The sequence below is a fragment of the Amblyraja radiata genome, chromosome 38 (genome assembly GCF_010909765.2).
Source record: "Amblyraja radiata isolate CabotCenter1 chromosome 38, sAmbRad1.1.pri, whole genome shotgun sequence".
In the NCBI taxonomy this organism is placed as follows: Eukaryota; Metazoa; Chordata; class Chondrichthyes; order Rajiformes; family Rajidae; genus Amblyraja; species Amblyraja radiata.
In genome coordinates, this window is record NC_045993.1 from 13,287,528 (window position 1) to 13,431,706 (window position 144,179).

At 44.9% G+C, this 144,179-nt stretch overlaps 4 protein-coding genes across 8 annotated transcripts in view; 2 read left to right on the forward strand and 2 right to left on the reverse strand.

The window, feature by feature from the left end:
* Positions 1–872: 872 nt before the first annotated feature.
* On the forward strand, positions 873–61,103 carry dmc1 (DNA meiotic recombinase 1). Its single transcript, XM_033013150.1, has 13 exons — positions 873–929; positions 9,571–9,615; positions 18,286–18,432; positions 27,577–27,659; positions 34,990–35,042; positions 36,747–36,788; positions 37,297–37,369; positions 39,598–39,689; positions 42,703–42,776; positions 44,606–44,720; positions 49,157–49,217; positions 56,145–56,261; positions 60,006–61,103. Exons 1-13 carry the CDS (start codon positions 873–875, stop codon positions 60,073–60,075), a joined length of 1,029 nt encoding a protein of 342 aa, XP_032869041.1. The 3' UTR covers positions 60,076–61,103.
* Positions 61,104–78,465: 17,362 nt separating this feature from the next.
* Positions 78,466–107,896, forward strand: ddx17 (DEAD-box helicase 17). Of its 2 annotated transcripts, XM_033013545.1 has the most exons (13): positions 78,466–78,620; positions 80,921–81,074; positions 82,995–83,091; positions 85,457–85,590; positions 86,785–86,850; positions 90,923–91,064; positions 92,188–92,348; positions 92,523–92,695; positions 92,800–92,910; positions 93,610–93,671; positions 96,232–96,291; positions 102,644–102,877; positions 104,297–107,896. In XM_033013545.1, the coding sequence occupies exons 1-13, from the start codon at positions 78,574–78,576 to the stop codon at positions 104,932–104,934; spliced, it is 2,079 nt and encodes a 692-aa protein (XP_032869436.1). In that variant the 5' UTR covers positions 78,466–78,573; the 3' UTR covers positions 104,935–107,896. The 2 variants fall into 2 exon arrangements, with proteins under 2 accessions (XP_032869436.1, XP_032869437.1); XM_033013546.1 differs by lacking the exons at positions 102,644–102,877; positions 104,297–107,896 and adding an exon at positions 96,448–100,269 and having other exon boundaries at positions 78,468–78,620.
* A 2,049-nt stretch (positions 107,897–109,945) lies between these two features.
* Positions 109,946–129,640, reverse strand: kdelr3 (KDEL endoplasmic reticulum protein retention receptor 3). The gene is made up of 5 exons (XM_033013557.1): positions 129,429–129,640; positions 127,978–128,078; positions 121,941–122,099; positions 112,007–112,259; positions 109,946–110,492 (listed from the first exon to the last, which is right to left on the reverse strand). The coding sequence occupies exons 1-5, from the start codon at positions 129,517–129,519 to the stop codon at positions 110,452–110,454; spliced, it is 645 nt and encodes a 214-aa protein (XP_032869448.1). The 5' UTR covers positions 129,520–129,640; the 3' UTR covers positions 109,946–110,451.
* A 9,464-nt stretch (positions 129,641–139,104) lies between these two features.
* Positions 139,105–144,179, reverse strand: part of sgsm3 (small G protein signaling modulator 3) — a 106,841-nt gene continuing 101,766 nt past the window's right edge. For 3 of the 4 annotated variants that reach the window (XM_033013543.1, XM_033013541.1, XM_033013542.1), the window contains 3 exons: positions 143,761–143,883; positions 142,268–142,328; positions 140,305–141,208 (listed from right to left, as the gene is read on the reverse strand). In XM_033013543.1, the coding sequence (XP_032869434.1) occupies positions 141,125–141,208; positions 142,268–142,328; positions 143,761–143,883 (268 nt within the window). In that variant the 3' untranslated portion in view covers positions 140,305–141,124. Of the gene's footprint in view, positions 141,209–142,267; positions 142,329–143,760; positions 143,884–144,179 lie in introns of all 4 variants that reach the window. The other variant, XM_033013544.1, reaches the window with a different exon arrangement.

A 144,179-nucleotide genomic window follows, 5' to 3' on the forward strand; every position in this document is an offset into this window, starting at 1 on the left:
AAGAATTTCTATTTACCCTTCTACGGAAAAAATCTGCTGTAATTAATAAACATCCATTCCCATCTTCCAAGTGCCACCAAAAACAATTACATCAGTTGGATAAGCTTTCTTTCTATTCTATCAAATATATTCCCTTTGTTCCTTGCACCTTTCCTCATCTCTGTAACTTAAATTTGCTTTAAATCACATTTCCAGATCTGAAGTCAAGGACTTGAGATATTACCTCTACCTCTTTCCACATATACTGCCGGATCATATCATCCCCAACATTTGCTGTTTTCACTGTTTTTATCCTCTTGTAGTTTACTTCTGGCAGATAACCAATGTACATAATGATGAAAATCATTTATACACTACATCATTTAGTGTCATTCTACATCAGTGATTCACAACCTGGGGCCATATCATGGCAAATTTCAGGGGGGCCACAGAAACATTTGGGGATTTAGGGGGGCACAGGTTCAATGAAGGGGGCCACTTTTTTCCACTAATAATGTCAGGGGGGGGGGGCCACAGAAAAATTAAAGAGCCCAAGGGGGCCATGAACTAAAAAAGGTTGGGAACCACTGCTCTACATCATATACAATGTCTTTGTTTTCCATGTCCTGTTTTACATTTATTTCCATATCCAGTTTTATTGCTCCATATCGTTCATTTAATTTGAAATTATGAAATTCCACAAGATGTCAGGCGCATCACACTGAGATTTATCATTCTTTTATTCCTCCATTTCACATGCGACAACTGTTGGGAAGTCTTGCACCTATGAAAAGAAATGCATATTTTTTTCTATTTTTCAATTGTTTTCATCTTTTGTGATTCTAGATACACATCTTAGTCATTGATATAACTACGCCGTGCTGTTTGTAACCATGAAGGCCATTGGGGATCAGGTGGTGGAGGAGGAAGTCAGTTTCCAGGATGACGAGGTACAGTAACTTTAGAAATAGAATCTGAAGTGTCCCAGAGTGAGAGGCCTATTCAGACATTAAATGAAATTATCAAGTGCTGCCGCATCTGGGAAGTGAAGTTGTCAGAATTGTCATAAAATCAAATTCTCATATGCTTTAAGTGCGTATGGGCAATCCCATTTACAGAGTTGGCGTCCAGAACCTTCCATTTCTCAATCTTTCAACTATGTCCACTGTAACTATTTCTAATGATCTGGTCTCCACTGACCTCCGGGTTGGAGAATTGCAGAGATTCACAACCATGAATGACATGATGGGGCAAAGGTCTAGTTTCTGTACTGCATGACTACCTGCTGACTCCACTTTATCTACCATAATCATTACAATAACAGTTCATGAATCCAGCTCCTGTGCTTCCTTCCTGCGCCATTCCAAAGACAAACAACCATCGCATGATCACTACTTGTGGGCCCATGATCAGGGGCTCCACCAGATCACCATTCCCACGTGTCCATGGATCCAGGGTGGATGCCTCGATTTGGAGTTGATGGATATAGAGAAAGATTTTCTGGTTTTTTATGTGTATTGTGTATTTTAACTGGGAAGTTTATTGCATCTGAGGAATAATATTGATTGGAACAGAGGAAATACCATAAGTAGCAAGGTAGACCAAATGAACAGTTGCATTTATCATCAGCTTTTAGAATAGAATAGAATGCAATTTATTGTCATTCAAACCTAGGTTTGAACGAAATATCATTTCTACAGTTTTTTACATTACAAAACAATCCAAGACCCACACTTAACACAGTTTACATAAACATCCATCACAGTGAGTCTCCAACATCTCCTCACTGTGATGGAAGGCAAAGTCTTTATCTCTTCCCTTTGTTCCTTCTCCCGTGGTCCAGCAGTCCAACTGCAGTGTAGAGGCGAACTGGGGCTCCGATGTTAAAGCCCCCGGCGGGCGATGGTAAGTCCTGAGGCCGTTTAAGCCACGCCGGGCGATGTTAGGCCCCGGCTCCATGTCCTTAAACCCGCAATTCCAGCGGGAGAAGTCGCCGTTGCGGAGCACGGAAAAGCGGTCTCCCACCAGGGACCTGCGAGCTCCCGATGTTCCCGTCCACCGGGTCTGCGGCCGGTGCCTCCGAACTCCAAAAGTCGGGTCGCAGCCGCACGCCACCACAGCTCTTCCCGCTCCGAAGTTGGCCAGCTCCGCGATGTCAGTTCCGCAGGCTCTGCAACTGGAGCCCTCAGGTTAGTCCCGGCCGGAGGTCGCCGCTGGCTCCACGATGTTATGCCCAACGACATCCGAGACCCGACAGGGAATAGTCGGGTCCCCGCACAGGGAAGAGATTTAAAACGGTTTCCCCCACAGCCCCCCCACCACCCCCCACATATACACAGCTAAAAAAATAAATAAAAACTAACTCAAGACATACATTTAACAAGACAAAAATAAAAAAAGACAGATGACTGTAGTCGAGCCGCTGCCGTTAGGCGCCGCCACTAACCCGTGCACGTGTTAGTGTACTTGTTGTCTTCCTCATTTAGTTGTGCTACCATTGAGGTCTCATTTTGTATTGAATTGCTCTTATTCTGGTACCGCATGCTTGACCATGCCCTGGGTGGGTGATCCTAGTAAGAATGTATGATTTCTGATGGTCATGAGTACAATATCAAGGTGGCGGACCATAATTTTGGCATCTGGAAGATGAGTTCAGCAGTGAAGCCCTGAAATTCTTGACTGGATATGACAGGGGTGGAGAGCTTTAATCTGATACATTTGTTTGGGAATTGCTTGGTTCTATTCATTGTATGTGTCAAGTCTTCTAATGTTTTTGCAGTTTCCCCGCTTGAAAGGGATTTGATTTATCTACCCCGAAATGATGAACTGGATTCACTCAGACCAAACACTTCTTATCCACCTTTTTTATTTTCTCCTTCTTTTATTTTGGCAGATTAGTCCTTAGCAGTTTTTAGCAGTTTTAGTCTTTACCATTTTTGGTCTTTATCAGTTTTGGTCTTTAACAGTTTTGGTCTTTAACAGTTTTGGTCTTTAACAGTTTTGGTCTTTAACAGTTTTGGTCTTTAACAGGTGAAAAACCGGCTGCCAATCGGGTCTGTAGAAAATCAGTCCTGCTTGCCTTTTCTGGCTCTCGCGGCAGTCTTTTCGGACAGTCTTTTTGATTTACTGTTCGAGTTCTCTGCTCGCAAGTTTCTTGTCTCTCCTTCACTGGCTTCTGGTGCTGTGTGCCCTTTTGACCCCCAGGCAGAACTCGGCAGGCTGGGGTTCCGCCCACTTTAATCACTGTCTCGTGATTTCAATTGTAGCATTTCTCTGCACCTGTTCTTTCATTTCAGTTTGACTTGACACCCACTCGATCTTCCAATGGAACCACTTGGGAGATCGACGCTTTAAAGTCAAACTTTGAAGTCTAGGTTTGAACTTGGTCTTTATAGGCTACCAGTCGAACTGTTGTGGTGCTTGGGAAAGTTGTGCCCAATTGCGCAGCGCAAAAAATGTATTTTAGAGCATTTTCTTGTTCTCTTATTGTAATGACTCCTGTCAAAGAGATGGCCTCCCACTTTGGATTGTTTAGGGCTTTCCACAAGATGATACCACTTCTCCACTTGAATTTGACTGTGTAGCACAAAATACTTCTTTAAGCGTGAGGCGAACACTGCTCCGCACATATCTGCTTTAACAGCGTCTCCTCTGTGGTCCAAGGGAGTTAACTTGGCCTTGGATTCCACAAGTCTGACAATTGGGCCATGGTCTGAATCCCATCTCACGTACATCACTGCCCCGTAGGTGTGCTCACTTCTGTCAGAAAAGGTGATTCCCAAGGGTTCAGTTGCGGAGCAAGAGGGAGTCAGTGCCCTGACGAACTTGACTTTTCCAAGTTGTTCGTACTCTTCAAAGAGCTTAATTGCATCCTCCCTGAGTCCATCTGAGAGTGCCATGTCCCATGTGTCTCTGACCGAACAGCTTCCCTCTTTTGCTTCTTGGAAAGCTCTGCGTACTAGAATCTCTCCCTTTTGCTTAACAGGAGCCACTATGCCGATGGGGTCATATAGCCCTGCTACTTGGCTGAGAAGCTCTCTTCTTGTTTGGGGATTTGGCGTCTGAGTTTTGATTTGCTCTTGTAGAAGGCTTTGACCAAGCCGCATCCTTTTCTTTCTCTTGGAGAAATTGATTCCCACCATAACGTGGAGCATGTCCTCTTCAACAATGTAGCCCAGACCAAGTGCCTTGTTATCATCACCATGCATTTGGTTTGGTAGGATCATGCTTTTTGTTTTGCTTTTCTTTAAAGCATTATTGTCCTCCTTCCTCCCACTTTGGCCAGACAGAACCCAAGGCTTGAGCTCAAACCCACCAGCTTTCAGGATTCGTTCCACATTTACTGTGATGATTCTCAACTGGTCGAGGCTGTTGTGAGATGGGATATCATGGCATATCATGATATAGCATACTCTCCCAGCTCCTCGTCCTCGGAATCTCGCCAGAGGAATCTGTGTAAGTGTACTTCACGGTCCTCCAACCAGACTGAGTTATACATCTTCTTTATGTCTCCCAGAGCAGCATAGATTCCGCCTCTGAATCTGAGGAGGACGGCGCGAATTTGGTTGAGGACGTCTGGACCTTTCATCAGCAAATCATTTAAGCTGACACCATTGCACTTTTGGCTGCTGTTCCACACTAGTCTCACTGGGGTTGTGACAGAGTGGGGGTTTGGAGCAATAAGGTGACTCACATACCACACTGGTCCCTTCCAGTTTGCAATCATGTCTTCGGACAATTTGATTGCAGCCTTTCGGTCCACCATGTCGTGCACCTGAGCTGTGTAGGCACTTTTCCATTCAGGTTCTCTGGATAGCTGCCTCTCCGTCCTGAGAAATGTGGCTTCCACTGTCCTTTTATTATTTGGTAGAGAAGCTGGGTCTTCCAACCAAGGATAGCTAGCATGCCAATGTGGGTCTTTACTGTGACGGTCTCCTGTTACGTAGGTGAGGCCTTCCCTTACCACTTCGAGCTCTCTCTCTTCAGCAAGAGTCATTTCTTTTCCGCCTGGCTGGCAGTTTCCACAGCGGCAACCCCCGCACTTTGGCTCGCATGCTGCTCCAATGCTATCCCACTTCCACCAATCCAAGAAGTCCCGATTGGCGGTTGATGTACGTGACTTCTGACTTTGACGGCGACCTGTCCGTTTGGTGAAAGTTCCTCAGGGACTGGGGCAGTGAGCTCCTCATACTTTAAAGCAGCTGCTCTCATTGATCTTGCGAAGTGTGTTTTGGACATGTGGGCTGACATGGTAAGCTTCTCAAACAGCTCAGGATGACAACCTCCAACAGTCTTTCCCAGTGGTCCATCCCACAGAATGAGATCTCCAACAGTTCTAATCCTCTGAGGCGCTAGCTGACCTTCTCTATGGCTTATGAGCAAATGTATCTCTTTTGGTCTCACAAGTTCCTCAAGTGGGACGTCTGGAAAGAACTTTTGCAGCTGCTGTGGTGTCACATGTTTGTGAACATCTGCAATGCTGTCCAATCCATAACAAACTAACTGGTGCGACTTGAGTGTGCCCTTGGGAGTCTTCACTCGGATCTTTAGAAGGTAGCGCATCGTCTCTACGTGGACCTTCATCCCCCCAACTCCATGGACGATAAGCGTGATGTCTTCACTCCTAAGGTTCAGTCTACTCGCAGCCTTGTGAGTTATGTAGTTGGTATCTGAAGCCAAGTCAATTAATGTCCCAACCTTTTGTCCAGCATTTGCTATGACCTCCAAAAGCATCATAATCACTGGATGCTCTTGCAGTCCACCTTCCTTTAGGAGGCTTGGCTGATGCTTTGCAGTGTTGAAGGCTCTTGATGCAGTGTTCGAGAACACATCTCGGCATTGTTTTGCCAACTCTGGTGGAAGTTTGCTGAAAAACTCCTCTTGGTCCACTGTATATTTCTTCTTGCCTTTATCTTCCTCTGGACCAAATTTACTCCTTCTCTGATCCACACTGCTTTTCCTCATCTCATAATTGGGGCACAGATAAAAATGATGCTCAGGATTCTGTTCATCCTTGCAGATTTGATTTTTACACAGATATGCAGGTTTGCAGTATGAACCATCATCATGAACTTCAAGACACTTTTTGCATGCTCCCAACTTCTTTACTGCAGCTCTTTTCTCTGTCAGCTTTAGCCCTCGAAACTGCTTGCAGAAGTACAGCTTCCTTTTATGCTTTATGTCACCACAGACTACACAACTTGTGTGGTCATTTTCTGACTTGGTAGACTTGGTTCTGGCATGTCTTGGTTCAGTCCGAGTTTCCTTTCTACTCGGCTCCTCGTCCCTCAGTTGCTCGAGCTGTTCGTATATGCTCTCCTGCTCTTTGAGAAATGACAAGAGACTGTCAAACCGTTTCTCTGGTGCCACAGCATTCCTCTTGTCAGCTACATAAACCAGCCATTCCTTCTTAAGGGTTTCTGGAAGCTTGGTTTCAATTGATTTTGTCATCAGTGGATTTTTAATAGCGCCTGTGTCTCCGAGATCGCTCAAGTCATTAAGCGCCTTTTCCACAGCTTGAATTAATTCCACTATTTTACGTGGCTGATGTCCTCTGACAGGTGGGATTCCCTGAAGCTCCTCCACTATCTCAATAGCAATAGCTGTTTGATTTCCAAACCGGTTCTCTAGGACACGAAATATATCATCTGCAGTGTTATAACTTGTGAGGCGGAGGTCTCTTGTAATTTTGTCCTCCAGATTGTCCAGCAATTGAACCTTCTTCACCTCATTTGATCCAGTGGGTTCACCTTGCTTTTGCAGTGCTTCCCAATCCTTCCTCCATCTATAAAAGTCACGCTTGTTTCCAGTAAACTTAGGAAGGGCCGTGGGCCTCAGTCTGATGGCTGGTGAAGGATAATTGAAAGCTTTCGCCGCTTGTGCTAATCCTTCAGCGTCCTTCTTTATTCTTGCCTGTATGAAGTCAGCCTTCCTGGAAACCAGTTTGGGGACGAGAAGCTCGAGTGTTCTTAGGTGTTTCTGGAAGCTCTCTTGCTCATCCAGAGGGACCCAACGTTTCCACCGACTGTACGTCTCCTTTGCAGTCTCTACCAGTTTCTGCAGGTGGTTAAGCATGAATTCATATGCTTCTTGGTTGCTATTTGATGGTGCGGTGGCAGCAGCAAGTTCACATGCACCATCTGCTGTCTGTAGTGAGGTGGATAACTCAACATTTCCAAAGTTTGCCCATAGAGTGTCCTGGATGAGCCCTTTGACCTCTTTTAGTTTCGACTTACACTCCTTTGCAGTCTTTGCCAGGTCGGCATTTTGCTGTTCAGTTAACACAGTTTCTTCATCTGCGTCCAGTCCGCCTCCAGCTCTGCAATGAGTCCAGCCTCCACATCGTCATTGGCTTCCATTACTTTTTCGGCCTCCTGCATGAGTTTGTTGAAATTGTTCCTGAGCTCCTCTTCAGACATTTCTTCATGGTTTCTAATGATGCTGTTAACAAGACGAGAGAATGCCCTTTTTGCTGTTGTCCTCTTCAGCTTGAGCTGCTCAGCTGACTTTCCAGCAACTTCATCAGCCATGTTTTATCTTGACTTAACTGTCTCTTTTCCAGGTTTCCAGATCTCCTGGCCCCACCCGGTTTTTCACTGTTAAGTCTTCTACTGTTTCCAGATCTCCTGGTCACAACGGTTTTTCACTGTCAAGTCTTCTAATGTTTTTGCAGTTTCCCCGCTTGAAAGGGATTTGATTTATCTACCCCGAAATGATGAACTGGATTCACTCAGACCAAACACTTCTTTTCCACCTTTTTTATTTTCTCCTTCTTTTATTTTGGCAGATTAGTCCTTAGCAGTTTTAGTCTTTACCATTTTTGGTCTTTATCAGTTTTGGTCTTTAACAGTTTTGGTCTTTAACAGTTTTGGTCTTTAACAGTTTTGGTCTTTAACAGTTTTGGTCTTTAACAGGTGAAAAACCGGCTGCCAATCGGGTCTGTAGAAAATCAGTCCTGCTTGCCTTTTCTGGCTCTCGCGGCAGTCTTTTCGGACAGTCTTTTTGATTTACTGTTCGAGTTCTCTGCTCGCAAGTTTCTTGTCTCTCCTTCACTGGCTTCTGGTGCTCTGTGCCCTTTTGACCCCCAGGCAGAACTCGGCAGGCTGGGGTTCCGCCCACTTTAATCACTGTCTCGTGATTTCAATTGTAGCATTTCTCTGCACCTGTTCTTTCATTTCAGTTTGACTTGACAGTATGATTCTTTACTTCAGAAAATTATACAAGATTAAAATTTTAAACAATTCCCACAACTTCTTATGGCTCTTTAATTTGTGCTAAACTTTCATTATATCTGGGCAACTATTTCAATGCAATGAATTAATATTTTGTTAATTGTATATTGTGATCAACAAAGGAAAGGGACACATGAAACCAAGAAAGTTTCTTGGACACATAACTTATTTATTAAATGATATTCTTCGTGAGACTCTGTTGACCAGCCTTGCATATGATGTACATTTAGACTGGGGCTTTGGGATCGAAGAAACAAATGAAATAATCTGGTGATGTAATTGAGCAAAATTTGTGGAGAAACTATTGGAGTACTTGAATATGTCACTATGGTGTCACTTTACTGCAATGTTAAGAAATACAAATACATTCCAGAACAGGAGAAGAAAATGCATTGGAAGAGCAGAGAATGTCAAAATAAACATAGTTAATTGCTATATTTTGGTGGGGGGAAATCAGTGCTAGAAAATTTAATTAAATAGTGCTGTATTTCTGTGTGAACTTTTGTGAAAATTTAAATGTTAATGAAATTTGAGAAATCATACAAATACAGGTAGTTCTGCTATTATGTGTATGTCATAACAAACTGCTTATAATGCAAGTGATGAACTATTCGCATTACACAGGCCATGGGTTCTCACATGATTTTGATAAGGAAATAGAGAACCATTTACTTTTTTTTAAATTGAAAAGAAAAATGCTGTCTTGTATTTAAACCATATAGGGGAGAAAGCCGGTTCCAGTTAACCATCCGACTAAAGTCTTTTAAGAGCACATCTGCTACTTTGACCACGATGATCATTGAAATTGAGAAGAAATGCTTTTTTTTTTACCATCGTGCAATGATGTTCCATTAAACACACATCCTTTAGTATACAGGATACAGACCTAATGCAGCCAAATGCAGTTAGCATGGATAGACTTCATAGTCAGCATGGATGTGGTGCTAATTGGACCTGTATTTCTGATTCAATGATCCCTGCCCTCAAGTCTTGACTGTTGCTCAGATCCCCTGACCAGTCAACATAAACCATTGCTAATGATTGCACTTCCGCGATTTGCCAATTTATTTTCCAAACATCCTCATCCATTGATTTTCTTGATGTCCTATCCCACTTTATTTCCCTGTATTTTCCTCAGTTTTGAATGGCTCCAGCTGCACAATATGGCATCTCCCAACCTAGACCAGCTCTGTAGGCCACTGACTTGTTTATCTTCTCCCTGATTGGTAGAGTCATGGTCATATAGCACATAAACTGGCCCAGTGAGTTTGACAAGCCATAAAAAATTCCTCTATTATAACTGTACTACTGTTTGATAAAACATATGAACTTTCTAGTGATTTACCTTTTGTCCCTTTAGGAGTCATTCTTCCAGGACATTGATCTCTTACAGAAGCATGGCATTGTGAGTATACTAAATGGTGACCATCTGAGCTGTCATCACAGTTCGTTATTTTTGGTTGTGTAAATTCTATTGTTAGTGACTTTAGCAGTACATTGAGCTATCTATATACTTAAAAGTCTGATCTTGTATGTAGATGTATTTGTGTGTGTGTGCGTTTGTGTATAATCACATCTTCTCGAAAAAACATCGTGGTAACGGTAAAAAATTTACATATTACGGTAGAGATTTTCCCCGTGGAGTCCGAAATCGCCTTATCTGAAAATTTCATACTTTATTTCTCGAGTTATTACTGAAAATTTTCAAAAATCGGATAAAACTTTGAAATAAAAATGACTGACTTTCGCTGATGATGTCACAATGAGTCTGCTTGCTGCCGTCTTGCTCACACTGCGAGTGACGTCACCCTCCCCCCCGACCCCTCCCTCCTCCCCCCCGTTATTCAAAAGACGCAGACTGAAGCCGCTGAACTCGCAGTCCTTTGGTCGCCGGCCGGCTGGCCGAGCCCCCCTCGCTCGGAGTCCTCGGGTCGGCGCACGGTGGGAAGGTTGCTGCTGCAGATTGGACCTGGGCTGGAGCAGATCCTAGAGCTGGAGTGAGGGATTATTGCGTTTGGGAACCAGCCCTGCCCTGTGATGCCACGCGCCATCTCTCTGTGCCACAGCCCTCTCTCCGACTCCCCCTGGGCCTCTGTCCCACTCCCCCGGGCCTCTCTCCCACCCCCCCCCCCTCTCCCCCACCCCCATCTCACCACGCCCGCCCCCTCTCTACCCCCCCTCTGTCTCCCCCCCTCTGTCTCCCCCCCTCTGTCTCCCCCTCTCTGTCTCTCCCCCCTCCTCTCTCCCCCCTCCTCTCTCCCCCCCTTCTCTCTCCCCCCCCTCTCTCCCCCCCCTTCTCTCTCTCCCCCCCTCTCTCTCCCCCCCTCTCTCTCCCCCCCCTCTCTCTCTCCCCCCCCTCTCTCCCCCGTCTCTCTATCCCCCTCTCTACCTCCCCTCTCTATCCCTCCTTCCTCTCTCCCCCTGTCTCTGCCCCTTGCTCTCAGTCTCTGCCCCCTCTCTCTGTGCCCTCTCTACCCCCGTCCCTCTCCAGATGCTCCTGTGCGTTGGGGGCTATGTGTGAGTGGATAGGGCGGGGATGGGGTAAAAGGAGCGAATGAATAATATTAATATAATATCAAGGGGGGTGATTAGTGTGTGTGTGGGGGGGGGTGGTTAGTGTGTGTGACGCCGCAGGCCCCCCCTCCCCCGCAACCGCGTGTTGAGGGGACGGGACCCGACAGGTCCCACTTGGTCTAGTAATCTATGAAAACAATTTTTTTAAACTAGAGATGGAAATCTCAAACACTCAGCTAGGCAAGCAATATCAGTGAAAAATAGACAAGTTTCTGGTTAAAAATATCACCATGACTTACAAGCTTGTGTTTAGTTTAGTTTAGAGATACAGCGGGGAAACAGGCCCTTCAGCCCAACGAGTCCGCACCGATCAGCGATCCCCACACACCAACACTATCCTACACACACTAAGGATAATTTTACATTTATACCAAGCCACTTAGCCTACAACCCTGTATGTCTTTGGAGTGTGGGAGGAAACCGAAGATCTTGGAGAAAACCCATGCAGGACACAGGGAGAACATACAAACTCCGTACAAACAGCACAGGTCATCAGGATCAAACCGGGGTCTCTTACCACTGTAAGGCAGTAGCTCTACTGCTAAGCCACCATGCCGCCTTAGTTCTAGAGAGAGTTTGGATAGGCTGGGACTTTTTCTTTGGAGCATAAGAAGCGAAGGCCTTATTGAGATGTATGAGATCACGAGGAGCCTGGATAAAATAAACTAAGGCTTGCAGCCTTTTCCCCTTTTCCCCAGTTTACCTCAAACTAGGGCATAGTCTTAAGGTAATGGGGGATAAATTCAAGAGGGACCTCAAGGGCATCATTTTTCACTTGGAGAACAAAGTATCTGGAACAAGCTGCCAGAGAAGCCATAGAGGTGATACAATTACGACTTCTAAAAGACATTTGGACAGATTTATGGATAGGAAAGAGTTTAGAAGTCAATGGGCCAAATGCAGGCAAATTAGACTAGCCCAGTATGTTAACTTGGTTAGCATGGACATGGTGGGTCAAAGGACCTGTTTCTATGCTGTGTAGCTCTATGATTCGATGAAGATCTTTCATCAGAACTAGGAAAGAAGTTTATTTATATTACAAAGAATATGACAGAGGAAATATCCCTGATGGGTGAGGTTAGGCTTGTAGTGGTGACAATCTATTGATGATGGCATCTGGTCGAAATCTTAATGAAAACAATTGGAGGGAAATCAAATAAAGCATCATGTAAAAGCTGTGAAATATGTCAGAGACGACAGAAATGTACAGTACGTCCGGCTATGTCATGGAGAAAAAAACTGAGTGAATATGACAGAGATACTTTACAGTAGAGATGACCATTCTGATGCAGAGAAAGCAAGTTAACTGAAAATTGTGAATTTAGTGCGAAATCCTAAAGGCTGTATTGTCGCTAAACAGGAGATAAGGTGTTGTTCTTCAAAATTCTTTTGAGTCTTGTTAGAATAGTGCAGACAGTCTCTATTAGACCAGAATGAGAATGGGATTGAGAATTAAAGCGACAGACCACAGGAAGCTCAGGGTCACCCCTGAAGAGGTGCACCTTTAAATTGGTCACTCGATTTGCATTTGGCTAGAGGAGACTGCAGTGAGCACTGAATGCAAGGGAATTGCTGTTTTTTCCTGAGATACTGTTCATAAGTCACTGTTTACATTGCACATCTGAGGTGTTTTGGTGCCTCAAATTGAATGGATTTTTCCAAAATATAATATGATTGTTTAGAAGCATCCTGTGCTATGGGTTGGAGGTCTAATCCAAGTGACAGGCAGGAGAAGTCTACCCAAAACATCGACACCCAATGTAGAGTCCGTTCCCAATATAGAAGCTACCTGACCCGCTGAGTCCCTCCAGCACTTTGTTGTTCAGGTCAATAAATGTATTTCTTTACAATGAGAAAATGGGATAATCCAATTTTCAAGATTAGCTATGTTTCTCAGTTATTTCGTTTCTGGTACTCCGGACTTTCTTGACATGCCACTTTGAGATCTGGTGTTGGCAACTCCTGTGTGGCATTCTACTAAAGTCAGGAAATTTCAAATACATCAGTTTTAAGAGGATCAAAGTGCAAATGCTGAAAAACTAGAACATGTAAAAAATACTCCGCAAGTCAGGCAGCTTCTGTGGAAAGAGAAAGTTAATGCTTCGAGTACAGAACTCTTCATCAGAACTGGGAAAGAAAGAAAAATAAGTTAGTTGGAGCCAAGTTAACGACAGATGGGTAAAACAAAGAGAAGAGTCTAAATTAGACACAAAATGCTGGAGTAACGCAGCAGGTTCAAAGGTTATTTTATTGGTCACATACACCATAGGTGTAGTGAAATGCTTCTTGCCAATGCAGCACATAAAGAAAGAATACAGACATAACAATAATAAAGAAATTTAAACATAAAAACATCCCCCCACAATGGTTCCAATTATGAGGGAAGGCACTGTGTCCAGTCCCCATCCCATGTCCACCCATAGTCGGGCCTATTGAGGCCTCCACAGTTGCCTTTACGGAGGCCCGATGTTCCAGGCCCTTCTTGCCGGATGATTGTACTCCGACGTCGGGAGAGTCCTCTCAGTGGCATGGGAACCCTGGAACGGCCGCTTCCCTTACCGGAGACCGCGGCTTCCGAAGCCAACAAGGCCGCGCCGGTTGGAGCTCCACCACTGGCGATCTCATCGAGAGATCCCAGGCTCCCGATGTTTAAGTTCAGCGCCGCCGCCCGCAGCTAGCCGCTCCACAGACCCGCAGCTCCGCGATGTTTATCTCGGCGGTCTCAGCATACCGGAGCTCCAGCGCGGCGACCCAGGCAAGGCATCGCCCGCTCTGCTCCGCAATAGCGCTCCAGTGCTGTGCCGAAGCCGAGGTTCTGGGCGGTCCCCTCAGGAAACGCCGCTCCTGGCCCGCTGGTAGGCCGCGAGGACGGGTCAAAAGTGCAGCCTGGAGAAAAGCTATCTCTCCGACCAGGTAGATACCCTGAAAAGTAGATTCCCCCTTCCCCCCCCCCCCCACCCCCCACATAAAAAAGACTAGAACACCAAAAACAAAACACTAAAACTCACTAAAACTTTTTTTAAAAGAGTGAAAAACGAACAGCTGCAGGCTGGGCAGCCATACCACAGGACGGCGCCCCCTATCAGGTGAGGCAGCATCTATGGAGAGAAGGAATTGGCGATGTTTCGGGTCGAGACCCTTCTTCAGACTGATGTCTGGGGAGGGGGCGGGACAAGGAAAGAATGTAGGCGGAGATAGTAAGATGAGTAGGAGAACTGGGAAGGGGGTGGCGATGGAGAGAGAAAGCAAAGGCTACCTGAAGTTAGAGAAGTCAATGTTCATACCACTGGGGTGTAAACTACCCAAGCGAAATATGAGATGCTGCTCCTCCAATTTGCGCTGGACCTCATTCTGACAATGGAGGAGGCCCAGGACAGAAAGGCCAGATTGGGAATGGGAGGGGGTTGAAGTGCTGAGCCACCGGGAGATCAGCTTGATTAAGACGGACTGAGCAGAGGTGTTCGGCGAAAAGATCGCCGAGTCTGCGCTTGGTCTCGCCGATTTAGAGAAGTTGACATCTTGAACAGGCGATGAAGTAGATGAGGTTGGAGGAGGTGCAAGTGAACCTCTACCTCACCTGGAGGTAAAGGGACAGGTGCTGCATCTCCTGCAGTTGCAAGGGAAAGTACCTGTGGAGGGGGTGGTTTGGTTCTCTGTACTCCCTCTATGGCAAGAATGTATTTCCTCAGATTAGGAGACCAAAACTGTACGCAATACTCCAGGTGTGGTCTCACCAAGACCCTGTACAACTGCAGTAGAACCTTCCTGCTCCTATACTCAAATCCTTTTGCTATGAATGCTAACATACCATTCGCCTTCTTCACTGCCTGCTGCACCTGCATGCCTACTTTTAATGACTGGTGTACCATGACACCCAGGTCTCGTTGCATCTCCCCCTTTCCTAATCGTCCACCATTCAGATAATAATCTACTTTCCTGTTTTTGCCACCAAAGTGGATAACCTCACATTTAGAATCATAGAATCATAGAATCATAGAAAGTAGGTGCGAGAGTAGACCACCAGGTCCGTCGAGCCCGCACCGCCATTCACTCATGGCTGAACACTAAACAGACACACTTACCCACAAACAGTAGACACAAGACACAGAACACAAGACACTACCCTCCCCTTTATACCGCTATCACCCCTCTCCACCCCAAGAACCGCGTGATCTCCTGGGGGAGGCAAAAAAACGGATAAAAACCCAGGTCCAATTCGGGGAAAAAATCCGGGAAATTCCTCTCCGACCCCAATCCAGGCGATCGACACTTGTCCAGGAGATCACTCAGGTCTTACTATACTAACCATACCTAGGTCCATATCCCTGCCCTCTCCCCGTAGCCCCTTATCCCCTTGGCAGCTAAAAAAACATCTATTTTTGACTTAAATATATTTAACGTTTCTGCTTCCACTGCTCCCTGGGGCAGTGAATTCCACAAACTAACCACCCTCTGGGTGAAGAAGTTCTTCCTCATCTCAGTTTTAAAAGAGCCCCCCCTCACTCTGCAACTATGTCCCCTAGTTCTAGCCTCCCCGATCATTGGGAACATCCTCGGTGCATCCACCCGATCAAGGCCCCTCACGATCTTATACGTTTCAATGAGATCGCCTCTCATTCTTCTAAACTCCAAAGAGTAGAGTCCCAGCTTACTTAACCTTTCCTCATATGTCAATCCCCTCATTGCAGGAATTAATCTTGTAAACCTTCGCTGCACTGCCTCCAGGGCTAGTACATCCTTTCTTAAGTATGGACCCCAGAACTGTACACAGTATTCCAAATGTGGTCTCACTAATACCGTGTACAGCTGCAGCAAGACCTCCGTGTTTTTATACTCAATCCCCCTAGCAATAAAGGCCAAAACTCCATTGGCCTTCCTGACTGCTTGCTGCACCTGCATACTGACTTTTAGTGATTCATGTACTAATACCCCTAGATCCCTTTGCGTTGCATTACAACGCAGCTCCTCCTCATTTAGAAAATAACTTGCCCTAACATTTTTTTCCCCAAAGTGAATGACTTCACATTTATTAGTATTAAATTTCATCTGCCAAGTTGTTGCCCACTCACCTAGCTTATCTATATCCTTTTGCAGACTCTTCCTATCCTCCTCATCCCCTACTTTCCCTCCCATTTTCGTATCGTCCGCAAATTTTGATATATTACACTTGGTTCCCTCCTCCAAATCATTTATATAAATTGTGAACAACTGGGGTCCCAGCACCGACCCTTGCGGAACCCCGCTAGTTACCGGTTGCCATCCCGAGTATGAACCATTTATCCCCACTCTCTGCTTCCTATTTGTTAGCCAATCCTCTACCCATGCTAATATATTACCCCCAATCCCATAATTTTTTATTTTTAGCAATAGTCTCTTATGTGGCACCTTGTCAAAAGCCTTTTGGAAGTCCAAGTATACCACATCCACATTATACTGCATCTGCCATGCATTTGCCCACTCACCCAGCCTATCCAAGTCACCTTGCAGCCTCCTAGCATCCTCCTCACAGCTAACACTGCCCCCCAGCTTCGTGTCATCCGCAAACTTGTTGCATTCAATTCCCTCGTCCAAATCATTAATATATATCGTAAATAGCTGGGGTCCCAGAACTGAGCCTTGCGGTACCCCACTAGTCACTGCCTGCCATTGTGAAAAGGACCCGTTTACTCCTACTCTTTGCTTCCTGTCTGCCAGCCAGTTCTCTATCCACATCAATACTGAACCCCCAATACCGTGTGCTTTAAGTTTGTATACCAATCTCTTATGTGGGACCTTGTCGAAAGCCTTCTGAAAGTCCAGATATAACACATCCACTGGTTCTCCCTTATCCACTCTACTAGTTACATCCTCGAAAAATTCTATAAGATTCGTCAGACATGATTTACCCTTCATAAATCCATGCTGACTTTGTCCAATGATTTCACCACTTTCCAAATGTGCTGCTATCCCATCTTTAATAACTGATTCTAGCAGTTTCCCCTCTACCGACGTTAGACTAACTGGTCTGTAATTCCCAGTTTTCTCTCTCCCTCCCTTTTTAAAAAGTGGTGTTACATTAGCTACCCTCCAATCCTCAGGAACTACTCCAGAATCTAAAGAGTTTTGAAAAATTATCACTAATGCATCCACTATTTCTGGGGCTACTTCCTTAAGTACTCTGGGATGCAGCCTATCTGGCCCTGGAGATTTATCGGCCTTTAATCCATTCAATTTACCTAACACCACTTCCCGGCTAACCTGGATTTCACTCAGTTCCTCCATCTCATTTGACCCCCGGTCCCCTGCTAGTTCCGGCAGATTATTTATGTCTTCCTTAGTGAAGACAGAACCAAAGTAGTTATTCAATTGGTCTGCCATGTCCTTGTTCCCCATGAACAATTCACCCGTTTCTGACTGCAAGGGACCTACATTTGTTTTAACTAATCTTTTTCTCTTCACATATCTATAAAAGCTTTTGCAGTCAGTTTTTATGTTCCCTGCCAGTTTTCTTTCATAATCTATTTTCCCTTTCCTAATTAAGCCCTTTGTCCTCCTCTGCTGGTCTCTGAATTTCTCCCAGTCCTCTGGTAGGCTGCTTTTTCTGGCTAATTTGTACGCTTCATCTTTTGTTTTGATACTATCCCTGATTTCCCTTGTTATCCACGGATGCACTACCTTCCCTGATTTTTTTTTTTTGCCAAACTGGGATGAACAATTGTTGTAGGAGGGTATTGGTAGACGGAAATTGGCTGGTTCTGCGGTCGAGGAAGAAACGGAGGGCTTTAAGACCCTCCTGGTGGGGGATGGAGGTGTAGAGTGACTGGACATCCATAGTAAAGATGAGGGAGTGGGGGCCTGGAAAATGGAAATCATTGAGGAGACGAAGAACATGTGAGGTGGCTTGGACATAGGTAGGGAAGGATTGGACCAGGGGGGATAGGATGAAGTCGAGGCATGTGGAAATTAATTTGGTGGGACATGAACAAACAGAAACAAAGGGTTTGCCAGGACAGTTCTGTTTGTGGATTTTGGGCAGAGATAAAACCGGGCCATGCGGGACTGGGGAACAATAAGGCTGGAGGCTTTAGGGGGCAGGGAGCCGAAAGTGATGAAGTCAGTAATGGTGCTTGAAATTAAGGCCTGGTGCTCGTCTGTGGGGTCATGGTCCAAGGATAAGTAGGAGGAGGTGTCTGAGAGTTGTCGCCTGACCTCAGTCCGGAAGAGGTGAGTTAGAGCTGCAGTTAGAAGTACATTATGTTTCTTTGTCTCAATAATGTGTTGCTCATAGCAAGGATGCGGTTTGTTCTCACAGGCTGGATTATACGAATAGAACCAGGAAAAAGATAAAATGATGAAAGGTAGATTCAGACAGAAAGAACTGTTTCAGGATAATGAGTTTCTGTTTTGATGAAAGCTCATCAAACTGGACTCCATCCCATGGCTTCAGTTTGTGTCCGTGTTCTAAACAAAATGATTCCTTGTTTTTTCAGTTAATGAATTTCTTTTGGTGTTTTTCTCACAGAATGTGGCTGACATTAAGAAAATGAAAACTGCTGGGATCTGTACAGTGAAAGGGATTCAGATGACAACGCGAAAGGGACTGTGCAACATTAAGGGTCTTTCTGAGGCTAAGGTTGATAAAATCAAGGAAGCAGCCAACAAACTAATTGTAAGAATACATTTCACCAGTATAAATAAATCCAAATATATTGTCCCAGCTACTCTCCCAAAATCAAATGCCTTCAGATCAACAATGAGCCTAAATGATGTACATTATACCAATTTTCATACCCCACCTGAACTTCTATTCTTCATCTATAGCATGTCCTATTTCACTTCGATATACTATCTTAGTTGGATTTGTTAGTGGTTATGTTCTGTGTTTTCTCAATAAGAACCACACCAGGTCACTTTTTTCACTTTTTTCTTGAAGAATGATCACTATTATCAATGATTTCTTTTCATAACATTGGGACCAGAACTGTTCAAGGCACACCCTTTGGCCTCAGTGCTTTGCTGATTCAGTCACACTCTCTCCTTTCTGTACCTGTACTTTCTCCTTTAAGCATGACTTCATCTACTACAGATCTTCACTCCTCTTAATCTCTCTGTCTCCATTTCAGGGACAGAGACATTCAACTGACACTATTACAAACCCTCTCCAGCACCTTCAGTCTCTTGTAACTCCATAAAAGATGTATTATATTGTATCCCTTACCATTAATGTCAAGCAATAGTTATAGTTTTCAGGTTTGTAAATTCTCAATCAATTTTATGAGGCTGGATGTTGATGTTGTGAGTACCTACTTGAAGATAAATAAGCGCAAAGAAGGATAGACAATTTTAAAAGACCATTTTGAGGTTTCAGAACAAATACCTGCCCATTTAAGAAAAAGGATAGGACTTCCAAATGTAAAACTGCTGCATATCCTGCCCTGCAAGCTCCTTGATAAAGCAAAAAAAGAAAAACTACTATCAAGAGTGTTTATTTGTCATATGTACTGAAACAGAACAATTAAATTCTTACTGGCAGATACCAATATTGAAAAAGGCTTGGAGGGTATTTAAAACTTTGGGGGTAACATTAGAAAGGAAATGATGAAGGCAGAGACACTGCATTAATTGATTATAGTAAATAAAAACAAGGACAATTCAAAATAAAGACACAAATGTTGGATGATTTGGTACAAAAGCAGCAGCGAACCATGTTTAGTATTGCAGCTATGTTTCAGGCAAAAAGGAGATCATCAGATACATTATCAGAAGAGCTAGGACAGCTTGAGGAACTGGGAGAATGGATGAAATTGTTACAGGTTGGGAGGGAGATAGTCAAGATACCCGTGGAAATCTTGGGACTTGAATTGGCCATATTTCAGCTAAAAAACAAAACAAAATGCCCTGCGAACAAACAGTATCCCCACTGAAGTTCTAAAATTCAACAGTGACTGCTTCAGTCACAAATACACAATCTCACTGTCCACTCTGAGGAGAACAAACCTGGGAACCTCAGGGATGCTGGAAGTGTAACATACATTGTGAAAGGGAACAAGTCTGATTGTGGTAACTACTGGGGTCTCCCTGCTGTCCTCCACAGAGAAAGTCATTGCTAGAATTCTCCACAACCACCTCCTCCAGGATTGTCCTGAGCAAAGATACTCAGTTTGGATTAGTGTTTTATGGCATTCAGAAACATGAGAAGTTATCTTTTTCAAACACATGTCCTAAGGGGACGTGACAGGATAGATGTTGAGATGTTTTCACTGGTCAGCGAGTCGCAAACAAGGGGACAAAGTTACAAAATAAGGGACTGATTATTTAAGACCGTGGTGCTTAGAAATTTATTCTCTTAGAGGGTTATGAATCTCTGGAGTCCACTGCCCTCAAGAGTGGTGAGAGCTAGATTGTTAGGTGGACATAGATAAATATTTGAGAAATAAATGGATGGAATGTTATGGGGAACTACAGAGAGGATGAGGCCAACATAGATCCGCCATGATCATAGAAACAGAAAAAAATAGGTGCAAGATTAGGCCATTCAGCCCTTCGAGCCAGCATCGCCGCACAATATGATCATGGCTGATCATCCAAAATCAGTACCCCGTTCTGGCTTTTTCCCCATATCCCTTGATTCTCAGTCCTAAGAGCTAAATCTAACTCCCTTGAAAACATTCAGTGAATTGGCCTGTGGCAGAAAATTCCACAGATTCATAACTCTGCGTGAAAAAGTTTTTCCTCACCTCAGTCCTAAATGGCCTACCCCTTGTTCGTAAACTGTGATCCCTGTTACTGGACTCCCCCAACATCGGGAACATTTTTCCTGCATCAACCCTGTCCAATCCTCTAAGAATTCTATACGTTTCTGTAAGATAAATTCCAGCGAATACAAGCCCAGTCGACCCATTCTTTTATCATATGTCAGTCCTGCCATCCCGGAAATTAACCTGGTGAACCTACGCTGCACTCCCTCAATAGATATAATGTCTTTCCTCAAATTAGGAGACCAAAAATGAACACAATACTCCAGGTGCGGTCACACCAGGGCCCTATACAACTGCAGTAGGACCTCCTTGCTCCTAAATTCAAATCCCATCGCAATGAAGACCAACATGCCATTATCTTTCTTCATTGCCGGCTGTACCTGCATGCTTATTTTCAGTGAGTGATGTACAAGGACACCCAGGTCTCATTCCACCTCCCCGTTTCCTAATCTAACACCATTCAGATAATAATCTGTCTTCCTGTTCTTGGCACAAAAGTGGATAGCCTCACATTTATCCACAATATACTGCATCTCATAGAGTCATAGATTAATACAGTGTGGAAACAGGCCCTTCGGCCCAACTCGCCCACACGGGCCGACAATGTCCCAGAACGTGTCCAAGAAATCCTGAAATGGGAGGGAGAGGAGCCTGAGGTTGTGGTGCATATAGGTACCAACTACATAGGTAAAAAAAGAGAAGAGGTCCTGAAAAAAGAATTTAGGGAGTTAGGTAGAGAGTTAAGGAGAAGGACTGGAAAGGTAACAATCTCAGGATTACTGCCTGTGCCACGCGACAGTGAGAGTAGGAATGGAGCGAGGTGGAGGATAAATGCGTGGATGAGGGACTGGTGCAGTGGGTATGGATTCAAGTTTCTGGATCATTGGGACCTCTTTTGGGGAAGGTGCGACCTGTACAGAAAGGACGGGTTGCACTTGAACTCAAGGGGGACCAATATCCTGGCGGGGAGATTTGCAAAGGCTACTGGGGAGACTTTAAACTAGTATGGTTGGGGGGAGGGACTCAAATTGGGAAAGCTAGCAGTCAGTGTGTGAATCAGGGGGCAGAGAATGGTAGCACTCTGACCCAAAATGTAGGGGAGAGAGATGAAAAAGAAAATAATCAGAGAATAAGAGAGGGTGGGTTTCTTAAATGTGTATATTTTAATGCTAGGAGCATTGTAAGAAAAGTGGATGAACTTAGAGCCTGGATTGACACCTGGAAGTATGATGTTGTGGCGATCAGTGAAACATGGTTGCAGGAGGGCTGTGATTGGAAACTAAATATTCCAGGATTTCGTTGCTTCAGGTGTGATAGAATTGGAGGGGCAAGAGGTGGAGGTGTTGCATTGCTTATCAGGGAAGATATTACAGCAGTGCTTTGGCAGGATAGATTAGAGGGCTCGTCTAGGGAGGCTATTTGGGTGGAACTGAGAAATGGGAAAGGGGTAGCAACACTTATAGGGGTGTATTATAGACCGCCAAATGGGGAGCGAGAATTGGAAGAGCAAATATGTAAGGAGATTGCAGATATTAGTAGTAAGCACAAGGTAGTGATTGTGGGAGATTTCAATTTTCCACACATAGACTGGGAAACACATTCTGTAAATGGGCTGGATGGGTTGGAGTTTGTAAAATGTGTGCAGGATAGTTTTTTGCAACAATACATAGAAGTACCTACTAGAGAAGGGGCGGTACTGGACCTCCTGTTAGGAAATGAGATGGGTCAGGTGGCAGAGGTATGCGTTGGGGAACAGTTCGGGTCCAGTGATCACAATACCATTAGTTTCAATATAATTATGGAGAGGGACAAAACTGGACCTAGGGTTGAGATTTTTGATTGGAGAAAGGCTAACTTTGAGGAGATGCGAAAGGATTTAAAAGGAGTAAATTGGGACAGTTTGTTTTATGGGAAAGATGTGGAAGAGAAATGGAGTACATTTAAAGGTGAAATTTTAAGAGTACAGAATCTTTATGTATCTGTTCGGTTGAAAGGAAATCGTAAAAATTGTAAAGAGCCATGGTTTTCAAGGGAAATTGAAGACTTGGTTCGGAAAAAGAGGGAGATCTACAATAGTTATAGGCAGCATGGAGTAAATGAGGTGCTTGAGGAGTATAAAGAATGTAAAAAGAATCTTAAGAAAGAAATTAGAAAAGCTAAAAGAAGATATGAGGTTGCTTTGGCAAGTAAGGTAAAAGTAAATCCGAAGGGTTTCTACCGCTATATTAATAGCAAAAGGATAACGAGGGATAAAATTGGTCCATTAGAGAGTCAGAGTGGCCAACTATCTGCAGAGCCAAAAGAGATGGGGGAGATATTGAACAGTTTCTTTTCTTCGGTATTCACCAAGGAGAAGGATATTGAATTATGTGAGGTAAGGGAAACAAGTAGAGTAGCTATGGAAACTATGAGGATCAAAGAAGAGGAAGTACTGACACTTTTGAGAAATATAAAAGTGGATAAATCTCCAGGTCCGGACAGGATATTCCCTAGGACATTGAGGGAAGTTAGTGTAGAAATAGCAGGGGCTATGGCAGAAATATTTCAAATGTTATTAGAAACAGGAATAGTGCCGGAGGATTGGCGTACTGCGCATGTTGTTCCATTGTTTAAAAAGTGGTCTAAGAGTAAACCTAGCAATTATAGACCTGTTAGTTTGACGTCAGTGGTGGGCAAATTAATGGAAAGAATACTTAGAGATAATATATATCAGCATCTGGATAAACAGGGTCTGATTAGGAACAGTCAACATGGATTTGTGCCTGGAAGGTCATGTTTAACTAATCTTCTTGAATTTTTTGAAGATGTTACTCGGGAAATTGATGAGGGTAAAGCAGTGGATGTTGTGTATATGGACTTCAGTAAGGCCTTTGACAAGGTTCCTCATGGAAGGTTGGTTAAGAAGGTTCAATGGTTGGGTATTAATGGTGGAGTAGCAAGATGGATTCAACAGTGGCTGAATGGGAGATGCCAGAGAGTAATGGTGGATGGTTGTTTGTCAGGTTGGAGGCCAGTGACGAGTGGGGTGCCACAGGGATCTGTGTTGGGTCCACTGTTGTTTGTCATGTACATCAATGATCTGGACGATGGTGTGGTAAATTGGATTAGTAAGTATGTAGATGATACTAAGATAGGTGGGGTTGCGGGTAATGAAGTAGAGTTTCAAAGTCTACAGAGAGATTTATGCCAGTTGGAAGAGTGGGCTGAAAGATGGCAGATGGAGTTTAATGCTGATAAGTGTGAGGTGCTACATCTTGGCAGGACAAATCAAAATAGGACGTACATGGTAAATGGTAGGGAATTGAAGAATGTAGGTGAACAGAGGGATCTGGGAATAACTGTGCACAGTTCCCTGAAAGTGGAATCTCATGTAGATAGGGTGGTAAAGAAAACTTTTGGTGTGCTGGCCTTTATAAATCAGAGCATTGAGTATAGAAGTTGGGATGTAATGTTAAAATTGTACAAGGCATTGGTGAGGCCAATTCTGGAGTATGGTGTACAATTTTGGTCGCCTAATTATAGGAAGGATGTCAACAAAATAGAGAGAGTACAGAGGAGATTTACTAGAATGTTGCCTGGGTTTCAGCAACTAAGTTACAGAGAAAGGTTGAACAAGTTAGGGCTTTATTCTTTGGAGCGCAGAAGGTTAAGGGGGGACTTGATAGAGGTTTTTAAAATGATGAGAGGGATAGACAGAGTTGACGTGGAAAAGCTTTTCCCACTGAGAGTAGGGAGGATTCAAACAAGGGGACATGACTTGAGAATTAAGGGACTGAAGTTTAGGGGTAACATGAGGGGGAACTTCTTTACTCAGAGAGTGGTAGCTGTGTGGAATGAGCTTCCAGTGAAGGTGGTGGAGGCAGGTTCGTTTTTATCATTTAAAAATAAATTGGATAGTTATATGGATGGGAAAGGAATGGAGGGTTATGGTCTAAGCGCAGGTATATGGGACTAGGGGAGATTATGTGTTCGGCACGGACTAGAAGGGTCGAGATGGCCTGTTTCCGTGCTGTAATTGTTATATGGTTACCCTAGTCCCACTTGCCTGCACTTGTCCATAACCCTCCAAACCTGTCCTATTCATGTACCTGGCCAACTGTTTCTTAAACAATGGGATAGTCCCCGCCTCAACTACCTCTTCTGGCAGCTTGTTGCATACACCCACTACCCACTGTGTGAAAAAGTAATCCCTCAGATCCCCATTAAATATTTTCCCTTCACCTTGAACCTATGTCCTCTGGGCCTCGATTCCCCTCCTCTGGGTAAAAGACTGTGCATCTACCCAATCTATTCCTCTCATGATTTTGCATACCTCCTTAAGATCTCCACTCATCTTCCTATATTCCATGGAATAGAGACCCAGCCTACTCAATGTTTCCCTATAGCTCACTCCCTCAAGTCCTGGCAACATCCTCGTACATCTTTTCTGAACCCTTTCAAGCTTGACAATATTTTTCCTATAACATGGTGCCCAGAACTGAACACAATATTCTAAATGTGGTCTCACCAACGTTTTATACAGCAGCAACATGACCTCCCAACTTCTATACTCAATACTCTGACTGATGAAGGCCAAAGTGTCAAAAGCCTTTTTGACCACCTTATCTACCTGCGACTTGACCGTCATGGAACCATGCACTTGTACTCCTGGATCCCTCTGCTCTACAACATAACCCAGAGGCCTACCATTTACTGTGTAGGTCCTGCACTTCTTCGACGTGCCATAATGCAACACCTTACACTTCTCTGTATTAAATTCCATCAACCATTTCTCCGCTGGGTCCCAGCATCACACGGAGGGCTGGTCCCCCAACGCATTATTCCACTTCTCCACCAATTCCAATATTGGTGCCCAGTGGGAGGAGGGGGGCTTTCTGGAGCGCTAGTACGGGTGTTGTGGGCTAAAGGGACTGGTTTCCCGAGGGCTAGTATGGACATTGTGGGCCGAATGGATTGTTGGGCTGGCGGCTCAGTCACTCAAGCCTGTTGTGCTGGCGGCTCAGTCACTCAAGCCTGTTGTGCTGGCAGCTCACTCACGGCTGGTAGGCTGGCAGTTGACTCACGGCTAGTCCTTGAAATTCCATTTCAAGCAGGGTGCAAGGCCACCAAATTCAAGTGCAGTTTCATACCACTTCTAGCAGGGTGCAAGACCATCAAATTCAAGTGCAGTTTCATACCATTGCAAGCAGGGTGCAAGGCCACTAAAGACAACGAGTCGTGACCTCTCCCTCCTCCATCTTGCAGAGACTGAGCCACGCCCACACTTCTGGGTTTTATAGTCCCTCCCACCAGAAGGGGCGTGGCCTTCATGGCGTGATTGACAGGAGAGAGAATCTCAACATTTTTTAAACACCAATAACTCTTTTATTTTTCATCGATGGGAAAATTCCTCGGCACCTGATGAGCGGTCAGGGACTCTGAGTAAGATGGCCAAAAATCACAGCCGTACGTGGTAGCGTTTTTTCTAAAATCAATATAAAGCGCAAACAGGAAGTGGTCAAGATTAGACTTTTAATTATATAGAAGGCATGGCAACATTAATTAGGAAAGGCAAATTTTATTAGGCAACACAGCTTTAGCATTTCTAAACCAAAGGCAATACAGCTTTAGCATTTCCAAACCAAAGGCAACATAGCTTTAGCATTTCCAAACCATATTTTCAAACCACATTAAAGGCACTGAAAGGTCAGTAAAACCACTCACAGTTTAGTAGACATGTGTTCAGTGTTATTCACAGCTCAGACTGAGAGACGTGACCCTCTCACTCCCCCATCTTGCAGAGACTGACTGAGGCACTCAACACTTCCGGGTTTTATAGCCCCTCCGGAAGGGGCGTGGCCTTCAGGAGAGAATCTCAACATTTTTTAAACACTAATAACTCTTATTTTTCATCGATGGGAACAATCCTCTTGTCCTGCGCAACGGAGGGGGACTCTGAGTAAGATGGCCAAAAATCACAGCCATAAGTGGCAGCGTTTTTTCTAAAATCTACAGAACGACAGGAAGTGGTCAAGATTAGCCTTTTAGTAATATAGATATTGTCAAGCTTGAAAGGATTCAGAAAAGATTTACAAGGATGATGTCAGGACTAGAGGGTGTGAGCTATAGGGAGAGGTTGCGTGGGCTTGGTGTCTATTCCATGGAGCGCAGGAGGATGAGGGGTGATCTTATCGAGGTTTATAAAATCATGAGAGGAATAGATCAGGTAGATCCACAGGTTCTCTTACCCAGAGTAGGGGAATCGAGGACCAGAAGACATAGGTTCAAGGTGAAGGGGAAAAGATTTAATAGAAATCTGAGGGGTAACTTTTTCACACAAAGGGTGGTGAGTGTATGGAAGGTAGTTGCCAGAGGAGGTAGTTAAGGCTGGGACTATTCCATTGTTTAAAAAACAGGTACATAGGTTGGACAGGTTTGGAGGAATATGGACCAAGCGCAGGCTAGTGGGACTAGTGTAGCTGGGACATTGTTGGCCAGTGTCGGCAAGTTGGACCAAAGGGCCTGTTTCCACACTGTATCACTGTGACTGATTGGCACAGATGAGGTTGAGATCAACTGCCTCACCCGGCGTAGGCACCATATTTTTGGTGGGACTTCTGGGGGATGGGATTTTACCGGATTAAAGGCGGGCCTGGACCACCAGTTGTTGGAATATCGGTGGTGGATCTGCAATACCCTCAAGGGGAAGTGGTTAGACTGTCCATGCTTGATGCTATCAAGCTCATAGTTCACATGCACCTTTGCAGCCCACACCCTAATGAAATCATTGACTGGATTTATGGTTGGAAATGAATACCGCACAGTTATCAGTGGACATCGTACAAAATGGTGGGAAGGACATTGAGGAACTTTCTGATTCAATGTCCTGAAGCTGAAATAGTTGCACTCAGGACCAATTAATAATATGCTCCAATCGTCTATAGTGTAATTACAACCTGTAGACTGTTTTTACAGTTCTGTTACTGCTCTTAATATGATCTTCTTATTTTGTTTGTGCAGACTGATATTTTCAAGCGATTTACTTGCAAACAAATCTTGACGTTTATGTGTTGCAGGAGCCAGGATTTCTTACTGCATTCGAGTATAGCGAAAAAAGGAAGACAGTGTTTCGCATCACCACTGGCAGCCAAGAATTCGAGTGAGAATAATATTTATTTATGGAACATATTTAGTGTACATATAGTTAAAGGAGAATTGTAGCATACGTCGGAGGGGAAAGGAGCAGCGTTGCTTGGATGGTGGGAGAAATGTGTGTATTGGGGTCAGGTTGAAGAAAGTAGGGGTTTATTATTTGAAATTGGAAAATTCAGTGTTCATATTGTTGGATTAGATTTAGTTTAGAGATGCAGCATGGAACTTCGGCCCACCATGCCCACACAACCATCGATGAGCCGTTCACACCAGTTCTAAGTTTTTTTGCCTTCCATCACAGCGATGTGATGGATGTTTGTGTAAACTGTGTTGTGTCTCGGGTCTTTTTTTTGTTTTGTAATGTATGGCTGCAGAAACGTCATTTCGTTTGGACCTCAAGGGGTCCAAATGACAAATAAATTGTATTGTATTGTATTGTATTCTATGTTATCCCACTTTCACATCACTCTCTACACTAGGGGCAATCTACAGAGGTCAATTGACCTACAAACCTGCACATCTTTGGGATGTGGGAGGGAATGAATACTTTATAGTGGAGCACCCCATGGAAATAAACACGGTCACAGGGAGAAAGTGTAAATTCTACACAGATAGCACCTGATGTCAGGATCAAACCTGGTCTCTCGTGCTGTGAATCGGGAGCTGTGCCACTGTGCCATTCTAAAGTGCAGGCTATATGGACTATGCATTTTTCGTCTCTTCCTCCCCCACCTCTCCCCACTCCATCGGTCTGAAGAAGGGCCCTGGTCTAAAATGTGGTATGTCCATTCCCTCCACATATGCTGCCTGACCCACTGAGCTCTTTCACCACTTTGCTTTTTGCTTAATTTTGTATTCACTGGGTTATCTTACCCTGGATCCCACATGATCTAACCTTCCAGAGTAGCCTACCATTTGGAATCTTGCTGATGTTCAAGGCCAACTTCCCTGCCATTCAGCCTACAGAGCCTATGCCGGCCCTTAGAGGTATCCCGTTCCCACATTTATTTGTTCTCAACCTGTTCTCAGTTACATATCAATTAACCCAGCACCTAGCACCAACCACCACTAAGGGCAATTTGGCAGTGACCAATTCAGATCATGAGCAGGAGCAGCATGAACGAAGGTGGTGAAAATGAAGAAGATCGCACTGATCATTACATTCGGCTCCACATCACATCTCAATACTGTCACGCTGAGGGAGGAACAAAATAGAAGTTACAAACAAAGAGAGAGCTGCAATCAAGCAGAAGACTTAGGAAATTCATTGGAACGATGCATTGCCAGACTTGTTCAGCCAAATGTAAAAATTAACAAGGAACATGAGGAGGTTCATCTCATACCTCGAGTGGAACCAGGAGATTATGATGCCATTCTGGAGGTGAAGTGCACTTTTGTGCAAGGATATGTTGATGATGTCCTCATGCTGCAGCTACTGAGTTTGGTCTTAGCTTCCATGGATGCACAGATGGAGGCAACAGAACAGCTTCAAATAGAGCTCTCATCTCTTCCACCAGGTGGTAGTCTTAAAGAACAATAAAGTGCCACTCATCAGCAGCCTGCTGTCCTCATAAAACAGAGATATGTCTCTTGCGAGCAGTTTGCTGATGTCCAAGAACCGTTATCCTGCTGGAGTAGATACAATTCACTGTGACTTCATCCCTCCTCGGAGCTTAGAAATGGGCCCTGTGTTCATAAACTTTGCTGTCAGGAGCAGAGTCCTCCTTTAAAATGAGCTGAAGTAGGAGAGGATTGAACAAAGCAGGGAATGTTCTGGTATAAGGCAGGACGTGTCAGCTAACTCTGCAAATATTATGGAAGTTGAAGTCACGGTGGTCTGGGTCACAGGAAACATGAGGGTACAGCTGGCTACCTTGAGAGTACTTGCATGGAGGGGGCAGACATTGCTGTCCTCAGTCACAAGGTCTGCATTGCATCATACTGCTGCCCCGTCCCCTCCCTCCCGTATTTAATTTTCAAGCAGCATGCTTATCAATGCACCACAACCAGCCATTGTTGACTGGAGCTTTCATGCTTATGGTTGACACAGTGGTGCAGCGTATAGAGCTGAATGAATGTATGAATGAATGAGTAAGTTTATTGGCCAAGTATGTACACATACAACACGACATACAGTAAACCATTAAGAATAAAACATAAAACATTAAGTATAAAATATTATAGTTTAAACATGTGAATGAAATAAAATACCAGAGCAAAAGGAGGCTACAGACTTTTGGTTATTGATTAGAGCTACTGCTCGTGGAAATAAGCTATTTTTATGTCTTGCTGAGGTGGCTTTGACAGTCCGGAGTCGCCTTCCAGAGGGAAGTGCTTCAAAGAGTTTGTGGCCAGGGTGAGAGGGGTCAGAGATAATCTTACCCGCCGCTCACTTCCTGGCCCTTGCAGTGTACAGTTCCGAACGATCGAACGATTCGCTGCAGCCTCCGGATGTTGTGCTTGGTGGCAGAGCCAAACCCAACCATGATGGAGAAGGTGAAGACAGACTCTAAGATGGCAGTATAGAATTGGACCATCATTGCCTGTGGCAGATTGTGTTTCCTCAGCTGCCGCAGGAAGTACATGCTCTGTTCAGCCTTTTTGACTGTGGAGTCGGGGTGGGAGATTGCAACCTTCACGTGGTTTCAACTAATGCAATCAACCTGGTGTGCACAATCAAGTAAGATCAAATAGAACAAGTTGTCCTTTAGGCTGTGCACGCCATACGCAAGAAGAAGAAGACTGTGGAGTCAATGGTGGTCCTCCATTTAAGGTCCCTGAAGATGATGGTTCTAAGGAACTTAAAAGACGGCACAGATGTGACTGTGGTGTTGTTGATGGTGAGTGGGGGGGGGGAGGGGAGGGGGAGCTGGAGCTCTCCTAAAGTCTACAATCAATTCTACTGTCTTAAGAACATTGAGCTCCAGATTGTTGCGAAGGCACAAGGACGCCAGCTGTGCCACATCTTGTCTGTAGGCAGATTCCTCCCAATCCTGGATCAGTCTAATCAGGGTTGTGTATTCCGCAAACATGAGAAGCTTGACAGCGGAGCCTGTGGAGGTGCAGTTTTTGGTGAAGAGAGGAGAGGAGAGAGTACGCAGCCTTGCGGTGCTCCTATGCTGAGGGTCAGCGGGTCCGAGGTACTTTCCCAAACTCACATGCTGCTTCCTGTCTGTCAGGAAGTTGGTGATCCACTGACAGAGGGGTTCAGGCACAGTCAACTGGGAGAGTTTGGAGTGTAGTAGCTCTGGCACAATGGTGTTGAATGCAGAGCTAAAATCCACAAACAAAATCCTTGCATATGTCCCCTGGCGGTCCAGGTGCTGGAGGATGAAGTGTAGGCCTAGGTTGACTGCGTCGTTCAGTAACTATTGGCCCGATATGCAAACTGCAGAGGGTCTACCAGGGGGTTTGTTTTTTTTCCAACTGAGCCAGCAGAAGTCTTTTAAGAGTCTTCATGAAAGCGTTAATCGTTATTATATCGTTTGCTGCCATATTTAACCACTTTCTGTAATGAAAGAGCTAATTGTCATTGCTTGCTGGGATACTTGATCTGATTTTGTGGCTTTGTATTTCTTCTCTCAGGCAGGCTTTCTCCAGTGGAGCAGATAAGAGGGGCCCCGTTAGGATAGTCAGTACTGATAAGGGGACAGACATGAACTGGCACAGAGAAACAACTGCATGTTACTGGACTGTTGCATCTTGGGACTATGACTAATGTCTTTGGAATGCTTGGTTTTGAGCAATAGGTGAAAAACAACTCCATATTAGCACTTGGTTAATGCTTCTTGGGACATTACTTGATGCCATTGGTATTCAAGTTCAAGTGAGTTTATTGTGTAAGTAAGTAAGTCATGTGTTCCTGATGGGACAATGAAATTCTTGCTTTGCTTCAGCACACAGAACATAGTAGGCATTTACTACAAAACAGATCAATGTGTCCATATACTATAATATAAATATATACACACATGAATAAATAAACTGATAAAGTGCAAATAACAGATAATGGGTTATTAATAATCAAAGTTTTGTCTGAGCCAGATTTAATAGCCTGATGGCTGTGGGGAAGTAGCTATTCCTGAACCTGGTTGTTGCAGTCTTCAGGCTCCTGTACCTTCTATCTGAAGGTAGCAGGGAGATGAGTGTGTGGCCAGGATGGTGTGGGTCCTTGATGATACTGCCAGCCTTTTTGAGGCAGCGACTGCGATAAATCCCCTTGATGGAAGGAAGGTCAGAGCCGATGATGGACTGGGCATTCTGCGCATGTGACTTTTGCTGTATAAAAGACCCCAGCATTCTTTGTTAATTTGAGTGGTATCTTGGGAGAACCAGAATTATCACTGGATACTTCTCGACTGTAACATCTCCCTCCACTCCCGTCTGACGTAAAAGTAAAGCTTATATGGTTTACCTTAACCCATTGTATTTTGTCTGTTTTGAAGATGCAAACATTATCATTCATGACTACAGAGATCAGTGCGACAGGCCAGTAGTCATTAAGACCAGTAATCCTTGTCTTTTTGGGTACGGGAACAATAGTGGAGACTTTGAAGCAGGCAGGGACAGTACAGGTTTGCAGGGACTGGATGAAAATGTCTGTGTAGACCGGTGCCAGTTGTTCGGCACAGAGCTTGAGGGTAGAGGAGGAAACATTGTCCGGCCCTGGAGATTATAAGCGATGCAGTGGTGCAGCTTATAGAGCTCTGCCTCACAGCTCCGGCCATCTGGGTTTGATCTCACTCTGGTAGTATTTGTGTGGAGTTTGTTCATTCTCCTTGCAACTATATGGGTTTTCACCAGTATTCCTGTTTCCTTCCATATCCCAAAGAAATGCAGATTGATAGGTTACCTCTCCTCAAGCCATTTTTATGTTGTGGTTTTCTAAACTTAAGTAATCTTCTTTAACGCTGTAAAACCATCGTTAATTGACAAAGCCTTTCCTAGCTTTGTGTCAACTCTCAATGTTACGTACCTTTCAATATCCAATTTGTCCTTAATGATAATAAAGCAATGGAAGAGATACATTCACTAGAGGCATAACCGGCAACTGTTTTAACCGCTTACGGTGCTGCTGTATAATTGCAGCTCTTAATTTTAATTTACAACACAAATGGCAACAAGTGCAGGGAAATAATTCAAAAATCTTATTGAACTTTCAATATATTTGAGATTAGATTTCATGTGACTGTTCAACTAAATTCATGATTTATTTATAATGTGAGATTTAGAGCTGTACATTGAGCATGACTTTGCAACTAACTATCTTTACCTGTTACACTCATGTCAACATACCAAGGACCTTAAATGGGGGGCCACCATCGACTCCACAGTCAAAAAGGCGCAATGGAGGATGTACTTCCTGCGGCAGCTGAGGGAACACAATCTGCCACAGGCAATGATGGTCCCATTCTATATGGCCATCGTAGAGTCTGTCCTCACCTCTGTCCTCACCTCCTTCAAGTGGCGGCGCTGGGAACGGCTGCGGCTCGCCTGCAGTCCGTTTGTCTTTACTTTTTTGTGTTGTTTTTTTTCGTTTTGTCTAGTTGTGTTTTTGGTTTTTAGGTTGTGTTTATGTGGGGGGTTGAAACGGGGCTTGCTGTCTCTCCCTTGGGGGGAATACGACTTTTTCGTCGTATCCCCCCTCTCTGCCTCCGTCTGCGCTGAGGCCTAATGGCGGAGCTGGCGACCTCGGGACTCCGGAGACAGCCTGTCAGGACTTGCCCTGGGCTCGCTCCCGTGAGGGCGGCCCAGCTCGGGGCTGGAACTGCGCTCCCGTGAGGACGGCCTGGCGAGGGGCCGAGACTCTCCCGTGAGGGGCTGTGGCACTCCCGTCGGAGTGGCCCAGCCCGAGGTGGAACGGCACTCCCGTCGGAGTGGCCCAGCCCGAGGGAGAACGGCACTCCCGTCGGAGTGGCCCAGCCCGAGGGAGGAAAGGCACTCCCGTCGGAGTGGCCCAGCCCGAGGGAGAACGGCACTCCCGTCGGAGTGGCCCAGCCCGAGGGAGAACGGCACTCCCGTTGGAGTGGCCCAGCCCGAGGGAAAACGGCACTCCCGTCGGAGTGGCCCAGCCCGAGGGAGGAACGGCACTCACGTGAGGGCGATCCGGCTCGGGGCTGGAACGGTACTCCGGTGGCTGGGACGGCATTCTGGCGGCGGCGACCTGGGTCCGGGGTTGAGCCGCGGGCCAGCGGCTGCGTCCGTTGGACTGGAGGGCGGCAGCTTCGACCACCCCGGGCCGCAGTGTTTGAGCCGGCCCGTTGCGGGGTTCGGTGAGCCGCGGGACTGTTTGTACCATCGCCCGGCGGAGAATCGCCTCAGCGCAGAGGGAGAAGAGGAAGGAAGAGACTGCAGCCCTATGATTTTTGCCTCCACCACAGTGAGGTGCTTGGAGGACTCACTGTGGTGGTGTTAATTTGTGTTTATTGTTGTTATTATTGTATGATGTATGTATGACTGCAGGCACGAAATTTCGTTCAGACCGTAAGGTCTGAATGACAATAAAGACATTCAATTCAATTCAATTATGGTCTGGTTTGGCTCAGCCACCAAGCACGACACCCGGAGGCTGCAGCGAATCGTCCGATCAGCTGAGAAGATTATTGGCTGCAACCTTCCCCCCCCCATTGACGAACTATACACTGCAAGGGCCAGGAAGCGAGCGGGTAAGATCATCTCTGAACCCTCTCACCCTGGCCACAAACTCTTTGAATTATTTCCCTCTGGAAGGCGACTCCGGACTGTCAAAGCTGCCACCGTTTTTTTCCACGAGTAGTAGCTCTACTCAATAACCAAAAATCTGTAGCCTCCTTTTGCTCTGGTATTTTATTTAATTCACATGTTTAATCAATATTGTTTTATTATATGTCCCTCACCATCTTCCAGTCCCGCCTCAAGACCCATCTCTTCACCTCTGCCTATCCTTAGCCCCACGTCCCCGTCCCTTTTCATCTGTGCATTAATTGCCTCATACTGTGTTTTGTATTGAATTCTGTCTTTACTTTGTGTACTAGTCATGTCTCTACTATTTATTTCATTCCCCTTACATGTTTTTCCTCTACATGCTCAATTTTTGTAAGGTGTCCTTGAGACTCTTGAAAGGCGCCCATAAATAAAATTTATTATTATTATTATTATTATTAATGTTTTATGTGTCTTTCTTAATTGTCACTGTATGCCATGTTGTCACTTGTGAGCGGAGCACCAAGGCAAATTCCTTGTATGTGAACATACTTGGCCAATAAACGCATTTGTTCATTCTTTCAGATGAGTGTTACACTTTTTGCAAGAAAAGTAATGATATTCTGTGAACCATTAATGCTTATGTTTCTTTGCAGTAAATTGTTGGGTGGAGGAATTGAAAGCATGGCAATCACAGAAGCATTTGGTGGTGAGTGCATGGATATGAATAAAGAAGCAATAATCAATTATTCAATAAGCAACACAAAGTGCTGGAGTAGCTCAGCGGGTCATCAGCATCTCTGGAGAACATGGATAGGTGATGTTTCTGGTTGAGTCCTGAGCCATTGAGTTACTTCAGAACTTTGTCTTTTTTTTGGTAAACCTGCACTGGAATGTAAATAAAGAATCAATGAACATTATAAGTTTAAGAAGTTCGTATTTGGTAGGGGAGAAGGCGAGGAAGGGAAATGTGGGATGGAATGGGTAGGAGTCCAACCAAGGAGGACGTCTGATAGGAGTGAGTCCAAATGAGTTAATGGAGAAAGTTACAAGCTCATTATCCTTCATTATCTGTGCAGTATATTGTTGACAGTGAGGCTGTGGGGTAAGCATATATAGTCCACCCAGCAAGCCAGACCATAAAACAAGAAAAAGAATGCTGAATATTTCCAGTATTTTCAGTTTTTGTTAGTGATCTTTGAGGGTTTCTCAAGTTGTTTAATTGTCATATGTACTGACAACAGAACAATGAGATGTTTGCTTGCAGCAGCACAACAAGGCTGTAACACAATACATATAGGTGGTATATAATAAACTAAAAAACAGTGAATTGATAACTCCAATACTTGTGCTTAAACAAAAAAGCCAAAGTCCTGAGTGTAATGAAGGACAGTTCATAGTTCATAGGTTACGGTTTCTTTACAAATGCTTTATCTTCCAATAGAGTTTGTTCTGTCTAAAGCAATTTAATCAGTACTCAAGCGTTTTTGCTTTTGGCCTTTGTGAGGAACAATATTGTTTGGGATGCTATCATTTTGTCTGTTCTGAAGAAAGACACAAAATGTTGGAGTAACTTAGCAGGTCAGGCAGCATCTCTAGATAACGTGGAAAGGAGGATGTCTTCAGATTGATTGTAGGGGAGCGGGAAAGAAAGCTGGGAGAGAAGAAGGGCAGGACAGAGCATGGCCAGTGGCCATTAAGCCACCTATAACATATCATTTGCATGTCGGTGCGGGCGCTGCGAGCTGGCTGCCCTGCCAGCAGCGTGTTAGTTTTTTCTACTTTTTTTTTTTTTTTAGTGTGTCTCAAAGTGTGTTTTTAATGTTTCTTGGTGTGTCTTGTGTGGTGGGGGGGGGGGGGGGGTAAGGGGGAAACTTCTTCGGTTGCCTCCTCCACGGAGAGCCGACTTTTTCCATGTCGCCTCCCTTGTGGCCTAACATAGAGGATCGGTGCGGCCTTTCCCGGAGAAGCGCGGCGACTGCAGAGGGTTGAGGTCCCGACCACGGAGGGAAATGGAGGAGGACTGACCAAATTTTGTGCCTTCTACCACAGTGATGAATGCTGTGGTGGATGTTTGTGTTAAATTTTTATTGTGTATTGTGTGTTCTTTTTTTTAATTGTACTGCTGCTGGCAAATTCATTTCAATGCACTTTATGTGCACGTGACGAATAAAACTGACTTGACGGCAGCTTGAAAAAAAGAATGGTACTTCTGATGTTCTGATCACCTTTATCTTGGATCCAACATTACAAAAAGTGTTAAAACAATTATTTAGCTTGTATCTGGTTGTGGGATCTTACTGTGTTTCTTTTTTTGTCTATGGAATTACACTACAAAATTATATTTTAGATTTAATTTAAAGTGCTTTTAGGTGTTCAGAATCTTTTAGTTAGTTCCTGTTTTTATTTGCAGAATTTAGAACTGGAAAGACACAGATGTCACACACTTTCTGTGGTAAGTTCCGGTATATACAAAGCTCTAATGGCATAGAGCCAGCACATTTGAACAATGTTACCACAATTGCAGGATGTAGAATTAGAGCAATTGTGTCTTTGCTGTTTTTCAGACTTAATGGTGCAAATTATATAAGCAAAAGTTTAATAAAGTAATAATTGAGGGAACTAACGATTGACAAGAGTTTAACTATAGTAGATGGCAGATTATCTAGTGGTAATGGAAGTAATCGGCAAACAAATTGTTGGGAGAATTGATCATCGTAGGCTATTTTGAGGAAAGATTGGTGTACCTTAAAGAACCATTTATGGAGTGCAGATTTACTATAGTGGTTTCCAAATATCCAAAATAAATATGTAACAGTTTGCCTTTGTTCCAATTAGATTGGATCTTTTTACTCTGGTACATCTAGGATGAGGAGTGGTGAAATAATACATGCAGATGAAAATACACCATTGTATCAATTGATTTATCCCCAATAAGTAATTTGTGTTTTATTTCGCTGTAGTGACTGCTCAGCTTCCTGGACCCAGTGGATACTCTGGAGGAAAGGTGATTTTCATTGATACAGAGAATACCTTGTATCCTTTACTAGCTTTGACCATTTCATGGTTGCTTCCATTGTTGTCACAGATTCTGTTTACATATGATAATAATTTTCTATTTATTTCTTTGAGGCCTGACCATGAAGTGTAATTAAACAGGTTCTTGGACATGAACTTGGTGTGCTAAAGGGCCTGTTTCCATGCTATATGACTCTCTACTACAGTCTAAAGAAGGGTCCCGACCCAAAACGTCGCCTATCCATGTTCTCTAGAGATGCTGCCTTAATCGCTGAGTTACTTTGTGTCCTCATGAAGTGCCAATTATGTTTTCTGGGAAAACAAGGACAAATACAATGTAATGGCTGAAATTTCAGTTAGCTTCTGCAAATTGCCATCATTGCTTATTTCGTAGAGAAACTTAACTAGAAATATCTCCTTCAATTTGACTTGAACTGTGTACGTTCACTTAATTTTAAAGTTATACATCTTGGAAGTTTGTGTTGGGACATTTGTGTGTGTGTTTCAACCTTTGAAAGATTCTAAAGGATTGGATGAAAGATAGTTGCAGATTAATTGTAAGGTATTGATGGGTTTCACAAATCTGTCTTATCTTCGAATTTGTCACCATTACTTGTTCTTCCTTATTGATGACCTCTGCTTTATCCACTGACTTAGTCCCATTGCACTTGGGAGGTCTGGAGTCCTGAACCAAAGTGATTAATTCTTAACTACACCTTGAAATGGGTAGTCTAACCATCAAGTTGCTTCCAGCTCACTAATAGGAATAAAGCCGACAAGCAAACCAAACTTGATCTAGGAAAACGCAGCCCAGAAAACTGCAAATTCCTCTTCACTGAGAAATTATTCCAAAATTGGAGGGCAATCGGTTAAGGAACATTCTGATCGAGCCACGGTCAGATTTACAGAAATACATTAGCTTGGTTTAGAGATACCGTGCGGAAACAGGCCTTTCGCCCCACCAAGTCCACGCTGACAAGCGATCCCTGCACACTTACACTATCCTCCACATTCTAGGGACAATTTACTATTATACCAAGCTAATTAGCTGACGTGCATGTACGTCTTTGTAGTATATCTTTGCGTCAATGTCCCAAACTCGTCGACTTTCCACTTACAGGATTGACTTGCAGTGTTTTTCACTGTAGAGGAAATGTCTATTGGGTAAGCTCAGTAATGAATTAAAGTTTCATGATAAACAAAGGAAGGCAACCTCCTGATTGCCTAGTGTCATTGCCTTATTCTACATTGACTACGGAGAATTGGGCAATTAAAAATACATTCTTCTTCAAAATGTTATCTGTGGAAAACATAGACTAATTTGTGTATTATATCTGTTTAATTCTACACATACCTTAAATAATCACTGAAATATCCTGCAAGAAGCTGGTATGCTGAAATGCATCCATGTACTTCGGAGATGCAGCCTGGCCTGCTGGGTTACGACAGCACTTTGTGTTCTACGACTGATTCCAGCAACTGCAGTTCCTTGTCTCCGAGATGAAATGTAACATTCTTTGTATGGTTTTTATTTTGCATAGTATCAGTATTTAAGACAATATATTAAAATTATCTAAAAGATAGATGTGTAGGAAGGAATTACAGATGCTGGTTTAAACCGAAGACAGGCACAAAATGCTGGAGCAACTCAGCGGGACAGGCAGCATATCTGGAGAGAAGGAATGGGTGACGTTTTGGGTCGAGACCCTACTTCAGACTAGTCAGGGGAAAGGGAAACGAGAGATATAGACGGTGATGTAGAGATATGTAGAACAAATGAATGAAAGATATGCAAAAAAGTAACGATGATAAAGAAAATGGCCATTGTTAGCTGTTAGGTGAGAACGAGAAGCTGGTGCGACTTGGGTGGGGGAGGGATGGAGGGAGAGGAAATGCAGGGATTACTTGAAGTTAGAGAAATCTTCAAATCTTACCACTGGGGTGTAAGTTGCCCAAGCGAAATATGAGATGGTGTTCCTCCAATTTGCGTATAGCCTCACTCTGACATTGGAGGAGGCCTAGGACAGAAAGGCCAGTGTGGGAATGGGAAAGGGAATTATGATGTTTGGCAACCCGGAGATCATGCGGACTGAGCGAAACGAGCGCCCAGTCTACGTTTGGTCTCGCCGATGTATAAAAATCCACATCTTGGACAACGGATACAGTAGATCCGTGTAGAGTATATTGTATCGTGCTATTCTGTTAAGATCCAGTTACATAGACCCAAAATCCTTATCTTGATGTAGCCGCCCAGATAGACTACGAGGAATTGCTGAACGGTTTAATGTGGATCCAGATGCAGTGCTGGATAATGTGCTCTATGCACGTGCCTATACTAGTAAGAAAATATTTATGTTTTACTGCGGCAATGAGACGTTTGATTGATTGAAAGATTTAAAGTTACAGCGTGGAAACAAGCCCTTCGGCCCACCGAGTGCACAACGACTGTCAGTCACCCTTTAACACTAATTCTATGGTATCCCACTTTCTCATCTGCTCCGTACACATCAGGCGCAACTTATAGAAGTCAATTAACCTACAAACCCGCATGTCTGGCATGTGGGAGGAAAGCACAGCATCTGGAGCAGACCCGTGTGGAACATGCAAACTCCATACAGACAACACCCGAGGTCAGGATCAAACCCGGGTCTCTGGCGCTCTGAAGTAGCAGCTCTATCAATTGCGCCATAGTGCCACTCTGTGTGGGATATCTTTGTGCTGAATGGGATTGATTGATAGTGAATAGCAATGCTTTTTTGTTGAAATCCTGTTTATCTCCCAAATTTATGCATACACACAATTCCATTATAAATAAACTTTTATAGAATCTGGAAAACAATCGCATCTCCGGCAAGGTAAGAGATTGAAAAAAAAATTCCCCCAACCCACTCCATTGCCCCCCCTCCCACATAAAACAAACCAGAGAACATTCACACAAACTTTTAAAATACACTAAAAATAACAACAAAAGACGAAAAGACAGACAGACTGTTGGCGAGGCTGCTATCGTGCGGCGCCCCCTGGTGTCTAAGGACTGAAACAACCTCCATCCTGTTGCGTTCACAGGGACCCCTGCTGCAATCACATAAGTCGCTGCATCATTACATCTCTCTTCACATAGATCATCCAGATTAAGCAAGGCGTGAACAACGGGGATCTTGAGCAATGTCTCATATTTCACAATAGGCATCTAAAAACAGTGGGGTGCAGATAGTCAAATTGTTATGGAAGAGAACCGTGTCGCAAAACTGCAGATGCTGGAAATCTGGAATAAAAGCAACTTAACCAATAGATTTGACGGCATCTGTGGAAAGAGATACAAAATTCTGATGAAGGGTCTTTGACCTGAAATGTTAACTCTTTGCACAGATACAGCCTGTGCTGCTGATTGCTTCCAGCACTTCTTGTTTTAATTCTGGAGAACTCGGAGGTCTTCCTGGAGGGCACATCAGTACACCTGTTCTGGTCAAACAGACATGAAGGAGCATGATAAGAGAAAACGCACAGGAGAAAGTTAATAAAGATGCATGACATTATGCTTAAATTCATTGACCAACAATTTACCATAGGTTTTGGGAACCATTCAGGAGTCTATTTGCATCTTGTTAATCAGAACCTAGAGAGAATAAATTCAACTATTGAGGCATATGAAATTCCCAGCCTTTGGAGAAAACGTGATCATTAGCTGATGGGATTTTATATTGAATTTGAAAGTGCTGAGTCTAATTGTGAAAATAAGATCATGCATCTAAACAAAGGAAGCAGTTTAGAAATAGGAAGTATAATTGGGGAAGTTACAGAGATCGAGGATTTGGTGATGCCACACCCAAAGTAGTAGTAGTTCCAACTACTTTATTGAAGAAAGCATTTACTAACATTTGAAGCAGTCCTGAAGACACTGGCTGGGCTAATTCCCGAGAGGAGAAGGTTGAGCTAGCATATTTGGCTAAAGAAATTAGATTTATATTCTTTGGAGTTTAGAAGAATAAGGGATGAAATATGAGATCCTAAGGGAGCAGGACAGAGCAGATGTCAAGACGTTTCCACAAATGGGGGAAAGTACAAGATGAGGGGACAGTCATTTCAAACAGGTGCATTGTAATGCCATCTCTCAGAAGGTGGTGAATCACTGTAATTCCCTATCTCCCATTTGAGGGATAGGGGTAAGAATGCATAGGTAAGAACACGAGAGATTAAATATAATGTGGGGAAATCCGAGGTCACCCACCTTGTTGCGTACAAGAAAAGCAGAGTACTTGTTAAATGATAAGAGATTGTGCGGTGTTGATGTTCAAGGGAACTCAGGTATGCTTGAGCACTCATCATTAAAGAGCAAGATATATTGATGATTAATGGAGCCAGCTTGAAGGCCTGGATGACCTACTCCTGTTCCTAATTCTAATACTCTTACATTCAGTCTTGGTTTCCCTGTCATGGCATGCACAGATGGAGTTGATTCAACAAATACACATGATGTAGAATGCACAAACTGCATGTACTGGGTATCTGCCAAATAATAGTTGTGAGCAGATTGTTATTGTGCAGGCACAGAGTTGTAATAATGCAGGATCTGAGCGATGTCACCGATAAGTCAAGAGGAGTGACGGATTCCTTAGATCTGGACGCTTTAAAAGCAGCTCTGCCATACCATGTTTACTTGGTCACCTACTGGGCAAGAAATGTTAACTTCTTCAACTAATGGTTTATGGCAAGCTTCATATCTGACCTGATTGTTTTATGCTTAAGAAGGAACTGCAGATGCTGGAAAATCGAAGGTAGACAAAAATGCTGGAGAAACTCAGTGGGTGAGGCAGCATCTATGGAGCAAAGGAGATAGGCAACGTTTCGGGTCGAGACCCTACTTCAGACCCTTTGGAAGAAGGGTCTCGACCCGAAACATTGCCTATTTCCTTCGCTCCATAGATGCTGCCTCACCCGCTGATTGTTTTGTGTTTGCAACCGCCAATCAATACCATGAGCTGACCACTTTAATGAAACCCTGTGAAACTCTTGCCAATTAATATAATGATATATAATTAGTAACAATTAGATTCCTAACACATGGTTTAAATTCTGGAAGATGATCATTCCGATTCAAAAATATCAGGGCAGGTAATATCAGCGTCCAGCTATTGCATGGATGAATACACCAAAATTAGATAATGTTTCACAAATTTATGTTTAGTTCCTTTTTAACTTTGCTAAGTACATTTTTACTTGCTTTCATTAGACATTACTCCTCAGGAAACGATTTGAATGCAAAGATGTTTGCGATCTCAATAAAACTCTGATCTGCTATTTGTTCGTGAAGATGAAAATTGTTCTGCATTAACATTCTGTGTCATTGACAGGTGAACACCAAATGGAATTACTGGATTATGTAGCTGCCAAATTCCACGAAGAGGGCGGAATTTTCAAACTCTTGGTATCCATTAATTGATACTTTCATGTAGTCCAAAACTTCATTATACCATGACAGATGGCAGATATTTCTGATCTAGACTTAGGAAGTATAATAATAGATGGGCATTTAAGCTACTTGTTGGCCCAATATTTATTGAGGGTGGTACCCATTATCTAGTTATATGTGAAGAGCGGGCACATCATATAGTTCTTTGGAATAGGTGCAATATCTGAGTGTTTATTGGAGAATAAGACACATCCACTTGTACATTGGAGAATGGACCCATTACCTAATTGTTTATGCTGGCCCATTATCTAATTTCAATATCATTAAACAGGACTTGGGATTGTGTAGACTCTGAGCAGCTACCTACAGGTAAATCTACATTCAGGAACTGAGACTCTTTTAACATTTTATTTATTTATTTTATTTATTGTCATTCGATAAAAAACATGCTTCCACATGAATCATGAACGAAATTTGTACTCTGGTCCGAGCAGCGTAATAGTGCAGTAAGACATCAATAAAGTGCAGTAAATACATCAATAAATTCTAACATATAAAACCTTTCACAATAAAATCTAAATAATAATGAGCCTATGAATAAATAGTAAAAAGTTAAAAAAGCAGCATGGTTAAAAGACAGCAGCATAATAATGTCCATAGTAGCAGCAGTAGCAGCAAACAGTTCACTGAGGTCGTGAAATGGTTAGAGTTTAGGGCCATCACGTTGGCAGAAATATGGCGGGTAAAGGCGGCAACTCCCAGAACAGTGAATGTCCAGGGATACATAGGGCTTAATAAAGAAAAATGGAAAGCACATCGGATGTTTGGGGGAGGAACTGAGAATGGGGAAAAAAGGCTCTTTGACAATATAGAGAATGCAGAGGAGTGCTTCAAAAAGACATAAGTATGGCAAAGAGGGGCCATAAAATATTACTGGCAAATAGGTGGAAGGAAAAATCCCAAAGCATTTTAGGAGTATTAAGAGCAAGTGGGTGTTCAGGGGGGCCCATTGGGAAGCAAACTAACTGCTCCCCGTACAGTGCTTTCCATTACAGACACAGGCAATTCAACACTTGCCCTTTCGCCTCCCCCTTCCAACTGCACAGGTGAAGCAGTGATTCACTTGTACTCCTAGTCTGGTGTTCCTCTCTTGTTAGAGAGATCAAAAGAAGATTGGGCTTTGTGAAGTACCTGTGGATCCAGAGCTTCCCATTGCTGGCCACTTTAACTTCCCATCCACTCCTACTCTGACCTATCGATGAGAGTGCTTATTCACTGTCACAGTTTGACCCAATGCAAGCTTGAGCAACAGCACCTCATCTTCAGTCTGGATCCTTGGTAATGGCCCATCTTTGATAATGGCTCACCTTGTTTGTTTTTATTTCATCCTTTCTAATACAGGATATTCCTATCAATCCTACCCACAAGCAATATTGACCACCCATCCATGTACTCTCCCCAAGAACGTCCAGATGCCTGCCGCTGGGACTTCTTGCCAGTCAGGCGGTGCCATTAGCTGAGTGACAGTAGGAAACACAGCTGAAAATCCTAATTAAGCTGTGATATTAAGCTGATTTGTATCACTATGCTCCCAGCCTTATAAATTCTTCATCTGCACTCTCCTGTATATTCTGGGGCAAATGTGTTGTTTATTAAGTTCAGTTAGCAACAGACTAAAAATAACAACAAATATGTGCATTGTAATCATTTTACCGACTTTAATCTGCAACTAGTTCAAAGTCAGGCATAGAATTAATATTTTCCATATTTATCTGTGCATGAGCATATTGTTGATGCAGATTTCTTTCTAAATGAATCTTATCTAATTGTACATCTGTTCTCAGATCATAGATTCAATCATGGCGCTTTTCCGAGTTGATTTCAGTGGCCGTGGTGAGCTTGCAGAACGTCAGCAGAAACTGGCTCAGATGCTTTCCCGCTTGCAGAAAATCTCTGAAGGTATGTATTAACGGGTAACGTCCACTTCAGAGTACTTTGTTTCAAAGGTGACAACTCTCCAGGATATTCCATTGACTCCATTTACATCTCACGCTGCCCCAGCAAGGCCACCAGCATAATCGAGGGTGAGTCTCACCCTTCTCCCTCTTCTAGCCTTTCCCATCAGGCAAGAAATACAGAAGTGTGAAAACGTATACTTCCAGATTCAAGGACAGTTTCTTCCCAGCCGTTATCAGGCAACAACTAGAGACTGGTCCTGAGCTACTTTCTACCTTATTGGAGACCCTCGGATCTTGCACTAAACGTTATTCCCCTTATCATGTATCTGTACAGTGTGGATGGCTCGATTGTAATCATGTATAGTCTTTCCGCTGAAGATAGACACAAAATTCTGGATTAACTCAGCGGGACAGGCAGCATCTCTGGAGAGAAGGACTAGGTAATGTTTCGGGTCGAGACCCTTCTTTAGACTGGGAGTCAGGGGAGAGGGAAACTAGAGATATGGAAGGTTAAGGTGTAAAAAGAACAGATCAAAGCAGACGTTCAAGGAAATGTAGAATGGTTCATTGTTGATCCATTGTAATCTTTCCGCTGACTGGTTAGCACGCAACAAAAGCTTTTCACTAGACCTCGGTACAAGTGGCAATGAACTGAACTAAACCAACGTATTCACAAAGATGATCTTTTAAAAGGGATGCCTTGGATTTTAAGTAAAGATTTTTTCCCTCCTTTTCCCCTTTTCATTTCAAAGTGTGGATATGCATATGCTTTGTAGTGTGTATTGCTTGAAGTGATTGACAGCAAACACCATGATGCAACTTTGCCCTGGGTCTGAAGAAGGGTCCAGACCCGAAATGGCACCTGTCCGTGTTCTCCAGATAGGCTACCTGACATGCTGAGTTACTCCAGCTTTTAGTGTCTTTATTTGGAATTGGAAAACCTATGCTATAAGGTTCAATGCTACATCAGGAAACACTGGTACAAAATGTACAAAAATGCTTGTGATATTGATAATAATCTTTCTGCATCATTCCACTGAATGAAGTGGAAACTTTTTTTTATCTGAAACACTCCTACATTGTCTATTGAAATAGAGAGTTTTGTTGACTCTTAAAGATATTTCTCACCAGTGGTTTAGCTTGTGATGGTACCCACTGGTACAGTGTACCAGCACCTTTAAAAAGTTAAACATCATTATTTCACTTTGTTAACCAGAACCCTTTTGTGTACAAAAAAAGCACTGCTTCTTACCCAGCTGAAAGCACACTTGATTCCTATTACTTCCAGTATGTTTTGGAAACACGTGTGATGTTAAATGAGGCTCTGTGACCTTGAGTGAGTTAACTAACTGTATTGCAGCAAGATTCTACCTGCAGCCAGGCGTGTTCTAATTTATAACCCCATTCCAATCAGGAAAGTTGCTCCATGGATGCAAAGACCCATTGGGTGTCTGAGCAATACATTTCATGCTTTGAAAATGTGTTTTGACGCAAGTTGTTTTATCATAAATAATGTTGTGAAATTGAGTTCAGAAGATCTAGTAAAAGCATTCAGTTTATGATCTTTATTCCATCCATCAAAAATATAGTCTACTTCACTTGTTTCAAACCTTGACGAACATGGCTACTGCAACACTTTTTGCTACTTCCCTACACTTCTGACTTACCTGTCATAGATACAGAGTTGTACATCGTGGACATTTGTCCTTCACCCCTACCTACTTATAACCAATCTATGTTATCAGATGTGCCCGCAGTACGTCCCTATCCTTTAGTGCTTTGCTTATTTAAGTGCCTGTCTAAATACCTTAAGCAAAGTGAATGTACCTAATTCCACCAGCTCCTTTGGCAGCAAGTTCCAGATATCAACCTTTTAAATCTTGTCTTTTAAAAAAATTCAATTTAAAGTTCCTGCATTTCATCTTCTGTCTATGGCCTCTTAATGTTTATAATCTACCATGGGAAAATAATTCTTACTATCTATGCATCTTCTAATTTGATGTTGGGTCATCGCTCAGCCTCATTCATTCGAGTGAAAACAAACACAGACTATCCAGTCCCTGTATTATGGACTTGGGGTTTGTGCTATTATTGGCTGGTTACTTGGTAATACTTATTATTAGTTTATTGTATCATTGATCATTGGATATTTATTATGTGTGTTATTGCGTTAATGGGCCTGTAAAGCCGCAGCAAGTAAGTATTTCATTGTTCTATCGTTGGTACATATGACAATTACACACACTTGACTCTTGCACTCTCTCCAGCACAGCCACAGCTTTCCTATAATGTGGTGACCAGTATTGCATATAGAACTCAAGTGCAGTCTAACCAGTGTTTTGTAAAGTTATTTCTTCCATCATCCACCTCATCCAAAGCTTTGTCCATATTGCTACCCAATGCTGAGATCTATTCACCTATCACCCTTCTGCTTTCTAAAGGGGCTGTCCCACTGCAGCGACCTAATCCGCGAGTTCAGAAGAGTGTCTTCGATCTTCAAGCTCGAGGGCACTCGCCTGAACAACCTCGAGCTGGATCGACCGTCAGCGATGAAACCGTGAGCTGGATCGACCAACCGCACGCACACACACACACAAACACACAAACACATTGCAAAGGCGGGGGCCAGGTAAAGTGGGGGAGCGCTGTCTGAAATTCACACCCGCGATGAAGAGGAAGGTAAAAGACGGCTGCACAGTGTACGGAAAGTCCTTTAGAGGGCGCAGAGGGGGGGGGGGGGGGGAGACACTTTTAAGAAGTCAGACAACATTTTAATAAAGTTTAGCGGGCATTTAACCTACCGGTCGGTTTTCCTTAGTCCTGAAAACTCCCGTGAGCCAATTAAAATGCCCGGTCAGCGAAGGAAATTGCCTACAGCTGCCATTGACTGCCTGTAACTAATTAGCGACCCCACTCCACTGCATTACGAGTTAAAAAGAACCATGCCGACCAATTTTTACTCGTGGAAAAAATTTCAACATGCTGAAAATTTTTCCGCGACGTAGCTGAGGCCGCGAGAATGCGGGAACTTCCCTCGAGCATGAAGGAGAGTTCCAGTCACCTCATAGGACCTCCTAGGACCACGTGTCAACCATGCTGCGAGTTTGTCGAGAGAAAACTCTTCTAAACTCGCAGTTTAGGTCGCCGCAGTGGGACAGCCCCTTAACTTGGATTCCTATTCTGCTATTCTCATCTAAGTGTTCAGATTTCTCCATTGACTTGGACTTCTCTTTCTCGTGATGGGCAATCCTACAACCATCTATCTTCCTAGTGCATTCTACTTGCTTCACTTCACATTGCCCATTATGCCTTAAATCATATCAACAAAAACGTCTGAATTTGTCTGAAGACCTCTTCATCTTATTCTCCTCCAATCTTTTTAGTTTGGCCGTTGGTAATCTCTCTGAATAACTCCTATCTTGGCTTAGATAATTTTATCCTATGTTCTTGTAATGTGCCTGTGACGATTCTACTATGTTAGAGATAGAAAATATTAAATTACTGAATTCCAATCTGTAATTTATTAGAATTCTTAAAACAAATTCTGCATTCCCGACTAAAATAATTTCCTTTACAATGACTAAATATTCCATGCCACACGTGTACACTTTTCTTTTAAAAGAAGTACTTCCAATTTCTCTCCTTATTTATTTTGTAACTGTTTTAAATTCATAGCCCTTTTGATGCTGTCTCTATTGAGAGAAAGTAGCTTATGATAGTGAACCTCTGGAAGACTAGAGGGTGGTTAGCATTGTACCGTTATTTAAGAAGAGCTTAAATCCTCTCACCCTCTGCCAAGTCCCTGAAAATTCTCCAAAAATATGAGTTTGATTGAGACACAAGAACTGCAGCTGCTGAAATCTTGCATAGAACACAAGCACTAGAGTAACTCAGTGGGTCAGGCAGCATCACTAGGTGACGTAGATAGGCGAAGTTTTGGATCTGAAGAAGGATCCCGACCTGAAACGTGGCCTATATATGTCCTTCAGAGTTGATGCCTGATCCGTAGATTTACTCCAGCACTTTGTTTTCTGCGTAATCCTAGTTTAACGTTGCTTAGAGACATGTCATAGTAACCTGATGCACCTGCGGATGACCTAATGGATTCCGGTGCATGTTTTGCTGCTCAAGTGGGAAAAGTTTGTAGTGTGGCAATGGGATGGTGTACATTGTCGACCACCTTGTTGACTGTCATGAACACATAAGCCTGAAACACATTCTGCCACCTTTAAGAAGAGCACTGAACTAATATGTCAGTTAGAAAGAAAACGTGTTGTCCATTCAATGTGAAGACAAACTGATGAAGTTTCAGGTTGTTACAAGAGAGACTGTTAAGTTTTGAGTATTTAGTTGGGACAGATTTCTCTTTCTAGAAACCGAGTTTTCCCACAATTGGCAGTATTGAACAAGGCTGCTTTATTCATCCTTTGCCTTCAGAATACAATGTGGCCATATTTGTTTCCAACCAGATGACTGCAGATCCAGGAGCAACCATGAGGTAAGCATGTGGTTCATCTTCAACCAGATTATATATCATCATAAGGTGGGATAGGTGGAATAGAGTAATATCTTTACATTCACTTAATCTTCCTTATGCTGAATAAAGAAGTATGTTATAATTTCATTATATTAACTTTAAATGAGACAATGCTGGTTTCATAAGGACACTTTCACTTTGGACATACTTGTTAAAACGCTAAGGTAAAAAACTTAGTGTGAGTATTATTTTTTGTTCTGACTAGTTTTATTTATGTTGTTTTGGTTTTTGAATGATGATAAGAGTCTGTTAACTAACATGTATTATACGAACACACAAAGCTACTACTATGTGGGCAAATCCACATCTGTGATCAGTCAGCAGTTTTCATTGGACAGTACGGTGCCGGGGTATAGACCCAATTTATGTCAATGGGAACAGAAAAAAGTATTTGATGCAGGGGCCTGTCCCACTTTCACGACCTAAGTCACGACCTTTTTTACTCGTGGACATTTTATATCAGGCTAGAAAAACGCCCTGACCTACTTGATGCCACGAGAATCTACGACCTTCTACGACCTCGTGATGACCATGCTGCGAGTATAAGGGCAAACTCGGCAGAGGTCGTGAATTAGGTCGTGAAAATGGGACTGGCCCTTAAGATTTAAAGAGAGTGGAGGAGGAGACGTATTCCAAAAGGGGTATGATAGAGAGGTCAGAATGTTAGTTCAGGATAACATAGAAACATAGGAACATAGAAAATAGGTGCAGGAGTAGGCCATTCGGCCCTTCGAGCCTGCACCGCCATTCAATATGATCATGGCTGATCATCCAACTCAGTATCCTGTACCTGCCTTCTCTCCATACCCCCTGATCCCTTTAGCCACAAGGGCCACATCTAACTCCCTCTTAAATATAGCCAATGAACTGGCCTCAACTACCTTCTGCGGGAGAGAATTCCACAGATTCACCACTCTCTGTGTGAAAAAAGTTTTCCTCATCTCGGTCCTACAAGATTTCCCCTTTATCCTTAAACTGTGACCCTTTGTTCTGGACTTCCCCAACATCGGGAACAATCTTCCTGCATCTAGCCTGTCCAACCCCTTAAGAATTTTGTACGTTTCTATAAGATCCCCCCTCAATCTTCTAAATTCTAGTGAGTACAAACCGAGTCTATCCAGTCTTTCTTCATATGAAAGTCCTGACATCCCAGGAATCAGTTTGGTGAACCTTCTCTGTACTCCCTCTATGGCAAGAATGTCTTTCCTCAGATTAGGAGACCAAAACTGTACGCAATACTCCAGGTGTGGTCTCACCAAGACCCTGTACAACTGCAGTAGAACCTCCCTGCTCCTATACTCAAATCCTTTTGCTATGAATGCTAACATACCATTCGCCTTCTTCACTGCCTGCTGCACCTGCATGCCTACTTTTAATGACTGGTGTACCATGACACCCTGGTCTCGTTGCATCTCCCCCTTTCCTAATCGGCCACCATTCAGATAATAATCTACTTTCCTGTTTTTGCCACCAAAGTGGATAACCTCACATTTATCCACATTATACTGCATCTGCCATGCATTTGCCCACTCACCCAGCCTATCCAAGTCACCTTGCAGCCTCCTAGCATCCTCCTCACAGCTAACACTGCCCCCCAGCTTCGTGTCATCCGCAAACTTGGAGATGTTGCATTCAATTCCCTCGTCCAAATCGTTAACATATATCGTAAATAGCTGGGGTCCCAGAACTGAGCCTTGTGGTACCCCACTAGTCACTGCCTGCCATTGTGAAAAGGACCCGTTTACTCCTACTCTTTGCTTCCTGTCTGCCAGCCAGTTCTCTATCCACATCAATACTGAACCCCCAATACCGTGTGCTTTAAGTTTGTATACTAATCTCTTATGTGGGACCTTGTCGAAAGCCTTCTGAAAGTCCAGATATAACACATCCACTGGTTCTTCCTTATCCACTCTACTAGTTACATCCTCGAAAAATTCTATAAGATTCGTCAGACATGATTTACCCTTCATAAATCCATGCTGACTTTGTCCAATGATTTCACCACTTTCCAAATGTGCTGCTATCCCATCTTTAATAACTGATTCTAGCAGTTTCCCCACTACCGACGTTAGACTAACTGGTCTGTAATTCCCCGTTTTCTCTCTCACCCATTTTAAAAAGTGGTGTTACATTAGCTACCCTCCAATCCTCAGGAACTACTCCAGAATCTAAAGAGTTTTGAAAAATTATCACTAATGCATCCACTATTTCTGGGGCTACTTCCTTAAGTACTCTAGGATGCAGCCTATCTGGCCCTGGGGATTTATCGGCCTTTAATCCATTCAATTTACCTAACACCACTTCCCGGCTAACCTGGATTTCACTCAGTTCCTCCATCTCATTTGACCCCCGGTCCCCTGCTATTTCCGGCAGGTTATTTATGTCTTCCTTAATGAAGACAGAACCAAAGTAGTTATTCAATTGGTCTGCCATGTCCTTGTTCCCCATGATCAATTCACCCGTTTCTGACTGCAAGGGACCTACATTTGTTTTAACTAATCTTTTTCTCTTCACATATCTATAAAAGCTTTTGCAGTCAGTTTTTATGTTCCCTGCCAGTTTTCTTTCATAATCTATTTTCCCTTTCCTAATTAAGCCCTTTGTCCTCCTCTGCTGGTCTCTGAATTTCTCCCAGTCCTCTGGTAGGCTGCTTTTTCTGGCTAATTTGTACGCTTCATCTTTTGTTTTGATACTATCCCTGATTTCCCTTGTTATCCACGGATGCACTACCTTCCCTGATTTATTTTTTTGCCAAACTGGGATGAACAATTGTTGTAGTTCATCCATGCTGTCTTTAAATGCCTTCCATTGCATATCCACCGTCAACCCATTAAGAATCAATCGCCAGTCTATCTTGGCCAATTCACGTCTCATACCCTCAAAGTTACCTTTCTTTAAGTTCAGGACCCTTGTTTCTGAATTAACGATGTCACTCTCCATCCTAATGAAGAACTCAACCATATTATGGTCACTCTTGCCCAAGGGGCCACGCACAACAAAACTGCTAACTAACCCTTCCTCATTACTCAATACCCAGTCTAGAATAGCCTGCTCTCTCGTTGGTTCCTCTACATGTTGGTTTAGAAAACTATCCCGCATACATTCCAAGAAATCCTCTTCCTCAGCACCCTTGCCAATTTGATTCACCCAATCTATATGTAGATTGAAGTCACCCATTATAACTGTTTTACCTTTGTTGCACGCATTTCTAATTTCCTGTTTGATGCCATCCCCAACTCCACTACTACTGTTAGATGGCCTGTACACAACTCCCACTAGCGTTTTCTGCCCCTTAATCATAGAATCATAGAAAGTAGGTGCGAGAGTAGACCATCAGGTCCGTCGAGCCCGCACCGCCATTCACTCATGGCTGAACACTAAACAGACACACTTACCCACAAACAGTAGACACAAGACACAGAACACAAGACACTACCCTCCCCTCTATACCGCTATCACCCCTCTCCACCCCAAGAACCGCGTGATCTCCTGGGGGAGGCAAAAAACCGGATAAAAACCCAGGTCCAATTCGGGAAAAAAATCCGGGAAATTCCTCTCCGACCCCAATCCAGGCGATCGACACTTGTCCAGGAGATCACTCAGGTCTACTATACTAACCATACCTAGGTCCATATCCCTGCCCTCTCCCCGTAGCCCCTTATCCCCTTGGCAGCTAAAAAACCATCTATTTTTGACTTAAATAAATTTAACGTTTCTGCTTCCACTGCTCCCTGGGGCAGTGAATTCCACAAACTAACCACCCTCTGGGTGAAGAAGTTCTTCCTCATCTCAGTTTTAAAAGAGCCCCCCCTCACTCTGCAACTATGTCCCCTAGTTCTAGCCTCCCCGATCATTGGGAACATCCTCGGTGCATCCACCCGATCAAGGCCCCTCACGATCTTATACGTTTCAATGAGATCGCCTCTCATTCTTCTAAACTCCAAAGAGTAGAGTCCCAGCTTACTTAACCTTTCCTCATATGTCAATCCCCTCATTGCAGGAATTAATCTTGTAAACCTTCGCTGCACTGCCTCCAGGGCTAGTACATCCTTTCTTAAGTATGGACCCCAGAACTGTACACAGTATGTTTCGCTGCTCTACCCATATCGATTCCACATCCTCAAAGCTAATGTCCTTCCTTTCTATTGCGTTAATCTGCTCTCTAACCAGCAACGCTACCCCACCTCCTTTCCCTTTCTGTCTATCCCTCCTGAATATTGAATATCCCTGGATGTTGAGCTCCCAGCCTTGGTCACCCTGGAGCCATGTCTCCGTGATCCCAACTATATCATAGTCGTTAATAGCTATCTGCACATTCAACTCATCCACCTTATTACGAATGCTCCTTGCATTGAGACACAAAGCCTTCAGGCTTGTTTTTACAACACTCTTACCCCTTATACTATTATGCTGAAAAGTGGCCCTTTTTGATTTTTGCCCTGGATTTGCCGGCCTGCCACTTTTACCTTTCACCTTGCTACCTATTGCTTCTACCCTCATTTTACACCCCTCTGTCTCTACGCTCACACATTTAAGAAACCCTTTCCCTTTAACTCCATCCTCCACTATCCCATTCGACACCCCACCCCCCATATTCAGTTTAAAACCACCCGTGTAGCAGTGGCAAACCTGCCTGCCAGAATGCTGATCCCACACCTGTTAAGATGCAATCCGTCCCTTTTGTACAGTTCCCCCTTACCCCAAAACAGATCCCAGTGATCTAAGAATCTAAATCCCTGCCCCGTGCACCAGTTCCTCAGCCACACGTTCAGGTCCCGTATCTACCTGTTCCTGCTCTCGCCAGCACGAGGAACTGGAAGCAAACCGGAGATAACAACCCTGGAGGTCCTGCTTTTCAGCATTTTTCCGAGCTCTCTAAAGTCACGCTGCAGAATATTCATCCTCTTCTTTCCGACATCGTTTGTGCCGACATGCACTACCACTTCCGGATGTTCACCTTCGCCCTTGAGGATTTTCTGCACTCTGTCCGTGACATCCTGGATCCTGGCACCAGGAAGGCAGTACACCATCCTCGCATCCCGTCTGTTGCCGCAGAAACCCCTGTCCGTACCTCTCACAATGGAGTCTCCCACTACAATGGCGTTGCCTGCCTTAGGCCTTTTTGGTTCTGGCTCAACAGCCCTATTCGCATCGCAAGCCAGTCCGCCGCTCAGTGTAAACACGTCTTCTGTCCCGACAGCTTCTAAGTGGGTGAACCTGTTCACAAGAGGTACAACACCCGGGGACGTTGGCATTCCATGCTTCCCTCCCTTTCTCACTGTCTCCCACCTTCTCTTCCAGTACCTTAGGTGTAACAATCGTACTGTAGGACTTGTCAAGGAACGACTCCGTTTCTCGGACGAACCGGAGGTCATCCACTTGCTTCTCCAGTTCCCCAACACGGCCCTTCAGGAGCTCTACCTGGATGCACTTCTCGCATTTGTAGCAGCCAGAGGCACCAGCGGTGTCCTTGACATCCCACATACTGCAAGCATCGCACTGAATCAGCTTGCCTGACATCTCCTTCTTTCGTCTCTACCTCTCAAGCGTATTGCGTGGTCTCCTCGCCGAAGACTCTCGAGCCAAAGACTCACACTTTTCTCACAGGGCACTTCCCTCACAAGGCCGCTCGCTAAGAGCCGTCTTGCTTAAATTGACTGATAAATTGCCTGATTTACCAATTTACAAACCTCAGTTTACAAATTCCTCAGTTTTCAACTGGTTTCCCGGCACTGACTCACTTCTCTCCTCCCACTCGGGCTAGAGCCAATCAGTCGTATCTCTTGTTAAACTCCTGCTGCTGTTGCTCCCAAATCTACAGCAGTTCTGAGTAAAGTCTGCCTGTGCTTGGCTTCTACTTTTCAACAAAATGTTGGAGTAACTCAGCAAGAAAACAGACAAAGAGTCTGAAGAAGGCTCAACCCAAAACGTCACCCATTCCTTCTCTCCAGAGCTGTTGCTTGTCCCGCTGAGTTACTGCAGCATTTTGTGTCTACCAGTGTGGAAACAGGCCCTTTGGCCCACCGTGTCATAGTCATTGAGCACAGAAAAACAAGTCCTTTGCCCCCCCCCCATCCCCCATCTGTTATCAAGCATCAAATTATACTAATCCTACACTAATTCCTGCACGTATCTATTCTTAGTCTCTTCTTATTCCTAGTAACTTTCCCCATCCCCTGGATTCTACAACTCACCCATACAGTGGGGCAATTAATTTGCCACTGCGACCAGCTAACCTGCCAACCATTGGGAGATGAGAGGACATCACATTCCCATCAATCAAATTGATTTCTCTTTATTTGTCTCTCTTTCTCATGCCCAGCCCCACCCTCCCACTATTTATAGTAACCAATTAACTTACAGCATATCTTTGGAACGTGGAAGGAAATTAGAGCACCCACATTGTCACAAAGAATGTTTAAATTCCATACAGATGTATCTGAGAGCAGCAGAAAACATTGGTTGCTAGAGCTGAGAGGCTGCAGTACTAATTGCTGCACCACAAGGAGCAGCAGAAAACATGGCAATATTTGTTGCAAGCACTAATTCACATTTCATGATGCTTTCACAGCTTGAATACCTGAGCAACGTGTTACAATTATTTTATAATGTATTAGGCTTAGTTTAGTTCAGAGATGCAGCGTGAAAACAAGCCCTTCAGCTCACCGAGTCTGCGCTGATCGGCAATCCCCGCACATTAACAGTGAGGAAACCGAAGATCTCGGAGAAAACCCACACAGGTCACGAGTAGAACTCCATACAGACAGCACCTGTAGTCAGGATCGAACCCGGGTCTCTGGCGCTGTAGGGCAGTAGCGTTACTGCTATGCCATCGTGGCGCCCTTATTGCCATGCCAAACATTAAATGTTCATTAATGTCTTTCCAAGTTTCCAAGCAGATCCAAAGAAACCAATTGGTGGTCACATTCTGGCTCATGCATCTACAACGAGGATCAGTCTACGGAAAGGACGGGGTGAACTACGCATTGCAAAAATCTATGATAGGTAATGAGACCAAAATACTTAATGCATGTACAGCACAACTGCTTTATCTGAACAATATGTGCCGAGCTTCACAAGTGGAGTGCCGTAACCCACAGCAAACTTGATATCGGTAATTATGACCATGAAACTACCAGATGCCAGAAAAAATCTGGCTGGTTCACAAATGGAAAGGGAATCTGCCATCCTTACCCAGTCTGATCTATATATGACTGGACTCATCAATATAATTGACTCATAACTGATTCCCCTGATCAAGGTCATTAATATCCGTTCCAGTGACAGGAGGTAACAAAGGCGTTTGTTAAGCTAGGGTAGTAGATGTTGTCTTTATGGATTTTCGTAATGCATTTGACAAGGCCCCACACAGTAAGTTGGTCTAGAAGGTTAAGGCACATGGAATCCAAGACAAGTTGGTTAATTGGATCCAAAATTGTCCTGGTGATAGCAGGGAATGGTGGATAGGTGTTTGTCTGATTGGAAATCTCTGAGCAGTGTGTACCACAGCAGTCGATGTTGGGACTTTTGCTATTTGTGATGTAATGACCTGGATGCAAATGTAGGAGATATGATTAGTATCTTTATCACATATATATCTCAAAAATTGGTCATTATTTAAAGCTATATTAGGTTATAGATCAGATGGAAAATTGAATGGAGCATTGACAGATGGAATATAATCCTGACAAGAGCGAGGTCATGTGTTTTGGCAAGTCAAATATGTAGAACCTATATGGGAAGTCATATATATATATATATAAAAGATGAGCTGATTTAATAAACATAGAATATCCATTATTGCATTAATGAATTCCTTTTCAATATTGCAATGCCATCTCCATTTTTACATCCTCATGTTTGTCTGAAGATTCTCTCCCCCTGAAAGTTGAGTTGTTAGTGTGATCCCTCTTTCTGTCTTTATTTGTGATTGCAACATATTTCTAGATGCTGATCAATGCTGTAGGTTCATCTGCTGTACCAATCAGACTACTTGCATTAAATTCCATGACATAAGCTCACATAGGAACATAAACTCACATAAACTTTATCACCTTTATGTATGCTCTGTCCACTGGAGCAATGTCCACACTTGATAGTACCTCCCACCAACTCTGTCAATATAACATTCCCTGTCCAATTAATTTAAATCCTTCCCATTCCCAAAAGCATGAGCAAACATTCCTTCAAGGATGTCGAAACAAAGAGCTACAGATGCTGGCTTATACCAAAGATGGACACAAAGTGCTGGGGTAACTCAGCGGGCCAGGCAGTATCTCTGGAGAAAAAGGAAGGGTGACGTTTCAGACAGAAGAAAACAGACTTCACCCATCCATTTTCTCCAGAGATGCTGCCTGACCTGCTGAGTTACTCCAGCATTGTGTTTACCTTCCCTCAAGGATGTTGAACACATTCCAGTTCAGCTTGTACAATTTCTACCTTGTCCAGAAACTATTTCAGTGATCCAGAAATCTAAAGCTGTCTCTCCTACACCATCTCACACGTTCACCTGTCCATTCCTCAAATTCCCATTATCCAGAAGTAGTCTTGAGATTACAACCCAAAGAGGCCTATTTATTCATGCGATGTAAAATTAATTTATGAAGATTGGATTACAATAGTTTTGAGGATAGATTGAATAAGCTTGGGTAGACAAAAGTGCTGGAGAATCTCAGCGGGTGCGGCAGCATCTATGGAGCGAAGGAAATAGGCAACATTTCGGGCCGAAACCTTTCTTCAGACTGAATAGGCTTGGATTGTTTTCTTTGATGTGGGGGATGGGAGACTTAATTGAGGTGTATAAAATTATGATGAGCTTTGAGTAAATATGTTTTGATTATTTAGCTAAGCGATCAAAACCAATGGATACAACTTTAAAATTAATTGGTAGGAGGATTAACTGGGTTTCAACAACTAAGTTACAGAGATAGGTTGAATAAGTTAGGTCTTTATTCTCTGGAGCGCAGAAGGTTAAGGGGGGACTTGATAGAGGTCTTTAAAATGATGAGAGGGATAGACAGAGTTGATGTGATCAAGCTTTTCCCTTTGAGAATAGGGAAGATTCAAACAAGAGGACATGACTTCAGAATTAAGGGACAGAAGTTTAGGGGTAACATGAGGGGGAACTTCTTTACTCAGAGAGTGGTAGCGGTGTGGAATGAGCTTCCAGTGGAAGTGGTGGCGGCAGGTTCGTTGGTATAATTTAAGAATAAATTGGATAGGCATATGGATGAGAAGGGAATGGAGGGTTATGGTATGAGTGCAGGCAGGTGGGACTAAGGGAAAAAAATTGTTCGGCGCGGACTTGTAGGGCCGAGATGGCCTGTTTCCGTGCTGTAATTGTTATATGGTTATATGGTTAGGATTAGATGATAGATGAAGTGGTGTTTTCTCATCTGGGGAGTGGCATGTTTCCGGTGTACATTTCCTGCACCTCTCACCACATTTAAAGGAAAGCTTCGATATTTACTGTGTCGCTACCTTTTGAACTAAGTTACTCAGCGGCTGAAATTACTTAAAATAAAAATCTTTATTCATCTAGAGAAACAGACATTCTCCTGGAGACCCACTTGATGGAATCTCCAAACTTAAAGTACATCAAGTTTATAAATGTTTTAAACACAAAAAGAAACAACTACACTTTCGATGGCAATAATCATCCACTAAGTGTTAATATTTTAATTGCGGACCACTATCTTTGTAGAATTACATACTGTATTCATAATAGGAGCACACTGTGGGTGCCAAGGCACCTCTGAATGTTCCAATGTTGTTTGTTGGTTCAAAGTAATTTTTTAGATGGTCTACAAGCTTCTAAGGACAGAGAACCTGGGTGTCCAAAATTAGTGTTGTCAGGGCTAACTATTGAGTACACTATTATTAATAGACAGACAAATATTCTGGTGACCATTGTGATGTGCCAAGTGACATATTAGTCTGGTCTGGAATCTTCCTTCATCTCTATCATAATGATGTGAAATAACTTATAAGATGAAGATTCCATGGTTTATGTTAAACTAATTAACATATTATGTTGCTTCATATATAGTCTGTTTGGTTTGCAAAGCAGTTCTTTTGATTTCAAACTGATTACTGTTTGCAATGCGTTTCAGGACAAATATTCTGAAAACTAGTTCTTGTTTTGGATTAATGGCTGCTGCTTCCACACAATTTTATAACCCTTGAATAATCCATAACATGCTGGATCACAGCCCTGCAGCGTATAGCATGTTAGGTGTAGAAAGGAACTGCAGATACTGAAGATAGACACAAAATGTTGGAGTAACTCAGCGGGACAGGCAGCATCTCTGGATAGAAGGAATGGGTCACATTTTGGGTCGAGACCCTTTTTCAGGCTGAGAGACAGGGGAGAAGGAGACACAGAAATAAGGAAGGGTAAGGTGTGAAAATAAGACATCAAAGGGGATTGGTTTCATGGAAAATGCAGAATAGATTATTGTCAGCTATGAGGAAGCTGACACTGAAGCATACAGAGATAAAATGTTGTGATTCCACAATTCAAGAAAACGGTTGAAGTGACATGTCTTCATTTTTTTAAGAGAAAGTATAAAATGCAGGATGAGAAGAATATACTAATAGGTCGATGAGATAAAATTAGCTGTGAGGGGCTTGTATAGAGCAAACTGGCATAAAATAGCTGGATTCACTTCCGCATTTTTTGTGTTCTAAATGCAATGCAATAATGACTTATTGCTCTTTATTTAACGTTTTTTTTCCCTTTGTTCACAGCCCAGATTTACCAGAGAATGAAGCCACCTTTGCCATTACTGCTGGAGGGATTAATGATGCAAAGGAGTGAGACATCCAGAACAGAGATGAGCACAGCATTTTAAGTTTTCTGAGTACTGGTGAAGAGACAGCTGTTTTGAAGTTATTGTTTAATTATTAGAGTGTAGAAACTTAAAAAACGATAAATTACTTCAATTTTAGAAAAGGATAGCTGTGAAAGTTCCAGATTTTTTGGAACAATATGTTTTGATATCAACCTTATATTTTATCTCTAAACTCAAAAAAGATTAGGCACTCTCAAAATGTTGGTAATAAATCCCATTGGGATAGAGGCTATGACAATATTGACAAATAGGTAGAACTGCTGGTAAGTCTTTATTGATTTTGTATGCAGAGTGGCAAAATCTGAGTTCAATGGAATTGCATAACGAGGTTTAATTGAACGAAAACATGGCATGAAATAAATACACATATCTTTTGTGTTTTTAGTGTAGGCAGAGGTGTACAATGCAACAAAGGAAGAGATAGTTTGCAATCTGATGGGATTACAAAATCAATTTCCATTCTCTGCACAGACATAGAAGGGCACATTTAATATTTATTTGACTATATAAATATGTATAGCTTAATGTTACAGAAAGCACTTACCGGTAATTCAGGTATCCCCTTCCTTCATAATTTCCGGATTACCACATTCTCAGCAGCAAAGCATGCAACACAGAGGGAAAGCCTTTGTAGTTTCTGCAGTAGATAGATATTGATAAGCAGCTCGAACTCAATTGAATCTTGTAGTGGAGATTTTCTTATCAAATATCTGTTAATGCACTCTCTTAATGTAATAAATCTACTCACTATGCCAAGCTAATGATAAACATGCAGTGTGAATTCTATAAAATGATGCTTAGCTGAAAGAGAATTACATTTTAGATTCAAATGATCATTAGGAAGTCATAGAATTTTGCAGCGTAGAATGAGTCCTTCAGCCCAATTCATCCATGCCAACCAAGGTTCTAAGCAAGTAGGTGAACATGATTTTAAAATTAGTGAATGAAATCTTTCTGAACAAGGACTGCCAACCAGAATCACCACTCACACTTTCCCCTTGTCTTTCATATTATTTATTTATTTATTATCTTATTTAGATGCATAGGAGGCGATCTTGCTGGTCTTCTGAATCCCGCAGGCTTCCCATGAGGCGTGATGAGGCATCAGGAAATGCCTCTGACGGGTTTTGACAGAAGGCATACCTGAGGCACGGCTTCATTTTTCAAAGCTGCTAAGGATCCTCACAGATTTTAAACGTTTCTGTCCATTTATCAGAGGTACATAAACTCAGAGGTCAAACCATTATTAACATTAAAGACAAATGATTGGGTATTGTAAGCCACTTACATTTCCCATTCTGCATTCAAATGAGTCTTGGCACTCATTCATTGCGGCAGCATCTGCCCACAGTTGGCCCCGGATTACTTCAGTGCACATGGTTGGATGCTGGCAGTTTTCTTTCAGAATCTTTCACAATGAATTTGGCCCATTTGGATTATAATGTAATTCTCTCACACTCCGTTATTCAGTAAGCCAATTTGCTGTCCCTTCATCCAGTTTCTATATTATTTTTCAGTTTTGACACTGGTCACACTAATAATCAACACACAGCCAAATTGGTGTACTTACAGTAGATTTGACAGCTTGTACCAGATCCTAGTTTCATGCTGATGCTGTAATTGCTGTGTGTTATACTTGTTTGTGCAATTGCTTTCGTTCATCTCTAAGAGCACAGAGCATGGGTAATAGCTGGAATGTTTTAGATGTTGTTTGAGGCTCTGAAGGATAATAGTAAAGCTAAAATGAGATCATTTTGTTTTCCTGATGGATGTTTTCAAAAGTAGAGTTAGAAATCAAACTGCTAAATTGTTATTTCCAGAATGTTGAATTGATGAATTTATAGTTTTTATTGGACAGTGTTCTTCATCTGTAACTCTTTGAACAGAGGAACAGAACAATTAGTAATCTATTAATGTGCATAAGATCATTAAAATAATATATAACCAAGATATCACATCTTTCTTCAACTCTGATGTATTTTAATTGCAACAAATTTAAGCGACTGTATCCCTTTTCTATGGATGTTGAGTCATACAGGATGGAAATAGGCTCTTCAGCCAAACTCTTCCATGTTGACCATCTATGCTAGTCCTATTTGTCTGTGTTTGACCCTCTAAACCTTTCTTATCCATGTGCCTGTTTAAATTTATTTAAAATGTTGTTATTGTACCTGCCTCAACTATCTCCTGCATCAGCTCGATTCACATATGCACCAGTCTCTGAGTGAAAAAGTTGTCCCTCAGCTTTCTCTTAAATTTTTCCTCTTAAATCTATGCCCTCAAGTCCTTGATTTTCCAACTCTCATGATTTTATACACCTCAAAAGATCATAACCTTGGTCTCCAACACTCCCAACGAACAAGATCCTAGTCCATTCTCTCCCTATAATTTAGCCCTGGCAACATAAATCCTTTCTGCATTCTTTCCTGCTTAATGGTATTTTCATTATAGCAGGTTGACCAAAAGTGAACACTGTATCCCAAGGTCAGTCTCACCGATGTCCTGTGGAGCTGCAACATTACACCCCAATATGCCTTTATTGATGTAAAGCTCCAGCATGCCAAGAGCGTTCTTCACCATCCTGTCTACATGTGACCCCACTTTCAGGGAACTATGTACTTGTTCTCCCTCTGTTCTCAAACATTTCCCTGGGCCCGTTCCCTGTGAAAGTCCTACCTTGGTTTGACTCTCCAAATGCAATTGCTTGCACTTATCTCAATTAAATTCCATTTGCCATTTGTCGGCCCATTGCCCAGATGATCAGATCCTTCAGATGTCTGAAGAAGGGTCTCGACCCGAAATGTTACCCATTCCTTCTCGCCAGAGATATTGCCTGGGCCGCAGAGTTACTCCAGCTTCTTGTGTCTTACTTCAGATGTTACTTTTGTTACATTATAGTTCCTTGGAAACGTAATAAGAACATAAAAAATAAATGTAAAAAATAGACTAAATAATAGGACTGAGAGTAAGCCATTGAAGACTTCAATCTGCTTCACCAATTAGAGTTGAATGGTATGCTTGCCTTCATGGGACGGGGCATTGAGTAAAAGAGTCAGGAAGTCATGATGCAGCTTTACAGGACTTTGGTTAGGCGCATTTGGAGTATTTCACACAGTTTTTGTCGCCCCATTACAGAAAGGGTGTGGAGGCTCTAGAGAGGGCGCAGAAGAGGTTTACTAGAATGCTTTCATTTCATTTATTTATTGTCATTCGATAAAAACATGCTTCCACATGAATCATGAACGAAATTTGTACTTGGGTCCGAGCAGCGTAATAGTGCAGTAGTGGATTTTAGAGTTTTAACTATTTGGGAAGGTACAATAAACTTGAATTGTTTTCTCTGGAGCTTCAGAGGCTGTGGAGAGGCCTGATAGAAATATGTAAAATTATGATAGGTTAGACAGTCAAACCTTTTTCCCAGGGTTGAAATGTAAAAGACTAGACGGCTTGGCTTGAAGGTGAGAGGGACATCATTTTTACATAGAGGGTGGCGGGTGCCTAGAACGCACCACAAGGGGTGGTGGTGGAGGCAGATACAATAGTGGCATTTAAGAAACTTTTATATATATATAGGGAGTGGAGTGATATGGATCATATGCAGGCAGATGTGATCATGTGTCATGGTATCATGCTTAGCACAGACAGTGGGCCGAAGGGCCTGTTCCTGTGTTGTACTTTACTATGTTCTATCTGGTTGTAACCTCAATTCCACATTCCTGTCTACCCATTGTAATCTTTCACCCAATTACTGATGAAGAATCCATCACCTATGTTCAAAGACTTTGCTTTGGGCCCTTTGAGGAGGAGAGTTCTAAAGACTTCCAAACCTCAGAGGGAACCCCCCCCCCCCCCCTAATTTCTGTCTTGAATCCTTTGTTTTTAAACAGACCCCCCTCCATTCTAGTTTCTTCCACAAAGAGGAAACTGCCTCAAGACCCGTCAAGATCTCTTCATGTTTCAGCGCTGTATTTTTAAACTAAACAAAAAATTAAGTCCCAATGCACTTTTCTGAACACCAGCAGATGCAAATTAGCCTGTCTAACCTTTCCTCATAAAACAAGCCGCCCATTCAATGTAGTTGTTTAGTCAACCATCTCTGAACTACTACCAATGTTTTAATTTCCTTCCTTAAATAAAACCAATAGTATTTCAGATTTGACCTCATAAATACCCTCCCTGTTTTTGTATTCAAATTCCCAAGCAATACACAATAATATTAATTAATTTTTGTCTTTTCTTTATTTGCGTACTTTCTAGGTTTTGTATCTTTTGCCTGATGGTGGAGGGGGCAGAGAGAATCAGCGGTCCTTGATTATATTGGTTGCTTTCTCAAGACAACATGAAGTGCAGATGGATATAGAGGCTAGTTTGCATGATCAATTGGACTGCATCCACGACTCTGTAGTTTCTTGCTGTCTTGGGCAGAGCAGTTGACATGCTAAGCTGTGATGCATCCCAATGGACAATAGACAATAGGTGCAGGAGTAGGCCCTTCGAGCCACACCGCCATTCAATGTGATCATGGCTGATAATCCCCAATCAGTACCCCGTTACTGCCTTCTCCCCACATCCCTTGACTCCGCTATGTTTAAGAGCCGTATCTAACTCTCTCTTGAAAGTATCCAGAGAACCGGCCTCCACCGCCCTCTGAGGCAGAGAACTCCACAGACTCACCACTCTCTGTGAGAAAAAGTGTTTCCTCATCTCCGTTCTAAATGGCTTACTCCTTATTCTTAAACTGTGGCCCCTGGTTCTGGACTCCCCCCAACATCGGGAACATGTTTCCTGCCTCTAGCGTGTCGAAGCCCTTCACAATCTTATATGTTTCAATAAGATCTCCTCTCATCCTTCTGAACTCCAGAGTATACAAGCCCAGCTGCTCCATTCTCTCAGCATATGACAGTCCTGCCATCCTGGGAATTAACCTTGTAAACCTACGCTGCATTCCCTCAATAGCAAGAATGTCCTTCCTCAAATTAGGGGACCAAAACTGCACACAGTACTCCAGGTGTGATCTCACTAGGGCCCTATACAACTGCAGAAGGATCTCTTTGCTCCTATACTCGAGTTGAGTATATGAAGGCCAACATGCCATTCGCTTTCTTCACTGCTTGCTGTACCTGCTTACTTTCATTGACTGATGAACAAGAACCCCCAGATCACGTTGTACTTCCCCTTTTCCCAACTTGACACCATTTAGATAATATCTGCCTTCCTGTTTTTGCTACCAAAATGGATAACCTCACATTTATCCACATTAAACTGCATCTGCCCACTCACTCAACCTGTCCAAGTCACCCTGCATTCTCATAGCATCCTCCTCACAGTTCATACTGCCACCCAGCTTTGTATCATCTGCAAATTTGCTAATATTACTTTGAATCCCTTCATCTAAATCATTGATGTATATTGTAAATAGCTGTGGTCCCAGCACCGAGCCTTGTGGTACCCCACTAGTCACTGCCTGCCATTCTGAAAGTGACCCGTTAAACCCTACTCTTTGTTTCCTGTCTGCCAACCAATTTTCTATCCATGTCAGCACTCTACCCCCAATACCATGTGCCCTAATTTTGCCCACTAATCTCCTATGTTAGACTTTATCAATAGGATGTTTTTTATGGTATATCGGAAGGAATTGGGGATTTGCCAAGTTTCCTTGGTCTTCTGAGGAACTAAAGGCATTTGTATACTTGGCCATATCGTCGATGAGTTTGGACAAATTGTTGTCCATATAAACACCAATGAACTTGATGTTCTTGACCATCTACATTTCAGCACCATTGATGCCGATTCTCCACCCTGCTTTCTGAAGTCGATTACTAGCTCCTTTGAGTTGCTGATATCGAGGGAGATGGTATTACCTTGTCATCATGCTACGAAGCTCTCAATCTCCTTCCTGTATTATGTCTCGGCATTGTTAAGATCTGGCCCACTTTGGTGGCGTCATCTGCAAACTTGTAAATATAGTTGGAGCACAGTTGTGAGTGCATAGGGAGATGCAGCTTTATGTGGCGATGGTGTTGAGAATTATCATGGAGGATGTTTTGATGCCTATCCTTAAGATGAGTAGAGCATTGGCAGATTCAATTCTGATAGATGCACTGTGATGCATTTTGAAAGGATGAATAAGGGTAAGGCATACACAATGGGGTCCTTTTCGAAGTGAGAAACATAGGTACCTTGGACTTCAAGTCCAAAGATCCTAGAAAATGGCAACACAGGTTGGTAAAATGGTGAAGAAATCTTACAGTATACTTGCATTCATTAGCTGGGGCACAGAATATAAGAGCAAGGAGATTATAGTACAAAGTGAGAAGGTCACCACCTGAAACATCACCTATCCATGTCCTTTTTAGTCAGAGGGTGGTGAATCTGGAATTCAATGCAACAGATGGCTGCTGAGGCCAAGTCATTGGGTATTTTTAAAGTGGAAATTGATTAGCAAGGGCATCAAAGGCTACGGGGGAAAAGCAACTAAATGGGGTTGAGAGGGAAAGATAGATCAGCCGTGATTGAAATGCAGAATAGACTCAATGAATGGCCTAATTCTATGACATGAACTTCAGGAATGCTGCTTGACGAGCTGAATTACTTCAGCACTTTGTGACATTTTCATAAATCTGCATTTGCAGTTCCTGTTTCATTGTTCCTGCCACATCTAAAGTGTCTAGCTGGCAGTGCAAGTCGCTATACTATAAGAAGAATGTGATTGCACTACAAAGAATGCAGGATGTTGCCTGGATGGAATGTTTCAGTTAGAATGACAGACAGGCTGGGATTGTTTTCCTTGGAGCGGAGAAGACTGAGGGGGTCCTGAAAACGGTATAGAAAATTATGAGGGATATAGACAATAGACAATGGGTGCAGGAGTAGGCCATTTGGCCCTTCGAGGCAGCACCGCCATTCAATGTGATCATGGCTGATCATCCCCAATCAGTACCCCGTTCCTGCCTTCTCCCATATCCCCCGACTCCGCTATTTTTAAGAGCCCTATCTAGCTCTCTCTTGAAAGCATCGAGAGAACCTGCCTCCACCTCCACTGAGGCAGAGAATTCCACAGACTCACCACTCTCTGTGAGAAAAAGTGTTTCCTTGTCTCCGTTCTAAATGGCTTACTCCTTATTCTTAAACTGGTCCCTGGTTCTGGACTCCCCCAACATCGGGAACATGTTTCCTGCCTCTAGTGTGTCCAAGCCCTTAACAATCTTATATGTTTCAATGAGATAGCCTCTCATCCTTCTAAACTCCAGAGTGTACATCCTCTCTCATCCTCCTAAACTCCAGCTGCTCCATTCTCTCAGCATATGACAGTCCCGCCATCCCGGGAATTAACCTTGTAAACCTACGCTGCACTCCCTCAATAGCAAGAATATCCTTTCTCAAATTATGGGACCAAAACTGCACACAATACTCCAGGTGTGGTCTCACTAGGGCTCTGTACAACTGCAGAAGGACCTCTTTACTCCTATATTCGATTCCTCTTGTTATAAAGGCCAACATGCCATTCACTTTCTTCACTGCCTGCTGTACCGGATATAGTTAGGATGAAACTTATCCCCACAATAGAATTGTCTAAAACTAGAGGCCATGTAAGTAAGATGAGAAGTGAGGTTTAGAAGAGATGTGGTGAGGATTTATTTTCTACCCAGAGAGTGTTTGGAATCTGGAGCACATTGCGTGGGAAGGTGGAGGGTACTCTCATAATATTTACAACGTATCTGGACAAGCACGTGCATTGCTAAGGCATAGAAAGTTACAAACCCAGAGTTGGTACATGTGATGAATGTGAATGGGTAGTTGATGATTGCCATTGATATAGTGTCGGTTTTGGGAAACTGATGTTGGGTTTGTAAATGGCAAGGCGTGCCCACTGATGTAGTATTTTTGCACCCAGGCTTTGGGTCTCCAGAGTCTTCCCTGCGTTTTCTGTTTTAATTTAAGGCTGGAAGCCATACCCGGCATCACTCAAGTTATTAGGCAGGCAATCATGATGTTAAACAATAGACAATAGGTGCAGGAGTAGGCCATTCGGCCCTTTGAGCCAGCACCGCCAATCAATGTGATCATGGCTGATCATCCCCAATCAGTACCCCGTTCCTGCCTTCTCCCTGGATTGAATTCCATGCAAGGTAGACAAAAGTGCTGGAGAATCTCAGCGGGTGCGGCAGCATCTATGGAGCGAAGGAAATGGGCAATGTTTCAGGCCGAAACCTTTCTTCAGATTTCCATGCAGTCGGGTTTTATAACACTCTTGATGAAACAAAATCTAACAAATATATAATTACTCCATGAATAATATAAAAGTAGGCTGATATATTATGTATTTTAATTAAAGTTACCAATCAAACCATGCACTAATGTTAATTATGTATGCAAAGATTGTATTTAAGACTGCCCTCTTTCAATAATAAATATGTAGATTTACTTAATTCCAATGTTGAGGTACTTCAGAATACACTGTATTTCTTTCTTTTTAATATGGTGTAAAAACGAATAGATTATTATGTTCAACAATTCTGGAGCAACCATCATCATCAATGGCAGACACTCGATGGAGCATGATTGTCCCCTTGGTGGGTCCTTTCTGTGGCTGAAGAGGCCAACCCTGGAGCTACAACCTTATTGCAGGGATGTGCAGATAGTATGTATCTTCAGGTTGATGCCTGCACATCACATCTTTCAACATGGGAGGATTGTGCACAAACAGCCACCACCTGGTTCTTGACAGGGACAGGCACAGATCCAATGGCATGGGCTCCATGGCGGTTGCAAATCTCTCCCAGCTACAGCCGTCTTCTGCTTTCTCATCTGTTATAGTGGAGATAGACACAAAATGATGGAGTAACTCAGGACAGGCAGCATCTCTGGAATGGGTGACGTTTCAGGTCGAGACCCTTCTTCAGACTCTTCTGTTAGGGTGTTCTCCACCAGCTGGCCAGCCACCATCCTCCACCTGTTTCACCAATGAGGTATTTTTGGGCTGCACTTTGTCAGGAATCTCCCGTTGACTTCCCGCCATGGGTATTCCTGCCAGGAGCATAGTTCCACACAGTTCAGCTCTCAGGATCTTAGGCACAGGCAAGCTTCACCACCGTGACAAGGTGGCAATCAGTGAAGAAGATTGGAGCAACCCTGCTGCGGATAGGGGACCCACCCAGAAGGCCCAACTCACCTGCATGACACCGGGGACTCCCACCGCGGACTGGAAACCACCTGGAGGGCCAAGCCCGCCTGCCCAAAGTGGAAGGAGTCGGACAGAGAACTGATAAGCAGACAGGCTACGGGAGGCAGTGCAGCGCATCGACAGTGGTGTGGACTGCTGAAGACCCTGCAACAGTCTGAGGCTCGGCTGGACCGGGCGCCACTCCAAGCTGGCCATCTGCGAGTCACGGCGCCAGGCGGAAGAAGTCTCTGCCCATGCCTGCTGTCTGCCCCTTTTCCAGGGTTACGTCCGCGCCAGGGTGGTAATAGAAAGGGACTATGCGCCGTCCACTGGCGTCCTGGGACCGCTGGGCACCGCGGGGGTTGCAATGTATCCTCAATAAGGAGGGGGAATAGTTATTCAATATTGAAGAATATTTATTTATATTGTTTGTATTTTGGTGTATATTTTTGTAAATAGTTGATTTAAATTATTTTTGGTTAAAAAAAAAAGACCAAGCACGTGGACCAGAAGTGGTATACAGTGGTGGAGCAGCGGCGGAGGATACCACAGCTACGCTTGGCCAGGCCGACCCTGCAATGCCGCCAGGATAAGAGCCTTCATGGTCAGGTCAAAACCCTACACTTACATTGACTTCTTCTTTCGTGTGGCGTGCACAGCCTAAAGTTGTTGGACAACTTGTTCTATTTGATCTTCCGTTTGTGCACGTCGAGTTGATTGCATTAGCCGAAACAGGGCGGACCACGTGAAGGTTGCAATCTTCCATCCCTTTCATTGACGGGCTTGGAAATGGCACCAAACTAGCAACTCTGTTTACTGTCTCAGTGTACTACTTGTATACACTTGTACTGTAGCTGAGATGCTTATCCAATATGTATCTCAGCTTCTACGTTTCCTACCGATGGCACAATGGGCTAAGTGTTCGGCTGGCGACTGGAAGGTGGCCGGTTCGAATCCCGCTTGGAGTGCATACTGTCGTTGTGTCCTTGGGCAAGACACTTCACCCACCTTTGCCTGTGTGTGAATGTGTGTGAATGTGTGTGAGTGATTGGTGGTGGTCGGAGGGGCCGTAGGCGCAGATTGGCAGCCTCGCTTCCGTCAGTCTGCCCCAGGGCAGCTGTGGCTACAGAAGTAGCTTACCACCACCGAGTGTGACTGAGGAGTGAATGAATAATGCGATGTAAAGCGCCTTGAGTATTAGAAAGGCGCTATATAAATCCCATCCATTATTATTATTACCCTGCTTCCTGTAAAGACTCTAGCCCCTACTTCCAATTCCTCCGTCTACGCCGCATGAGGTGTTCCATACCAGGGCATCAGAGATGTCTTAATTCTTTAGAAAACGGGAGTTCCCCTCTTCCATTATAGCTGAGGCTCTCACTAGGGTCTCCTGAAAATCCTGCAACTCCACTCTTACTCCCTCTCCCCCCCACTCATAACCAGGTCAGAGTCTCCATTGTCCTCACCTTCCACTCCATCAGCCGTCGCATACAGCGTATAATCCACCAACATTTTCGCCACCTCCAACAGGATACCACTACTGGCCACATCTTTCCATCTCCACCCCTTTCTGCTTTCCGCAGAGACCGTTCCCTCCGAAACTCCCTGGTCAACTCGTCCCTTCCCACCCAAACCATCCCCTCCCCAGGTACTTTCCCCTACAACTGCAGGAGATGCAACACCTGTCCCTTTACCTCCCCCCTCGACTCCATCCAAGGACGCTAACAGTCTTTCCAGGTGAGGCAGAGGTTCACCTGCACCTCCTCCAACCTCATCTACTGTATCCAGTTTTCCAGGTGTCAACTTCTCTACCTCGGCGCAGGCTCAGCGATCGTTTCACTGAACACCTCCGCACAGTCCGTCTTAACCTACCTGATCTCCCGATGGTTCAGCACTTCAACTCCCCCTCTCATTCCCAATCTGATCTTTCTGTCCTGGGCCCCCATTGTCAGAATGAGGCTCAGCGCAAATTGAAGGAACAACACCTCATATTTGGCTTGGGTTGTTTAGACCCCAGCAGTATGAACATTGACTTCTCTAACTTCAGATAGCCCTTGCTTTCTCTCTCCATCCCCTCCCCCTTCCCAGTTCTCCCACCAGTCTTACTGTCTCCAACTACATTCTATCTTTGTCCCGCTCCCTCCCCTGAAGAAGGGGCTTGACCCGAAACGAAGCCCATTCCTCTCCAAAGATGCTGCCTCACCTGCTGAGTTACTCCAGCATTCTGTGTCCACCTTGTATCTAAGTGCTTACGTATGGTGATACGTACTGAACTGTATACAAAAATGAATTTTACTCTACCTTGGTACATGTGACAAATAACCATACCTTGGTACATGTGACAAATAATCATACCGTATATAATTGCGTGTCGTGATGAAGGCCAGCAACTTTTAGTAATAATCCTTGTGCCGTGTAAATGCTCATAGAAAAACTTAAGTTGAACAGGGAACAGGAGTGGCTTGAATTGAATATATATAATTTGTATCCAAGGGACGAAGCCGTTGTCCACAACAGCATTACCACTCATTATTGCAGACATATGGTCATAAGTCTTAAACTGATAATCTTGTGCCGTTGCATAGTAATGGTAGATAAAAATATAAAGTCTCATCAATGCCTGTCAAATTGTCAGGATTTATGTTGTATATGTTGTCTGAGAAGTTTTGTAAAAGTTCTTTATTTATGGCCTGCACAGCATTTCTTTGCGCTAAAATTGCTCCTTCCGATTAACATTGGTAATTCAAGTAGTTTTGAGTAACATATGAGCACAGCTGATAATCATCAGATAATAAGTGACATAACAATTTGTCCCTTTTGTCCCCCCCATCAAATTCATTCCTGATGAGTCATCGTGTGCTTGTAATTTTTGAACTGATAATCTTGCTTCGTTGCTACATTTCTTAATGTGATTACATTTGAAGTAAGCTCTGTGGCAGATGGAATGCCTGTCAAATGCATTTGCTTATTGATTTTTAAGTGTCATTGTTTTAAGTTTCGCAAATATATGGTGCTTTAATACAGGCATTTATTTCATCTGCTTCAGCACCTTGTGGAATTACTGGCAGCATTTGTAGAAAATCTCCAGCTAGCATTAAAATACAAGGTGAGGCACGGTGGTACAGCTGCTGCCTTACAGCGCCAGAGACCCGGGTTCGATCCTGACGACATGTGGTTGTCTGAACAGAGTTTGTACGTTCTCCCCATGACCTGCTTGGGTTTTCTCCGGTTTCCTCCCATACTCCAAAGACATACAGGTTTTGTAGGTTAATTGGCTTGATATAAATGTAAATTGTCCCTAGTGTGTGTATGATAATGCTAGTGCGTGGGGATCGCTGGCCTGCTGATCAGAGGGGGTGGGTCTGTGAGTGTGAGTAAAGGTGAGGGGATGGCCCTGTGAGTGTGAACAGTGAGGGGTCCCTGTGTGTGTGAGCAGCGAGGGGGTCCCAATGAGTGAGCAAAGGTGAAGGGGTCCCTGTGAGTGTGAGCAGCGAGGGGTCCCTGTGTGTGTGAGCAAAGGTGAGGGGGTCCCTGTGAGTGTGAGTAGTGAGAGGTTCCCTGTGAGTGTGAGCAGTGAGGTGTTCTCTGTGTGTGAGCAAAGGTGAGGGGGTCTCTGAGTGTGAGCAGTGAGGGGTTCCCTGTGAGTGTGAGCAAATGTGAGATGGTCCCTGTGAGTGTGAGCAAAGGTGAGGGGGTTCCTTCGAGTGTGAGCAAAGGTGAGGGGGTCCCTGTGAGTGTGAGTGGGGAAGACCCTGCGACAAATTAAAGGTAAACAGGCAAGAAAACTGTCATTTCAAGGTACAACTATCCAAAAAAATCAGCCTAAAAGGGACGCTGCCCCCCTTTTACCCCCGCCAGGGGTGTTGTCCCTTGGAAACCTACCAATGCCCCCAGGACCCCATCTCTCTTCCTCTTTTTTCATTTTTTTCCTGTCTCATGCCTGAGAAATATTGAAATGTAGAAACAAGATGAGAGTTTTAGTAATACTAGACCAAGTGGGTCGCAATATTCCACCACTCACCCATAGCCGCCACGTGAGGCCTTGTCCCCCAACGCAATCCGTTCCCCAACGCAATATTCCACCACTCACCCGTTCCTCCAATGCAATATTTCCAACACTCACTCATAGCCCCCAACTGCAAAGGGGCGGCTCATTTCCCCTTATCCCCCAGCACTCCCTCCCTCTCCTCTTCACCCTCCATCTTTTTAAACTTAAAAAAATTGACTTTTAATAATAATAATAATGGATGGGATTTATATAGCGCCTTTCTAATACTCAAGGCGCTTTACATCGCATTATTCATTCACTCCTCAGTCACACTCGGTGGTGCTAAGCTACTTCTGTAGCCACAGCTGCCCTGGGGCAGACTGACGGAAGCGTGGCTGCCAATCTGCGCCTACGGCCCCTCCGACCATCACCAATCACTCACACACATTCACACACAGGCAAAGGTGGGTGAAGTGTCTTGCCCAAGGACACAACGACAGTATGCACTCCAAGCGGGATTCGAACCGGCTACCTTCCGGTTGCCAGCCGAACACTTAGCCCATTGTGCCATCTGTCACTTTAAAAAATCCAATTGCACTTACTGCCAGGACTCAGTGTTCTGTGATTTACAACATTATAATGGGCAGGGCCAGCAAGTGCAATTGGATTATTTACAGTGGAAAGTTAGGTCGGCAGTTTATGTAAATGAGATCCCGTTGTGATGTCATAGATGCTAACTGCCACTGCACCTTCAAGTGATTTTTCTTAAATTGGATTTTGTAAAGTTAAAAATGTGAATAACTTGGAAAATATACCATCAAACTTGATACAATACACCACAGGGCAATGGTGGTCCAAAGAATTGTAGCGCTATCGTGTACCATTTTGGCGTAATTCAGGGCATGATTCACAGACGGACACGCAGACTCACAAACAAGCAAGGTGAAGTTTTAGTAATAGACTAGACCAAGTGGGACCCTTTGGGTCCCTGTCACACGGGAGGCCTGGTCCCCCAACGCAACTCGTTCCCCAACGCAATATTGCACCACTAACCCGTAGCCCCCATGGGAGGCGTGGTCCCCAACTCAACGCGTTCCCGAACGAAAGATTCCGGCACTCCCCTGCCTCCCTCAGCACTGGACTTAAAATAAAATTCCAATTGCACTTCCCCTGCCTGCCGCAACAGTTCTAATTGCAATACCAATTTGCCCTCCCCCTCCTGTTGAAGCACTTGCAGTGATATCCCATTGAGGTGAAAAGTTCAGAGTGTTCCTGTCATGCAACTTTGTATCGAAGTGTGTTGGAAGCTGGCAGGAAGGATTTTATCAGAAAAAATCTTGTTAAAGTTGGCATTTTTAAAACTTTAATCATCAATAACGTGAAATATAGCATCATCACTGGAAGCTCCTTAAAAAAGGCCCTCTGTGAGAAGCTGCGGTTACCGTTGGCAATGTCCCATTGTGATGTAATTGTGGCACTCGGCAGCTTGAGAGTCCATTGTGATTGGTGCACTATGAGTGGCATTGTGACATCATCACTGGAAGCTGCTGGAAAAAGGCTCTTTATGAGAAACTGCGGTTACCGTTGGCAACGTCCCATTGTGATGTCATTTGTAAATGAGATCCATTGTGATTGGAAGTCTGTGAGATGGCATTGTGACACAATCACTGGAAGCTCTGGAAAAAGGCTCTGTGACAAGTTGTTTTTGGCTTTCTTTAAAATCTTTAATCATGAATAACTTGTGAAATATAGGATTAAATCTTAAGTGAACCTGAGTACGGCATGGATGGGAAAAATGTGAGTTAGAATATGTAAAAATTTAAGCGCTAGCGGGCAGCGTTTTAAAGAAGATGCTAAACATACACGCACACACACACGCGCGCACAAGATTATACTTTTAGTAGATAGATGGATGGATGTGCAGTTTTCAGTCTGGCAAAAGTAATGATGACATTTCCTACCACTTTGGTAGCAAAAACAGGAAGGCATATTATTAGCTAAATGGTGTCAAGTTGGGAAAAGGGGAAGTACAACGGGATCTGGGGATCCTTATTCATCAGTCAATGAAAGTAAGCATGCAGGTACAGCAGGCAGGGAAGAAAACGAATGGCATGTTGGCCTTCATAACAAGAGGAGTATAGGAGCAAAGAGATCCTTCTACAGTTGTATAGGGTCCTAGTGAGACTACACCTGGAGTATTGTGTGCAGTTTTGGTCCCCTAATTTAAGGACATTTTTGCTATTGAGGGAGTGCAGCATAGATTTACAAGGTTAATTCCCGGGATGGCAGGACTGTCATATGCTGAGAGAATGGAGCGGTTGGGCTTGTATACTCTGGAGTTCAGAAGGATGAGACGGGATCTTATTGAAACATATAAGATTATTAAGGGTTTGGATACGCTAGAGGCAGGAAACATGTTCCCAATGTTGGGGGAGTCCAGAACCAGGGGCCACAGTTTAAGAATAAGGGGTAAGCTATTCAGTACAGAGATGAGGAAACACTTATTCATACGAAGAGTTGTGAGTCTGTGGAATTCTCTGCCTCAGAGGGTGGCGGAGGCCGGTTCTCTGGATACTTTCAAGGAAGAGCTAGATAAGGCTCTTAATGATAGTGGAGTCAGGGGTTATGGGAAGAAGGCAGGAACGGGGTACTGATTGGGGATGATCAGCCATGATCACATTGAATGGCGGTGCTGGCTCGAATGGCCTACTCCTGCACCTATTGTCTATTGACAGCTATCATGTTTTGCCTTTGAACTTTGAACATGAAAGTTTTTCCTGGTCCACCAGAAGTATCCAAAAATAAATATGATTTCTTGTTCATTGTAAACAACCTCTGTAATAGTGCCTAAGGCATTTATTTTGTATCTCTCAGGTCGAACTGGTTTAAATTATGGCTGGTCTACCGCATATTTTAGTGTCTCCGTGTGGCGGCAGAGGGCAGCACAGTGGTGGAGCGGTAGAGTTGCTGCCTCACAACACTGGAGACCCGGGTTTGATCCTGACTGTAAGGAGCTTATATATTCTCCCTGTGACCACGTGGGTTTTCTCTGGGTGCTCCAGTTTGAGCGGATCACTAGTTGGCCCGGACTTGGCGTGCCGAAGGCCCTGTTTTTTTTTTTTGCGCTGTTTCTCTAATGTCTAAAGTGTGGTTCGGGTAGATCAGTAGTACTCAAAACAGGTCCATCCAAGTATTTAGTATCCCAAAAATAAATCTCAATAATTTTCAATGGGGACAATTAAAACTAGGTCCACTTTGAGTAATGAGAAGCTTTGGGAGGGGGGCAGTGAAGTACACATCTTTGAACTAAACCTAAAATTTCAGATTTCCAGGGTTTCTTTTTCATATTTTTGATTTTTATTTCCTTCTCTCTGTGCCTGGTGTTATAACTTTCCCCCATATTTAAAGATTTGAATTTTCTTCAGATACCCGGGCTCTGGAGGTTTTGGTCGGTTTATTATTGGCACGTGTACCAAGATGCAATAACAAAGCTTCGCGTGCTATCCAGTTATATCACAACATAACCATAAGTCCATAAGTGATAGGAGTAGAATTAGGCATTCGGCCCATCAAGTCTACTCCGCCATTCAATCATGGCTAATCTATCTCTCCTTCCTATAATGAGTACAGTCAAGCCATACATATGTAGAAGAGATAGTGCCAAGAGAAAAATACTACAGAATATAGGTGATACAGCATTATAGTGTTCCAGTTACAGAGATAGTTCAGATATATAAAAATGTCCAAGAGCTGCAATGCAGTTTGGAAGATCAGGATTACACGCCCCTTTAGAGGAGGACCATTCAAAAGTCTGACACAGAAGGGAAGATATTGTTCCTGAGTATTGTGGTACCTTTCAAGCTTTTGCATCGTCTGCCCAACAGGAGGGGAAAAGAGGGAATTACTGTTTTGAAAATGTCCATGATTATGTTGGCTGCTTTCTTGAGGCAACGTAGTGTAGGTGGAGTTGATGTGGGGGACACTGGTTTATGTGACGGACTGGAATACATCCACAGCTCTCAAAGGTTTGGCCTTTGCCCCCATTACTGGGCTCTATGGGTTTGACCTTTACCCTATCCCTGAGTTCTAGGGGTTTGACCTTTCCTTTATATACAGGTTCTATGGAGGATTGCTTTCTCCTATACTGGGCCTCTGCAGGTTTGACCTTTCTCCTATCCCAGGTTCGGTCACTCCTCCTCTACCTGGGCCCTGGGGGTTCAGTCACTATTATTATATATATAAACTATCATTATTTGCTTGTTTTTGTGTGTGTGTATGTACATATATATATGTGTGTGTGTGTATGTACATATATATATGTGCGTGTGTGTATATATATATATAGACAAAAAATGCTGGAGTAACTCAGGCAGCATCTCTGGAGAGAAGGAATGGGTGAACCCCCAGGGCCCAGGTAGAGGGGGAGTCTGAAGAAGGGTTTCTGCCCGAAACGTCGCCTATTTCCTTCGCTCCATAGATGCTGCTGCACCCGCTGAGTTTCCCCAGCAATTTTGTGTACCGTAGATATTTCATTGTTCTGTCTGGGACATGTGACAATAAAACACTGTTAACTCTTCCCCCTGTACCTGGGCTCTGGGGGTTCAGTCCCAAACATTATGGTGCCCTGAAATGGGAGGACTATGTATAAACACAGCTGTAATTTATACATGGTGAAACCAAAATGTTTAAAAATGGCCTTTATTAAAATCTGACAATGTGCACTTAGCTACATGCGATTTTATTATTTGCTGCATCACAACAGAATATGAAAACATAATACTCTGTAAATATATAATAAAGGAGAAAATGTTCAGTGTGTGTATATACATATTTATATAATTATTATATTGTTATATATACATCATTGTTCTGTCTGGGACATAAGACAATAAAACACACTTGACTCTTCCTCCGGTATCCAGGCTCTAGAGTTCGGGCACTATTTATTTCCTCTGAAGAAGGGTCACCCATTCCTTCTCTCCAGATATGCTGCCTGTCCCGCTGAGTTACTCCAGCAAATGTGTTCTTTCCTGCACATTTGTTATTGCTTGCTTGTTTTCTGTGTGTGCGTATATCAATAAAACTTGACTTCCCCTCCCCCCCTCCCAGTACCCAGGCTCCCCGACCTCTGCCCCTCCCCCCCCCCTTCGGCGAGCAGTGATTGGCGGAGCCGCGGCGGGCGGGCTGGCGTGGTGACGTCACTGTTGCCGGGTGGAGCAGAGCGAGCGGCCAACCCACCGACGGAGGAGACGAGAAGAGACGAGCGCTGCGCCTTCATTGTCCCCCTCAGCCCGAGAACAAAAACAAACCAACATGAGAGGTTTCGGCGGTGACCGCGATCGTGGCCGTGACCGGGGAAGGTAAAGGATCTGATCTCGGGGCCAGAAAAAACCGTGGGGGAGGGTGAAAAATAAACCGGTTGACATCGCAGGGTTAGGCTCGGGCCTAGTGCGGTCACCCGCATGAAGGATATGGCGGCCGGAGCCGCGAGTCGGGCAGCATCTGCTCGGGGCCGGGGGGGGGTGTGTGTGTGTGTGTGGCGGCAGGTGGGGATGGCCGGCCCGGCGGGCGGGCGAGTGAGTAAGTGAGGAGGCCTATGGGCAGCGCTCGGTGTGCGTGCTGGGCTGGGCCGGGCCTGGTCGGGGTCGGTCGGCGCCAGTTAGAGCCGGTGGCCGCGGGCCGGTCCCGCCTTCCGTCCGCTCCCGCCTCCTGGTTGGTCCGGTCTGGCCGCTTTCTGGTTGGCCGGGGGCCCCGTCAATCATCGGGTGTCGACGTTCCACTCGCATCCGGGTCCTTGATCCATGCCCGATGACGTCGGTGACAGTAACACCGGAAGTTGCGCGTGGGTCTCATGTTGAGAAGGGATATGAGCAGAATTAGGCCATTCGGCCCATCAAGTCTACTCCACCATTCAATCATGGCAGATCTATCTTTCCCTCTCAACCCCATTCTCCTGCCTTCTCCCCATAACACCTGACACCCGTCCTAATCAAAAATCTGCCTTAAAAATACCTAACGAATTCCATAGACTCACACAATAGACAATAGGTGCAGGAGTAGGTCATTTGGCCCTTCGAGCCAGCACCGCCATTCAATGTGATCATGGCTGATCATCCCCAATCAGTACCCCGTTCCTGCCTTTTCCCCTCTGATTAAAGAAATTCCTCTTCTTCCTTCTTTAGGATCTCCTTCCTAAAGGAGCATCCTTTTAATCTGAGACTCTGGTCCTAGGCTTGCCCACTAGTGTAAACATCCTTTCCACTCTATCCAGGCCTCTCTCCGTCCTTCCTCCACCCTAGTTCTCCGACTAGTTTCACTGTCCTGATTAATTTTACTGATTTGTCTCTTTGTCACCTTCCCCTCATCCAAAAATGAACCATTCCCTATATTATCGTCTGCTTTGATCTGTCGTTTTCAGACCTTACCCTTCCATATCTCTAGTCTCCCTCTCCCCTGACTCAGTCTGTAGAAGGATCTCTACAGTTTTGGTCTCCAAATCTGAGGAAAGACATTCTTGCCATAGAGGAAGTACAGAGAAGGTTCAACAGACTGATTCCTGGGATGTCAGGACTTTCATATGAAGAAAGACTGGATAGACTCGGCTTGTACTCACTAGAATTTAGAAGATTGAGGGGGGATCTTATAGAAACTTACAAAATTCTTAAGGGGTTAGACAGGCTAGATGCAGGAAGATTGTTTCCGATGTTGGGGAAGTCCAGGACAAGGGGTCACAGTTTAAGGATAAAGGGGAAATCCTTTAGGACCGAGATGAGAAAAACATTTTTCACACAGAGAGTGGTGAATCTCTGGAACTCCCTGCCACAGAAGGTAGTTGAGGACAGTTCATTGGCTATATTTAAGAGGGAGTTAGATGTGGCCCTTGTGGCTAAAGGGATCAGGGGGTATGGAGAGAGGGCAGGTACAGGATACTGAGTTGGATGATCAGCCATGATCATATTGAATGGCGGTGCAGGCTCGAAGGGCCGAATGGCCTACTCCTGCACCTATTTTCTATGTTCTATATTTCTATCTCGACCCGAAACGTCACCCATTCTTTCTCTCCAGAGATGCTGCCTGAGTTTCTCCAGCATTTTGTGTCTTTCGGTGGGTCCCGGGATGGACACGTCCATGCACGAAATCTAAACTCTCAGAATCAGATGCATTAAACTTTTATGTAGAAAACAAACCACAGATACCTGAAATCTGTAATTAAAAACTGAAACCAATGGAGATGATGGATCTTTATTCTCAAGAGATGTTACCTGACCCGCTGTGTTATTCCAGCACTCTGTGGAAATATTCAAGTCAGTCGACATAGGGAGGAATGTTTCAGCACGCAGATTAGCCTCTCGTTGCCTATAATGCTTCCTGGTAGTGTTTAGTGACAACTGCCCTAATGCATACAGAAATCGTAGCTATGTGAAATACCAGATGCTGGAGGAACTCAGCCGGTCAGGCAGCATCTGTGGAGGGAAATTGGATGGATGTCATGTTTAAGAAGAAGGGTTTCGACCCGAAACATTTCCTATTTCCTTTGCTCCATAGATGCTGCCTCACCCGCTGAGTTTCTCCAGCATTTTTGTCTACCCTGGATGGATGTCATATCAGGTCTAACGAATGTTGTTTGGTTGTTGTTTTCTAATGGACTTATATTCAGCAGCAATGGCCCACGGTTTGGTGGAAGCTCATCAATGGGAAAGAAGTTTGGTCAGCCCGGAGAACGTCTTAGAAAGAAGAAGTGGGATATGGATGAGCTGCCGAAATTTGAGAAGAATTTCTATGTGGAGCACCCTGAAGTGGTTAGATTAACCCCGGTACGTGTAATTTTTTTCACACATTCCATTGTATGATATTGCCTGACACTGTTGTAAAATCTTGTAATTAACAGTGCTTATTTTTCATGCTTAGTTGAATGCTGGGGTTATATTAGAAGCACTAAATTATGAGATTGGCACCAATCCTTAGTTTAACCACAATCTTTTATAATTTTATCCCTGTAGAAATTAATTTTGTGCTCTAATTCATGACCTGATACAGCAACAATCAATGCTTGTCAATAATGATTAACTATCATTGTGGATGATTTGCCTAACATTCCCAAGTTTGTCAATGACATGAAACTAAGCAGACTAGCACTCAAATAAAAAGGCCAATTTTACATATTTTATTACCAGACGAATGAAAATGCAAGATTACTTCAGTTATAAAGAATTTTGAGACCACAACTATGTACACTTTTTTGTTTGCTTCAGGCAATGAGTTAAATGAATGAATGAATACTTTATTGTCACATGTGACAAGTCACAGTGAAATTATTTGCAGTCATACCGAAGGTATGCAAATAGTCGGCACATAAGGGTGCTGAGAAAGTCACAAAGTACGCACAGTATCCGCGCCAGGTCCCCTTTGTTCTCCCCCTTCCCCACACTGGGTCCTCCATTGTTCTTCCCCCTCCCTCACGGCAGTCCCCCCCCCCCCACGCCGGTTCTTACATTGTTCCCACTCCCTCACGCCGGGTCCTCCTTTGTTCCTTCCCTCTGTAGCAGCGTCCTCACTCAACGTGGTTCATACTCGTCCGTTGGCCGGCACTCCCATAGACCGCAGCACCAACACTCCGCGGCGCCGACCCAGGCTTGACTTGCAGATTAAATCTACATCACTTCATGCATACTGACAAGTGGAATTAGAATTTCTTTACTTAATTTTCTAAAATGTCCATGCCCTTGAGCAACTGTGGCAAATGCTCCCATAGCATTTTCTGATCATGGGAGGACACTGTGACTGTTAACAACAATTTGAGAATCCTGGCAATTTACAATGTGCATTGTTAGAAAATTGACAAAATTTGTGTCTGTGTGAATAAGATTTGTGAAAATGTGTGTAGTGTTAGTTGTTGTGTATCATAATATTTGAAGTCAGAAATAATAGCATTACTTTCAATCTGCAGCTGAAATATATTTTCCCACATAACTTTTCAAAAGAGAGTTAGATTTAGCTCTTGGCCTAAAAAAATCAAGGGATATGGGGGGAAAAGCAGGGTACTGATTTTAGCTGATCATCTATGATCATATTGAATGGCGGTGCTGGCTCGAAGGGTTGAATGGCCTACTCCTGACCTATTTTTCTATGTTTAGTCGTGACATAAAGTTTGATGGTTCTGTTTAGAAGCACTATGGAAAATTATTTTCTTTTTAGGATGTAGAATATTGGTCAGAATATCCTAGAGGATAAGGCAAATTAATAATATCTTAAAATATCCGGTGGGAACATGAGATGGGTTTGGGGCCATTGATGTGAATATATTGCTAGCCATGCAGTTTGGTACAGAAAGATGTTCAGTGGGCAGAATAATGAAAATACATATACACGTACATATTTTGGTAAGAAAATAGAAATATGAGCTAAAGATACAGAGGGACATGTCTTAAAAGTAACGTAGATCAACATACTATAAAATATGAATAAATCGCGGGCTTACATTTACATTACATAGTGCCTTTCAATGTTGAAGCATCTTTGAATATTTAAGGATCCTGTCAAACTGAGTTTGGAGAAAGTAATGGGGAACTGATTATTTTAAGATGAGTGGCAGGTAATTTGTAGATTTGGCAAAACTTTTGGAAACAAATTTGCACTGATTATTGAGAGAATGGTAGTCATAGCATTGCTATCTTGGTTAATTATTGAAGTTAACAAGCGGTTTTAATTTGGATTGCTATTTATTCTCTTGGCAGTATGATATCGAGGATTTCCGTCGGAAGAAAGAAATTACTTTGAAGGGAGCTGACTGCCCAAAACCAGTGTTCCAGTTTCATCAGGCCAATTTTCCTTGTAAGTTCTTCAAATGTAGTAATCACTTTCCTCTCGCCAGCTTATTTATGGAATTGCTAGATATCAACTTTGTACCCTGTGGTACTCTTTTGAATGTAGGTCATCTCGATTGGGGTTTCCAGTTTTATGCTGAATGCGTAATAACATTAGGTAGGAAAGCTTCAACGCTGAGTCTTAAAGCTTTTGCACCTGAGAGAGAGGTTGGGAAAGAACAGTACAACACAGGAACACTTGTGGTATCTGCTGACATTGATGTCTGATTAAACTAGCTCCCGGCACGTGATGCATATTCCTCCATTTCATTTCACAGCATTTCAATAGCTCAATAGTCCTTTATTGTCACGTGTACCCTGAGGTACAGTGAGAATTGATTTTACCATACAGTCATACCAAAAAAGAGCAACAAGATACAAAATTACATGAAAATTAAACATAAACAGCCACCACAACGTGAAAATCCCTAGGCACACAGCAAAAGCGGAGACCCACTGCCATTAGTCCACTGTCCGGGCCACACCGCACTCACGGCAATCCCTTTGAGTCCCCACCAGTGCAGGCACCATCCATATTACTTTCGGTGACCTCACTGATGGAAGGCGAATAACTTTTACCTTCTTCCTCCTTTTCGTCCGAGGTCGGGGCGATCGAAACATCCGCAGTCGGGATGATCGAAGCTCCCGCAGTCGGCGATCGAGGCTCCCGCGATCGGGGCGGTCAAAGCTCTTGCAGCTGGAGTTCCCAAAACCGATCCTTAACAGGGACTGCCAGCTTCACGATGTTAGGCCGCAGTGAGATACGACACAGAAAAAGTCACATCTCCGTCGAGGAAAGAGATTTAAAAAACGGTTCCCCCACCCCCACCCTTACATAATACAAAAACTAAAGATTAACTAAAACATACAAATAAAACAGACTAAAAACAACAAAGAAAGGGACAAGACAGGCTGTCGGTGAGGCTGCCTCTCACGGCGCCACCCGGTGGTGTTGACGGTTATACCCGGGAAAAAAGTCTTTGGTTATTTGTTCTATCTATCGTTCTGAAATGTTGTAGTCTCCTCAGCTTCCAGCACTCCAGAGAAAACAATTCAAGTCTGTCCAACATCTTTTTCTGGCAAATATTCTCTGGGCAACATTCTGGTGAACCTCTCCAAAGCCTCCACATCCTTCCTGTAATCTGGCGACTAGAAATGCACACTATAATTTAAATGTGGCCTCACCATTGTTTTATAAAGCAGCAACATGTTTACCTACTTGTGTTGCCACTATTAGAGTGTTATAGATTTACACCCTGATAGCTCTGGTTGGTTTGACTGTGATTGATTGATCTGACTATGGCACCATTCTCTCATTGAGCACATTCTTCCTTTGCAAGCCAGAGCATTTTTTTAAATGTATTTATGCTCGTCTGTATCTTTAGTTTGGGGATACAGGGTGGAAGCGACCCACTAAGTCCCCACCCACTAACGATTGCCTCTGCACATGAGGGGCAATTTACAGGAGCGTTTCACTTGATCTAGATACATTTTGTTTTGCGTACTACAGAGAATAATATTTGTATTCCTGGGAAGCACCGGGACGGCCACAGATCTGAGACTTCTGATGAAAGTCATCGTCCAGAGCATTGGCTCATTTTCTCCCTTTACAGAAGCTGAGCTGAATATTTCCAGTAATTTCTGTTTCATTTCAAATTTTTTTTAATTGATCTGGGACTTGCTAAAGTTACATTGGCTTTTTGGAATTGTGATAAACTGAAGCATTGGAGGATTTTACTGTGTAATGGACTTCTTCAGTCCATGATGGGCTAGAATGTAGCTTGACATTAGTAACCACGCTTAACACATTTCTTAAGTTTATTTCCCTGGTAATCGGCTGAATGAACAAGTAACATTCCAATTTTAAATACAAACATGGCACTTTGTTGCAAGCTTTATCAGCATGCTTTGCTGTAATTAATGCATCTTTTTTGCAATTGAAAGAAAGTACAGGTGAGCGTCTCTTGGAAGAATGGAACAGGATATACCTGCAGAATTATCGTTATCTGTAATGCACGCAGCTATATCCTGTTTTCCCCATTCATTAATTATTGGTGAAAGGTGTAATTGAAGGCCACACTGACAATGCCATATGTTCTCACTTTGGCTTGTTCCCCCCGTAATGAGTCTTCAAAAAGAGCACATTGCATTATGATGACATTTTTAGATAGTTTTTATGACCATATGTTGTGCCAAATTACTTTATGACGATAAGTTACCATGAAGGTGAGTGTCTCTCCTGTGGTGCCAGGTGATTGATTTCCTGAGCTGATGTTTCTGGATTTCTTTATGCCAGGTGCCTGGCATTAATGTTTTGCTGCTTCTTTTCCTAGCTTATGTGATGGATGTTCTGTGTTCACTGAATTTTGTGGAGCCGACACCAATACAGTGCCAGGGCTTTCCTGCAGCGCTCAGTGGGCGTGATATGGTTGGAATTGCACAGACTGGATCTGGCAAAACGCTCGCTGTACGTACTTACAACATTATTCCTTTTGGGTCAAAGAATAAAATTTCATTCCTGGTGTGCCATTTGGGAGTAGGCAGCAATTGCATGTGGAAGCAGGCACAGAGGTGGTCGGGTTTGAAATTCTGAAATACCAATAACTGCATCAATTTTTCACATTTCTCATTGATAATAACAGAAATACAGAAAACACTTTCAACAACATCATTCCCCATCATATTCATTGCACAACTGCTGATGTCAAGATGGGGATTCACTCATGATTAGGTGGTAGTACCACAGGACATATTGGGAGAAGCCCTGGGGATGCCTAAAGTGTTAGCATGTCCTCTGAATAGCAAATGCAGCATGCAATACTCAGAGAACAATGATTCAACAATCAACAGATGAGGTTAACATTCTGCAGCCCTGTAACGTTTAGTTTCTAATGGTTGGACTATCAAACTTATAATAGGTGGAGGAAGCTTATGAGTGTAGAAGCCGAAGCACTCAATTGTGTTCATTCAATAATGTCAAGCAGATGATTCATCTCTGCTACCTCTCGAAACCAGCCTTCATCCAATCATTGACACCAGCCTTTATCCAAGTCCATTCACTTCTTGATATCAAGAAACATCAGAGATTCTGTGTAATGGATGCTTTGGAAAGGCTGTGGGTCGAGATAATATGTATGCCCAATGTTAATTGGACTTGCTCTCCAGAACCGCATGGGCACTTAGCTAAGCTGCTCCGATGAAATTATAGCAGTGGCATCTATCCAACAATATGGAAAGTTGCCTGGGTATTTCTCGTTTGCAGTTCAAATGATTTATTACCATCAATGGGTTTTACTGTCAATTGTTAGCAAAATGGTGGAACTTGAATTCCAGAACTTAATGTCCATGCCATTAAGTCAGAGGTTGACTGCTTGTGACATCAAAGATCCCTGTTAGAAATGGTCAGTGGGCCTCAAGCCACTGTGAATACCATCAACAATTCACTGCAGTAACTTATTATTTTTAATTTTAAAATTAACTATAGTAACTAGACTGGCATCTTCAAAGCGGGCACATGGTATTTCAGATATAATATTGTCTGATTTCAATATAGATTTAATTTAAAAGTGGCATGAGAGAATTGATCATTTTGTTGTTTCAATGGAAGAGCTTAATATGTGTATTAAATGATTAAATTTTAACTGATTTGTTTAATTTCCAGTACTTATTGCCTGCCATTGTGCATATCAACCACCAGCCATTCCTGGAGCGAGGCGACGGTCCCATTGTGAGTTATTTGGTTTAACGTTCTAAACTTCATTACAAATATCTTCTGCGCATGTTTTGCTTCCTGTGGCGGGTTTATGGAATGGAGGAAGTTCATGGAATTATGTCTTGAGTATATGTTGCCTTTATACAAGAACAATCTATCGCATCCCACTTCCCTGCCAGTTTATAGCTCAGCAAATTCTCTGCTGTTTCTGTTCAGCTCCCTTTTCAAAGCTGCAATTGACTCAACTTCTGCTAATAGGCTGATTCTAGTGCATTCCGTAACTTTCAACACATCCTCACCCTGGTACACACCTGCACTTCGTAAACTGAAACAGACTGGTCGCCAACTCGAACGACTTATAAAGAAATCATCTCTCACAGTCCACCTTGAAGCTTACAAACTCCACCTCACTGACTACAAAGATGCCCTCATTGCTGCAAAATCTGCCTACCTCTCCTCCATATTCACCGATCCCTGCCTAAACCACAGAACCCTCTTCTCCACAGTGGGCAACCTCCTCAAGCCTCGAGCCAACACTCTCCCTACCTCTACTCCGGATCTCTGCAACTCATTCCTCCACTTTTTCGCTGATAAAATCAGCACCATCTATCAATATTTATCCCCTGTACCCGACTCCCCAGCATCTACTCCACCACCTACTAAGGCCCCTCCTTTCAACATCTCCACTGACCTCCTTACCCCTCCTCCACACTGCCTCCTCTCCCAGTTTGACCTGGTCACCCCTATTGAAATCTCCAAACTCATCAGCTCTTCCAAACCCACTACCTGCTCCCTCGACCCTCTCCCCACTCCCCTGTTGAAGTCCTGCCTCCCCGTTCTCTGCCCCTACCTCACTAATCTCTTCAACTCCTCATTGTCCCAAGGAATTGTCCCCTCCGCTTTCAAAACTGCTGCCGTTACACCAATCTTAAAGAAACCTGGTCTTGATCCCTCCTCTCTCATTAACTACCGCCCAATCTCAAACCTCCCCTTTCTTTCAAAAACCCTGGAGCGTATCGTTGCGTCGCAACTTCATTCCCACCTCCTTACTTATAACCTACTTGAACCCCTCCAATCTGGCTTTCGCCCCCTCCATAGCACAGAAACTGCTCTCCTCAAAGTCCTCAACGACCTCCTCACCTCTGCTGACACTGGTTCCCTCAACATCCTTATCCTCCTCGACCTGAGCGCAGCCTTCGATACAGTGAACCATAACATCCTGCTCACCAGACTCAAAAGACCTCGGCATTGAAGGCGCTGCACTCAGCTGGCTCCGTTCCTACCTTTCCAACAGATCCCACTTCATCTCTCTCCACAACCACACCTCTGCTACAGCCGCAGTCACTCAAGGTGTTCCCCAAGGCTCCGTACTCGGCCCCCTCCTCTTCATCATCTACATCCTCCCCCTTGGTCAGATACTCCGCCACTTCAATCTGGACTTCCACTGTTACGCTGATGACACCCAGATTTACCTTGGCACCAAATCCCCCCACAACCCCCCCCCTCTCCCATATCAACTCCTGTTTGTCAGCTATAAAAACCTGGATGCAACATAATTTCCTCAAACTCAACAGCGATAAGACAGAATTCCTCCTCATAGGCTCCAAAGCCACACTCAGCAAAATCAATAACCCCACTCTCACCATCGACGGCACCACTGTCTCCCCATCTCCCCAGGCCCGCAACCTTGGCGTGATCTTTGATTCCACCCTCTCGCTTGAGCCTCACATCCGCCATGTCATTAAAACCTCCTTCTTTCATCTCCGCAACATCGCCAAACTCAGACCCTCTCTCACACCGCCTGCTGCTGAAAGACTCATCCATGCCTTCATCTCCTCCCGACTGGACTATTGCAACTCACTTCTCCTTGGCATCAGCTCCACCTACATCAACCGACTCCAACTGGTCCAGAACGCAGCCGCCTGACTCATCACCCACACCAAATCCTGGCATCACATCACTCCAGTCCTCAAAAAACTTCACTGGCTTCCCATCTCCCACCGGATCACCTACAAAATCCTGGTCCTCACCTACAAAGCCCTCCACCATCTGGCCCCCCCATATCTCACTGACCTCCTCTCCCCCTACCAACCCTCACGGTCCCTCAGATCCACATCAGTCGGTCTCCTCTCCATCCACAAGTCCAACCTCCGCAGTTTTGGGGACAGAGCCTTCTCCAGGGCAGCTCCCAGGCTCTGGAACTCCCTCCCCCAACTGATCCGCAATTCCGTGTCCCTCACCATCTTCCAGTCCCGCCTCAAGACCCATCTCTTCACCTCTGCCTATCCTTAGCCCCACGTCCCCGTCCCTTTTCATCTGTGCATTAATTGCCTCATACTGTGTTTTGTATTGAATTCTGTCTTTACTTTGTGTACTAGTCATATCTCTACTATTTATTTCATTCACCTTACATGTTTTTCCTCTACATGCTCAATTTTTGTAAGGTGTCCTTGAGACTCTTGAAAGGCGCCCATAAATAAATTTATTATTATTATTCCAGACTAACCCCTTGCAGCTGCATGACATTAAGGTTTTCCTGGTTCTTCTGCCATTTGCATTTTTTTTTAATATCACCTGATTTTTGACCCTTCAACTAATGTTAAAATAATCTCTATTGCATTTGTTTGGATCCTTCACAGTATTAAATTGCCCAAACTGCTCCCCTCTTAGTTTTTTGTCCATTCTATTCCATGTAACCAAAGTGCTGAATTCATTTTAGTAAATCTCCCTTGTAACCTTTTAGATCATTACAATTTTCCAGAAATGTGGTCACCACAATCCAATGAGCTTAAAGAGCGAAAAACAAGTTAAAGAGAGCCTGGGAAATGGCCTCAATGAAGTGAACGTGCGCTTGAGAACTAGCACAGTATTAGGACTGAGAGCTGCTACCTCATAGTGCCACGGGTCTGGTTTCAATCCCGACCTCGAGTGCTTTCTGCTGAAGTTATGCATTCTCCATATAACTGCATGGTTTCCTCCAACTGTTACAATTTCCTCCCACATCCCAAATGTTTGATAGGTTAATTGACCACTGTAATGTGTAGGTGTGGTTGAACATTAATGAGGTTATGGGGAGTATAAATAATGGGATTAATGTATGAGTGTAAATAGGTGGTTCATGGTCAGTGGACTAGGTGGGCTGATTGTCCTGTTCTGCTGTTTATCTGTATGATTCTATCAACCAGAGGAGTGTAGGGAAGCAGTGGAACCTGGACATGAAGAATGTCAAGGGAAATTAGCACTGAACCAAGCTTCAAAGAAACATGGATATTTTCTAAACCCAGCATTCAATAGATAGCCAAATGTTCTGAGCTCGCCAGCTCCCTGTATTGGAACGTAAATTCGCTGTGAAGAAATTGGAGAAATGGGATGTAGATGCTGGAATCTGGAGCAAAAAAAAGGGCTGCTGGAAAACAGCAGTTTCGCCTATCACTGACGAGCATCTGCACATGCCTCACCTACACTTCTAAATACTGGCCATCTTTCCTCTTCCCACTCCCATCCTGATGTAGGGTCTCGACAAGAAATGCTAGTACATACCTTTTGCCTTCACAGATACTGCTTGACCCTTTTAACTGAGCATGCAGATGGTCCTAATGTCTTACCATATTCGATAAAATGTTGTAAACCTGAAATATTAACACTTTTTAGCTGTCTTTGTGGATTCTGAATTGAGTTTACTTTATTGTTTATTGAGTTTAGTTTACTGCTAAGTATTTCCAGCGTTTTCCGAATTGTCTTTGTCACCAGCTCTATTCCTCGGAAACTATGTTGAATATATTCCATGTGTAGCTTGTTTAAATCTGATAATTCTTCTTGCGTATGGCGTGCACAGCCTAAAGTAGGTCATGGGTAGACCTGTTTGTAATGTTCGTGCACGTCAGGTTGATTACATTAGTCGAAACAGGGTGGTTGCAATCTCACACCCCAATCTAATAATGAATTGACTGATGAAAATGTGCTGAACTTGTGTTGAACGGCAAGTTCCTGAATGAGAATATTGAGAAGGTTTATCACAGTTCTTCCGATGTTAAAGATGTTGTTTTAGGCCGGTATGTTTTTCATAGCTGGGTTTGTCCTTTCACAGTGCTTGGTGTTGGCACCAACACGTGAGCTGGCACAGCAGGTGCAGCTGGTTTCTGAAGACTATGGGAAATCTTCACGGATAAAGAGTACATGTATTTATGGCGGTGCTCCCAAAGGCCCTCAAATCCGAGACCTGGAGAGAGGTATGTGGGACAATGACACACATTTTGTTTCACAAGTGTTACATTGTGCCAAAGTTGAAGCCTTCTGTATATGTTGATCCGACAAAGAAGGCTCTGGATTTTCAGGTTTTACTATTCCATCGATGCACAGGTATTATTTTGAAGCGATAACAAAATGTATTGAACAGAGCAGTGCAGATTATATGTTCTATGTGGACTTAAGTAAGGCCTTTGTCAAGTTACCACGTAAGAGATTGGCGTTGACCCGAAAAGTCACCCAGTCCTTCTTTCCAGAGCTGCCTGTCCCACTGAATTATTCCAGCATTTTGTGCCTATATTTGATCCAAACGGTTAGTGCCCAAATGATTCAGGACACATTGGAACATTGTACCAAAACTAGTTTGGTGATAGGAGGCAGAGGAAGGTGAAAGGTTATATTCATAATTAGAAGACTTTAACCCATGGAATAGCACATGGGTTGGTTCTAGAATACTTACTACTAATATACATGAACCTTCTGGTTATGAATAAAGGAGGTACGCTTATTAAATCATCTCGTAGTGTTGCTGGTAGGAGAGGGTCTTTGAGAAACCCCAATAGTGGTCATTTAGTGAGATGTACAGAGCAGTCACTGATACAATTTAATCCCCATAATTGTGAGATGTTGCACTTTGGACAGACTATATGAGGGTGAGACATGCAATATATGATAGGGCCTTGGGGAATACAGTAAACACGTTATAACGGACCATGTTGGGGGGGGGGGGGTGTTCTTTATTGTCTGCTGTGACCGAGTAAGGATCTCCTGCTATTGACATCACTGCCTGGACACTGGGTCAAAATCCTGGAGCGCCATCACTGAGAGCCCAGTGGGACTTCTGTCACACACGCAGCGCAGCGGCACAAGAGGGCTGCCCGGCAACACCCGGTCCAGCGCTGCTGGGGAACAGCAATAGTTGCTGCCCATGTTGCTGATTACAGCCTTCAGAGGTTGAGTGCAAAATAGGAGGTGTACGGTGGTGGCATGAAAAGACATCGACCATACATGTTAATTCTGTTCCTCCTTCCAAAGACACTAACCTGCTGGGTGTAGAAAGTTCACTAAGTTGTTTGAGATGGTGATTTGTATTTTGCCTTGTTCTAGGAGTGGAAGTCTGCATTGCAACCCCAGGCCGTTTGATTGACTTTTTGGAAGCTGGAAAGACCAATCTTCGTCGTTGCACTTACCTAGTACTTGATGAAGCTGATCGCATGCTGGATATGGGCTTTGAGCCTCAAATTCGCAAAATCGTGGAGCAGATCAGGGTAAGGTTTTTTCCCTCTGTCAAGTGCTGCTCATTTATCTTGGACCTAAATATTCCTCATTCTGGCACAGTGCAATGTAATGCTAAATATATTCATGGCTGGGATATTAAGATTTTAGGAAATTGCAATTGGTGCTGTAGTTTCATGATGGAAAACCTCAAACGTTTCTTTCAGCCGGATAGACAGACTTTGATGTGGAGTGCCACTTGGCCAAAAGAGGTCCGGCAGCTGGCAGAGGACTTCTTACGGGAATATGTCCAGATCAATGTCGGAGCCCTGGAATTGAGTGCCAATCACAACATCCTCCAAATTATTGATGTGTGTCAGGAAACCGAGAAGGACTTGAAGTGAGTTGTTCAGTTTTTATAATTCATTGAATTGTATTATGACAGCTCGGTCGAGTCTTCCTGAAAATTGTCGTTAATGTTTGAATTTATACGTTTAATTATAGGCTGCTCCATCTGATGGAGGAAATTATGGCAGAGAAAGAAAACAAAACTATCATCTTTGTAGAAACTAAACGTCGTTGTGATGACCTGACCCGCAGGATGAGGAGAGACGGGTAAGCTCTATCTAACCTTCACAAACCGGGAGCCAGAACAATTAGCCTAAAGGACCTGCCCCACTTGGCAAATTTTTTTTGCCGACTGCCGACGTCATTGACTGACGTATCAGGTCACCGAAAAATCTGCGGCATGATGACGTATGCCGCGCAGTGTTTTTTCAAGTGTCACAACATTTTTTTGTCGCCGCTGGATTTTGAAATGTTCAAAATCATTTAGCGACACTGATATAACGCCAGCAGTCGCCGAAAAATTCGCCAAGTGGGACAGGCCCTTTCAGATGTCAAATTTCAATGGATCACCATAATTGGTGTGCTTCGTTGAGGCAGGGTGAAAGGCACTTGTGGCTCTATACTGAATGAAAAACAAAATAATTATTGCTGGAAACTTGATGTAAAAACTGATAATGCATGAGATTTGCAGCCGATCAAGTAGCAACTGTGAAGGAAGAAACCGTTAAGGTTTCAGGTCAATTGTAAAAATCACAGACCTGTGAATCACAGAACAATGTTTTATAGGATTGGGTACATTTTCTGTGGTAAGGGGTGAATAAGGGGGTGATGATGCTTATGGCAGTGGCAGCATCGTCTGATGAAGTTAATAAACCTGCGTTCACGTTTTAAAAATTAGATGCAGTATTGTTATATTAGCCTGCGTCGCACAAAGATATGAATAATAACATTATTTCATTCTTGTAGCTGGCCGGCAATGTGCATTCATGGAGATAAAAGTCAGCCGGAGAGAGATTGGGTCCTTAATGGTAAGATTAGAGAAAGGATAAGATATATAAGTAACAAAAAGTTGGGCCAGTTGGCGCCTCGATTCTGCTTTGGCACTCTGTCTGCTCAAATCTTGGCCTCAGTACTGCTTCTGCCCTGACTTTCCATTGTAATTTAGATGTCAATCTCTACTTTGACTCTATGCAGGGATGCTGCCTCCACACCTATCCCAAAGATATTCAACTCGAAAGATATTCCTTCTCATCTCTGTCTGAAACAGGCAACTCTTTATTCTGAAGCTATTCTCCCCTGATTCTAGATACTTGCCATGAGAGAAACTATTCTGTGAACATCCTCTATCAATCCCCCTCAAATGTTCTGTTTCAATAAGATTGCCATATTCTTCTAAACTCCTGTGACTATAGGCCTAACTTGCTAAATCGTTCTTCATATGTCAACTTTTTCATTCGTGGAATCACCACGCTTGAGTTTCACGTTTGGCAGCTTGTTGCAAGCAAAGGTTAAATACAGTAAATAAATAGCAGTCAGTGATTATATGGTATCATCTTGTAATGAATTGCTAAAATATTTCATAAATTGTGGCTTTTTAAAATTTTGTCTACTGTAATTTGTTGCACATTGCACAGATGAAATCAGATTCCATAACATACACAACAACTTAGAAAAAGCATTAGTCCATTGAACATTTATCGACTAATGCCCCTGTCCCACTAGGCTATATTTTAGCCGACCACAGGTGACTAGGCTGTCGCCAGGGTGTCGCCTGTATGGTCATGAGTAGTCTCCTCAGTTGCCCAAAGAATTGTGCCGTTTTTCTGGTCACCACTGGATTTTGAAATGTTCTAAACTTTTCGGCGACAGTTGGCTTAACGCCAGTAAGCGTAGCTTGACTTCTCCTGACGTAGGTGCTGTTGTATGGTGTCGCCAGGATGACGTAGGTTGTCGCCGGTGCTGACTATGGTGAATTCCATTGGCGACTATCTACATCAACCGGCAACTGAATTGTCTTACCTTGTCGTAGCTTTTCGTGGGTGGACGTAGGTGTGGTCGTAGGTGGATGCCCTAATGGGTCGCCAGTTGTCGGTAGCTTGCCATAGCTGGACGTCGGCTAGGTGGTAGGTTGTTGTAGACTTTTCCAGTCGCCGGTTGCTCGGCAATTTGCTACGACTTTGACAGATGCCGAACAAATCGCCTAGTGGGACAGGCCTATACCTGACTAAACTCTTGAAAAAAATTCCCAGGTTCTTCATATAATACCAAGCCCAAAATATGCACTCTACAACCTTCACATCCTGAATTAACCCCTGGTTTGATTTTATACATTAACTTGACCATTTCTCCAATCTTGGAGCATAGCAGTTTCCATGAGACTAGAAATGGTGCCATTATCTCAATCCTATACCCAGAATAATTTTCAAGTTAATCAATTTGTGCTTGTGATTCTACTGTTTCACCAACTGGACCTATTCAATCTGGTTACTTTCTTTCTGTGCTCAAATAACAAGAGGGAATCTGCATCATTTTTACACCGGAGACCTTGTTTATGTTTTTCAACAGTCCAAACTAGTGCAGATGCTGGCAATAAATGAAAACTGAAATGACTGGATATTCTCAGCAGGTCAGGCAGCATCTCTGGAAAGTGAGAGAAGCTGCTAATGTTTCAATCCTTTGGCTTTTTGAAGTTAAAAGTTAGTGAAACTATAGGCAATATTCCAAATAATTTCTCAACAGTAATTTGTGCCCAGGTGCCCTTTGTTCTTTAGTTCAGCAGCTGATTCATGTGGGTTACGTCCCTAAATTGACCTTTTATATCTTGTTGGTTGTCCTTGTATTGGTTACTATGTTATGCATTCATTATTTTCAAATTCCACTAATTGAATTAAACCCTGAACTTCTGTAAAGCACAATAAATTATTTCCTTAATCTTAATGACTTTACGAATAATGCCTGAGCCAAGAAGTGGTAATGCCAGGAGTTCCCAAATCCCCACTTGTGAGACTTAATATCTTTGAGGATCTCCCTGGTTATTTAAATATCATTCATTCTCAACTCTCTTTGTTCTTTTCTTGCCTGTCAGGTTTGTATGTTCTTTTATGTCTGTTTTACAAATTGTCTGGCATTTGATTAATTAAACTCGACATAATTTGATGTTGCATGTCATTAATGATGTGGTATTATATTTAGCCCAATAGTTCCATGCTCCTGAAGTAACATCCCCTTTTGTAATAGTTGTTTGTTAATGTTTAATACCGTATCTACTTGTGCAATGCTTAATGCATTGTTGTATCAAATATTGTTCATCGTATATGACTCGTTCCTGCAACAAGGTGGTTTGTACATTTTAGTGTAACAGTGTACGTTGAATTGCTGTCATATGCCTAGCGCTGTTTTCCAATGTTAAGGACACGATATAAATTACTTTGATCTGCGCAAATTATTCTTATTCATCTTGGCATGAGTATTTTGACAACTAATTTACCATATTCTGCGTCCTTTTAGATATACCCCTATGTATTAAAAAGATGAAAAGACACAAAGTTTTTTGTTTTTTTAATAAATACTTTTCTATTCTTTCTACAGAATTCCGATCAGGAAAGGCACCCATCCTAATTGCAACTGATGTTGCATCTCGAGGTTTAGGTTTGTACTTGACTTGTTTATAGACCAAGCTCTGAATTGTTCTAACTTGGGAGAACTGGTAGTTAAAGTGATGAACCATGATTTCCTCGCCATCTTGAGTGTGTTAACTAAGTGGCTTAATTTTGTTTTTAAATATCTCTTTGTTTTTGTATTAAGGTACAGGCCTGCGGCAAGGCCTAGGCATGACAAAACGAGCACCAAGAGGGAGAGGAGATATCCATCTACCGCCACCTACATAAACCAAGCTTAGCCTTACTGCGTGGGGCCTTTAACCCCTATGCACTGGGCTGGCTGTCCAAAATTTGGGGTCTTCGGATAATGTTTACCCCATCTGCCGTTATCCAGCTCGCCCTGGCACTGTCTGGTTCAACCTCTGCAGTAGATTGGTTTGTTAAATAAATAGGGTCTTCAGATAATGTGTTTGCCAACTGACTGAATTTCCATCTTGACCTGGTCATATTGGGATTAAGCCCTGTTCCAGGCTGTTTTGGAGAGCACTGTATAGGGTGCTTCAGAAATTCTGAATGGAGCTGAATTTATAGCTGGCTGAACTCTCGTTTTAGTTGAGATTTTTGATACATGACAGATTTTGCCCGTTTCTGACAAGGGATATTTTAATTGTGGGAATATACATTTGATAATGTATTTATTTCTGAGTGGTTACTAAGTTTAACCCCAGTGCAATTTAATGGAGAATGTAAAATCTGATGTGACCCAAGATTACCCAAGTAGAAATGAAGCCTTTACTCTTGATCACTTTATTCTCTTTTTGAAATCTGGATTTCAATTAAATGATGGAATCCACACCGTGACATCAGCTGCTTTCTACACAATACCAATTAATCTGTGTAATGTATGTGAAAGCTGCTAGAGGATGTATATTAGGTGTTTGGAGCCTCCAGCAATGTTATGTAGGTGCGGGGAACCTTGTCTTTTGATGGGCTCAGACACTAGATCAGTAACATTGGATGATAAACGGTACTAATTCTTATGACTGCCATTGATGGTGTTGGACTTCCATTGATGGTGTTAGTTTACTGTTGTCACGTACCGAGACACAATGAAAGCTAAAGCACTTCCAGTTAAAGAGCTTGCATTTGTAAGTGATTACGGTGAACTGGGTTTGAGTGTAGAAGTCAGCAGTCTATCCAATGTTTGAGTACTGGTAGTTCTGCTGCAATGTGCAATGTGTGTTTTTGTAACACAAATTGGATATAACATAATTTATGTATCTGCAAACACTGTATTAGGTTGGGTGTAATTGGTTATAATGGAATTTCAGTTGGAAACGAGAGAACCATATGAGTTACTTTGGAAATTTACAAGTCAAGGAAAACCCCGTTGTGGAAAAAAACTCAGGAGGGGGAGGGAATTTTATAGATGTAACCTCCCCTCAATAATCAGACATGGTTGTCTCTTAAGAACACTGGTTTCGCCATAGGCATTGGAAATTGGCAAGCAATTGTTTCTATTGATACATGTGCAACAATACACTATCAAACAATGCACATACAATCTTTAGTATTTCTAGCTTACAACAACAAAATAGACATAGCTATTTAATAAAAAGCTATGTTTGAAAATGCTGTGGGGGAAAATAACTTAGTTATGGTGAGTCTGAAACTCGAATCCCTTTTCCCAATTGCTTTTACAATGTAATTTTCCAAAACACGAGGTTTCCTGGGAACGCAACTATTACATTATCGCAGAACTACCTGTATTCTGGCACCTGATGGCCTTGCAATGTGCTAGGATTAGATTGTTTTTTTAGATATGTGGATACTACTTAACCATGTATCCCCAATATTGTTTGAAAGAGGTCTTTTACCACTTGGCTACTTCAGTTGCCTAACAGCTGGAATTCAGTATAACCTCAGTTTTTTTTAATAGACAAGCGTCATTATCTGAAACCCTGTACGTTGAAAACCAGCACAAGCCAATTCCTAGATCAGAAAATTGAAAGCAACCAAATTTCCCATGTTACAATTTGACCTTTTCCTCATTCAAATCTGACACCGTTAATAATTGGTTTACTTGCTGAAACTAAGGGGCGTGTGGAAATGTCTGCTAATTAGGGGTTTCACACCGCGCACTGCATTTAAATGGCAGGCCAGTTCTGCAATCAAACTGTTAAGTGACTCGGAGCTAGAAATAAACCTTTCTAGCCACTGATATGGATGGGAAGACTATGCATGGACTGACTGTTACTGGCCCACTATTTTCAGACTGAGATGGACAGACTGTTCCGAAATAACCTCCCCTTTAACGGGCACTGGCAGTAAAATAGGGATTAATAGTATTGTGTCCATGGTTTCCGCAGATGTGTCAATTTTGAAAAATAGATGTCCCTTAATGGGGGAATTCCAGTTGGAACAGTTTGCTCATTCTTAGTACGGATACAAAGGAAACTACTTGATCCCCGCTGGTTAGCAGCAAGTAGCCAACTGATCCATCTGTAATATTATGGATTTGTGGCTCTCTTGCAATCTTTGGGGAATGGTTTCTGATGAAGTGGAGTAATGTGGTGCAAACAGTTTCAACTATTGTGAAACCCCTACTGCCAAGCATGCCAAGTATCTCCCTCACCTTCACAGGACGTCATGTCGGGGCTTGTCCGGTTACATCTTGGGCCTGTCTGAGGTTTCACTGCCCGAAAAGCGGGTTGCAAAAAGGTTGGAAGGCAGGAGTGAGGAGATTGCTGCTTTCTGCATCTTGCCTAGACACTGTTCAATTTGATACAAAACTGAGAACTATTTAATTTAGGTCAGTCTGTTTCTTGTTACCTATTGATTCCATCAGGCTGGGAAAAATTTTGTTTTTAGGCATTAAGAGATCTGTGGAAAACGGACGGATAATCTTGTGAGAGGGCCATCCTGAAGGTGCATGTTTGGTGCCTGGGCTTCATGGTGTAAGGAAAACACTCTAACAATGCTGGACTACAATAGAAAATCAAGAATAGCTACTGCACATTGTGATTAAAACTCCACAAACAGCTACATCATTTAGTATTTTTCCCAGTCTGCCAATAACAATGGGCTCAGATTTTTTAATATAAGTTTGTGTTGTATTCAGGTTAATGCAGGGTAATGTTAAAGCTTATTCAAAATAGTATTTGAAAAAACTCCTGGGCTCTAATGTTCCACACTTTTTCCTGTCCCTGTTCCTTTACATAACTTTCCTGTCCTTTGCATCATCAGCTAGGATTGGAATTGCAGGGGTTCCTCCACTGATGTCCACAGCTGCAATATCAGAGGCATCTCTTGCCAGCCAGTAGGATGTGTGCCACTGGACAGAGATAAAAAATATAGATGGTGGACAAAACTCTTACATTGTTTCAGAGATCACCAAACCCTGTCATTGTTTGGTTTGATTGATCTAAAGAGATGCTAAAAAGAAAATGAAATCTAAAGAACACCAGTCAACAAGTAAAGCTCTATATATGACGGGAGTTTAGGGAAAGTGGGGTTACTACCCAGACTGGCTGTTCAACAATCAACCCAGTTGCTATCGTGTACCTTTACTCATGTCATCAGTTCCATTTTTTAGGGTATCTCACTGTTCAGTCAATGAAAAGTGATACAATGCACCTTCCAGTGTAAATTGCAAGACTAGAACGTGAAGAGGATGCTGACAACATAGTAGATCATCAGTGAAGGTGTAAGCTTTTGCCTTCACTGGAATATTAAATGGGATTGTCTTTGTAGAGCTGGGTATGGGTTAAAACTGACTATTTGAGATCTATATCGTGTACATTACCTGTTTGTGTCCATTTCTATTTAATATCAATATGTGCTTTAATATGAGTATTTGTTTTTTTCATTTTTCGTGTACACTTTTCTTCTATATCTCTTGTTTATCCCTGCCTTGGGATTCAGTATAGAAACATTCAGCTTTGAAATAAGGAATAGCAAGTGAAACTTGAGCCCATTTATGTAATGAGAAACAGACTTCAATAATAGTTTGTCAGTAAATTGTAAAGAGAAAAAAAAATAATTTGAGTCTGGGCAATAGATGCAGTGTGAGCTGAGAGTTTTCTGGAGATTGGGTTTGAGGACCTTATTTAATGACCGCGGTCCTCTGGTGAAAGCCACATGAAAGTCGGGCTGCAGAAAAGCCATCCATCCCAGCGTGTGGGACTTCTCGCCACAAGGGAATGCTCGATGCATGCTCTCCCAGCTCCACTGGTCCCGTGTCGCATGGCGGAGGTCGCAAGGAGTCCGCCAGAACTAGAGAGACGGGATTGGCTGCGGCAGTACGATGGAGGGAGTGTGCATCGGACTGGTAAATACTATTCAATATAGAAGGGAGGAAATCGGAGTTTATTCTGGACATCTTTTAAAGTATGGATTTAAATAACAACATGCCAAATGTGGAATTGTCTGTGGTTAAAAATTATTATATAGTGACTGGTGAACTAAGCGTTGTGTTACCTTTTCTGATAACATTCTCAGTGCTGTGAATCTTAATTACATCTAAGGTAACCTCTGAGCTAATTTTCAGGAATCTCCTATCCATCAGTGACCAAACTAAACCCTAGATGAGGCCAGTTAACTGGTCCTGTATTCTCCTCTATCAATACCAGAATGGATTTTAATGATGGCCATTATAAAAGTCCAAGCAGCAATTGTCCTGGAGTGCGTGGCACTGTAATAACCTGAGACATGCAGCTTTTGTAGTTACACTTAGACATTGGTGCCTTTCCTCTTGATTATACCAAGCTTTATATTGAGAGACCAAGAAATCTGCTACCTATAGTATCAATCTCAAAAATAATCTTTGCTGATCTTCCCAAGTTTCAAAACCTAACCAAAGACAAACATCTTTATAGTATTTGATAATGAATTTCTCTGAAATGCCAATGACTGCTACATTCAGATTAAACGTAGAAGCTGTTTCCCTAACGATCTAGCTGCTTAGTTTTGCGCTAGTATTCTTGAGTGCCAGGACAGTGTAATGATCACGGCCCAGTAATTCTATGGTAATTTCTAGCCCTGACAACCATAATGATATTTGAAGCGTTATAATCATGGCACATTAGGAAAGGCAAACATAAAGGAGTATTCCTTTACAGATCTGTCTGTTTAGACCAGAATGAGATAACATCTGTTATTTGGCACTGAGGTTTGTGACCTGGCACTGTTTGGGGGCTGTGGTGAAGCTGGGGCTGGTTTACATTGGTTGAAAAGTAGTTGTATCTTTGAGTCTACTTTGGATTTTTCTAATAACTGGAAATAGTAAAATATTATTTTAAATATGGTGAAATGATGGGACCCTTTGTACTATAAATGATATGTGGATTGGTACATTGAGCTTTTTTAATTTTGTTTTTACTACTAATTTTTTTTATACAATGTAAATTGTCTAATCCTTTTCTGCCTACTTGGTTGGTTTATCCCAGAGTAAGCATGCATTCTTCTATCAGGTGTAACATTATGGGTCATTTCTAAAATTCAGTGTTTGTTGGTTGACTGATAAAATGCGTTTTTATTCTGATCCTTTATGGATTTTCAGGCTCTAAGTGGGATTGCAGACAGGAAATCTAGTGTTCAGTTCTGTCAAAGATTAACTGTGAGATATATCCTGCTTCAGTGTTGTGAACTTTTGATATTTCGTTAGTTATTAGCCATTGTCACTTTTTTTCATAAAGGAAAGCATGATGTGAGGCAGTACAATGTAATCGACTACATCTGACTTTGGAAACATGTTAAGCCACGTGATGTGGAGGTCGTGTTCTATGTTTTCCTGTAGAGCTAAACTTCTCGGCAGTTTTAAAGGATCAATCATTGCTGCGGCAAGGTATATGAGAAAGTTGAACAGATTTATTTGCATTTATTAATTGTTAAAGGACACTGGTGTCTGCTGTTGTTGCAGTAGTTTAATCTGGAATAATCTTGTTCAGATTAGTAGAAAAAGTTTATTTACAAGTTAGTGTAAGTGCTGAAAGCAGAACTTGGAATTGGCTAGAAAGCTTTAGGCAGTCGTCTAAAGTTGTCCAAATCATAGCTGTAACTTAATCAAAGAAACTGCTTATTCAGTGAAACACGAGTCTCACTGTTCATCCAGTGTCTTGAGTGGTGGATCTATTAGAGTTCTGAACTCTGGCTCAGTTTTCTACTTTTGTGCTCAGGTGTTCTGCCGTTTGGTTTGCGTAGTTGTTGTTCTAAGCATGGTGTGGGTTTAAGCACTCTGCATGCGAAGGGGAGTACTGTAAACATGGACTGTGAGGTTGCTTGTACTGAATCTACTTCTAACTGTTCTTTCTACCTGGCTGTTGTGGTGTGCTGCTCGTGCTGGTTCCATCTGGCACATCCCCCCCACCTCTCGACACCACACTGCAATTCTGCTTTTACAGATGTGGAAGACATCAAATTTGTCATCAATTACGACTACCCTAATTCCTCAGAAGACTACGTACATCGCATTGGCCGTACAGCGCGCAGCACAAATAAAGGCACGGCTTACACCTTCTTCACACCAGGCAATGTGAAACAGGCTAGGGAGCTGATCAAAGTATTGGAAGAGGCCAACCAAGCCATTAATCCTAAACTTCTGCAGCTTGTTGATAATGGAAGAGGAGGTGGAAGAGGTAAGTGCTTTATCTGGGGGGGGCGGGGGGGGTTACCGTTTGGGTCTGCACTGTGGTAAGAGCCATTTGTAAAACTACCTGTGTGTCAGATAAAAACTAAATTGTATCAATCTTCCCACTTGTTTATGTTCAGTTCATCTGTGTTTTCTCCACCTAATTTATATTTTAAGGAACAAAACTCCCAGCACCGATTTCCATTGTACACCATATTTTGCAGACTTCATATCAGAAAAATGTCCATCAAGCATTATCCTCTGTCTCCTACGACAAAGCCAATTTTGCATTCAGTTTATCAATGTTCCAATCTGTCATTCGGGGTGACAGAGGGTTGGGCAGCACCTGTTGAGGGAAAGGATGGGTGACGTTTCGGGTCGGGACCCATCTTCGTCCATCCATTCCCTCCACAACCATGCCTGCCTCAACCACTAACTCTGCCTGATCTACTGAGGTATTCCAGCCACTTTGATTTTTGCTTGAGATTCCAGAGTCTGCAGTTCCTTGTGTCTCTATCATTTGGAAGCTCGTCAACAGGATTACTGGATTTTCTCAGTTACCTCTTCAAAAAACTCAATCAGATTTGTAGACATAAAGGTTCAGGCATGTAAAGTACTAGAGCAAGGAGGGTCAAATCGCCCATACGGACCAATGACCTCCCAACTTCTATATTCAATACTCTGTTTGATGAATTCCAATGTGCCAAAAGCCTTTTTGACCACCCTATCGACCTTCAAGGAATCATGCACCTGATCCCTCTGCTCTACAACACTCCCCAGAGCCCTGCCATTCCCATGTTACACTTCCCAAAATGCACCACCTCACATTTCTCTGTATTAAATTCCATTAATTTCCCTATAACTCAGGTCCTCGAGATCTGGCAACCTATTTGTAATTCTTTTCTGTACCTTTCCCTGCAGCAAGGTGACAACGTCAGACCACAGTAGCCCAAGTATGACCCCAACAATGTCTTTTACAACTACAACACAACATCCCAGCTTCTAGACTCCTTTACCTCGTGCCAAACCGTCTTCATCGCCCTGTCCATCTCTGACGTGACTTTAACACAACTATGTACTTGTACTCCTACTACACTTTGTTCTATCCCACACCCCAGTGCCCTATTGTTCACTGTGAAAGTCTTGCCCTGAATTGACTTCCCAAAATGCGAAACCTAGCACTTATCAGACACATTCCTTTTGTCAGAGATAAATATTGATCACTTTTATCAGAAGATAGCTTTTTGTGTGTCTGAGAGAATGAGCTTCAGTAGCTGGCTGGAGGAGAGCTGAGTTTTATAGTAAGGGTGGCAGGTTCTATTTAAAGCAGAAAAAGACAGCAGTTAAGATTGCGGGTGATTTTGTGCTGTGTCATTGTACCGCTTCACGTGTAAGTATTGTGCTAAACTTACTTTTCCCTCTTTAGGAGGCCGTTCCCGTTATCGGCCCGCTGGAACCAATCCTAACGCCATGTACCGAGATGATCGAGACAGAAGCCGCAGCCGATCTTTTCGAGACCTGGATGGGGACCGCAGAGATAGGGGAGATGGTGGGAGCAGGTTTGGGGGGCAGAGAGATTCCCGTGATGCTACAGGTACATTGAGTAAGCCGGGTTTCCGGTCTGCACAAACTGGCAGTTTTGGAAGTGCCATGTTTGGGCAACAATCAATCCAGTACCCAAACTTTACCCAAGGTGGGCTATATGGGACTACTAACCCGAGTGTATACGGGGTTGCGTCTCAGACTGCATTTGGAAAAGCAGGTGCATTCCCAACTGCAAGCCCAGGAGGTGCTTTTGGAGCCTCCGGGTTTGGCACAGCTGCTGCCCAAGCTGTGGCTTACGCCTCGGGTAACTTCACTGCTACAGCCTCTGCCAGTGGAGGGCGGGCCCCGCAGGCAGCAGCACAGTTCCGACAGAATGGATTGGCACAACAGCCACAGCCCCTGCTATCTCAGACGTATCAACCGGGCACCTCGTTGTTGAGTTTTATGTCCCAGGGGAACTACCAGTACACACCACCACCCCCACCACCTCCCCCAACACAGGCAACAACTCGAAAATAAACTTGCTTTTCTAAAATTGACCTTTTTTCCCCTGTTTATAAAGATCTAGGCATCAATTCCATTTTCTACTGAACAGTAAAACTTTAAAAATAGGATAATTATACAGTTGCATTCACTTTGACTTTGTTATCACAAAAGGTGTGCTGGACTAGCAAACCTTGTGACACTGATCCACCCGTCAGAAGTTTACCGAAGTACACCATAATCTTACAGAAAATGTGGTCCGCAAATCATGGTACCGCACCAGCCTGCTGCCCACTCTGTGAATTGGTGAAGGATCAGTGGATAGCTGCTTGACCCCTCTGAGCCTAGTGAGTGAACAAGCTCCTTGGTGCTCTGGGTTCAAGCATTCTCCAAGATTTTTTTTTTAAACCATCTTATCTTTTTTTTAAAAAGGTAGGTTTTGTCTCTCTGTTCATAAGGCATAATTCTATCAGCATGTTAATTATTCCTGTTATTCAGACAAGCGTGAGGTTCAGACTTAGCCCTTATTCTCATTGTGACAACAGAAATTTCAAATGAAAAAAGATTATTGTTCTAGTGTGACAAGAGAAAACATAATATTTTTCAATTTTTGCATAATCCATTAAAAATTTCATGGTGCCACTTTCATTTTGGGTCTCTTACATTGGAAATAGTTCATTATATTTACATTCTATAATAGCTGCTCTTGTCACCTGTGGAAAAACTAAAATTCACAAAAACATATTTGGGGTTCAATATTTGTAAATTTTACAAAGCATTAACATTAAGAGTAATGGCACCTAGGCTGTAAAATTGTCCAAATGTGTTGGGGTAGGGAAAGCTAGAAGTCAGGGGAGATAGTGTTGACCTGAAGGTTATTGCTCCCAGTTTGATTTACTTGAAATAAGAAATGATGCTGTCAGTTAATGCCCAATCTGGCTCCAGAGTATTTTCATGAGAAGTTTGCCATTTGTGTTGTACAATAGCAGGCAATGGAGAAATGGAAATAGCAACTCAATAAAAATAATCAAAATAAGATTCCAAAAGGCGACAATTAACTGACTCTCCACCCTCCCAGTCCCCAAACAACCCTGCCTGATGTCTGAATAAACTCAGATACGTGGGTTATTTCAGGTATACAGACAGAAGGTGAGCTAGCACCTGTAGGGTGAAGAGATAGCTTTTTATGCCAGTGATCTAGGTTATTTTTAGTTTTCTTTATTAAGTAAATAACTATGTTGTATTAATATTCCATCGTGGAAGCAGAGAGGTCTCAGGTTCTATTAGATTCTAAATTGATTTCCAATTGCTTTAAATTATTGATGACTGAAAATACTGGAACTGTTACTCAATAAGCCGGCCATGGTCCCCAGACTGTTACTCTCGCTCCATTACCCAAGAACAGGCTTGCTTGAGAGCAATCCTTCGTCAGGTACTAAGGCTAACTAATATGTTGCAGAATTGGGATCAATCTGATACTTCAGACCACCATTTTTTGAGTAATTTTTCCATATTTAGTCGCAGTGGTTTATTCCTGTTGCATTTAATGTTCAAGTTAATTTGACCTTTTTTTTCTCTTGTATAATTGGCCCGTTTTTAGTTATGTTGCTAGCCATTCATCCTACTGAGATTTTTTTTCCCCCCAAATGTTTGAATGCTGGATGTTCCGTTAAAGGTAGGTGTTCATAAATGAGCTCATTTAAAATCCATTCACATTTTTGAGGCATTATAATGAAGATATTGTGGCTGATTTTAATTTTTAAATAATCTTTTGAAAGTTCACTTAGAAGTAGGGATAAGATTGTATGGCAAAGCTTCAGAACTACTTTCCAAGAGTCCATCATAGGTCCAAATTCACTATTGCCATTAGTAAATCGTAATAAAACGATGCAATGAAATTTGACCTGGAAAACGGAAATGTAATACTCTGGGCTATAATGTTACGTTCTGTAGCCACGTTGCAAATAGATAACTTACTGCCTCGTGTGTGCATTACTCTGCTTTCAGTTAGTAGCATCATTCCTGCAAATGACTTGAATGCTGCATTTTGATTGCTGTGAAGCTGGTTTTCATGTATGTAAATGTGTTGATACAAATGTTAGCATATCTACCAATGTGGCTGCCTGATGGGTGAGGTGGGTTCAGTTCCTGAAATGCCTATTGGTGACATCAGTCGATTACCACACGGAGATAGTATATATAGCTTTGCAAAATTTAGTTTTGATTCTGGCTGCTGCAGCATCAACCTGTAGGGATTTTGAAGCTATGTCTTCAGGCAGCTGGGCTCGAGTCTATTCTCCCCCAAGTAGATTGTCGGACAACTGCCCGTTTTTCAAAGCAAATGGTGGGTCACACGGTGAGTTGTTTCCATCCCCCACTTCCCTTATTGCTGCTGCATCTTCCAAGCAAGCTGTGAGCACACCTTCTCATAACACCAGCATCTTTGAATTCTGGTAGTTCCACATTATTTTGCTCATTCTGGATGTTACTGTGTGCAATTTTGTTGCAGCCTGTGGAATTTGACATGAGTAAGATTATGCCAAGTCGGCCCATTCATAATCATTTTGTCACTTTTTGAATGACTTTATCAATTGGTAACATTATACTCAGTAGAATATAGAGCCAAGGGACTGGGGCAGTAGGTTCTGGGGGTAATAGGAACTATTCACCTTCTGTATTCTGATGAGGTCTCTACCCCACCCCCTAAATTGCAGGATTTAACGGTGCCACAAATGACGTTGATGTTATTGACAATTTGCTCTGAGTTATTGAAACCAACAGTTTAAAATTTCTCTCTGGGATTTGATGAGGCCCAACCTATGACTGTTGTTAAACTCTAGGAATCCTGCAGCTGGTGAAGCATCTCAGCAATTTAGGCAAGCAATGTTTCACCTTGTGAAGTTGTACCCTGTGTCAGTCTTATTAATGTGCTATTTTGATACTGTACTGGTTTTCCTGTATTTTGCAATTCCAGTAATAAAGAGATTTACCAAAGGAATGGCTGCTTTTTCCTGTAATTTATCTCCCATAGGTTCCAACTAGGCAAACCCATCAATATATAAATCAACACACTTTGGGGTTCAAAGTAAATAGTCCATTGAACAACAAATATTAATCCACACAGAAATGGTGCGCCTAAAAATGTATCTACCCCCTCCCCCTCGTGATAATCGGAGCATGAACACCTCTGCGCTGCTGAAAAAGGTCCAGCAGAGACTGCACTTCCTGAGGGTGCTCAAGAAGAAGAACATCACTCAGAGACTGCTGCTGTCCTTTTATCGGTGCTCCATAGAGAGCATCCTAACATACTGTGTATGCGTGTGGTACACCAGCTGCACAGCAGCTAAGAGGAAAGCGCTCCAGAGGGCTATTGACAATGCCCAGAAGATTGTCGGCTGCCCTCTCCTCACCTTGGAGGACCTACACAGTTCCCACTGTCAAGAAATCCCAGGACATTATAAAGGACATTTCCCACCCCGGACACTCCCTGTTTGAACTGTTGCCGTCAGGCAGACGGTACAGATCAATGAGGACAAGGACAAACAGACTCAAAAACAGTTTTTATCCCACAGCAATAACCACTTAATATAGCCACCAAATGAGCGCAGGTGGGCTACATACCAAAGGGATTGTGCAATCGACAGAAGAATGTATGGTTGTGTGTTTATGCTTGTTTTTTTCATGTTATTTATTTTAGTTGTTTATTTCAGATATTCTCTTTTACGTATCGTTAGCTTTTAGATAATGTGTGAATGGTGCACTGACTGGTTGGCATTTTTAATTTCGTTGTACATGTTTACATGTTATAATGACAATAAAGAACCTATCCTAATCCCACATTACCCTTCCCCTTAACCCGTTTATTAACTTCCATGCCACCACTCCTTCCCTTTGCTTCAGTCTCTGCTACCACTGTTAGTTTGGATCTTGCAGAGGGATGGAAAATGATGGCCTAACATAACACTACTGATACTATTAGGAAATAAAACACTTGATGGAAACATTTCAGGCAGTTACAGTGATGGTTATAATTAATGCTTTTACAAAGTAATATTACACATACAAAGTATTAAGCACTTGACAGACAAGGCAGAGAGATGTCTGGGTTCTGCTCTGATACCAGTTAGCTTCACTTGAACCATGTAAACGTCATGTCATAAACCTGACTCCATCCATGGCTGTGTCCATCACAAACCAGGCAACGCCCATGTCCTGTCCTGTACCCCAGGAATAGTGTCTTCTGCCTTGGTGGTGAGTGGCACTGATGGATATTTTAAACTAAAACATAATTGGTAAATGTGATCTAGGCAAATTGCTTCTGGGGTTGAGATTTGAGTGAGCATGCTGATCATAAGATAGACACAAAATGCTGGAGTAATTCAGCGGGACAGGCAGAATCTTTGGAGAGAAGGAATGGGTGACGTTTCGGGTCGAGACCCTTCAGACTTGTGTCTACCTTCGATTTAAACCAGCATCTACAGTTCTTTCCTACACATGCTGATCATAAGAATGTGCACTGTACAATGTGGAATAAATTAGGCCATTCAAAACACGACAATGGTCAATTTCATGTTAGAGATACAGCGCGAAAACAAGCCCTTCGCCCACTGAGTCCCTGCCGACTAACCATCCTTGCATATTAACACTACACACACTAGGGACAATTTTACATTTATACAAAGCCAATTAACCTACAAATCTGTACGTCTTTGGAGTGTTGGAGGAAATCGAAGATCTCGGGGAAAACCCACACGGTCAAGGGGAGAACGTACAAACTCCGTACAGACAGCACCCGTAGTCGGGATCAAACCCGGGTCTGGCGCTGTAAGGCAGCAACTCTACCGCTGCTCCACCGTGTCGCCATGGTTGATTGGAATAAAACATTCCTCCTCTTTGAAGAGATCTTTGTTCTGTGTAAATAATCCAATTACTCCTGTAATTTTCATCCTCATACATGAGGTGTAATTCAGAGGTTTAAAATGCTCATTTCCCCTTTGGCTATTTTTGCTAAATTGGCATGCGGGAGTGTGCTGTGTAACTAAGTAACTAGTAAAAATTATGCTCCCTTTAATATAAATGTCCTGTGCTTAGGCTCAAAACCCACCGCAACAGATTTCAAGGGTCACACAGATGGAAGGGAAATTTGACCATTCTATGTAAAGATTTGCAATTGTCAGGTTGGAAGAACTCGGATTCAAATGGCAGCAATGATAGGAAAGTAAGGGGCTTCAGTAAGAGAGCCAAGAGTGTCATTTTTGTAGATTAAAGCTGAAGATAGATACAAAATGCTGGAGTAACTCAGCGGGACAGGCAGCATCTCTGGAGAGAAGGAATGGGATTACGTTTCGGGTCGAGACCCTTCAGACTAGATTAAGCTCACAGGTTGACAGTTGTACTATTTACATGGTTGAAGATTAATGCCATTATGAGCACCCATACACTCTTGTTGCCATCTCTGCACATGATATTTAAACTCCATTTCATTAAAAGCCATTTCCCATCTTCCACTTGTACATGTGCACTGGTCACTGGCATTGGTAAATGATGCTGGCCTCAGACAGGTAAGGGAAGACCCAAGCTCTTTCCTTTCAGCACTGAAAAATATTGGGGGGAAAAAACATCAGTAAGAAACTCGATCAGAATACCAAAGCACAGACTATACAACCTGATGAATAAATACAGAGATATTTGCACACACCCAATGTTGCCATAGAGGGAGTACAGGGAAGGTTCACCAGACTGATTCCTGGGATGGCAGGACTTTCATATGAAGAAAGACTGGATAGACTCGGCTTGTACTCGCTAGAATTTAGAAGATTGAGGGGGGATCTTATGGAAACTTACAAAATTCTTAAGGGGTTGGACAGGCTAGATGCAGGAAGATTGTTCCCGATGTTGGGGAAGTCCAGAACAAGGGGTCACAGTTTAAGGATAAGTGGGAAGTTTTTTAGGACCGAGATGAGAAAATCATTTTTTACACAAGAGTGGTGAACCTGGAACTCTGCCACAGAAGGTAGTTGAGGCCAGTTCATTGGATATATTTAAGAGGGAGTTAGATGTGGCCCTTGTGGCTAAAGGGATCAGGGGGTATGGAGAGAAGGCAGGTACAGGATACTGAGTTGGATGATCAGGCTCGAAGGGCAGAATGACCTACTCCTGCACCTATTTTCTATGTTCACACATCATTTGGCAGTTAATCAAACTGCTTCATCCAAGCCACTGGAACAAATTACTGCAAAGTAACAATTCTTCAACTTTGCAGATAAGATGATCATCTTTATTCTAAAGGATGGAAGTTAAATATCCCATTAAAGTCTCAGCTGCTAAAATGGAACTTTGCCCAACTTGCAGGAGTCTTCAATCTGTTGCTGCTTCTCTCCATTGTGCACTTTGGAATTATTTAATCTTTAATCATAACGACTACTGCACCTCCATCCCAACACTAATCTCACTGCCAACAAAGTTGTGGGAATGTACGTGTAAAATACCAGTTTGAAGATTGAATTGGAAAGGCTGGCTAGCTCGTAGATGCCAACAACGTTCCTTTAATGAAAACACAGATCCTGCTCTCATTGATTAGTACTGGTGTCAAGGGTTATGGGGAGAAGGCAGGAGAATGGGGAGAGATAGATCAGCCATGATTGAATAGCAGAGTAGACTTGATGGGCCAAATGGTCTAATTCTTCTATCACTTATGACCTTGCTCTACATTTTTTTGCTCCCTTTTAATTTTTTTTACAAACCCACTTCTCACAATTTAAAACCCCACCTCAAGGTTGTATGAACCATGTGAACATTGGAAAGGGCAGCACCAGTCACCCCTGCACTAAACTGATGCAGGAAAAATGGTCCCAACGTTGGGGGAGTCCAGAACCAGGGGCCACAATCTAAGAATAAAGGGGAGGTCATTTAAGACTGAGGTGAGAAAAAACTTTTTCACGCAGAGTTGCGAATTTGTGGAATTCTCCGCCTCAGAAGGCAGTGGAGGCCAATTCACTGAATTCACCAATTCACAGCCATGATCACAATGAATGATGGTGCTAGCTCGAAGGGTCGAATGGCCTCCTGCAACTATTCCTGTTAATATCTGGAGGGTAGATATGCCTACCTTTAGTGATGTAGAGGTAGAAAAAGTCGCAGTAGAAGATGGTTTGCACAGCACCAGACACCACAGCAATCTGATCAAAGAACCCTTCCGTCTGGTAACGCCAGATCCAGTTCCCGAGATACAGAGCCCGGTACACTCCCAGAAAGAACAGGTAGTGGGTGGTGATCGTCTCCGCTGCACCAGTCTTGGTGATCATGAAGAGCTGTGGCAGTATAGCAACCGATTCCAGGTAAATGGAAAATGTCCAAAATATCTGAAAAATAAAAGACAAGATGGAAAATATACACTTTTGTCCTGAAAGAACCTCTCAACAGAAAGAATGTCAAGGAACGTGCGAGGGTGAAACAGCTGAAAGCAAATTCACCCACATTAGACTGACTGAAGAGATGCCGAAAAGATTAACAAGCCAAATGAATTCAGAGAATGTAAGCAAGAAGTCAGATGTAACGCTGAGGCTCTATAAGGCGCTGGTCAGGCCGCATTTGTACTGCGAGCAAATCTGGGCCCCAGATCTGAGAAGGGATTGTGCTGGCTTTGTTGAGGGTCCAGATGAGGTTTACAAGAATGATTCCAGGAATGAGTGGGTTAGCATATGATGAGCGCTTGACAGCACTGGGCAGCTACTCGCTGGAGTTTAGAAGGTTGAGGGGGACCTCATTGTACAGAATTGTACAGAAAGGATGTTTCCATTGGTGGGAGAGTCTAGGACTAGAGGTCATAGCCTCAGAATGAAAGGGGCTGTTTTAGAAAGAGGTGAGTTGGAACTTCTTTAATCATTAGGTAGTCAATCTGTGGAACACATTGCCACTGAGGGCTGTGGCAGCCAAGTCAGTGGATATTTATAAGACAGAAATAGACATATTGATTAGAACGGGTGTCAAGGGTTATGGGGAGAAGGCAGGAAAATTGGATTAGGAGGCTGAGATCAGCCATGATTGGATGGCGGAGTAGACTCGATGGGCCGAATGGCCTAATTCTACTCCGATAACTTGTGAAGTCATGTTCATAGAACTTTTTTTTATTTTATTTTTTATTTTAATCAAAAATATTTATTCAAATATTAAAATAGTATTTACAATACAATAAAACAAAACACCACCATAATACAAGATGAACAAATATGCTAAGCAACTGCTAAACAACTATATTACAATCCTTGTCCAGGATACATTCAACCCCCCTCGGTGCCCAGCGGTCCCGGAACTCCCTCAGGGTGCCCGTAGACAGGGAGTATTCCGTTTCCATCCGCACCCGGGCACGGACGTATCCCCGGAAAGGGGGCAGGCAGCCGGCTCGGGTAGAGCCCTCCACCGCCTTGACTCACGGATGGCCAGCTTGGCCAGGCCCAGGAGCAACCCAACCAGGACATCTTCAGCCCTACCCTCTCCCCTACGCACAGGGTGTCCAAAGATGAGGATGGTGGGTGAAAAATGCAGCCAGAAGGCAAGGAGCAGCCCCTTTAGATATTCAAACAGTGGCTGCAGCCTCACGCACTCCATGTACACGTGGTACACAGACTCTTCCAGCCCGCAAAAGTGGCAGGCGGCTGGCGAGTCTGTGAACCGCGAGAGAAACAGGTTGCAGGGAACACCTCGATGCAATACCCTCCACCCCAGGTCCCCAATGTAGAGGGGGAGAATCCCTACATAGAGGGACCCCCACCGTGGGCCCCCCTCGCGACCGGAAGGCAACACTGACCGCCACTTAGTGTCTGGACAGTGGATCAGGGCGAGGAAGTGCAGAGTTTGGAGGAGGAGCCTGTACAGGACACGCCTCCCTGCGTCTCGGAGGGAGACGAATGGTGTCGAGGAAAGGCGGCTCAAGTTGTGTGGGACCGGATCCCGGGATGGATTACGGCGCCTGGGTCCGATGAGTACTTCCGGCTGAGCGGGGGCTTGCTCAACCACAAGTACTCCACACGTTTGAGCCCCCCCGTCACCCGGTGGGGCGGGACAAGGACCGGCTGCTCTCACGCACGGGCCGTCACCCTCCGCCGGCGGAGGGGGGGCCCGGTCAACGGCAACCAGGTTCCAGACTCTCAACAAGTCCCTGTAGAAGCCAGGCATCCCCATCAGGACCGGTTCATAGAACTTTGGTAGGTTGCACTTGGAGAATTGCATACAGTTCTGATTCTCCCATCGCAGGAAGTATGGAGGCTTTGAGAAGGTGCAGAAGGGAGTTTACCATGATGTATTAGAGAGGGTAAACTAGAAGAGGAGGTTGGACAAAGCTGGATTGGTTTCAGTGGAATTTCAGAGGATGAGGGGAAATCTGATAGAGGAATATAAAATTATGTGATACAAAAGTGAGTGGTTTTGCAGATAGTGAAGATGGTTGTGAAAGATTGCAGCAGGATCTGGATCAATTGGCCAGGTATGCTGAGGAATGGTTGATGGAATTTAATACAGAGAAGTGTGAGGTGTTGCATTTTGGGACGTCGAACAAGGGCAGGACCTACACGGTAAATGGTCGGCCTCTGGGGAGTGTTGTAGAACAGAGGGATCTAGGAGTACAGGTGCATGGTTCCTTGAAGGTCGAATCGCAGGTAGATAAGGTGGTCAAAAAGGCTTTTGGCACTTTGGCCTTCATCAGTCAGAGTATTGAGTATAGAAGTTGGCAGGTCATGTTGCAGTTGTATAAGACGTTGGTGAGACCGCATTTAGAATATTGTGTTCTGTTCTGGGCACCATATTATAGGAAAGATATTGTCAAGCTTGAAAGGGTTCAGAAAAGATTTTACGAGGATGTTGCCAAGACTTGAGGGTGTGAGCTATAGGGAGAGAGGTTGAGTAGTCTGGATCTCTATTCCATGGAGTGCAGGAGGATGAGGGGGTATAGAGGTGTACAAAATCATGAGAGGAATAGATCGGGTAGATGCAAAGAGTTTCTTGCCCAGAGTAGGGGAATCGAGGACCAGAGGACATAGGTTCAAGGTGAAGGGGAAAAGATTTAATAGGAATCCGAGGGGTAACTTCTTCAAACAAAGGGGGGTGGGTGTATGGAACAAGCTGCCAGAGAAGGTAGTTGAGGCTGGGACTATCCCATCGTTTAAGAAACAGTTAGACAGGTACATGAATAGGACAGGTTTGGAGGGATGTGGACCAAGCGCAGGCAAGTGGGACTAGTGTAGCTGGGACATTGTTGGCCAGTGTGGGCAAGTTGGGCCGAAGGGCCTGTTTCCACACTGTATCACTTTATGACTCTAATTACTTAAATCTAGTTAATGAATATGTCGTTTAATTCCACAGCTGCAGTAGTGAGAGATGAACTGCTGGTTCGGTAACAATTGTGGCTATTGTTCCCCATGGCTCCTTCCCAGTACTTAAGGCCAGTAACATTTTCTGCTGTGTAGGCAGGAACTGCACATGCTGGTTTACACTGAAGACAACACCCAAAATGCTGGAGTAACTCAGCGGGACAGGCAGCATCTCTGGAGAGAAGGAATGGGTGTCGTTTCGGGTGGAGACCCTTCTTCACATTGAGGGTCAGGGGAGAGGGAAACTAGAGATATGGAGGGGTAAGGTGTGAAAATGACAGATCAAAGCAGATGATGTTCAAAGCAAATGTAGAAAGGTTCATTTGGTGCTGCCAGGTTTGCTCGAGTTAATAATAGTCTGGATCATATATTTTCTATGTCTGCATCTTGTCTACTTTACCACTGGTCCAATCCACTACTACACAATTCTGTACAAAGTCTGACCTAATCCACTTGTCATCCCTGGTGCCAGGAACTATCCCGCAAACATCAAACTTAAGTTTGTTAGCAAAGTCAAATGGAAAGACTAAGGTATTCTGACTGTGAGCAAAGCTCCTGTTGTACACACAGTATTCCTTCAGTGCAAGGGTGACTGAGGGTTTGTAGGGAACATTTGTGAATGATCACAGGAAGTTAAGCAATGATTTCCCTGTCCTCTAGCCTTTTAGAAACATAGACAATAGGTGCAGCAGTAGGCCATTCGGCCCTTCATGCCAGCACCGCCATTCAATATGGTCATGGCTGATCATCCAAAATCAGTACCCCGTTCCTGCTTTAACCCCATATCCATTGATTCCGTTAACCCCAAGAGCTAAATCTAACTCCCTCTTGAAAACATCCAGTGAATTGGCCTCCACTGCCTTCTGTGGCAGTGAATTCCACAGATTCACAACTCTCTGGATGAAAAAGTTTTACCTCATCTCAGTCCTATATGGCCTACCCCCTATTCCTAAACTGTGACCCCTGGTTCTGGACTCCCCCAACATCAGGAACATTTTACCTGCATCTAGCCTGTCCAATCCCTTAAGAATTTTATATGTTTCTATAAGATTCCCTCTCATCCTTCTAAATTCCAGTGAATATAAGCCCAGTCGACCCATTCTTTATCATATCATATGCTAGTCCCGCCATCCCGGGAATTAACCTGATGAACCTACGTTGCACTCCCTCAATAGCAAGAATGTCCTTCCTCAAACTAGGAGACCAAAAGTGGCTATTTCCTCCATTTTCAAAGTGACGTTTCATCTTGCTAGTCTTTAGGAGACTGAAAGTTGTCACCTTCAGCCCCAATGTAACGCCAAGGCACACACCACGGATCCTAATCCCATTTTTCAATCGTTCATCCTTTCTATTCTGTGTTGGATTTCTTAATTTTGTTCCTTCATTGCCAAGACCACTTGTCATCTAATCAACCCTACTTTATCCCAACTGCAGGATCTGTTGATACTTTTTATCTTACATTCCCCGGACCTAATAATGTTGATGTCTCCTGGCCAATCCATCATCCTCATGCCTTCTACACATTCCGGCTGCAGTCCACCACACCGAGCCACCCATCACCTTGCTTCAGTTTAGTTTAGAGATACAGCGTGGAAACAGGGCCTGCGTTTGGTCCACATCCCTCCAAACCTGTCCTATTCATGTACAGTGCCCTCCTGTTTCTTAAATGTTGGGATAGTCCCGGCCTCAACTACCTCCTCTGGCAGATTGTTCCATCCACCCAACACCCTTTGTGTGAAAAAGTTACCCCTCAGATTCCTATCAAATCATTTCCCCTTCACCTTAAACCTATGTCCTCTGGTCCTCGATTCACCTACTCTGGGCAAGAGACTCTGTACATCTACCCAATCTATTCCTCTCATGATCTCAGTATAAGAGAATAGAGTCCCAGACTACTCAACCTCTCCCTATAGCTCACACCCTCTAGCCCTGGCAACATCCTTGTAAATCTGTATCCATTCCAGCATGACAACATGGTTCCCAGAACTGAACACAGACTCTAAATGCATTAACTTCTTATACAACTGCAACTTCTGTACCAGCTCAGGAGAACGACCAGGGCATCAAATTCAGACCAAGAACAATCGCTCACTCTCTGGTCGACACCCCCACACCCTCTCCCTGACCCACACCCACTGACCAACATCCAACCTGACCAACTCGCCCCCATCCTCCCTTGGTCAACCCGCCCCATCTTCTCCCCGGTCATAAGGAATAGTAGAATTAAGCCATTCGGCCCATCAAGTCTACTCCGCCATTCAATCATGGCTGATCTATCTCTCCCTCCTAATCCCATATTCTCCTGCCTTCTCCCCGACCACTTGGTCAACATCACCCCCTCCCCCCCCCCCACCCCCGCCATCCCTCCCCCTGATCAATATCCTCACCACTCACCCACTGGCCAACAGGCCCAACATGACCACAGCTCCATTGGACAGGTCACTTCAGTCGCTAGAGCAACATGAACCACACCCCTGAGGCAGAAGCTCAATTCCAACACCCGGTGTGAACATGAATGCACGAGGAGCTTCTGGAGTGGTACTTGTCTAGTGGAGTCCACGCTCCTTGCCTCAATGCTCCACACCTCCACACTCCATGCCTCCACACCTCCACACTCCATGCCTCCACACTCCATGCCTCCACACTCCATGCCTCAACGCTCCATGCCTCCACACCTCCACACTCCATGCCTCAACACTCCACACCTCCACACTCCATGCCTCAACGCTCCACACCTCCACACTCCATGCCTCCACACTCCATGCCTCCACACCTCCACACTCCATGCCTCCACACTCCATGCCTCCACACTCCACACCTCCACACTCCATGCCTCCACACTCCATGCCTCCACACCTCCACACTCCATGCCTCCACACTCCATGCCTCCACACTCCATGCCTCAACGCTCCATGCTTCCACAGGTGGAAAGGCTGGAAAGTGCCCGCCACCTCACACACTAATCGACCTCATCTGACCATCCGTTCATCCCGAACGAATGAAACAGCTTGAGATTCCCACAGTGGACTCACCGGCCACGCACGCAGGTCATCCCCGGCCCCAGGCCACAGACGATGTGTTGTTATGGGATTGATTTCACTTGTATCATCCTTGGAACAGTGCCTGACTGAATCCAGCAATCAAAGCTGTGCATGACAATAGACAATAGGTGCAGGAGTAGGCCATTCGGCCCTTCGAGCCAGCACCGCAATACACTGTGATCATGGCTGATCATCCCCAATCAGTACCCCGTTCCTGCCTTCCCCCCATATCCCCTGACTCCGCTATTTTTAAGAGCCCCATCTAGCTCTCTCTTGAAAGCATCCAGAGAACCTCCCACTGAGCTAGAGAATTCCACAGACTCACCACTCTCTGTGAGAAAAAGTGTTTCCTCGTCTCCGTTCTAAATGGCTTACTCCTTATTCTTAAACTGTGGCCCCTGGTTCTGGATTCCCCCAACATCGGGAACATGTTTCCTGCCTCTAGCGTGTCCAAACCCTTAACAGTCTTATATGTTTCAATGAGATACCCTCTCATCCTAAACTCCAGAGTGTACAAGCCCAGCCGCTCCATTCTCTCAGCATATGACAGTCCCACCATCCCGGGAATTAACTTTGTAAACCTACGTTGCACTCCCTCAATAGCAAGAATGTCCTTCCTCAAATGGTTTCAAGCAATTCAAGAAAGATTGAGGATTTTATCTCATGGAGGATATTACAGCAAAGAACAGGATCAACAGCCAACAGTCGGCCAACAGCCTTGCCAAACATAATGCCCAGATAAACTGTGTAACAAGGAACTGCAGATGCTGGTTTGATCTGAAGATAAATAAAAAAAGCTGGAGTAACTCAGCGGGACAGGCAGCATCTCTGGTGAGAGGAAATGGGTGACGTTTCGGGTCGAGACCCTTCTCGACCTGAAACGTCACCCATTCCTTCTTTGCAGAGATGCTGCCTGCCCATGCCAAGCTAAACTAATTATATTAGTATGCACATGACTCTTCCCCCTCCATTCTCTGCATATCCATGTGCCAATACGAAAGCCTCTTCAGCCCCTTGGCTTGGCTTCTGCCGAGATTCACCCCAGAAATCCAATCATTGGGCTCAGGCACCAGTGAGGCAGAAGCAGAAATACTATTTCCACAAAGGGCGGCGTGGTGGAGCAGCGGTAGAGTTGCTGCCAGAGACCCGGGTTCGACGCTGACTACGGGTGCTGTCTGTACGGAGTTTGTACGTTCTCCACGTGACCTTCGTGGGTTTTCTCCGGGTGCTCCGGTTTCCTCCCACAATCCAAAGACGTGCAGGTTTGTAGGATAATGGACTTCAGTAAAATTGTAAATTGTCCCTGGTGTGAGTGGGGTAGTGTTAGTGTGCGGGGATCGCTGGTCGGCACGGACTCAGTGGGCCGAAGGGCCTGTTCCCGTGTTGTATCTCTAAACTAAACCAGCTCCACAGTTTCCCCCTAAACCCGTGACCCTCAGTGCCATGGGAGCAGGCGAGCACCATCGCCTGCAGGTTCCCCTCCTGGTCACACACAATTGGGACTTGGACACCCATCTCTCCTTTCCCATGACTGGATCTGTACCCTGCCACCCTCCCCATCAGCACTGGGTCCACCTCCCTGCAAAGAGCAGCTGTGTTTCCAAGCGGCCCACAGCCAGCACCTGTTCCTGACATTTAGACTAGTGGGTCGGAAGGAACTGCAGATATAGACACAAAATGCTGGAGTAACTCAGCGGGACAGGCGGCGTCTCTGGAGAGAAGGAATGGGTGACTTTTTGAGTCGAGACCCTTCTTCAGGCTGATGTCAGGGGTGAGGGAGATACATGGATAAGGAAGTGTAAGGTGTGAAAATAGGACAAAGGGAATGGAGATCAAGGACAATGTAGAATTGTTAGCTGGGAGAAGTTAACAACAACAAAGCAAACAGAGATAAAATGTAGTCGGAGACAGTAAGACTGGTCAAAGAACTGGGAAGGGGGAGGGATGGAGAGGGAGGGAAAACATGGGTTACTTGAAGTTAGAGAAGTCAATGTTCACACCGCTGGGGTGTAAGCTGCCCAAGCGAAATATGAGGTGCTGTTCCTCCAATTTGTGTTGGGCCTCACTCTGACAACGGAGGAGGCCCAGGATAGAAAGGACAGAGTGGGAATGGGAGGGGGAGTTGAAGTGTTTAGCAACCGGGAGTTCAGGTAGGTTTAGGCGGACTGTGCGGAGGTGTTCAGCAAAACGATCGCCGAGCCTGCGCTTGGGCTCGCCGATATATAGGAGCCCACGCCTGGAACAGCGGATGTAGTAGATGAGGTTGGAGGAGGTGCAAGTGAACCTCTGCCTCACCTGGAAAGGACTGTCGGGGCCCTTGGACGGAGTCAAGGGAGGGGGTATAGGGACAGGTGTTGCATCTCCTGTGGTTGCAGGGGAAAGTTAGACTAGTGCGTTCAGTTTTGGTCACCATGTTAAGAATTCATGTGATAGGAGCAGAATTAGGCCATTCGGCCCATCAAGTCTACTCCGCCATTCAATCATTGCTGATCTATCTTTCCCTCTTGATCCCATTCTCCTGCCTTCTCCCCGTAACCCCTGACATCCGTACTAATCAAGAATCTATCAATCACCGCCTTAAACACATCCATTAACTCCACAACCTTCTGTGGCAAGCAATTCCACAGATTCACCACCCTCTGACTAAATAATTTTCTCCTCATCTCCTTCCTAAAGGAACATCCTTTAATTCTGAGGCCGTAAACTCTGGTCCTAGACTCTCCCACCAGTGGAAACATCCTCTCCACATCCATTCGATCCAGGCCTCTATAGGAAAGGGTGGTCAAGCTGGAAAGGGTTCAGAGAAGATTTACGAGGATTTTGCCGGGACTTGAGGGCCTGAGCTACAGGGAGAGGTTGAGCAAGCTAGGATTCTATTCCTTGGAGCGCAGGAGAATGAGGGGTGATCTTATAGAGGTGTACAAAATCATGAGAGAAATAGATCAGGTAGACGCACAGTCTCTTGCCCAGAGTTGGGGAATCGAGGACCAGAGGACAGCTTCAAGGTGAAGGGGAAAAGATTTAATAGGAATCTGAGGGGTAACTTTTTCATACAATGGGTGGTGGGTGTATGGAACGAGCTGCCAGAGGAGGTAGTTGAGGCTGGGACTATCACGTTTTAAGAATAAAGGGTAAGCCATTTAGAACGGAGACAAGGAAACACTTTTTCTCACAGAGAGTGGAATTCTCTGCCTCAGAGGGCGGTGGAGGCAGGTTCTCTGGATGCTTTCAAGAGAGAGCAGGATAGGGCTCTTAAAGATAGCGGAGTCAGGGGATAGGGGGAAAAGGCAGGAACGGGGTATTGATTGGGGATGATCAGCCATGATCACATTGAATGGCGGTGCTGGCTTGAAGGGCCGAATGGCCTCCTCCTGCACCTATTGTGTATTGTTTTAAGAAATATTCAGACAGGTACATGGACAGAACAGGTTTGGAGGGATATGGGCTAAATGGGGGCAAGGTGGGACTAGTGTAGCTGGGACATTGTTGGTCATTGTCGGCAAGTTGGGCCGAAGGGCCTGTTTCCACACTGTATCACTCTATGACTCTATGAAGGGCCTGTTTCCACACTGTATCACTCTATGACTACAAGGGGCAAGGGCGGTGGGCCGGCGGAGACGGGGAAAGCTGCTCTCACCTCCAGGGGGGCGGTGTCGTGGTTCACCAGGAAGGACAATCCAGCCACGGGGACCAGGATAAACTCCACACGGAACGTGTCATTCTCCCGGTCGAAGGTTGAGCTGTACCTCATGTAGATCAGGTAGATGGTGATGTAGGCGCTGAGCAGAAAAATAATCTGGAAAGCAAGTTGTAATACGTTTAGTTTAGAGATACCACGCAGAAACAGGCCCTTCGGCCCACCAAGTCCGTGCCGACCAACGGTCACCCAGTACACTAGCACTACACAAACCAGGGACAATTTACAATTTTACTGAAGGCAATTAACCTACAAATCATTACATCTTTGGAATGTGGGAGGAACCCGGAACACCTGGAGAAAACCCACCTGGTCATGGGGAGAAACTCCGTACAGACAGTACCCGTAGTCAGGATCGAACCCGGGTCTCCGACGCTGTAAGGCAGCAACTCTACCGCTGCCCCACTGTGCCGCCCCTGGCGGATGGAGTTACCGTCAGGTGAGATCAATAGCATAGGGTTCCCAAATATTTACTTGGAGAACTATTTGGTTCATCCAGGTCTGGGTGCTGAAGAAGCAAGGTCTGGGGGTCAGGGGTTACGGGGAGAAGGCAGGAGAATGGGGGATAGGAGGGAGAGATAGATCAGCCATGATTGAATGGCAGTAGACTAGATGGGCCGAATGGCCTAATTCTGCTGTTGTCACCAAGTCGAGTAGTTGAGAGCAGAAGAAGTCAAGTGAAGAGTGTTTAACTGTCGTATGTACCAACAACGGAACGATTACATTCATGCTTGCTCCAGCATAACAGGCCTGTACATGCAACACACACAGGTCATGTATAATGATGCAAGCCATTTAGAACGGAGACCAGGAAACACTTTTTCTCACAGAGAGTTGTGAGTCTGGAATTCTCTGCCTCAGGTGGAGGCCGGTTCTCTGGATGCTTTCAAGAGAGAGCTAGATAGGGCTCTTAAAGATAGCGGAGTCAGGGGATATGGGGAGAAGGCAGGAACGGGGTACTGATTGGGGATGATCAGCCATGATCACATTGAATGGCGGTGCTGGCTCGAAGGGGCGAATGGCCTACTCCTGCACCTATTGTCTATAATAAAAAATATCACTAAATTAATAACATAACTACTTCAAGAACCAAAGTCCTTAGTGAAGCCAAAGACAGTTCTTAGTTGTGTTCAGTGGGCGGTGTTCAGGAGACTGGGATGAAACTGTTCTTGAACTTGGGGGTCATGGCTTTCAGGCTTCTGGACCTTCTTCCCATTAGTAGGAGTGAGATGAGAGTGTGGTCAGGGTGGTGTGGGAGAGTGAACCGGGGTAATGCCTCACGGTCGGCTGCAGGGGGCGCCCCCGGGACACAAAGATGGCCGGGCGAGGAGAGGCGAGGAGAGGCGAGGAGAGGAGAGGGACGTCGGTTCACGGGAACTGCTCCAGTATATCGAGCGAGCGGACCAACTGGACTTTGGACTTCCCCATAGTTGTCTCAGGAACTCACTGAGGCTGTGGACTTGGAGCCAGGAATGGCGACGCCCGCATGTGTAATATATTAGGAGTACAAGTGCATGGTTCCTTGAAGGTTGAGTCGCAGGTAGATAAGGTGGTCAAAAAGGCTTGTGGTACATTGGCCTTCATCAGTCAGACGATTGAGTATGGCAGCTGCAAGGTCATGTTGCAGTTGTATAAAATGTTGGTGAGACCGTATTTAGAATATTGTAGGTAGACAAAAATGCTGGAGAAACTCAGTGGGTGCGGCAGCATCTATGGAGCGAAGGAAATAGGCAACGTTTCGGGTCGAGACCCTTCTTCAGACTGATGTGAGGGTGGGGGGGGCGGGAAGAAGAAAGGAAGAGGTGGAGCCAGTGGGCTGTGGGAGAGCTGAGAAGGGGAGGAGACAGTTGGGACTACCTGAAATTAGAGAAGTCAATGTTCATACCGCTGGGGTGTAAACTACCCAAGCCAAATATGAGGTGCTGCTCCTCCAATTTACGGTGGTCCTCATTCTGGCCATGGAGGAGGCCCAGGACAGATAAGTTGGATTCGGAATGGGAGGTGGAGTTGAAGTGCTGAGCCACCGGGAGATCAGGTTGGTTAATGCGAACCGAGCGGAGGTGTTGGGCGAAGCGATCGCCAAGCCTGCGCTTGGTCTCACCGATGTAGAGCAGCTGACACCTAGAGCAGCGGATGCAATAGATGAGGTTGGAGGAGATGCAGGTGAACCTCTGCAGCACCTGGAAAGACTGCTTGGGTCCTTGGATGGAGTCAAGGGGGGAGGTAAAGTGATAAGTGTAGCATTTCTTGCAGTCGCAAGGGAAAGTGCCCGGAGTTCTGGGCACCATGTTATAGGAAAAATGTTGCCAAGCAGAAAAAGGTACAGACAAGATTTACAAGGATGTTGCCAGGACTAGATAATGTGACCTAGTGGGAGAGGTTGAGCGGGCTGGGACTCTGTTCCCTGGAGCGCAGGAGGATGAGGGGTGATCTTATAGAGGTGTATAAAATCATGAGAGGATTAGATCAGGTGGATGCACACAGTCTCTTGCCCAGAGTAGGAGAATCGAGGACCAGAGGACATGGGTTTAAGGTGAAGGGGAGAAGATTTAATAGGAATCTGAGGAGCAACTATTTCACACAAATGGTGGTGGGTGTATGGAACAAGCTGCCAGAGGAGGCTGGGACTATCCCAACGTTTAAGAAACAGTTAGATAGGTACATGGACAGGAAAAGATTTAGAGGGATATATGGACCAAGCGCAGGCAGGTGGGACTAGTGTAGCTGGGACATTGTTGGCCGGTGTGGGCAAGTAGGGCCGAAGGGCCTGTTTCCACACTGTATCACTCTATGACTCTATATGCATGAAGGATTTAGAAACATAGAAATTAGGTGCAGGAGTAGGCCATTCGGCCCTTCGAGCCTGCACCGCCATTCAATATGATCATGGCTGATCATCCAACTCAGTATCCCGTACCTGCCTTCTCTCCATACCCTCTGATCCCCTTAGCCACAAGGGCCACATCTAACTCCCTCTTAAATATAGCCAATGAACTGGCCTCGACTACCCTCTGTGGCAGGGAGTTCCAGAGATTCACCACTCTCTGTGTGAAAAAAGTTCTTCTCATCTCGGTTTTAAAGGATTTCCCCCTTATCCTTAAGCTGTGACCCCTTGTCCTGGACTTCCCCAACATCGGGAGCAATCTTCCTGCATCTAGCCTGTCCAACCCCTTAAGAATTTTGTAAGTTTCTATAAGATCCCCTCTCAATCTCCTAAATTCTAGAGAGTATAAACCAAGTCTATCCAGTCTTTCTTCATAAGACAGTCCTGACATCCCAGGAATCAGTCTGGTGAACCTTCTCTGCACTCCCTCTATGGCAATAATGTCCTTCCTCAGATTTGGAGACCAAAACTGTACGCAATACTCCAGGTGTGGTCTCACCAAGACCCTGTACAACTGCAGTAGAACCTCCCTGCTCCTATACTCAAATCCTTTAGCTATGTAAGCTAACATACCATTCGCTTTCTTCATTGCCTGCTGCACCTGCATGCCCACTTTCAATGACTGGTGTACCATGACACCCAGGTCTCACTGTGCATAGACACAAAAAGCTGGAGTAACTCAGCGGGGCAGGCAGCATCTCTGGAGAAAAGGAATGGGTGACATTTCGGGTCGAGACCCTTCAGCAGGTTCTGTGCAGTTGCATACGTGACCAATGAAGTAGCATGAACCATTACTGGGAGACAGCAGCGGGCTCCAAGTCCACAGCCTCAGTGAACTCCTGAGACATCTATGGGGATGTTTAATTTAGTTTAGAGATTCAGCACGGAAACAGCCCCTTCGGCCCACCGAGTCCACACCGACCAGCGATCCCCGCACACTAACACTATCTACACACAGTATGGACAGATTACTATCTAAATGGCATCAAGTTGGGAAAAGGGGAAGTACAACGGGATCTGGGGGTCCTTGTTCATCAGTCAATGAAAGTAAGCATGCAGGTACAGCAGGCAGTGAAGAAAGCGAATGGCATGTTGGCCTTTATAACAAGAGGAATCAAATATAGGAGCAAAGAGATCCTTCTGCAGTTGTACAGAGCCCTAGTGAGACCACACCTGGAGTATTGTGTGCAGTTTTGGTCCCCTAATTTGAGGAAGGACATTCTTGCTATTGAGAGAGTGCAGCGTAGGTTTACAAGGTTAATTCCCAGGATGGCGGGACTGTCATATGCTGAGAGAATGGAGCAGCTGGGCTTGTACACTCTGGAGTTTAGAAGGATGAGAGGGTATCTCATTGAAACATATAAGATTGTTAAGGGTTTGGACACGCTAGAGGCAGGAAACAAGTTACCGATGTTTGGGGAGTCCAGAACCAGGGGCCACAGTTTAAGAATAAGGGGTAAGTCATTTAGAACGGAGACGAGGAAACACTTTTTCTCACAGAGTTGTGAGTCTGTGGAATTCTCTGCCTCAGAGGGCGGTGGAGGCAGGTTCTCTGGATGCTTTCAAGAGAGAGCTAGATAGGGCTCTTAAAAATAGCGGAGTCAGGGAGAAGGCAGGAACGGGGTACTGATTGGGGATGATCAGCCATGATCACATTGAATGGCGGTGCTGGCTCGAAGGGCCGAATGGCCTACTCCTGCACCTATTGCCTATTGTCTATTGACAAATTATAATTTTTACCAAAGCCAATGAACCTGTAAACCTGTATGAGTGGGAGGAATCCGGAGCACCCGGAGAAAACCCACGCAGGTCACGGGGAAAACGTACAAACTCCGTACAGACAGCTCCGTTGGTCAGGATCGAACCCGGATCCCTGGTGCGGTGAGGCTGCAACTCTACCGCTACTCCACCTGGGCCAAACGAGGAGAAGCTCAATCCCTCGCTGGCAAGGGTGGAATGTAGGGTGTGTAAAATGGGCAGGGTGCTGGAGTAACTCAGCGGATCAGGCAGCAAACTCTGGAGAACATGGGCAGGTGACGTTTTGAATTGGGACCCTCCTTCAGTTTGATTGTGTGTGTGTGTGCGTGGAGGGGGATTAAGCTGGAATGTGTGGGTGGGGAGGGGGGGGGGGGAGGGGGTAGATTCTCCCCCAACCACAACCGTTTGCCTTCTTTACATCTTTAGCCTTTGTCACTTGCTCCACCCATCTGCCAATCTTCACCTCCCTTGCCAGGAGTTAACCCGCCCCCACCTCTCTTTTACAGTGTTCTCCCCCCCACTACAATCCGTCCGAAGCAGGGTCCCGACCCGAAACACTGTCTGTCATTCCCTCCGCACACGCTGCCCGACCTGCTGAGTTATTCCATCACTTTGTGCTTTTTGCTCCAGGTTCCACCGTCTGCAGTTCCTTGTGTCTTCATGTGGGTAAAGGCGGGAATGTGGACAGCCACGTCAGCCCTGCCCGTGATTAAGTTGTCAGTTGCTGAACCACACACAGCCTGGCCTCCCCTCCTGGTGAACTGGTACTACACACACACAGCCTGGCCTCCCCTCCTGGTGAACAAGTACTACACACACACAGCCTGGCCTCCCCTCCTGGTGAACTGGTACTACACACACAGACATATCGCATGTGCCCACACCCACACACACATACACACCCATGAACACGCATGCACGCACACGCATGCGGGCGCGCATACATACACACCCAAACACAGACCCACACGCAAACACCCACACACACACAACCCATTCCCCCCCCCCTCCCCACACTGCACCCCACTGATCATTGCCTCCACCATAGAAACATAGACAATACGTGCAGGAGGAGGCCATTCGGCCCTTCGAGCCAGCGCCACCATTCATTGTGATCATGGCTGATCGTCCCCAATCAATAACCCGTGCCTGCCTTCTCCCCATATCCCTTGACTCCACTAGCCCCTAGAGCTCTATCTAACTCTCTCTTAAATCCATCCAGTGACTTGGCCTCCACTGCCCTCTGTGGCAGGGAATTCCACAGATTCCACCAGTGTACCAGGCTCAGTGGTGCCTCGCTGTGTTTGCCCGACCGACCCACGCCTCCCTCCGTACCTTCATGGCGGTGTTGTAGACGGAGATAAATGAGGTGAATAAGTCCAGGTAGCGAGTGGTGAACACCAAGGCAAAGAGGAGCTGACTCTTCCCGGAGATACCTGCGGTTGGGCAGCAGCAGATCAGGCACGTCCCGCTAGCCCCGACCCCCTCCCCACATCCCATCCCCGCTCCCCACCCCCACATCCCCCTCACCCCGACCCCCCTCCCCACATCCCATCCCCCTCCCCTCCCCCACATCCCATCCCCCTCCCCTCCCCCACATCCCGACCCCCTCCCCACATCCCATCCCCGCTCCCCACCCCCACATCCCCCTCACCCCGACCCCCCTCCCCGCTCCCCTCCCCCACACCCCGACCCCCTCCCCACATCCATCCCCCTCCCCTCCCCCACATCCCCCTCACCCCGACCCCCCTCCCCTCCCCCACGCCTCGACCCCCCTCCCCACATCCCATCCCCACTCCCCACATCCCATCCCCCACATCCCCCTCACCCCCGACCCCCTCCCCACTCCCCTCCCCACTCCCCACATCCCATCCCCCTCACCCCGACCCCCCTCCCCGCTCCCCTCCCCCACATCCCATCCCCCTCCCCTCCCCCACACGCCCCACTCACCCCGACCCCCCTCCCCTCCCCCACACCCTGACCCCCCTCCCCACATCCCATCCCCGCTCCCCCCCCCACGTCTAACTCACCCGACCCCCCTCCCCACATCCCCTCCCCACGTCTCGCTCTCCCCTCATCGCCCCCCCTCCCCCGACTTACACTCCCCCCCCCCGCCCTGACCCAAACCCCCTCCCCACACACCCTCTTCCATGCCCCCCTCCCTCACTCCCCACCCTCCTCCCCATCACTCTCACTCGCACATTCTCCCCTCGCCTTGTCCCCCTCCCCCCCTCACTCTCCCTCATTCCCACTTCCCTTCACTCCTCCTTTCCCTCATTTCACCTCTCCCTCCCTCCCTCCCCCGGCCTTCCCCTCCCCTCCCCTTCCACTTCTTCCCTCTCCCCCAGTTCTCACTTTCACTGTAATTTCCATCTCTCACCCCCTCCCTGTCTTTCCCTCTCCCCCTGCCATCTCTCCTCTCCCCTCTCCTTCCTCTCCCCTCTCCCCCCTCCTCTCCCCTCTCCCCTCTCTCTCCTCTCCTCTCTCCCCTCTCTTTCCTCTCCTCTCCTCCCTCTCTCCCCCCCTCTCTCCCCCCTCTTTCCCTCCCTATCTCTCTCTCTCTCTCTCTCTATCACACTTTCACTCACTCACTCACTCATTCTCACACTCTCCCTCTCCTCTCTCTCCCTCTCCCCCCTGCCCTCTATCATTCTCTCCCCCCTCTCCCTCTCATCTCCCCCTCTTTCTCTCCTCTCTCTCTCTATCACACTTTCACTATCACACTCTCCCTCTCCCTCTCCTCTCATTCACTCTCCCCCCTCTATCCCCCTCTCCCCTGCCCTCACCGGCACAGGACTTGGTGCTGTACATCTTGGCGAGCAGGATGAGGATGGCGAAGAGGTGGGACAGGTCCCCGGACAGACGGAACACGTTCATGGCGCCCGGACTCTGGACACAAACTTGCCCCAAACTCTGAGCGAACTTGGCGGCGGCGGCAGCAGCTTCTCCCCGGTGACGTGGCCGCTCCTCCAGCTCCAGCCCCCGCCCACAGCACAGAGTCCAGTTAGAAAGTAGATCAGCCTGGGACAGGGGGGGGGGACAGGGGGGGGAGGGAGGGGAGAGGGGGGAGAGAGGGGAGAGGGGGGAGAGAGGGAGAGGGGGAGATAGGGAGAGGGGGAGAGGAGAGGGGGAGAGAGGGAGAGGAGAGGGGGAGAGGGGGAAGAGAGGGAGGGGGGAGATAGGGAGAGGGGGAGAGAGGGAGAGGGGGAGAGAGGGGGGTGGGAGAGGGGAGTTTTTTTTTGATCTCTTTCTCGTTTGCTCGTTGCTCTGGTCTCTCTCTAGATGGTTTCCGCTTTGCTCTCGTTGCTTTAGTTCGACTCTGAGAGGGGGTGTGAAATATAGCGTGATGCTGAGCTGAGCTGCGACAGGTTGAATTGTGTGAGGGAGGGGGCAAATGAATGAGGGAGTGAGTGAGGGGATAAAAGAGGGTGAGGGCGACAGCAGGATAGAGTGTGAGAAAGAGTGAGTGAGGGGGAGAGAGAGTGTGAGTGGGTGAATGGTGATGCCATATTGAACTAATCCCTGCCTCCACGTGATCCATATCCCTCCATTCCCTGCATATCCATCTGCCTATCTGGGAACGTCTACTGTATCTGGCACCCATCACTCTCTGTGTAAACTTGCCCCCACGCATCTCCTTTAAACGTTGTCCCTCTTGCCTTAATGCTGCGGCCTCTAGTCTTTGACATTTCCATCCTGGGAGAAAGATTCTGACTGTCGAACCCATCTATGCCTTTCATTTTTTTAATACATTTTCATGTCTCCCCTCAACCTCCCAAGCTCTAGAGAAAACAATCTGAGTCTGTCTGTCAGTCTGATGAAGGGATTTGACCCGAAACGTCACCCATTCCTCCTCTCCAGAGATGCTGTCTGACACGTTGAGTTACTCCAGCGTTTTGTGTCGGTTGAAACCAGTATCTGCAGTTCCTTCCTACCCAAGTCTGTCCAACCTCTCCTTAGAGATAATACACTCTAATCTCGGCATCAATCTGGCAAACTTCATCTACACCCGTTGCACATATTTCCTGTAACGGGGGAACCAAAACTGCACTCATCACTGCAAATGCAGCCTAACCATCATATAAAGTTGTATCATAAACTCCTGACTCTTATACTCAAGGCCCAGACTGATGAAGCCCAGCAGTCCGGCCATAGCGGAGGGACAGGCCTTAACACTGAGCACTCAGGAGGTACAGTGCGCTCTGCGTAGGATCAATCCACGCAAGGCTGCAGGCCCGGATGGTGTACAGGGAAGAGTATTAAAGGACTGTGCTGGACAGCTGGCGGAGGTATTCACGAGAATCTTCAATCTCTCTCTATCTCTGGCAACGGTCCCCAAGTGCCTGAAAACAGCCACCATAGTGCCGGTGCCGAAAAAGTCCAAAATCACCAACCTCAACGACTACCGGCCGGTTGCCCTGACTCCAATCCCCATGAAGTGCTTCGAAAGGCTGGTCCTCTCCCATATTAAATCCAGCATCCCTGCCTCACTGGACTCCCATCAATTTGTATACAGGGCAAATAGATCGACAGAGGATGCCATCTCTCTGGCCCTTCACACTGTCCTGACTCACCTGGACAGACAGGGCACGTATGTGAGGATGCACTTCGTTGACTATAGCTCTGCATTCAATACGGTCATCCCCACCAAGCTCACCACCAAACTCCACCAGCTAGGCCTCAGCTCACCGATATGCGCTTGGATCCTGAACTTTCTCACGGAGCGACCGCAGGCAGTGAGACTGGGCCCGCACCTGTCCTCCACCATCACCCTGAGCACCGGCACACCACAGGGTTGTGTACTAAGCCCCATGCTCTACTCCCTCTTCACTCACGACTGTGTCCCTGCATTCGACACCAACACCATCGTGAAGTTTGCAGACGACACAACAGTGATTGGGCTGATCACCAACGGTGATGAAACAAACTACAGAGCGGAGGTGCAGAACCTGGCGGACTGGTGCGCCAATAACAACTTGGCACTAAACACCTCCAAGACCAAGGAGCTGATTATTGACTTCAGGAGGTCCCATTCTGGAGAATACGCCCCAATCTCCATTTATGGGGAAAGTGTGGAGAGAGTGTCCAGCTTTAAGTTTCTGGGCACTCACATTTCAGAAGACCTCACATGGTCCACAAACACCGCCGCGCTGGTCAAGAAGGCACAGCAACGACTGTTCTTCCTGAGGACATTAAAAAAGACTGGTCTGCCCCAACAGCTGCTGACAACGTTCTACCGCTGCACCACAGAGAGCATACTAACGTATGGCATCTCTGTGTGGTATCTCAGCTGCACGGAGGCGGAGAGGAGAGCTCTTCAGCGCGTCGTCAACAGAGCGCAGAGGATCATCTGGACAGAGCTACCAGCCTTGGAGGGCATCTACCACACGCGGTGCCTCAGGAAGGCCCTCAGCATCCATAAGGACTCATCACACCCCTGCCACGGTCTGTTTCAACTACTTCCCTCCGGCAGACGTTACAAGGCCTTCTACGCCCGAACCTCCAGACTCAGGAACAGTTTTATCCCAAGAGCTATAGCGGCTCTGAACCGGCCCTAATGAGTGCCCCCCCACCCACCCCCTTTGGACAGTCTCCCTCAGATGGTCACGTCAATCAATTCAGCTTGTTTATTTATGTATTGTATTTATTTACCTTTCTTGTACATCAGTGGAGCTGCACACTAAATCTCGTTGCACTGACGTGCAATGACAATAAAATATATATTATTATTATTATTATTATTATTATACCAGATGCCCTCTTTACCATTCTCTCTGCTTGTGTTGCCACTTTCAGGCAGTTGTGTACTTGTACATAGAAACATAGAAACTAGGTGTAGGAGTAGGCCATTCGGCCCTTCGAGCCTGCACCGCCATTCAATATGATCATGGCTGATCATACAACTCAATATCCTGTACCTGTCTTCTCTCCATACCCCCCGATCCCTTTAGCCACAAGGGCCACATCTAACTCCCTCTTAAATATAGCCCAGATAAACATGACATATAAGCTCTGATCTACAATAGACTATCATTACACTATATTGTTTGTTTATTGAGTATGTGTGTGTGTGTGTGTGTATATACACACTGAACTTTTTTTCCTGTTTATGTACTATGTTTACATATTCTGTTGTGCTGTAGCAAGTAAGAATTTCATTGTTCTATCTGGGACATCTCTATACTATTAAAAGTCTCATCTTGTATGTATGTATACGTGTGTGTGTTGTCTGTGTCTTTTTACCTTTGTCAAAACGCCACTCGCTAGTTGAAAATTTTTCACACATTATTAATCACGTTAACCCCGTCCACAAAATATACTGCCTCACTTCACATTACATGATGTATTTCACAACGTATAGTGTTGCACAAATAGCAAAAACCAACTTTTTAAACGGCAAACCTTCAACCCGCTTCGAGTGAGGTCACAAAGGGGAGGTGTGCGGCCACCAGTTGGTCTAGTATGACAATAAAACACTCTTGACTGTCTGTCTGTCTGTCCTATACATAACTAAAGCTCTGATCTTGTTATCTTCCAGTTTGAGCAGTTTTTCTATTTGCGCAAAAACGGTACGCGATAGAGCTACGATTTTTCAGCCAGCTTACTCACCGTTCTCCTGTGCTGCGAGTGTCGTTCCAATCGGTGGTCTAATGTAGAAGTCACCGAGGTTCACCCAGAGAGTTGTGAATTTGTGGAATTCCCTGCCACAGAGGGCAGTGGAGGCCAAATCACTGGATGGATTTAAGAGAGAGTTAGATAGAGCTCTAGGGGCTAGTGGAGTCAAGGGATATGGGGAGAAGGCAGGCACGGGTTATTGATTGGGGACCACAATGAATGGCGGTGCTGGCTTGAGGGGCCGAATGGCCTCCTCCTGCACCTATTTTCTATGTTTAAAAATCTTAAATACCGGGAGTGCGCAGATCAATCTCCTCTCCTGCCAGTGAGCCATGTATCGGTCATTTCTCCTGTCACTCCGCGGGATGGTCCGCCCCTTCCTGTGCCATCATGTCTTTACTGGAGCTGAGGATGGCCGACGGAGGTCTCCAACTAGGGACCGGAAACGGCCCGGCCCAGCGCGGGAGATGTCGCCAAACGGAAAGCGGAGACTCTGATCCTGATGGAGGAGAAAGACCAGCGACTAGCGCCCCTTCGCTAGTCAGCTCCATCCCCTTCCCCTCTGGTCCCACTCGCTGGTTCCTGACCCCCTCCCCCATGATACACCTAATCCCCCGTCTTTACTCTGAGCTCTCACACCCCGCCCCCGCCCACACAACCTCCCCACACACGCCCCCCCGCCCCACCATACCCCTCCCCCTCCCCCCTACCCACACACCCCCACTCCTCCCACAAACCACCCCCGGCCAAAGCCGCCCCCCCGAATAATGTGGAATAATGTATTGGGGGAATGGGTGAGTGGTGGAATATTGCGTTGGGGAATGGGTTGCGTTGGGGGACCAGGCCTCCCATGTGACAAGGACCCAACGGGTCCCACAGTCTAGTTAAAAAAAATCTGATTCCTGATATCTTTTGTCCCCAGTAATCATGGGACATTTGGCTTTATCTTTTACTCTTTCAGGACCACACTGGCCCCGATCTCTCACCGTGAAATGTAGACCTCTCCCAATGTATTTTTCACCCTGGTACCATCTAGTTTAGTGGCACAGGTCCTTCAGCCCAACGACCAGCGATCCCCGCACACTAACCTACACACACTAGGGACAATTTACAATTTTTACTGAACGCCAATTAACCTACAAACCTGTACGTTTTTGGAGTGTGGGAGGAAACTGGAGCACCCGGAGAAAACCCACACAGTCACTGGGAGAATGTAAAAATTCTGTACAGACAGCACCCATCGTCAGGATCGAACCCGGGTCTCTGGAACTGTAAGGCAGCGACTCTACTCCTGTGCCGCCCAATTTCTATTGATATTAGAAGCATAGACAATAGGTGCAGGAGTAGGCCATTCGGCCCTTCGAGCCAGCGCCGCCATTCAATATGATCATGGGCTGACCATCCAACATCAGTACCCCGTTCCTGCTTTCTCCCCATATCCCCTGATTCCACAAGCCCGTAGAGGTATATCTAACTGTATTGAAGTTGCCCTCCTCCCTTCCCCGCCCCACCTCAAGTCAGGACCTTCATTCTGGTGCATACTGTCCCTTTTCCACAAGCACCCTGAATCAGGTGGTCTGCTCCAGCCTCCACGATGTTGTCCCACCGACACTACCTTCACTTGTCCAGCTTTATTCACAGGAAGGCTGCCCTTTCCACTAGCCTCAAAATCCCTCCCGGCTGAACTCAGAAAAACAGTCGACTCCCCCTGAACCTTTCAGGCCCAGGCTGTGGAAATGCTGTGTTATATCCCCATTACCCTGACATGACTTATAGAAACTTACAACATTCTTAAGGGGTTGGACAGGCTAGATGCAGGAAGACTGTTCCCGATGTTGGGGAAGTCCAGGACAAGGGGTCACAGTTTAAGGATAAGGGGGAAATCTTTTAGGAACGAGATGAGAAAATCATTTTTCACACAGAGAGAGGTGAATCTCTGGAATTCTCTGCCACAGAAGGTAGTTGAGGCCAGTTCATTGGCTATATTTAAGAGGGAGTTAGATGTGGCCCTTGTGGCTAAAGGGATCAGGGGGTATGGAGAGAAGGCAGGGATGGGATACTGAGTTGGATGATCAGCCATGATCATATTGAATGGCGGTGCAGGCTCGAAGGGCCGAATGGCCTACTCCTGCACCTATTTTCTATGTTTCTATGAAGAGGCTTGTAATATAACACCATCGTGATCGCCCAATGTGACCTCGTTTGATGAGATTTCCAGGATATCCTGGCTCAATACTGCAATTATATCCTCCTCAATACAACAAATCTATTTTGCAACCCTGCGCTCACCACACCACAAGATGCCTCACCCTGGACTGTCAAACCGGTCCTTATTTCAACCATGACTCAGTGATCACATCAGTTCCATATTCCCATGTGTTGATCAATGCTCTCAGTTCACCTGCCTTAAAGCCCTGTCCCATGGTACGAGTTCATTCCAAGAGCTCCCGTCCCTAGTCCCTAGTCATGCAGTGTGGAAACAGGCCCTTCGGCCCAACTTGCCCACACCGATCAACATGTCCCATCTACACTAATCCCACGTAACTGCATTTGGCCCATATCCCTCTAAACCTTTCATATCTATGTACCTGCCTAATTGCTTCTTAAACATTGTTAAGGGCTGTCCCACTGTGGCGACCTAATTGGCGAGTTTAGAAGAGTTTGCCCTCGACTCATACTTGCGGCATGGTCGACACGAGGTCCTAGGAGGTCTTTGTAACTCTCCTTCATGCTCGAGAGTAGTCCCCGCGTACTCGAGGCCTCAGCTAGGTTGCGGCGTATTTTTCAACATGTTGAAAAATGCCCGCGAGTAAAAAAAGGTCGGCATGGAAAAAAATCAATATTTTTTTTACTCGTAGGTTTAGTCAAAGTAGGTCGTAGTAGGTCGGCATGTTAGTCGTGGGTAATCGAAGATAGTCATAGTCTTCAACATGGTCGAAGGGAGGTTGAAGGAGATCGAAGGAGGTCGTCTTCACTCTCCACTATTCGGTGTCCAATTTTCCCGACGCTAGTCATAGCTAGTCTTCAACATAGTTGTAGCTAGTCTTCAACATGACACTTTTTCAAACTCTTCTAAACTCGCCAATTAGGTCGCCGCAGTGGGACAGGCCCTTTATAGTCCCGGCCTCAACTACCTCCTCTGGCAGCTTGTTCCATACACCCACCACCCTTTGTGTAAAAAGTTACCTCTCAGGTTCCTGTAAAATATTTCCCCTTCACCTTAAACCGATGTCCTCTGGTCCTCGATTCCCCCACTCTGGATAAGAGACTGTGCATCCACCCAATCTATTCCTCTCATGATTTTATACATCTCTATAAGATCATCCCTCCTTTGCTCCAAGTAATAGAGTCACAGTCTACTCAACCTCTCCTTGTAACTCAGACCCACTAGCCCTGGCAACATCTTCGTAAATCTTCTCTGTACCCTTTCCGACTTAAACAACATCTTTCCTATAACATGGTCCCCAGAGCAGAACACAATACTCTAAATGTGGCCTCACCAGCATCTTATACAACTGCAACATGACCTCCCAACTTCTATACTCAATACTCTGACTGATGAAAGCCCGTGTGCCAAAAGCCTTTTTGACCACCTTATCTACCTGTGCCGCCACCTTCAAGGAACTTTGTATGGGTGCTCCTAGATCCCTCTATTCTACAACACTCCCCAGAGCCCTACCATTCACTGTGTATGTCCTGCCCATGTTAGATATCCCAAAATAAAACTCCTCACGTATCTCTGTATTAAATTCTATCAACCATTCCTCAGCCCACCTGGCCAACCGATCAAGATCCTGCTGCAATTTTTGACATCCATCTTCACTATCTACAAAACCACCCACCTTTGTGTCATCTGCAAACTTGCTAATCTTATGATCTACATTCTCATCCAAATCATTGATATAGATATCAAGATATCTTGTCTGCCTGCTCTCCTGAAGTAGTGAGATCCAAATGAAGGCTTCAAAATGCCAGGACGTCACTGTAAAGGTCACTCACCTTGACAACTGGGAGATGGTCTTGGAGGGGAAGATGGTCCTCAAACTGCAGAGCATCCTGGGCAATACAGCTCCCTCCCTCCGTGACACACTGGTCAACCTGAGGAGCACCTTCAGCAACAGACTGGTTCCACCAAGATGCAGCACAGAACGCCACAGGAGATCCTTCTTCCCTGTGGATATCAAACTGTACAACTCCTCCCCCTTCTGTAGTGGGGTAGACTGAGACTGAATCCCCTCTCCCCCTTCCCATCAATCTTTATACATCCCCAATCCTTTCCACTCTTAGCTTTGATTTCCTGTTTCATGTATTTTGTGTTTTATGGCTGTTGGTAGATCAATTTCCCTCCTGGGAAAAATAAAGTTCTATCACATCGTATCTAAACTTTGGTAAATATTAAAATGAAATCCAACACACCTCGATGGAGATGAGAGTAGGAGGGCAGCCATGGCTGGTGTTGAACAGAATCACGCTGAAAGTGCACTCATCCACTTATTCATTCATGTTGTCAAATGCAAGGTAGCTGCCTGGGGACCTGGCACGGATGCCACAGAATAGTCGTGCCACAGAAGTAGGCCATTCGGTCCGTCAGGCCATACTGGCCCCCTGTCACACGCTTCGCAGCAGCTGCAAATGCCCCCCCTTGTGGAATTTGGATTGAAAGATGCAGCGTGGAAACGGGCCCTTCGGCCCACCCAGTCTATGCCAGCCATCAATCAGCCGTTCACACTAGTTTCATGCTATCCCACTTTCCCCATCACAATTAACTAACAAACCCGCATGTGTTTGGGATGTGGGAGTTAACTGGAGACTGAGATCAGGGTCTCTGGTGCTGTGAGGCAGGATCTCTACTAGCTGTGTCACTAGATTAATATGTTTTTCTGGGTGTTACACAGGTGAGTTTAGCAGGAAGAGCCAAATGCCTTGGCCCATTCCCATCATTGACACAGGCTAGTATCCGGTTTTCATTGGATTCCTGAATGCCCCTTATATTAGTTGAAACAGCACCAGCGGGGTCACCCCCAACCCTGCCCACCTTCACCACTGACACGCACAGAAAGACTGAGGTTAGTTTAGAGGCGGAAACAGGCCCTTCGGCCCACTAAATCCGCACCGACCAGCGATCCCCGCACACTAACACAATCCTACACACACACACTAGGGACAATTTACATTTATACCAAGCCAATTAACCTACAAACCCGCACGTCTTTGCAGTGTGGGAGGTAACCGGAGCACCAGGAGAAAACCCACGCGGTCACAGGGAGAACGTACAAATTCTGTAGAGACAGCACCCGTAGTCAGGATCGAACCTGGTCTCTGGCGCTGTAATTGCTGTAGGGCAGCAACTCTACCGCTGCACCACCGTGCCTTCCACCGAGCTCTAGCCTTGGTTCTAGCCAAGTGAACGGATAGATGGATATTTATACTCACATGTGTAATGAAACATTACATAGTGAAATTCAATTTCCATTTAATGCCGCTGCTGCAATGTTTGGCTCCATTTCATCGAGTTCACAGTCCCGGCCCGGCCTGGCGTAGCCGTGGTGACCTCCGCCGCTGCAGTCCACGTGCTGGGCCTCATGGAGCGGGGCCCAGTCCAGCCGAGCTCCAGGCTGCTGCAGGGCCTCCAGTGGCCCACTCCCCCGTCGAGGCTGCTCACTCCCTCCCTCCCTCCCTCCCTCCGCCTGTCTGCTGACTGCCCTCTCCACCCCGGGCAGGCCAGCCGGGTCCCCAGTCCGTGCTGGGCCTACCTGGAGGTCCCTGCATCCACGGGCCTACCCTGATCCAAGCCCCAGTGAGCCAGCAGCCACAAGGTGAGGTGAATCAATGCCCACCAATGCCCACTGCCAGTAACCCAGTATTCCTTTATTACTTATATACAAATAGCTCACATGATATAAAGTTTTTACATACAGACTGCGCCATGAACAAATAAAAATCAGGGAAGACGAGGAATAAATTAAAACTTGCGATCATCAGATTCAAACTGTGGACTAATCTCTAAAATCCGTTATCCCACAACCCTGCACTGCAATCAAATCCTCGCACTAAACTCAGGATTAAACTCCCTTCCCTTAGGGAATGCCTGAAAGAGGGATCATATTTTGTCTACGAAGATAGACACAAAATGCTGTAGTCTCTGAATAAAGGGGAGGCCATTTAAGACTGAGATGAGAAGAAACGTTTTCACCCAGAGAGTTGTGAATTTGTGGAATTCCCTGCCACAGAGGGCAGTGGAGGCCAAATCACTGAATGGATTTAAGAGAGAGTTAGATAGAGCTCTAGGGGCTAGTGGAGTCAAGGGATATGGGGAGAAGGCAGGCACGAATTATTGATTGGGGACGATCAGCCATGATCACAATGAATGGCGGTGCTAGTTCAAAGGGCCGAATGGCCTCCTCCTGTACCTATTTTCTATGTTTCTATGTAACTCAGCGGGACAGGCAGCATCTCTGGAGAGAAGGAATGGGTGACGTTTCGGGTCGAGACCCTTCTTCAGACTGAGAGTTAAGGGAGAGGGAGAAGCGGAGTTAAGGAAGTGTAAGGTGTGAAAACGAGACATGATAAGAGATGGAAGTTCAAGGACAATGTAGAATAGATCATTGTTAGCTGGAAGTTGACAACGAGGAATACAGAGATAACATTTAATCAGGAGGTCAGTCAGATTGGTCAGAAAACTTGGATGGGGGATGGTGACAGAGGGAAAGCAAGGGCTATTTGAAGTTAGAGAAGTCAATGTTCATACCGCTGGGGTGTTAGGTGCCCAAGTGAAATACGAGGTGTTGTTCCTCCACTTTGCGCTGGGCCTCTATAGTGGAGCACAGGACTGTGCCATCCTCAAAGTGACTGCCAGCAACTGTTTAAGTGGGGACTCAACCAGGCTTAAACACAGACATGGACACCATGGATTGTAGATCCACGTTCTCCACAGATGCTGCCTGATCCACTGAGATACTCCAGCACTCTGTGAAACGTCACCTATCCATGTTTTCCACAGATGCTGCCTGGCCCACTGAGATACTCCAGCACTCTGTGAAACGTCACCTATCCATGTTCTCCACAGATGCTGCCTGGCCCACTGAGATACTCCAGCACTCTGTGAAACGTCACCTATCCATGTTCTCCACAGATGCTGCCTGACCCGCTGAGATACTCCAGCACTTTTGTGCCATATTTCGGCTTAAAACTGTGTCTCTCTTCGGCCCCATTGTTAAAAGTACCCTTGTGCCCAACATGCTTACACCGCTGATTGCATCTTGGTTGCTCTGGGAGGCTACTATTAGTTGGAACTAAACAGAGTACGGGAGTGATAAAAGACACAGAGTGCTGGGGTAACTCAGTGGGTCAGGCAGCATCTCTGGAGAACATGGAATGGTGACATTTCGGGTCAGGACCCATCTTTATACCCGATAGGTCACCCGACCCGCTGCGTTACTCCAGCGTTTTGCGTGTATCTTCGACGTAAACCAGCATCCGCAGTTTGAGTCACTCTCTTGACGTTAGCAGGGATCCGGGCTCGGATCGGACGTTGCCAGTGGCAACGGGGAAGGATTACAGTGCAGGTCTATCGACTCAGTAACCATTTGCCACCAATGAGAATCAGGTAAGGATGGCGTGCAACCAAACTTATTTTGCAGACAGCAAGGTGAAGAATAGAACATTAGTTCCCAAGAGTTAGTGTTGTAAGGATCACAATGATGCGATGTTCTTTGCTCAGGCCACTGTCTGCTTCCCCTTGAGATGTGTGCGTGTGCGTGTGTGTGTACGAGGCTGGGGGTTTGCCCTGTACACACACACACTGGCAGTGGCCTTCCCTAGTGTAGGCTTGGTGTGGGAGTGATGTATTGGGAGGCGCGTGGTCAGGTTAACCATCGATGTCCCAGCTGAAGAGATGGTGCTTCACCAACATGTCCTGGACGCCATCTTTCAGCGGCTTCTTCTCCTTCTCCTGGAGGGCAAACAAAAATCATATTGTTACATTCAGAATGGGTTGTCCAAAGGAGAGGATCCAGGGACATGGTTTAGTTTAGTTTAGTTACCAATACAGCGCGGAAATAGCCCACCGAGTCCGCACCGACCAGCGATCACCGCACATTAACACTATCCTACACACACTAGGGACAATTTACACATACACCAAGCTAATTAACCTACAAGCCTGTATGTCTTTGGAGTGTGGGAGGAAATCGGAGCGCCCAGAGAAACCCCATGCAGGTCACTGGGAGAACGTGCAAACTCCTTACAGACAGCACCCGTGGTCGAGATTAAACCCGGGTCTCTGGCGCTGTAAGGCAGCAACTCTACCGCTGCGCCACCGTGCTGCCCTCTGAGGTGTGGAACCAGTCCAGGCCCCGAGCTTGACTCACTCCCTCCTGAGGCGTCACCAGCTGCAACTAACGGAGCTCAAGCCCAGACACAGACTCACACGGCATGGCAACACATCCCACGACTGTCCCCCACCCCTCCCTTTCCTCCCCACCCCTCCCCCCCATCCCTCGCCACCCCACCCACAACCCCGTCCAACCCAGCACACCATGCACAAACACACTGTGTGATCACACACACTGTGACCACACATACACACACACACACACGTGTTCATGCTCACACACACAAATACACATTCACACGTGTGTCCCTGTTGACTCACATACTCACTCACACATGCCCATGCTAACACACACACTCCCACACATGTGCCCATGTTCTCACTCACATGTGCACATGCTAACACACATTCACACACAAACTTACACTCTCACACACACAATCACGCACGCACACACACACGCACTCACACTCACACACACACACTCTCAAACACACGCACTCTCACACACGCTCTCACACACTCTCTCTCATACACACTCTCACACGCACTCACACACACGCACACTCACACACGCACTCACACACGCACACTCACACACGCACACTCACACACACACAGCATGACACTCACAAACAGACACAGCTCAGGGTTGATGAATGGATGGTTTAACTTTACCTCCTTCTTGACGGGCAGCTCCCAGTCCTGTGAGAGACTGAATGCGAACCTGGACAGCACCCTGCAGGACAGAGGATGGGGGGAAAGTGTTCAGTGCCCTGCTTGCAGAGGTTACACGGAGCAGAGGTGACCGTGGACTCGAGCTCTCCACACACCCTCTCAGCAGGAAGCGGTGGCAAAACCTGGACAGTTCAGTTTAGTTTATTGTCACAGTGAAAAACTTTTGTTGCGTGCTAACTGGCCAGCGGAAAGACAATACATGATAACAATCGAGCCGTTTACAGTGAACAGATACAGGATAAAGGGAATAACGTTTAGTGCAAGGTAAAGCCAGCAAGACATTTTGCTTTAGGAGTAGAGGTTCAAAATAGAGGAGCAATTGTAAATGGCCTGTCCCACTTTCACAACCTAATTCACAACCTTTTTTGGACATTTTTCCTCATGTTGAAAAAACGCCCCGGCCTACTTGATGCCACGAGTACCTACGACTAGCATCACGGCCTGCTACGACCTACCTAGGACCTCGTGACGACCATGCTGCGAGTCTGAGTCAAGGGCAAACTCGGCAGAGGTCGTGAATTAGGTCGTGAAAGTGGGACAGGCCCTTAAGTCTGAAGAAGGGTCTTGACCCGAAACGTCACCCATTCCTTCTCTCCAGAGATGCTGCCTGTCCCACTGAGTTACTCCTGCATTGTGTGTCTATCTGGGGTGAGTGTAATGAGTGGTTGCAGATCCACTTCTGTGATGAGACACCAATAGTCGCCAGGGTTGGGCGACATCTTCAGTGGGTGAGCAGCTGATCAAGGTCAGTTGCTCTTCAATGCTGCAATGCTAATCTCCATTGAAGAGGAATAGGCAGAGGTGGACAGAGACAGCAGCAGGAGTGCTGGCCCTTCATACTTTAATGGCAGAGTCAGATACTGCACTTCTCTGCAACAGGCGATCAGGTTGCAGCCATTTAATCTGCCCGTGTTACTCATTCCGCTATCCTTTGGTTTAGTTTAGAGATACAGCACGGAGACAGGCCCTTCGGCCCACCATGTCCAGCGATCCCCACACACTAGCACCATCCTACACACACCTGGGTTTTCCCCGGGTGCTCCGGTTTTCCTCCCACACTCCAAAGGCGTGCAAGGTTTGCAGGTTAGATGGCTTCGGTAAAATTGTAAATTGTCCCTCGTGTGTGTAGGATAGTGCTAGTGTAGGGGGGCCGCGGGTTAGTGCGGACGCGGTGGGCCAGGGAACCTGTTTCAACGCGCTCTACAAAAGTGTCTGTTGTGCACAATAGCTCCACGACCGTAGATCTGGGCGTGCAGGGACGAGAGAGTGTGGGGGACAAGAGTGTGGGGGTGGGGATAAGAGAGTGTGTGGGTGGGAATAAGAGAGTGTGTGGGTGTGGGGGAGAGAGTGTGAGTGGGGATGAGAGTGTGGGGGTGTGGGACAAGAGTGTGGTGGGGTGGGATAAGAGAGTGGGGGTGGGAGCCAGTTCTTACCTCAGTTCACACTTGATCTGGACCCAGCCTGGACTGCGTAGGAAAGACCAGGTCTGGTACCACTTTTCGACGGTCTGCATGCTGGAACAGAGGACCTCCAGCCAGAGGGGCAGCACCTGCTCACTACACAAAGACGAGGTCTGTTAGACATCCCACCGGGTAACATCGGAAATGAAAGAGAGCAGAGAAGGCGTCAAGCATCAGCAGGAATCAGGGCGATGGGCCTCGAATACCGAGCTGATGATCACACTGGGGATTGCCACACTATCACAAGAGTGCTCAAATCACAGATGTAGGGAGCTCCATGACATCTGCAGAAAACGGGCAACCACAATTGGCAGCACGGTGGAGCAGCGGTAGAGTTGCTGCCTCACAGCACCAGAGATCCCGGTTCGATCCTGGCCACGGGTGCTGCCTGT

Coding starts and splice junctions, on each gene's coding strand:
- ddx17 (XM_033013545.1), top strand. CDS start 78,574: ATGAGAGGTTTCGGCGGTGACCGCGATCGTGGCCGTGACCGGGGAAG. Junction 78,621..80,920: donor CGTGGCCGTGACCGGGGAAG/GTAAAGGATCTG, acceptor TATATTCAGCAG/CAATGGCCCACGGTTTGGTG. Junction 92,911..93,609: donor CGCAGGATGAGGAGAGACGG/GTAAGCTCTATC, acceptor TCATTCTTGTAG/CTGGCCGGCAATGTGCATTC.
- dmc1 (XM_033013150.1), top strand. CDS start 873: ATGAAGGCCATTGGGGATCAGGTGGTGGAGGAGGAAGTCAGTTTCCAG. Junction 18,433..27,576: donor AAGCAGCCAACAAACTAATT/GTAAGAATACAT, acceptor TATGTGTTGCAG/GAGCCAGGATTTCTTACTGC. Junction 36,789..37,296: donor GATGTCACACACTTTCTGTG/GTAAGTTCCGGT, acceptor ATTTCGCTGTAG/TGACTGCTCAGCTTCCTGGA.
- kdelr3 (XM_033013557.1), bottom strand. CDS start 129,519: ATGAACGTGTTCCGTCTGTCCGGGGACCTGTCCCACCTCTTCGCCATC. Junction 112,260..121,940: donor ACGACACCGCCCCCCTGGAG/GTGAGAGCAGCT, acceptor TTTATTTTTCAG/ATATTTTGGACATTTTCCAT. Junction 110,493..112,006: donor CTACCTCTACATCACTAAAG/GTAGGCATATCT, acceptor AATATTTTTCAG/TGCTGAAAGGAAAGAGCTTG.